The 144,179-nt window shown below is 38.5% G+C and overlaps 2 protein-coding genes across 4 annotated transcripts in view; one reads left to right on the forward strand and one right to left on the reverse strand.

Annotated features, from left to right (window-relative positions):
• Positions 1–2,994: 2,994 nt before the first annotated feature.
• drd2a (dopamine receptor D2a) lies at positions 2,995–95,714 on the forward strand. Of its 3 annotated transcripts, XM_036149929.1 has the most exons (9): positions 2,995–3,404; positions 36,159–36,203; positions 51,165–51,475; positions 69,369–69,478; positions 83,480–83,616; positions 86,798–87,006; positions 87,943–88,029; positions 90,183–90,567; positions 94,555–95,714. In XM_036149929.1, exons 3-9 carry the CDS (start codon positions 51,197–51,199, stop codon positions 94,749–94,751), a joined length of 1,404 nt encoding a protein of 467 aa, XP_036005822.1. In that variant the 5' UTR covers positions 2,995–3,404; positions 36,159–36,203; positions 51,165–51,196; the 3' UTR covers positions 94,752–95,714. The 3 variants fall into 3 exon arrangements, with proteins under 3 accessions (XP_036005822.1, XP_021174925.2, XP_036005821.1); XM_021319250.2 differs by lacking the exon at positions 36,159–36,203; XM_036149928.1 differs by lacking the exons at positions 2,995–3,404; positions 36,159–36,203 and adding an exon at positions 21,084–21,123.
• A 43,167-nt stretch (positions 95,715–138,881) lies between these two features.
• The window catches only part of ankk1 (ankyrin repeat and kinase domain containing 1), a 17,148-nt gene continuing 11,850 nt past the window's right edge, over positions 138,882–144,179 (reverse strand). Inside the window, exons 8-9 of the mRNA XM_012868091.3 lie at positions 143,932–144,172; positions 138,882–141,037 (exon numbers count right to left, since the gene is read on the reverse strand). Coding sequence (XP_012723545.2) covers positions 139,996–141,037; positions 143,932–144,172 — 1,283 coding nt within the window. The 3' untranslated portion in view covers positions 138,882–139,995. The remainder of the gene's footprint in view (positions 141,038–143,931; positions 144,173–144,179) is intronic.

Genomic DNA, 144,179 nt, shown 5'->3' on the forward strand with positions numbered 1-144,179 from the left:
GAGTATTGAATGCTGAAAGTCAATGACTGAATACAATCCACTGGGTTTCCTTAGATAGAAAACCTTTTGACCAATCTGTCTGTATCATTTGATTAAATTAACTTTGTAAAATACCTTGAGGTGACTTGTGTTTTAACAACCACACTGCATTATGGGATACCTGGGAATCGGGAAATGGGCTTCTGTTTGTTTACATAGACTTCATCCACAACACTGTCTTTGATTTCTGGTTTTAAAATAAATTAAAGACATGGTGCAAACATGCCGTGTCATTAACTGTCACACTTAGTCACACGATCACTTTGGTTAAAAGAAGAAGGGGTCGAGATTTTTAAGTTTACCAGCATGGAATCAAAGCCAAGGAGCTCCGATCTCTGAACTAACAAAAAGATGTTGAATGGACCTCTGATAGCAGCCACGAGTCGACCAAAGCACACTTTCAGCACCATATCCCGATACTTCTGTATGTTCATGGCAAGTTTGAATCAAAGCTTGTGGTGTTTTACAATGAGCTTTTAGCAGGCTGCTAGTGTTAACCTAGTCAGCTGAAGCTAACAAAAAAAGTAGGAGTAAGGGAGAGCATCTATTTCCTCCATTAATTTAGTCATTACATCATTGATTGTCCTCACTTCTTGGAGGTTTTCTGTGATATTTCATTATAACTGAAGTAATTTTAAAAGTAATAATGAGCATGTGTGTTTCTCAAAGCTTGATGCTGAGCAGCATGTCTTGTAAATCCTTTGTCCATATATCAGCTCATATGGATCAAGTCCACGGATACTAGAGGTTTTTTTTCTCTCGAGATAACGAACCTTCAGAACAGGGTCTAGCTTCTCTCGGTACAGTCCATCGCTCATCTGAATCTGCAATGTAAACGAAAGCTGTTGCCCTGGAAAATGGCGACCGCATCCCACCATGCTTTGCAAAATCCCGTGCCCTTTTGAGCCCCATATACATAAAATTTAATGCAACCTGGAGAGACTCACACAGACAAAACGAGCATGAAAGAGGAGATGGGGTGAAGGAGGCTTGAAGGTCAGCTGAAGAATCCATGGATGCAGACTCTTATAAGCAAAGTCGTGAGGGATGATACGACGAGGACTTGACACAGATTGGCTGGGGCACGGACACATGACGAGGCAATCAGTGGATGCAGGTGCATGATACAGGTGAGTCTTCCAGTTTGAATTTACGTCTAAACTTAATTTGAATTGAACTGATGTTCTTTTTTTAGTTTATATGAAAACACCATGTGTGGTAGATACCTAACACTTTACAGCACCCTGAGCAAACCATTCCCACAGTGAAGTAGAGAGGTGAGAGCATAATGTTGTGGGGAAGATTCCTATAGAACAGAGACAGGGAAGCTGATCAGAGTTGATTGGAAGATATACAAAGCTCATAAGAGGATCAGTCCTGAAATAAAACCATTTAGATGTTGCAAATTATTTGAAACTGCAGCAAATGTTCACCTTGTAATACAACAGCAACCTTAAACAAACAAGAGCAATTGCAATGAAAGGGTTTTAATTGAAGGATATTTATGAACACGACTGGTTTAGTCATAGCCCAGACATAAATTCAAGTGCGACTCACTGACAAGTTCAGAAAATTAATTTCCATGGGCGTTCTACTTCCAGTCTGACTGAGCCAGAGCTCTTTCTTAGAAAAGTAAATGGTTACAAATTTTATTCTCTAGGTCTGATGCTAAGACAGACGCACAGAAATGCTTGCAGATGGAGTTGCAGCTAAAAGTGGTTAAACAAAGTGTTCACTCATATGGGCTAAAACAAATACTGCACTTTTCAGATTTGAACAAATCATGACCATGAATACTTTTCAATCCACATCACAACTATGCTCTACTGGTCTTTAACTTAAACATCAATAAAATATGTTGAAGTTTGTGATTGCAAGCTGGCAAAAGGTGTCCAACTTCAAGCAACGCAGACACTTGTGCAAGTGAATGTACCTAGTCATAATTAATAAATTGGAACATGGGTCCCAGTGAGGTTCATTTGCCAGATTAAGAGTAAATTTTCAAAATTAACAACCTTAATCAGGTATTAAAGCTATTGTTGGCAATCCTGTGGTAGGGATTGGTCAGAATTTTGGTCCTGGCCGCAACCATCTGCCCCTCAAGTTCTTGGGGTATCACCTTATCTATTGTTTGTCCCACATGCCAATCATACTGATGCGTAAAATCAATGTGCATGCTATTACCTTGTTAGTTTCCGCTTGCAGGCTGCGCATGCACACGTCCAGTGTTTATGTATCAAGTTAGCTTCAGTATTAGCCGTTCATTGTATCTTCGCTGCTCTCACCTTATACTTTGAACATGGCTGAGAGTCGGAAGAAGCAAACCGAGCACAAGTTTATGAGAAGAAGAGGAAGGCCTCAGTAGAAAGAAATAAGACCAAAGTGAATTTATGAGATTTTCTTTTTTTCATGCGATCCCCTGTGGAGTGGAAGAGCAGGTAAGATGGTCTTGTGCAGTTCTGTATTGAAACACTTAAAAAAAATTATCTGATGCAATATTCTATTCTGAAATGTGTTTAAATTAACTGTAAGAGGAAAATCACCCTGATTCACAAAAGTAATCATATGCTTCACTCAGTGAACCGAGTTACTGGAATAAATGAACCTTTCAGTAATATTTTAATTAATGGAATTTGACTGTATGTGGGCCTAATGGAGGGTTTAGTTCACATGCTGAATGTCTCTGTCAAAACCTATAGGACCTTGATGAGGAGCTGTTCTCACATCATTAGCAGACATAGCAAGTGTTTAAGAATCATTATATCACAAAAAAGAAATATTTATAGTACACGCCTGTCTTTTTTTCTAAAATGGTAAAGATAGTGCAGCAGGGAGAGTCTGGAGCAAACGGTATGGATTAAGGAGCCTCCCATGACGGTGACATTCACAGAAGCATGACTCCCCGCTGTGGATTAAACAGATGTAACCCCGCCTCAAATCCACACTTCTTTACAGTCCCCGCGTCTCCTGCCTCCATCAGTACCGAAGGTAACTCCGCTGCGTGCGTAAAGCTCTTGGACAGTCACGCGTCGCGCTCACTCTTTCAGCGTCTGCTCTACTTTTTCAAGAGATTGAAGAAAACCAATCTGCATCCACTATTAGATTTAAGGAACTGAGAAACAGACCAATAACATCATATTTGCCAGCATTTTCTGTTATTTGTCAGCAGTGCATTTTGGCACCTTTTCGGATCAGCTTGAACTAAATGCATCGCGCCCGTATTGATGCGCTGCCAATCTGGGTAATTTAAGTTAAGAGTAAAAATGTGCAAAGCTGATAGAGGACACAGGGGGAGTTAACCGGACTCCTTTGGATTTATTTGTCGTTGCCTTTAGGAAGGATTCAGTCAAACTTATGGCGTGAAGGTAAGACAGTTTTCCTGCTTTTTCTTGTGCTCTTGTGTTTGTATTACTACACAACTTGAAAATATAGGTTTATTGTATAGGCTATTACTTTGAACAGCCTTCAGTCTTTCTTGGAACATTCCGTTTTCTGTGAATGAGAGAGCGCACTGACGGTTCAGGTGCGTTTGTATAAAAGTGCTGTTTCCATTATACATCCTTGCTGGATGCGATTTCAACTTGCAGAAAGGGCAACACTCGGTCGATTTCTGTAGTGATTCAGAACTTGAGCGTTCAAATTGATTTTTTTTTAACCTCCCCACCCAGTGCTAAATCTGCTTCTCCCCAGCTGGTAATCAGCGCGGGACTCTTATTACGGAGGTAGCGGGTCCTTAGCACCGCAGAGACAGAAGGACTCCGCGGTGGGCAGGTGGGCGCTGCTCCGACTGCGCAACCTTCCCCCCCGGTGGCCACTCTGAGCCAAGGGCAGATTTTAACAAGCTGGAGTCAAGAGGCTACGTAAATGAGGAGAAAAAAGCTGGATAGTTTTTCCTGCAGCTCCCCTGATCAACTTGTGAGCGCTTTCAAACTGATATAGTTAAGTTTGCAAATTAGCATTTTCATTAGTGTATTTTGAATTGAATGAAAATATGTCATGACTGATTTAAATCCAGCTTCTGCTCTTAATAGCAAAAATAACAATTATGTTTAATACTTTTTACACCCTCTATGAAGCATGGACTAAACACCCTCAATACTGGACTGTAGCCTACTTTGTCATTTGATCAGCATTTGCTCTTAAACCTAAGTACCCAGTATTAAGGTCTGCACGTTTTGTTGGTAATAGAACCAGTTTTGGGGAACTGGTGCAGAAAAAAAAATGCTGTCAAGACTTCTTTTCCCTATAAATTGGCACAAGGATGTAAATGCTTCCTGAAAACAGGGAATTCATCTTCTAATCTCAGTGACAGCATTTTCAGGTAAATACCAGGGAATTAGCTGAGACTGGCTCCCTATGTGTGTGTGTGTGTGTGTGTGTGTGTGTGTGTGTGTGTGTGTGTGTGTGTGTGTGTGTGTGTGTGTGTGTGTGTGTGTGTGTGTGTGTGTGTGTGTTCAGTGTTTATCCGGTGACAGCGCCCAGACAAATATTGAATTCTACACACTCCTGTCTCTTATCTGTTACTCTCCTTTGTGAGCAAAACAGCTTCACCAGAGCCGCCTGATGCAGTGCTTGTCAAGACATGAATGCTTTCAAGAATTGTCCTCTTACAATAAAGCATAAAAAGGGTAGAAATTCCGTTGCAGCTTAAGTTGTTAAAAAAATACTTCTCTATATTGAGGATACACATTCCAGGTCTGGCGATGCTTAAATAGAAAAGAAGGTATATGAATAAAGGATATCTAAATTGTGTAATATAATGTAATATATTGCATGTTTCTTCTGTTTTACATACAGTTTGATACCCAATCAATTTAAAAAGCAGTTTTTAAATGATTATTTAAACTCTTAAGTGAAAAAAAGCCATCCTCGCCAACTTGGCACTATGTGGAAAAAGGGACCTCTCTTGTTAAATTATAAATTCGCTGTGATTTAACCATCTTGCTTGGTTTGAATTCAGGTCAGGCATGATTACCTGTATGATCAACATTTCACATAAATACAAACTGTCTGACAGCATGAAGAAAAGTAAAGTATCTCAAAAAGCAACACATCATGTCCTGATCAAACGAAGTTCACGAACAGATGCGAAACAAAGTCGCTGACCTCTGTGATACTGGAATGGGTTAGAAAGTCATTTCGAAGGCTTTGGGACTCCGGTCAAACCACAGTGAGAACAATTATCTACAAATGAAGAAAACAGAGAGCAGTTGTTCCTAGAAGTGGCCAACAAATTTAAAGGGGACAGGGGACAGGAAAAACGTGCTTGCTCAAAGGGTTGTGCTTTTTTAACACAGCTTTAATATTTAAATGGGAACATGTGAACAGCTTCATGTACATCCCGAATTGGCTGGATAAATAGTTGTGTGTGATAGAAATTGGGTCAGGTTTGCACTAGTGGATGTACAGCTTTTAAAGCTAAGAGATGCAAGCCTTCTAAGATAAAATAGTCCAGAAATCATGCCTGGCCTCAGAAGACAATTCAAAATTAGCTTTGAACTTTTCAATTTCCAGTGGATGATATAATCTACTGCAAACTAAAAATGCCTTTGGCCACAAATGAAAAGACCTGCAACCAATCAGAGTAACAAAGTGTGCGATGGACCGCAGAATTATGTGCTTTTGCACTGCTTCTATGTACAGTGTTATCTTTTCAAGCCCCCCTCAAGTGTGAGATAAACCGCCATGATTGCCTGCCCGGCACAAAGCGGGAATCCGTTTGAACAGAGTGAGGGCCAGATGCATTCTGCCAGAGCAAATAAAATATGTGCTCTCGGTTTTTGGCTGTTTTTAAATCTAACAAAAAGCTGCTTAAGCTCATTCTGTCACTGGGAACATGACATCTCGCTACTTTGTTTTGACCACTTGAGCTAAAAAATGTCTCAGCACACAAGATGCTTAGCATATGTAGGTTAATTGTGTTAGTGAAGTAGCATTTTTTCTCATGGTCAACATGCGTAGTCAATGATGCATAAAACTGTAACCCTTATTTTCAAGGTTGTCATGGATCTATTCTTGTATATTCTCCTCCCTAAATCTATCTAGCTAGTTTTAATGCTTCTGTTGCATTCAACTCATCACATAAATTTTTAAAACATCAAAGAAAGACACCGGTAGGTGTCTCGATACATTACGTTTAGGAAAAGTAAGTAATATGTGCTGGTTGTAATTAACTTACAAGTAACATGACTGGCTGATCATGTGTTTAAATGGTAAATATTGTTGTTTTATGGTCAGAAATTGTGAGATGCTAGTTGTAAACAAATGTGAAGTAATGTTTTTGTAATAGATCCCTCTAGCTGTGCTATGTGTGTATCTCGGAGAAGCATGGGCTATATGACACTGCAAATATGAAATATTTGACAACACCCCAGATTTCATTTTCTGTAGATTGATGTTGCAGGCTGACTTGTTTCGGTTACAAAAGCCAAGAGACACAGATTTCGGCACCCAATATAGAATAAAATGAAATTAGGTTATTTATGTTGTATTTATGTTATTTAAGTCAAGCATTTTGATGTATTATGGACATAATTACAAAAATCTTAAAATGCCATGACTAATTTAATTTAGTTCTCTAATATTTTCTAAGGAATTATTTTAACACCCTGTTTGCGCTTACTGAGGTTGTGATCCCTGTTTGCTCCAGTCAACACTTTAGAGACGTGAGACTTAAGAACCTCTGATCAAACCAAAATAACTCTGAGCGACTTCCTGCTGGTAGATGTCTTTTATCAGTCACATAATCATGTTTCCTTGAAATAAACTATGAAGGGATCACAGAGAAATACTTTAAATCGCTGCTTCTCAAAACATGCCCAAGGCTCTACAAAGAAAAGAAGAAAAAAGCTGAAATGGCGTACCAATAAGCACCTACAAACATTGGTAAGTTGTTGATGTAAGGTGTGCATGCCTATGAATATATCCGTGTTAATTTTGTTATAACCAGACTACAGTTGCAAAAATAGAGGCAAGCAGAACCAAACCATGAGCAGCTCTGTTAAACAGACTGGGAAGACTGAGCTCAGTGGGACCTGATGTTAAACAACTTCCACCTCCTTCTTGAGCTCGCTTCTCACATGCAGGTGGGCAAAGACGGAAATGAGTTGTGTGTGTCATACCAGGGAGGACAGAGACAGGCAGACATATCTGTATAGCTATGCAAGGCTTGTAGTTGTGACATCAGTCCAGGTTGTGTCCAGAATAGAGAAGGCAGCGTAGATGTCCGACAGGGGTTTGGCAAGACAGGAACATCCGGAGAAACATGGTCGAGGTCAACACTTGGAATCAGGCAGGCAATTACGCTGGACATCTACTGGCTCAAGGTTTTCAGTCGTCTGTCACTGCTTGTCTGCTAAAGTCTGGCTTCTGTAGGCAGATGAACAGGTGCAGGGGATTAACTTGACCGAGTCACCACAGGAAGTGGCTCACAGGTGCATCATATGACCATGATTGCAGCAGTGCAGGATAAGTTTAGCAGCAAGGAGACGGACAGGCCACAACATGACATTAAGCATTTTAAGAGGCCTGTTTATTTTGCAAATCAGCTTAAAATAATTCAGACTGTATGGAAAGTATCTTTGAATATTAATTTTAACATGGACCTTCCCACGGATTTTCAGTTGGATTTAGGTCTCATAACTGATTGTGCCACCCATTATAACCATTGAATTGTAGAGATGGGATGATTCTTCAAATGTTTTGAGTACCTTGATTACTAAAACTTCTCAAGGCAAATGAGCTGCATTGAGGATACTTTAAATTCTGTTTAACTATTTAGTACACTGTGCTCCAGTCAGATGGTTATTTTTGTTGCACATCACTGCCAAATTATTCTAATGATAGCCAATCCTGCTGATACATCTATGCCAGTTACATTTATGAGCCTTGGAGTTTGACGGTGAAAACAGCTAAAGGAAGTCCAGGGAAAGCAACAGAAGGGGCCAAAAGAAAATAAAAGAGCAATGCTAAGGTGACCATATTAGGCAAATTTAATCCAGAGAGTTCATTAAAAGTTAACATTTTGTGAACTTTTCACAAAGTGTGAAAAAGATGAGACAGCACCCATCTATTCTTTATTCTCTATTCTTTTTATTCTCCTACTCTGTCTGCAACAACGGCGTAACCAGCTACCATAACAGCTTTTGTTATATTCAACATTTTATTCTCATTCAATAAACGGTCAAATTTGGGACATGTCCTGGGAAAGGTTTACCCTGGCACAGGCCATTCAAAATGAGGATTGTCTCCCGGAAATCTGGAACATCTGGTCACCTTATGCAAGGCATGTACTGCAAAACTGAATCAGTATTCCATAATAGCATGTCCTCGACGCTGCAACACCTAAGTAGAAAATGCACCACTACCATATTTCACTGTGCAGATGGTGTGTTCACCGTGATATACAGTGTTAGTTTTCTGCCACGCACAGCTTTTTGTGGTAGACCACAAAGCAAAAAACTGATCTCATCCGACCAGAGATTATTCTGTGTCATGTTTGCTGTGTCTCCTGCATGTTTTCTCATAAACATAAACAGTACTCTCTTTGCCTTACTCTTAACAAAAGGGTTCTTATTGGCACTCTTCCATTGAGGTGCAATTTACAGTACTCAGATAACAGCTGTCCTGTCACCTGAGCTCTGGATCTCTGCAGCTCCTTTTTAGTTACCATGGTCTTCTGGGCTGCTTTACTAATTAATGCTCTCCTTGCAACGATGGCTATGTTAGGTGGGGAGCTGTGTTTAGATAGATTTGCAGTTTTGTCATACTCTTCTAATAATTCGATAGTGGACTGGCTAGAGGTCCACACAGTGATGCATTTCCTACTGCTATTGCCTTGCTGCAAAAAGGTCCTAGGTTCAAATCCTGACCTGGGTCTTTTTGCATGAAAGTAGTATGTTTGTCATGTGCATTCCTTCCACAATCCAATGGCACCTGTCAATGCTAGACAAAAAAGCCAAAAGGAAATCTATTATGAGATTGTAATGTTTCATGTCACAGATTTATGCTGAGGAAGATTAGCTTTTATTTTATTAAACCTTTATTTAACCAGAAAAATCACCAATGAGATTAGCAATCTTGTTTTTTAGGGGACACTTAATAAAAAAAAATAGATAAAAACAAATAAAAAACAGTTACTAAACATTACAGGTAAAACATATTTTATGAATAGCATCCACAAGGACTATTTAAAAAAAACAAAAACTGTAATATGTTACATGAGACATAATTTAAAACACTGTTAGCTATTCTGTTTGTTTGTTTTTCTAATCTAATCTTGTACTCTTTGGTGTGCAACTTTTTGCCACCTTATGGAAGTTTAGTGCTGCTTTTGTAATACAGCAAATATGCTTTTTGCTCTTATTTTTAAATATTTACCACAGTGTTGAAAGAGACTACCAAACTATGTAAACAGAGAAAAATAACTTGATGTTTGTAACTCGAACTTCAAGTTAAAACTTAAGGTGCCTATAAGCACAATAAACCTGCCCATGACTATCATAATGATCCTCTGCTGAGGTAAACACTGGTATACACCTCATCTTCCCCTGAGAGGTGGGAAGACATTTGAGCTCCAGTCAAGTATTTCTGTTAAAGCATCAGTGCTCATCAGTCATGGACATCAGTCCAAAATGGTGTAATTGGCTGTAAACATGTAAGAGCTTCATATAAATCCACGGATAACGTTCTAAAAACTCCTTTGAGGTCATGGCATGGGAGTTATTTAAATGAACAATCGGAGTGGATAAGAAGGACCACATTGTTGTGGAAGTAGTGAGATGACTATTAAACAGAGATGAAGGAATGAGGATTAATAGCATAGCTAGATAGAAACAACAGGAATTCCCAGGAGAGTAAAAAAACCTTCCCTGTTATCTTGCTGTTGTGTGTTTGTGCTGAATACCAGGAAACAAGAACACACTGACCATTTAAGACTCTATCTGATTAGAGTTTAAAAAGGGTAGCATCAGGTCTACAACATTTGAATTCCAGCAGAGGTTACCCAACACACAAAGCACAAGATAGTTTTTGCAGTGAAAAAATGCTCCTCAAACAGCAGAAGTGTTAGTTTACTTCATGACCATGAATGTCATATTCTTTTTGGATTTAAAGTTAGTTTTGAGTCTTTGTTCATCCGGAGTGGAATGACCATACAACAAACTTGAATGCATTTAAAAACAAAAATTAGATACACAGGTTTGAATTTATTGCGGATTTTTTTCTACTCCACACAAAGTCAAAGTTATACATACAGGCTCAAAGAAACAGTTGGCCCTACACAGATTTTTTTTCTTGCTTTTTTGTTGCACTTATTACTTTAAACACGTTTTTTATATCAGACAAAGATCATCTGAGTAAATAGAAATGCAGTTTTCAAATGGTGGTTTTATTTATTTAGAAAAAGCATGTTTGTGAAAAAGAAATAATCCCCAAAAAACAATCACTGGTTCCAGCAACTGCTGCCAACATTCTGGCAGTAAGTCTTTCACATCACTCTGAAGAAGTGTTTTAATTCAGCTAAATATCAAATGCTTGATGGCAGCTCTTATTGGTGGGTCAACCTAGTTTTAGATTTAGGAGGCAATTATTTGTACACATTGGGCCACGCTATTGCAGATAGCCTAAATCTATCATCATTTTATACTGATTTTGTGTTAACTTGGGTCACCTTAGTCTGATATTAAAATTTGTTGGATAGTCAGACTCATTAAATAGTGCCAAAAAACACACAAATAGAAAAAAATTCTATAAGGAAGCAAATATGCTTTCACAACACTGTTCAAATACTTATTCCCCCACGTTAAAATTTTATCAGAGTTTCCCTTATCAGACAATTTATGTAGCAATTAAGAAGCTTTTGGGGTCATTCTTAATCTCTTTTTTTTTTTGCACAATATGTGAGTTTACTTAAAAGCATTTGATTTCCTGGATAGTTAAGATCAGGGTTTTCCAAAAGCTAAATGTTAGCCATTCTATGATCAGTTTTCTCTTTGGGAGCATTGTCTTGTTGGAAGAGCCGCCGATGTTAACAACAAACAGCAACAAACAGTCCAGGAACCAAAGAAGCTAATGCATGCTATGAAACTGAAACCGTGCCAATATCCAAAAGTCATGCAGCCTTAGGGGAAAGTTTTATGACCCATAGAAACATTTGGACACAAAAGGGGCAGTTCCACAGGCTCGCCTGTTTTCACTCACCCGGCTCGGCTCTTCCCCGCCCTGATTATCTTGGTCCGGTTTAATGTTTTGACTGGCCTAGAAAGGCCTGGAAGAGGGAAACACCGACCAGGCAATTGCTTTAGCCAAACGCAACCACCCCCCGCCCTGTTTGCAAAATTGATATTTTAAAGAAATCTGCGAGAAATGGTAAATGATAAAAAAGAAACTATTCCAAATAATATTATTTCTATAACTATATATGCAAGATTGTCTTTAATATTGTTAAGGAGGAATCCAGCAGGAAAAATATCTAGATCACACATATAATAAAATAAGGCAGAGCCTCACAGCTGTCTGCTTTGAAACTGTGTGCTGAGAAAGGTACAGATGTGGAAAGGTGGAGCCTTTTCAAAAATTTACCGGTGTCTGAGCTCCGTATAATGGCTATAGATGCCAAACCACACTGCTGCTCCCTCTGGCTGTTTTCATTCACAGAGTTACATTTTACAGTTTTATATAAGATCTTTCACCTCAGCCATGGCGGGAGCGAGGAGAACACGTTCACAGCTCATAAGATTCTTAACCACAGTGATATTATTTTGATCAGTTTTATTTTGTGCTTATTAACAGGCTGTTTGCTGGTCTGTCAGCAGATGGAGCATGAGGCTTGATTGTGCTAAAGCTGCTTTCAGCGGGGCAACTCTGTGAAAGCATCCTGCTACTTCACCAGGCCCGTCTTATTAAAACAAGACAGGCCTGCAGCCAGGGAAAGGCAGACAATGTTTCGGTTTGACCCACTCTGTTCATAGTGGTCCTTAATAATAACGTTGTCACTCTTCAGCTTTTATGTACTCTCTTACCCCTCGGCCATTCACTGAAAAGAGGTGTGTTCACTCAAACCTCCTCTGGAGTCAGCGCGGTTTGGCCTTACTCCTCAGCAGGCTTGGAGAAACCCAGGCTGGCCCTGAAAAAAAAAAAAAATCTCCTGAAACACTCGTAAGTGAGCGGAGCTGTGTGGTGTCTGGCCAATATGAGCCAGTGGAACTGGACCTAAAGAGTAAGCTTTCCACCCTAGAAAAGCTCTCGGGTGGTAGAGAGAAGAGTCCGACTAGTAATCGAACCTCAGAAACAGGAGAAGCAATTTGGGTCTGGTCCACATTGCTTTTTCTTTTTGCTGTGGGGGATTGCTGTGGGGGGTGGTGTGGTGTATGTGTGTGTGTGTGTGTGTGGGGGGGGTTGCTCAGTGGAAGCATATTTCTCAGCTGGAGTATGCTTTTCTGGTTTACACACATTTTGTGAAGGCTGTGTCCCTGGAGGTATTTCATGGGGATGCTACAGGAGTATGGAGTGTCTGGGTGGCTTATAAAGGCTATATAATTCTTGTATACCAAAAGTCAGAGCTGTGTCCATATTCTCAGCATAAAATTGAGCCTGTTCTCAGTGTGTGCTGTGCTCCACCTGGTTTGGAAACCTCAGAATCTCTTCTTTTTGCTGATAACATGGTTCATTTCACTGCTTAAGACCATGAGTTCCAGCATGCACTGCAGTTCGCTGCGTTGGTAATTTACCCAAGCAATAGTATGTTAAAGATAAACAAGAAGGGGTACTTCTAAATGTTCAATTTCATCTAACATAACCAACTAGATGGTGTAAATCTGGACACAATTAAGTGTTTAAACCATACAATGATCTCAACATACATCAAAACTGAATAAGTTGGCTCATAACACTTTTGGAAAGCCCTGACCTGAGCTATAAAAATGAATGTATACACTTAAACGTTATTCCCACACCAAGAAACCAACCAATCAAAGCAAACTAATTCGTCCAAGTAGGGAGGTCAAATATCCTGCTTGAATTGTACCTGCATGATGGTGCAACTCACTAAAGGATTCAATTGGATTCAGATGTCAGAGCAGCAACAACCAAACATGTATCACATTGAAAAATGTCCTCCACTCTTCTAATGGCAAATAAAAATAAAGAACAAACCAGCCCTTCAGTGGTAGCTGTTTGACATTTTTCCTAATAGCCTGTGACTGCCTTGTTTAAAGAATAAAGCAAGATCCTATATGACCTTTTGGTCCAAGCTTTCATAAATTATTGTCTCATCAACCCCTTCTCTGTCTGCTTCACTAATGTCTGACTATAGCCAAGCCTTTGAAAGGACTACAATCAATCACAATCAGGAGAAACACATGCAATGTATTTTTATCATGTGGATCAGTCCTGGTTGTATAGGTAGATTTGATCTCTTGGAAAATAACCAATCTTCTGCTTTCATGCTTGCCACAGCCAAAACGTACTGCTTTGTCTGTCTGATATAGATTTCATGGTTGCTCATCGAATTAGTGAGAGAGAGCAGAAAACAACGGAAAACAGGTGGCTTCTAAGGAAGATGAACAAACATCTTGATAGTTTGTTCCAAACAGTTACATTATGGCATGAATTCAAATAAATATTACAGCTTGCAAAAAATATAGACATACGGAATAATACATTTGTTGAATAATACATGTTAATTTGTGTGTTGTTTTGTTAGAAAGATTGACAGGTCAATTTTTAGTTTGCTAAGTGTAGTTGCATCCCTAAAACGGTTATTTCCAGAGTCTTTGCAGATAATGGCACACCAAATTCTCAGAGAAATCTCAGACTTGCAACCTGAAGAGTGTTTACATTAAGAAATAAGAATCTTTACTGTCATTAAGTGTCACCATAATGAGGTTTTGTTGAGACACTGGCTCAGAATGCAAATAGATTACACATAACATGCAGACACAAGACATAATGTTTTCACACTTGGTGTGGTAGAGATGGAAAAATAGAGAGGCAAACATGACTGTTTTAGCACACTGTTTATTTGATCCATAAATATAATTTTACAGTGATTAAATAAGAAATACAGCTACATCTCAATATGATGTCATCAAAAAAATAATTTATTTCTGTAATTTAATTAAAAGGGGCACTGCAGATTTGATAGTCTTTGACACCCTCCACAAGGAGGGTAAACCATAAAAGCTAAGTGCTAACAAAGCTGGTGGTTGCATTAAAGCATATTGAAAGACACTGTATGAAAGAAAGTCTTGTAGAAAAAAGATGCTCAAGAAACAAGGATAACTGCAGTCTTCAGAGGATTGTGGAGCTAAGCCCATTCAAAAGTTTGGAGATTCACAAAGCATTAACTGCAGCTGAAATCCCTGTTTCAAAAGTCGCCACACACAGGCTAATCCAGGACATGGGCTACAGCTGTTATATTCCTCTTATTAAGCTACACCTGAACTAGAGGCAAGGTCACAAATGTCTTATATGGGCTAAAGACCTGGACTGTTCTCAGTGGTCCAAAGTAGAAATTTTTAAATAAAGTGATTAAAGGGACTTGTCAGTGCAGTATTCAGCTAAAGTACTGAAATTACACGTTTTTCTCAAATTGTGCAGTCCAGAATTGAAGCTGTTTGAGATCCAGAGTAAATTCTCGACTGTCAGCAGTTCTTTGAGGACCCATCTCAAAAGCTGGAGTTGGGAAACTGTTTTTTTTTTTTGTTTTTTTTTGTCTAAAGTCACATTGTCATCTGCCAGTAATTTGCATACCACTTCATGAGAAGAAGGTTGCCATCAAAACAGCCTGAGGTTCCACGTGCTGATTATCTCCATGCAATGTTGCATGGTATAATTCATGCAGAGGAGCCTCTAGCACTGAATACATGGATTGCTTTTCAGTCAGACAACATTTCTGTATTAAAACTTTTTATTTGGTTTTATGTAATACCCAATTGTTATGAGAACAATTGAGATTTTCATTTAATTCCCATTAGATTTAAGGCCATCATCATCAAAATGAGCAGAAAATGAGCATTCAAAGAAAAAATAGTCCCTAGATTTCACATCTAGATTCTGGTTGTTACGTCGTCCACTTTTGTGTCTTGATTTTCTTCTCTTTCATCCTGATGTTGCTGTAAGCTTGGATTGCCACATGTGTCAAACCTGCCCTCTTCTGCTCCTTGTCAACCATCATTGTGTCTGCCTTGTTTGCCTTTAGCTACTTGTCACTCTGGAAAATGAACTCTCCCAGGATTTGAAGCTCTGTTGTTCTCAGCCAATTTGTGATGTGGTTCTATTGGGACCTGGGGACTTCCAACCCATACTTGGCCCTCATATCGCTGCACACTATCTGAGCCATTTGGGTATGCCTGTCAGAGCGCACTGCCTGTGTTCATCTTACACCTTACTACAGTGCACTGGGAAAAGTCTCAGGGGCCTCTTTGCATCACCCACACCTTGGGCAATGTCTGCTGTGGTAAACCCTTCCTTCATAATTTGGTTCTAAGGGCCTACTCCTTCTGCTGCTACGATAGTAGTCATTGCGCTGTCCTCCAGGTCTGCCATTTCTTATGAGTGTTAAGATTGCTCAACTAACACTTTTTGCATCTCAAGCTCTACTATGAAACTTCAGGGAAACTGCTTCCCATGCAGTTAGCCTTAAAAAAAACAACAACAACCAATCTATCTGTAAATAATGTTTTTGTTGTAGTGATTCCTCATACTTCCACAATTTAAACAATATTATCACAGGTATTCCCAGCTGATAAAACTTAGAAGCAGCAAAAAAATTTAATATGTTGAAAATTTTAATACGTAAGAAATTTACTTCAGTGATTCAGTAATGAAATTTTAAATATTGCAGTGAGTGTATAGATTTATTATGCAACGAATTGTGTTTTCCAGGATGTTGTTTCAGCTAGTTTTAATGATTTTAATGATTATTGCTTTGAGTTGCAATTTTACATGTGACTGATAAAAACATTTAAGAAGGAAAGGTTATTTTATGCTCATGCTATGCCCTACACAATCATAGAAAGACTGTTGGCTTGACAGTTGTCTAGCAGATAGTCACTTACACCCTCCATAAGCCACAAAAGTTTATTGCTATAGAAAGCTGTTTACAGAGTGCTGTATCCAGGAATCCTAATGGGCATTTAAGTGGATTGAAAATCTGTAGCAGAAAAAGGTGTACGAGCAAAGAAGGAACTTCAGCCTGCACATCGATGATGGATATATCTGGGTCCAGCACATCCCATAGGAGCTCAATTGAATTGGGAACTGGTGACTGTGGAGGTCACTGGAGCACAGTTATCTCTGTCATGTTCAAGAAACCAGTTTGAGATGAGTTTAGTTCAGAAAATGGTTAAACTGTGGTCATAAAGGGATGGACATGGTCAGAAACAACCAGTGTTTGGTGTTAGTAACAGCGTTAACTTTTCAGTAATGGAGTAATCTAAATAATTACTTCTCTCATTTCTGTTACGCCATTACGTTACTTAAGATAAGAGATGATAAAAATTCCTTTATTGTCCCGGCATGGTAGAATCTGGGTACTTATAATATAACGAGGCACATTACTACAAGTAAATCAATTAAAGCATTGTTTCTGGACAGCAAGGTCTTTGCTCCAGGAGATAGTTTTAATCTGGTGCACGGGTGCCTTGCAGACGGTGGAGAGGGGGAGGGGGGGGGGGGGGGGGGTAAGAGGCTTACGTGACATTGATTGGCTGAACAGGCTGAAGACCATGCATTAAACCTAGTAGACCAAAAGCAAGAGACGTAACCCAGCGATGCAGGAGAACCTTGAAAATTCGAAGATAGAAGTTTAGGCACTATTTTATGTTCGCTCAAGTCAAAGGCAAAAAAGTGCACCCATGGATAGATAAAAAAGCAAACGGAGAGTTAGTAGTTAATATGGTGTGTTGTTTGGGTTTTTAATGAATGGTCAGAAGTAGCGCAATGTATTTTTGTTTGTTTTAAGTTATGTTTACAACTGGGTGCCTTAGTTTTCCACTTTACTTCTTCAGCAGTGTGCTGTTATGTTTTTTCATACACAAAATGCACTGTACCTGGCTGCTGTCTGGAATGGAGTGAACCGTTTAATTTTACTACAAAGTGTATTGTATTTTGTTATATTGCTTGAAAAGCATTTTTTTTGTATCGCTATACCCACTTTATAGCCAGCAGTGTGCTATAATATTGAAGTTCTAAAACATCTAGGTTGTTTTATTGTTCTTTTATTATGAACATTGAGCATAATAATAATAATAAAATAATAATGATAATAATAATAATATCTACATACATATATTGCTGATAGGTTTCTTGAATCTTGACTAACTTGCCCCACCAAATACACTAAAATGGTATTGATATGTGTACAATATTTTCAGCTATTTAGTTAATTACTTATTGTGCATTTTATATTTGATAATTGAACTTGGTAGTATTCATAGTTCCAATAACAGGAAAGGCATCCTAATTCATTGTCATTTTAGATCCTAAAAATCTATACTTTGCCTAGTAACAATGTATTTTGATATCAGATTACTTTTTTCAGTAACTTGCCCAACAATGGAAACAAAACTCTGGTAGGCTACTGGATGGAAACTGTGCTCATTTGGTACTGTTAAATCAACCTTGCTGTGTTTGACCCTATTTGATCTCAGTATATTCCTTGTCAAATTTAACTAGTGAGCTCTAATCATTAATCAGCTAAATCTGAAGGCCCCAGCAGTTGACACCCACTTATCCTATTCCAGAGATTCTACATATGCTAGCTGGGTATTAACCCCAATCAAGCTTACTAGAGGGGGTGGCTTTCAATAAAAGAAAAATAAAAGGCTTCTCCAAGGCTTAGACCCCAGGATATATGGAAATAATATTTGATAAGTGATGTGGGATGGGGGAACCTTTTTAGAATGGAGCCAGAATCATCATAACTTTTGCAAGGGAACCTCTGTGTCTTTTTATTTAGGAGGATAGCTTTTCCCATAATTCCCAGGCTGTCTCCCTTTTTTTCTGACATCCTTGACAGAGGATACCCCCTTTGTCCCCTATTGGTACCTACGGTGTGACTCAAGGAGGGAGTTAAACTAATTCACCTTGAAACCTCAGCAACTGCCTTTATTGTATTACCCAGTCAGGAACCCGAAATGTTTTTAAATGAAGGACACCTACCAAATAAGAGAAAACACTGGTAGCAGTTGCCTTTTTTGAATATCAACGTTTGGGATTCATAACAGGTACTAAGGGGAACAAAGTAGCCTATGCCTAGAAAATATCCCCCAACCCATTACTCCACCACAACAAGCCTGAAACAGAGACAAGGCAGGATGGATCCATGCTTCCTCAGACTGAGTCTTTATTTGTCTGCCACAAAAGAAAGCTTTATGTTGTTTGCGCCAAATTCTGACTCTACCCTAAAAAAGTTATACACTACAAGTGAACTAAAAGTAGGTAAAATCCTCTTGAAATTAGTGTATTTTTCATTGATTTGAGCTGGTAAATCAGACTATTTGCCAATGGAATAAGATTTTTGCACTTAAAATAACAACAATTCATCTCTATCATCTTATTTCAAGTGCAGGATGTCTATAATCTTATTTTAGGGGTAGAAATTCTCAGTCCATTGGCAAATACTCTTATGTAGCTGTTCAAATCAAGGAAAAATATACAAATTTTAAGAAAATTTTACTTACTTTTAGTTTCCTTTTTGCAGTGTAAGACCAGGCAGGATTTGTCTAATCTGTCATCAAATTTAGGAAACTCATGCAAATGGTAGCAAAAAACAGTGCTCTGGTTTTTGCAAACATAAAAGGCACAGCGGTATACTCTTCTACTGATGTAGCCTATCTGCTTCAAGGTTTGACTTGTTGTGCATTGAGAGATGACATTTGGAATACTCCCTTGGTAAGGAGGGGTGATTTGGGCTACTGTTACCTTTCTGTCATCTTGAACCAGTCTGGTCAATTTCCTTTATGTAGTGTTGCTGTTCACATACCAGTCCAGTGGAGCAGCAAGGCAAGGCAAGTTTATTTATAAAGCACTTTTCAGTAACAAGACGATTCAAAGTACTGAACAAAAAACATTGCAGAGGAAAGAAAAGCATTACAGAGACAGAGGGAAAATATTACAGAGGCAAGAACATAGCATTAGAACAGTAGCAGCACATCAAATACAGTATAAGACAAGTTGGACTACAAACTTCAACATTAACATTTAAAGTGAATTCTAAATAAATAGGTTTTTAACCTTGATTTGTAGGAACTCAGGGTTTCAGCACTTTTACAGTCATCTGGGACTTTGTTCCTGATTAATGGAACATAAAAACTAAATGCAGCAGTTTCTGAAATAATCAGATCAGCCCTTTTGGCACCAACAAACATGGTGCATTCAAAGTCACTTAAATCTCTTTTCTCCCTCATCTTGATGCTTCTTTATAACTTCAGAAGTCTTCTTCACCACATTTAGATGCACTGAATTGCAGTCTTGTTATTGGCTGATTCACTGTTTGCGTTAACAAGCAATTGAACAGCTATACCAAATAAAGTCACAATTGAGTGTATATGTGTGCTTTTGAATTGATTTATTGAAGCAAATATAATTTTCTAACGTGCTATTTGACAATATGTTGACAATTGGCAGTAACACAGTTCAGTAAAGACACATTTATATTTCAAACCACAAAATCTGACTTCATTCTGCATAAAAACAAGATTTTTGTACTTATACTCAGACCTGAACCTCCAAAAGCATCTAAAGACAATTACAAGTTCGGCTTTTTATCACCTGAAGAACATTTCTAGGATTAAAGGACTGATGTCTCAGCAGGATCTGGAAAAACTAATCCATGGTTTATTTTTAGTCGAATAGATTACTGCAACGGTGTTTTCACAGGTCTGCCTAAAAAGTGGATCAGACAGCTGCAGCGGATCCAGAACGCTGCTGCCCGCATCCTCACTAAGACTAAGAAAGTAGAGAACATCACCCCAGTTCTAAAGTCCTTACACTGGCTCCCTATATCTCAGAGAATAGACTTTAAAATACTTCTGTTAGTCTATAAATCCCTGAATGGCTTAGCACCTAAATACATCACAGACTTGTTATCAGTGTATCAACCATCCAGACCACTCAGGTCTTCTGGCTCCAGTCTACTCTGCATACCTAGAACCAGAACTAAACAAGGAGAAGCATCATTTAGTTCCTATACTCCGCTTATCTGGAACAAACTTCCAGAAAATTGTAAAGGTGCGGAAAGCCTGAGTTCCTTTAAATCAAGATTAAAAACACATTTGTTTAGGATTGCCTTCAACTGTTCTAGTTAACTGAATCACCACTTCTTTGTTCTAATTTCTATCTACATTTTATTCCTACTTGCTTTTATTCTGTTTTAATTTGCTATATTTTAATCATGTAAAGCACTTTGCATTGTCCCTGTACTGAATTGTGCTATATAAATAAATTTCCCTTGCCTTGCCTTGCCTTATACTGATAATTACTGAATCATATTCAAATACAAGGAGAAGTGTGCAGCTTAATTCCTGCACATCTCCTCTTTTTCTGACATTTACTTATGCTAATTGCAAACTATTTTCCTCCATACCTCTGATCCCGCCACGATCAGGCAAAGTTACTATTGGGATTCTCGCAGGATTATAAACTGCCTGATTTGACTGTGAATGAAGTTGATACACAGATAAAAAAGCTAAAAACCCACTTTTATTTACTTATTCTATACACAAGACAGCAGCTGCAAAACAGATAGTGTGAGAGCCAAAGAAGCGGCTGATTTATTAGAGGCTTATGGGGCTCTGCTGAGTATCGAGGATATAGCAGAGGGACAGCCTCTGTGCATGCTGATTTACTTTTTCCACACACCTGTATCCAGTGATTGCTTGTATGTCTTTGTGGATCACAGCATGCAATGGAAAACTGGCAAGGGGTTTCTCTCTCTCTCTTTCTCGCTCTGTGTGTGTGTCTGCCTGTTTGTTTAGGTCCTATGCACGAGAGACAAAGCTAGTTGTTTGGTTGGAGATTCGCTAGAACCTAATGAGGTCGATGGAGGCTTGTTACCAACTCCCTGTCCTCTCCTTCAAATGGGTGGATATCCTACTATTTTTATCCTAATGGGCTGGTTTTTATTGTAATTGTTAGAATTAAGTCTTATTTTGGCCTTGATTAGAGCTTAAAGTTAGACTTTTATGTTCTTCCACCTTTTGTCTTCATGTGGGTTGTGGATGGTCGCAATTTAATTCTATCTGTTTTCATTATTTTCTGTCAGCATTCCAAAGTGACAGTTCTATTGTATGTGTGAAAAGTTTACATTATATGCAAAGTCTAATGTAAAGGCTAGATAAAATATGAATCAAACTATAGATAATTCTCAAAATGCTATGTTCTTTTATATATAATGAAGAGCAGTTCTAAAAATTTGAAAACCCTTGGCATTTTCTGCAGTTCTGTCATTGTGTGTGGGTTTTATGGAGGATTCAAATACAGACAGAATGGCGGACACAGGACTTTAATATTCAAATCAAAAAACAACTTAACACAGGCACAAGGAGCGCAAATGGAGAACAGAGCAGATAAACGAACCAGAAGGCAGAACAACGAAATAAACTAGCGATGAAGAGTGAAGCCAGGGAGGTTATATGCAGAGGAAAGTGTGGAGAAAGGCATGGCAGAAACTGGTGGAGATGAGAAACAGCTGATACTGATGAAGACAGAGAAGCTGAGGGGAGGAGAGAAATTAACAGGAGCTGAGCAAAGGGAAACACAGCGAAGTAGTCAAACAGATAATACAAAATGAACACAATAATGCAATGAGAACCCGATCGACAAACAGATGAACTGTAAGTGGCAACAACTACAGAACATAAACATCAAGGAAAAATCAGGAACATAAAAAACCCAAAACCTAAATACCTAAGGATCATGTAAAATTTAGCACATAAGTTACAAAGTTAGGTAAAAAAAAACATTGTTTTGTTAAAAATTTAAGGCTGTATTCAATTTCATTAAATTATTGAGTATATTAAAATCTTGTAACAAACGTGTGTCACAGGTTTTCCATTATCAAGGACTAGTTCAAAGTTCAGTTTCCAGCTTGAAAACCTATGAGGTTAGTGTTCCTATTAAAAAAAGCCTTGTTCTGTTGAAAGACATTGGCAGACAAAAGCTTCTTTTACATAAGTGAAAGAAACAAAAAGATCTGTGCTGTCATTTCAGCTGTAGAAAACTGTGTGAGAAAAAAGGTAGTTGTGGCAGGAAGTATTAAGCTGCAACTTCTTTTTTTCTTTTTGTCTCTTTTTCTCACTCCCTCTCTGCCTCACACTCTCTCACGTAAGAACATAAACTAGGTGAGGTTTAAATGTTTAAGGCACCAGCCTTCAGATTATGTTTAATGTTTCTCATTTAAAGCAAAGAGAAACAAATGAAGTTTAAGTGAGAGGCGAGGCATGCATTATCAATAGCAGGTCCCCATAGTGATAAATGTCTGTGTGAGCAGCAGCCTGAACAATACATACACAGTCACGTGGGGACAAAAAAAAAAAAAAAAAAACACAGCAGTCACCAAATTCTGACCTTTAAAGGTAAATACTGTGATTTTTTTTTTCTGCATAACAAAAGCAAAAGTTTGTCCTGTCTCAATTTTCAAGTTTCATCTAATCTCACATAGAGGGCTCTTTAAAGATGCATGGGAGTGCTTTGCTTGGTCTGTAAAAAAAAACTGCGTTTTTAGGTTGAAAGTTTTGTAAAAAGTTATATCACAAACAAAATCATGCCACCATGCTGCTTTCAGCTTTCTCTGCAGAAACTGCCAGAAGATATGAAGAGATTTTTCATAAAATCTGATCTGAATCCTTTGTCAAAAACCACTCAGTGTTGTAGTTCATTATTAAGATGTTTAAATGCCTGCAGGTTATATTCAACATGCAGCAATTTGCAAAGAAAAAGTCACAAACTGCATTCCTAAATCAGTTAAAAACACCAGCTGGGGAAATCAACACTAGATAGTTGGTAACAAGACCCACATTCAATTTAGCATTTAAAAGAAGAAAGCAGAGACTCAGTAAGCTCATGCTTTTTCACTGCTGCTTCCAATTTCACCTTAATTTTGAAGCCCAGCCTTCATATTGCCCTCGATTTAAGGGGACAAAACACTGGAGTAAGCTTCAAATTTCAAATTGCATTAGTGTGTTTGTTTTTTATTATTCTACCACTGGCTCCAGGGGCAACAGTTGTTTGCTCAGCAACCGCAGCAGGCTTTTAAAGTTGTTGATATGCTGGCAGTTAAAACAAAAGGATTGTAATGTGTTTTTTTTTTTGTTTTGTTTTTTGTTTTTTTTAGTTAGTTAGGAGGCTGTTTTGTTTTTTCTGGATTAGGGGATCGGTTTAGCACTAAGGTGTCAATAAGGTTTAGGTCAGGGTTAGGTATATACTGGTAAAGGTCAGGGTCAGGGTTAGGCCATCGGAAGGCTTGAACTTAAATGGTAGATTGTGGAGGTAAAGGCCCAGTTTTCACTTTGTATTTTAAAGAATTATGTGTTTGTTTGTGTGTGTGAATTGCACTGATTGCACTACTACTGCCTGTCTTGGCCACATTCCCATGAAAAAGAGGTTTTTAGCTTCAGTGGGATCCCTCTTGTAAAAGAAAAAAAAATCAAAATAACAAAAAATTGATTCAGTAAAGCATTGTTTGCTATCGTGGATTTTTTTTTTTTCTATGAGGGAAACGTTTCTAAGGAGTCCAGCTCATGGGAGCTGGGAAATAGAGCTTTGTGGAGATCCACAGTATATTCTGTACTCTTGCTAGGCTTGCTTGTGCAGTTTCTCAAACGGCACACATTTCACTTGAATCTGTTGAAGAGTTTGAAAAAAAAAACATATTTAGCATTCTTGCACTAAAGTTAGATATTTCTAATGTAAATGTGACCCACATCCTACAGTAAAAAATTATGGTACAACCTGATTTTAGGAATTTTAAAAATAAAATACTCTGAGCTAGGCCATCTAAAACAAGGCCCATTAATCAATAAATTAAAAATTTATTAAATTAAATGATAGTGACTGTATATACTGTATCCCGCGACTCTTGTCAAGTCCAGCAGTCAAATATTGAACATGGAAGCCTGTATGACTAAAGTTTCTGCATAACTGGGAGTTGGACCTTCTGGAAATGCACAAGGATAATTTTCTGCATAGATGACCTCTGGTCTCTGACACAGAAACAAAGCAAGCAGTTCAAGTCCTGCAATGATCAGTGCTTTCATTGTAGAGCAACTGCTGCTTGCACAATATTAACCAGAGACAAACTCTTTCCTGAGAAACCCTTTTCTTGATTATTTAGATGAGTACAAATATTCATATACAAGCTGCTGTCCACAAGTGTAAAATGATTATCTGACTGGCTGTTGGTGCATTTTGCACACACACACAGTTAGGCCCAAATTCCTTTATACCCCTGTTAGTTTTAGACTTACAAGTGCTTTGTGGTCCACAGACTAGATAAAGTGTTACAGAAATGCAGGTCATTTACCATTTATATTCCTCTTTTAATTTTCAAGTTTGTTTTGAGTGGAAGTAATAGGATTATTTTTTTAACATCCAAACTTGAACATCATAAGCATTTTCTAAAATGAGGTAAAGATTAGGGTGAAAGAAAGGAGGTGCTCATCATCAAGCTAAATCCTCAACAACAACAAAAAAAATCAGGGAAAACATAAAACTTTTACTTTGTTTAATTGCATTTGAGAGAAACTTCTAGGTTGAATGGAAATGTTTTTTTTTTTTGTTTTTTTTTTGCTTTGACCTGGTGGGGGTATGAATGATTTTGGCCTTATTAGTGCATTTGTAATAACTTTGACACAAACCTTTACCACTTTCTTTGTCACTCAGACATACACTGAGACTTCCTTCGCTGCCGGCTCACAGACACACCAGCATTAGATCAACTGCAAACCTGTCATTCTGCCTGAGTTATATCAAGCATCGCACTAAAGTCGCTTCTCCAGCCCTTCTTCAAACTGTCATTTGTACGGGCCCAAAGAGATTGCTGTTATTTCTCCAATTCATCGTGGAGTTTATTTTAAATAAAATCTGGTCGGGGCTCATTTTATACTTCTCTGTGAATACAGGTGAAGTTTTATTTGACATACAGCAAAGGGAAAACATAATTCCCAAATCCAAAATCAAGATACCCCATATTTGTTTCTTCTTAGGGTGATAAAACAATTCAGGTTTGAACATTTTTCAATCATTGTGTTTTTTTTTTTCTTATTCATCTCGAGAACAGTCAACTAAATCTGTGGTTGTTGCATGTCCCTTTTTATATATGTAGAAATCACCACTTTGGAAATATAATTAACAGTTCTTCATTTTCTATTTAAAACTAAATGCACCTTTATGGATTTTACTGGGGGGGAGGGGACACGACACCTTCATGATGATGAGTGCAGAGAAAAAGCAGCCATAATTGCAGCGGCAGGATAATAACACAGTAATTGGTACACTGAATGAGCAGGTTTATTTTCAACCCTGTAAAAGTCATAGCAGCCACCACCTACACAGCCAGCCTGTAGACAGGGGCTTCACACTTTCACATTCGCATTGATTTTTGTCTCGTTTTCTAAGAACACACTACCATTTCTGTGAGAGAGGGTATTCATAAGAAAGTCATTGACTTTGACTAAAATCAGTCATTCTCACGTATCTGCTGAGAAGACTCTGGCTGATGGAAAAAGTGAAAAGGATGAAGGATGTCATGCTGTCACAGGGTAAAATCAAACATTAATGACCAAATAATATTAACAATATTAGCTAGGGTGTACTTCAGCTCTGTAATGGCCTGTTAGAAATCCCCATGTTCTGGATTACTGACAATCTACACCAGTGTGTTTTCGCTGGTATTTTGAAGTTTCATGGGTGATGAACACCATGTCTCCATGGTTGCAAGGCCTCCTTGCCACCACATTCATCTCTAGATCCCTCCGCAGGTTCTCTATTTGGTTCACAACTGTGGAAATGTTAATATTACTTCCAATCACAAGAAACAAGTTTGTAAAATTAAAATATTACAGTCAACCTAAAACTATTAAGGCTATTAATGTCAATTCTTATAAAAACAAATTACATTTATAAATACAGTAATTATACAGACTGGCAACCTGTCCTGGGTGAACCCCACCTCTCGCCCAATGACTGCCAGTGTAGATAATGGATGGACGGAGGAATAATTATACAATTTCATGTGAAATTACTCCCCAAATAAGGCTATAAAGAGAATAATTTCATACCATACCTGAAGGCCAACCTGTTGATTGAATGGGTTTTATTGTAACTTGGTTTAATAAACTGTCAGTGCATCACTGACACAGGAGCGTCATCTGTACTCTGGAGCAACAAAAGACATGAATAATTGTTTTTCTCTGGATTTAACCAGTTCACAGCTCCTTTAAATGTACTGTATCTGACAGTACTTTACCTGGTAATTTGATCAATGAAGAGATTATATACAATTCTTGAAAATAATCTTATTTCTATAAACACAAGTGTGAAAATTGTACAACAATAATGATGAGTGCATTTTTTTTTTGGTAAAATAGACACCAAGGTTAATTAGTACTGATACAGTAAAAAATAAAACTAATCATTTTTTTTAAAGAGAGGATAGGACGTGATTAAGGACGATCCAATTAGATAATAGATAGTTATAATTGCTGGGTAAATTAAAACTTGTTTTGCTCCACTGTAACTGAGTAATTGCACCTTGTAATTGTTTTTCAGGTGCCCTCATAATTTTATTAAAGTAATTTATGGTTATAATCTCGCACAATAACTTGAGAGCCATATCAGATAATACTCTTATATTGTAACAACAGTGTTGATAGAGCGCAGTTTTCAAACTTTTCAGTAATCACAAGACGTGTCGCGATCATGCATAAAACAGACATGCTCTACTTTATGAATGCATTTTTCAAATGCCTCTCGTTTTATGAAAGCTCAAGTGTGGTAGCTCTGTGCTCTGCAGAGAGAAGACTTGCTGTTCAGTATAGCCTAATAATGCTCCCTAGATCTGTGCTGGGGTCAACTGGGGAAAAAGAATATGCAGCTAGATGTGAGAGCGGGATTATGAGTAGAAAGAGCAGTCAGACTCTTTAAGGATTTCATCCAGGAAAGGTCAACAGCTCATGATCCAGGGGTCATCTGCTGGGGTATTTTTCCATTTAACCTGTTTAATGATGAAGCGTGGATACACTGTGGCTGCTCCTCTTCGAGCCACCTCTTTAATAATGTAAAGCCATCGTACAATGATTATTATGTAGGAGGAATGTCTCATAGCTGAACATCTCTTAGGTTGTAGAGTGAAATCTTTGCATTTCTCTGTGGACGATAGCTCCACAGTCTGGGAGAATGGAAACAAAAGGACATTTTCAAATCGCTAGCGCTTCCTGTGCATATAAATTTAAAGGTTTAAAGCAATTCCATTAAAACTAGACAATAGATATAAGCCTGCTTTAAACATTTCTCTATCTTTATTCCAGTTTTTGAGATATAGTACTCCTTCTTTCACTGCTACACGATGTCCTTCCTTAGGTTCTTTGGCACAGCTTGTTAAATACTAAGCAAGAGAATCAATTTTACATTGCAGAGTGAATCTTCTGTGGTGGTTTGAAGTGGCTAAGCTATATGGATGATTGATCCCTTTCAGCCCATTGTGCCTAAATGGCAGAGATTTAGAAGCAATACAGAACATGGCTGCAAAATGGTCTTCAGACAGCTGTATATCGTTTCAGCATTTGAAGGTCCAAACAAGGTCCAGAACATGCCGTTATTATGAGAGGAATTTTTGGATTGGTGTTGTAAACAAAATAATGCATACAGTGCTATGTGTTTTCAAATCCTAATTGAAATTCATAGATGAGTCAGAACCAGTATTCTTTTCAGGCCACAAACCAGCATAATTACTAACAACAGATCTTTCACATGGACTATATTGCCAAAAGTATCTGTTCATCCATCCAAATCACTGAACTCAGGTGTTTGTCATATCCACATTGCTATGCACAGGTTTGCGTGTACGTGTCAGTGTGGGAGTGTGCCTTACCTCCTCTAATTGCAAGGTGTGACAGCCTGGTAGGTGTCACTGTTTCTCGCTGCTGGAGATTGGCATGGTCCGATCAGTAGGAGCTGAAAGTGGAACGTGTTCCCTCAGGCAGATGCCAGATTGTTCTTGCTCATAGAATGGCCTCCACTAGCATTTTGATCTGTTCAGACTTTATCTGGTTTTCCACCTCCTCTTGCTGCTTCCCTAGATTCGATATCTGGACTGAATACTCCACAATCTCAACAGCAGTAAGAGCACCGTGTCTTCTTCCCCTTCATCATAGGTTAGCAAGCATTACTTCCTTCAATAACCACTTACCTTTCCTTCTCAGTGCCATTCTGGAATCTTTCCCTTAACCCAGAAGAAACATAAACTAATTTGCTTGTGCCAATAAAGTGTTTGGGCCTTTCTCTGTTTCCCATAGTTGTTGCTAGAACAAGGGTCTCACAAAAAAAAAAAAAAAAACATGACTGTGTTGCAATAATTTTCATGTCTAGAAGTGTATACAATCTAGCACTTGGGCATGCAGGCTACTTCTAAAAACATTTGAACAGGTTGCTCTGAGGAGCTCAGTGGAGCTTGGGTTGCCAACTTGCAATCAGTCAAGGGGTTTTCCCCAACTGCCTCCTCAGTAATCTGTAATCATTAATAGCTTCCTCTTTCTACTACGGCCAGGTGTTGTAGCCAAGCTTCTTAAACTTTAAGCTTCTCATGGATTGTGGTGAAGTGTTTAAGGCAAAAAAGAAACATTTCCAACGTTTGCAGTTGTCTCTTAAGGAGAGCGAGGACAAGTCAATAAACAGAGTCATTTTAGTAGCTAGGCACATTGAGGTCCACTAGGTTTGTGCTTGTCAAACATGTTGTTTTAACAATACAATGTACAGGTTTATTTTTACTTGCTTTGTTGTAGGTTAAAGAAAGAAAAGCATGAGCACATTCATTTTTGCAGCTGATGCAAATATATCCCGGGAATTCAAAGTTTAGAGTGAACATATATAAACCTTGTAATAGGTCTTAAGTGGTTTACTACTAAACATAAGGCATGTGCATTTGTATTTTCTAAACAAAGATGTGCACATTAGATAATCCAAGGAGAAAATACACATGTTGCTGAACACTGTCAGAATGCAAGTCTTGGAATTTATAAGGAAGACCAGAAGATGTTATGTCAATAGCTGCAGTTTAATTTGTTTGCCAATCAGAAGTAATAGAAGGAATGAAGTAACAAAGACTGTGGTTACTTGCAGAAAGTCCAAAAAGTTTGCCTAATCGTTGTTATTGGGTCTCGTTAGGCTGTAATCATGCATCTTGTTATCCTGTGTTGTGAAAAAATATTTTTGATAAACTAAAGAATACAGTCTCAAGCTTCTAATGAATGTTTGCTCATTAAAAGAAGCTATACACCCATTATCAACCCAAACAAAAGTGTATCTTAAATAGTACTTTCAAAATAAAATGGTTCATGTGCTAAAAAGAGGCAAACGGTCTATGTGGGTTCCAGCTTGTAGATACACTGTATCCATGAAATTTTGAGTTTTAGGACTCTATCTATCTATCTATCTATCTATCTATCTATCTATCTATCTATCTATCTATCTATCTATCTATCTATCTATCTATCTATCTATCTATCTATCTATCTATCTATCTATCTATCTATCTAAGGGTAAGGGAAAACAGTAGGTGGAAGGAAAATTCTGTGATTTTTAAGTTATTATTTTTTTTGCAACTAAAACAACTAAAGGGTTGCCATATCATTTTATTCAGATACTAATAAGTTGATAGGAAGATTAAACAAATTGAATATAAAGTGGAGGCTTGTGACAGACTTAACTTAGAGCATCACAACAATTCTAGACATACATTCACAGCTACAATGGAATGTTGTCAAAGCATATTCTTGTTTTAGAATGGCCCAGTCAAAGTGCAGATTTATACCTCCAATAGAGATTACGTGTTATGTGTAAAAACTGCCGTTTACTGTATCTATCCAGTCTGATAAAGTTTTACAAACAAGAATGGGAAGAATGCTGGTAGAAACTTACCCCAAAAGACCCCCAGCTGTAATTGCAGACAAATGGGAATCTATTGACTCAGAGGCATGACAGTGTTTTAGGTTAGGTTTCTGTTTCTAAAATTATTTAAATTTTCTTCCACTTCATCATTATGTACTACTTTATGCTGTTCCATTTCTTTAAATACAGATTGGATTGTGACAAGACCCAAGGTGTAAAGGTTCAAGGGTGTGAATACTTTCTAGACACTCCTTGCTGGTTTATTTAGCCAGCTGATAAATTGGATTGAATTTCAGCTTAAATTTAGATTGAGAATTATCAGTTGTTATTTTTTATGTGAAGGGTTTGATTTATTTTGGTCCTCTTGAATTTACTCCCACAAGCTCATGCATGTAAACCATAAAAGTTTAAAATGTACACAACCTTCCCATTAAGCCCCTCACATAACATATGCCCCAAGGTCCCACAGTTAAAGTTATTTCTGACTTCATAAATTCAGATACTAACTTAGAAAACTGGTGGAACGGTTTCATATAATTCCATGAACAATGCTCCACTTGGTCCATTTTCACCACTGCTTTCACATTTAGTTTGCTAATCTAAATGTGAATCTTTAGTTGCTCGTATCTAGGTTTGCATATAGGAGAATATAGAAAATACCTCCAGGCTACTTCAGTTTCTATCAGGGAAGTTAAAGTCTCTCCTGGTCACTCTGAGTTCACGTGTTACTGTTTTCTTGCTAAAAACGTATTTACTGTTTTAGTTATTTATGCTCTACAAAACACCCAACAGCTTCTGAGAAGACAAAACACAATACAGAGGACTGTAATACCCATGACGGGTGTCTTCTGCTGCCTACTGTGCCCTCAAATGTGCAGGATAAAAACAAAGTACACTTAAGTGTCAAACAAGAAGAAGCAGCAGCAAAAAGGTGGCAATTGCTGTTGGACCTCAGAGGAATAAATATCATAAAAGCTGTCAAAAATAATGGTCTGTGACAAGGCTTGCTGCTCATTTTCTTTGTTTGAGGATTACAAAGCGATTATTGTTGAACGGAGACAGGACTAAATCAAAAGTGTGCACGCAGGAAATGGTGGTGCTGCAAAAACAATTACAGGGAAACTGGATTCGATTAGACACACAGTGAAGTCTTTATAGATATAAGAGCAGACCTTCTGATTCTTAAAAGTCTGACAATATTGCTTTGATTAGTATGCTATATTAATAGAACTAATACCTTATTTTCAGTCTATTAACTTTTATGTAGCCTCAGACAACTGGCAGAAAAAATATCAAGGATGTCTCGATCAATATGATACCACCAGTAAGAAGTTTATATTTTAAAATAAAAATGTTTTTTCATGACTTCTGTTTAATCTATATGTAACTTTTCAGAATTGAATGTATTTTACATTGATTTTATTATTTAATTTTGAGGCCATTTTGATCTCTAATTTGTGCTGGAGCAGTTTACCATTTTTGTTTAAAGGGGCCATGGCAACAAATCTTAATTTTCTGTGGTTTTGGGCGTATAAAATGGTCTGTTTTGCACTGATAAGGCTGTGTTAATGTCAAGAGTGGGTCCCAAAGAAGCTGCTCATGGGTGGTCAGCTTTGTTTCTTTCCTCAAAAGTGGTTATATCAGAAAACAGTTTACCTTTCTACGTAATTCATATTTTCCAAAGACAGCACACCATCAAGCAAACAGCCCTCGCCCTTCTCCCCTCCTCCCCCAGCTGATACCAGCCGGCTCATTTGATGGAGTAAGTCGAGGTAGCATGTCTGACTGCTCCACTCGAGCAGAGGACGGCTACTGAAAAGGGGAGCTTTTATGTCCAAGGCTGCTCAAAAACAAATGGAAGTTTTCACTTACTCTTGGAGGATTACAAAATCAGAGTGGCTGAAGTTAATTTATGAGGAGACACAGAATTATAACCCCAATTTGAACCGTGGTGAAGTTAGTTTTAGGTTGAATATTCAATATTCGTGCTCCACGGGTTTTGGTGGTGACTGCCTCTTATTCAAGCCCATACAAGCAGGCTGATCTGGGGCTGCTTGCTCGCTCCCGAAGCAGCGGCGTGTAAATATTCAATAACCAACCTAAAACCAACTTCACCGTGGTCCAATACTGTGTTATGCTCATATGATTGGCGTAATTTAATAAAATAAATTCAAGTTGGGGTTTTCGAACAAACTGATTTTGAAAGAAACATCTGTACCACCACTGGAGGTGGCGACCACAACCCTGGGATTACCTGTCAATTCATTAATTCTGACTGCTGTCTCATCTGGTAAACGTATGAGCACTGTCGCTGTCTGACCGGGATGAGGAGGGTGCTGTGCTCTACACCCCGGGGAGGAAAGCAGCCTGCCTTCTCTCCGCCACAGGCTGGAGTAATCACTGCTCTGCTGCCAGGGACCCCGGACTTTGGTCCCACTGTTTGCACGATGAATCGCCACCAGGTTACAGCCTTTGGTCAACTTGGCCTCACCTGTCCGACCTGCAACACAAACACCTCCACCAGCCACATTATGCATTTTTGATGGTGCGTTGTGGGGAGGGGAGAGTTGTGTGGATGTGGGGGGGGGGGTTGCGCGTTTGACCGGTTTTCCAAATATGGTTATAGCCAATCAGAGTAAGCTCAATTAATTAGAGCTACATATTATTAACTTACCGAAGCCTTTTACTGAAGAGGGACATTTGGCCTGACAAAACAACAAGGTGGTGTTATTTTTTTAAATGAAATTCTTTGGATAATTTGTGTATGCAGCCATATCAACTACAGTAAATATTGTTTGTACAGTGATGTCATGAAACCTTTAAAAAAACAAAAAATATAAGAAAAGCGAAAGGAAAAGTACATATATACATGTACAAAGTACAGTATATTGCCTAAATATAACACAAGCACTGAACATTTTAAAACATATTTTTTATTACAAAGATTTTAAAAGTGTTGTGTAATACTACAATGTGCAATGTTAAGTTATTAATGTGTTAATGTTAAGTTAACTATTTTTCATGTTGATTTTGTTTGAGAACCACGTGGAGGCAACAAATTACGGTCACCAAAAACAAGTGTAAATGAGTTTATTGATACAGGTTAAGGAATGCATGGTTCTTCAGTAGAAATCCATGATGGCACTGAGGAGAGGTAAGTTATGAGAAATGAGCTATGGTTTAGATGTGATGGACATGACGAGTGAGACAGCTTACTGGTGAGGAGATGGTGGAGACAAGAGAAAAAGGTGAGAACACCCTTAGCGGCTGAAATCAGCAGGTGGTGTTTAATGGCATTTGTTGGTAATGATTTATTTGTTCTTTCCTCTTGGTTGAGGTGTAAGAGGTACTGGACCATCAAAGGATGGATGGGCAGGTGAGTAATGCTGATTGGCTAAAGAGGGTTCCTGGCAGAATGATCCAGAGGAGCAAGCAGAGGAGGGTTGAGGGGATTCAAAGTGGGAGTCTTGAGGGGAGTTATTCAACAAACTAAGACCAAGGTGGAAGAACAATGGAGTCCAGGAACCAAGCATGTAACTGTTGAAAGAACAGGGAACTCAAGCGTAATCGGCAGGACCAATTTGCTCCCAATTCACAAGATACTGGTAACTTCCATGGTGCCGGGTATCAATGGAGTGACGGACAGTGAATGCAGCATGACCGGATCGGACGGAGGGGCTGCCCCGGTCACAGAGGACACAAGGAGCTGGAAAGAACTGCCTTGATTTAAGAGACATGAAAAGGGGGTGGACACAAAGTTGGGACAAAAGTTTAAGGTGGACAGTGGACTTAATGATAATGGAGTCAATAACAAATGGACCTGAATCTGGGGTACAGTTTTCAAGAGGAGAATTTCAATGAAAAGTCTTTAGATGATATCAAAGCCTTCTGACCAGGAGAGGAGGTGCGAGCAGGAATGTGTTTGTTGTTGACGATCTGCTTGTTTTGGACTGATGTTATTTGCCAGGGTGATGTAGTCTGTTTCTAGATTTTTTTTACATCAACGGAAACTTGTTCTGACAGATGGACTGGTGGAATCAAGAAGGGACAATCTTATCTATTGGTTGTCCCACATAGTACTCGTACCCATTGTGACTTGCTCACGTAACGCCAATGTGCGTGCGTATTACTTGCTAGTTTTCTCTTGCTGCGCATGTACACTTCTAGTGTTTGTGTATCCAGTTAGCTTTGGTTACAGCCATTCATTGTAGCTCCAATGATCTCACTGTGAACTATGAAAATTGCTGAGAGCAAACTGTCTTACAAGTTTATCAAAAGAAAAGGAAGGCCTCAGAAGAAATAAATAAGACCAGAGTGTATTTGGGAGAGTCTTTCATAGGATCCCCCTTAAGAGCAGAAGAGCAGGTAGGTAGTTCCTCACCAACACCTGCAAGCATGACCACATCACTCCTGTCCTTTACTTTCTCCATTGTCACCTGGTTAGGTTCATAATTCAGTTCAAAATACTAATGTTTGCAGTTCAATCAATTGCCTTGCACTGTCTTACTTTAGTGACATTCAGACCCCTCACCAGCTCAGTAGAGCCTTACGATCTTTTGACCAACATCTGCTGGTTGCCCCACAGTTGAGGTGTAAAAAGTGGGTTGATCGTGCCTTTGCAGTGGCAGAACCCAAACTCTGGAATTACACTCCATCACAACCATGCCCCTGCTCAAGGCCAGGCTAAAGACCTGTTTGTTCAGTTTGGTCTTTGATACATTAGAGCTGACTCATTTCAAAATGTGAATTGAATTATAGTTGTAGGTACAGTTGATTTATTTATTTTTATTTTTTTTATTTAATATTAGTATTTTTATTTGTGTTTTCAATTCGGTACAACACTTTGATCAATCTGTTTGTTGTAAAGTGCTTTAGAAGTAACATTTGATTGATTGATGGTCGGCAGTACCAAAATGTAGGTAGTCTCCTGCGGTCATCCTCTGCTCTATCTCCTCGGGAGACAAATAGGTTTTTGCCAGTCTGCATGGGCTTAGTTTGTTGCTGTGGTGGAGGTGAACAAACTGTTTTCACCTCTGACATCACAAGAGGTTGTGAATAGATGGATCTGGAAAAATGGAAAGAGTTATTATTTATTTATTTAATACGTTATCCAAGACAATTGTCAATATGGATGGAAAGATTTATTAACTCTTCTAAACACTGAGGTCCGTCTCTGTAGACCATCTCATCTTAGAGTTTATCACTAAGTGCATTTTGGCAAAGCTGTTTTAAGTGCAGTAAGGTTCCACTCAGAAGCAGTCAAAAGACTGATAAACTCAATAGCAAGCTTAGTCACAGACCAGTTTGCTTATTTTAAATTCCAAAGTCGTTTGGCTGACGCTTCACTATGAATCTTATGTGAAAAGATTTGTTTAAGTAATTTAAAGAACTTGTCATAGGTGAACAGGTGAATAGTGTTTTTATCTATATTGGCTTCAGCCCACCTGAGAGACAGATGACATAGCAAGGAGAGCAGCCAAACAGCAGCTCACACTAGAGCATAAATCTCAGACACTTACCAAGCTCTTCAAGGATGGCTAAGGATTTATGGGAGAGGAGGTCCCAGAATACAGGAATGAGAGAAGAACCTGAGGAAAATGTGGAAAGAGCAGGTAGGTTTGGGTTAGCATGGGAATGAGAGTATCCAAAGCTTGAGCTAAAGATTGTGTTGTTGGACCATGTTGTGAAGCATGGAGTTGTGCTGGGCATTGTGAGGGCCTTGTTCGGAGAGGTAGTTTCATAATTCTGCCACAGAGTCTGGTGTTCTTTTAGGCCCTGGTGCAGAAGACCATGTAGACATTTGAACAGTTTATTGATACAAGTGAAGGAATGAATGGTTCTTCCAGGTTTAAACGAGAAATTTAGCACATCACTTAGGAGGTAAGGTAGGTTATGAGTGAGGCTTACTGCTGGAGAGATGGTGGAGTTACAAGGGAGGAATGTGGGCATCCCCGTAGAGGCTGAGAATGGTGAGTGGTGCTTGTCGGTAATAATTCACTTGTTCTTTCTTTCAGGTGCATATATGAGAGGCGGTAAAGTATTAGATTGTGGATGAGCAGGTGAGTAACAGTTTATGACAGTCATAGATTATTAACACATCCCTTCAAGAAACTCTGATTAACAAAAAAAATCATAAAGGGTAAATAACATTTGCTTTAGGTATAATTATTTCATATGATCCTTTAGGGATACCAAAAATGCTGGGACCAGCTATAAAAAAAATCTTCACCTTGGATTTTTTCCCCCATCAAATGAAGTGTAAGTTTATGCTACTGCACTGAAAGTTACACTTACTTTAAGGTGTTTGCTTCTCTTTTCCACAAGTGCCAATAAATCTGAAGATAGCTGCATTATTAAAGAAGTAAACACTGCTGACAAAGTCTTGTGGCAGCCGCTTGCTGTTACTAAGATGGAGAATATCACTTAGTTCTTTGCACAAACATGTGGCAGAAACTAATGCACAATTCTGCTCAAGGTAATTTCAACAATACCCAGTTAACAGCTTTGCAGCAGGTAAATGTGAAAAGGATGTCTCAATATGTTCTTGGAAAGTGTGCTTGCAATGCTTAAAACCATTTAATAAACAACTGTATCATTTACTCCTTGTAACTTTCGAGCTATGGCTCTTCAGAAAAAAAAAACCTTAGGATAAACACTTTTGACGATCTTCCCTTAAGCAACAAAGCACAGATTGGAGAGATTTTATAGAGACACCAGATGAAACTTTAATTTGTCATCGTATCCTCATTTGTTTACACAGCATCCACCAGTTCAAGTCGTTTCATTCAGTTTGTAGATTTACAGAAACTACAGAGATTGTCCGAATGTTTTAAATTTTAGATTTACCCCAATACTCTGAATTTCAGAGGTGAATTGGAGGGTCTGTTGGTGCTGACTTGGGGCATTATATGCTTGTCTGAAAATCCAAACTTGTTCTGCCAGTCCATATGATGAAGTGACCTTTTTAGCAAGATGCTTAACCCTATATAATCTTGAGTGCTGTTTTGATAGGTAGTGGCCAGAGTGCATTTGAATGGGGGAAAGTGATCCTATCCGTTGGAACCTGGTCCATGTACAGTCATGGTCCAAAGATACTGCACCCTCTGTTTGTCCTAGGGTTTAAATCAAATTATTTAATCCCTAAGTATCTAAAGCCACACACATATTCCATCATATAATTATTTATTAAACAAAGAATAAAATGGAAAGGTTTGAGAAAGAGTTAGTATACCCCAAAAAGCCCTGAAATATATATAGTCAGACGAGATATAATGACAGGGCATAATATCAGAACCACCTGCTTGATCACAAACCCATAGTTGTGCTCCTCAAGCCTTGTCGAAACCGTTTTTGCTTTGTCAGAGTCATGGTAATCAGTTAATATAATATCCTATGAAAGCCTGTACCTTGAAAGCAACAATGCTTAGGGTAGTAATGTGTGTTAAAGTAACATCTACGTGGATGGTAGTACCTAAGGTTTCCCAGCAGAACATTGTGTTACAAAGCATCACAATGCTTAGTCCTGTGAACATTCATTCCTTTGTTCCCCAATTAAGTCGCACACAGGCATTTGGCTATCCTTGTGATGTATGAAAAAACATGAGTCCTAAGACTAGGCCCTATTCTTCCATTACTCTAAAGGCCAGTGCCTTCCCTTGTGAGAGCTTTTAGTGGTGGACAGTAGTCTGCATGGGCACCCTAACTGGTCTCCAGCAATTTGACTAATGATAGCTATCCCGGTGGATTGGACCGCAACAGGCAGGCTTTGCTGCTCAGGTACAGTTACGTGCAAATTTAGTCATACCCCTGGAATGTTTTAGTCTAATGTTCTGAATTTTACCAGTATTTTTATTCTAGAACAGAAACATTTATCAAGCGGTCCAGCCAGCCTGACTTGAACCTGATGAAGCATATTTTTAGGGGAGCTAAAGACTAGGGTGATGATAAGATGATTTCCAATCTCAAATACCTGGAACTAATCACAAAAAATAAATCATTGAAATACCATTGGAGACCTGTCAGGGTGTACCCCGCCTCTCGCCCGGTGAATGCTGGAGATAGGCACCAGCACCCCGCGACCCCATGAGGGATTATACGGATCAGAAAATGGATGGACGGATGAAAATACCATTGGAAACATGCAAAAAACAGGTCATAATCATCTTGGATGAATTAAAACAAATTTTATACCCAAATCTGCCTGAGATATTAGTAATTTTGAGCTTAATTGTAGATTAGTGGGCCTTAGTCACTTAGGACTCATTTGGTGGTTCTCCAATATTTCTTCCTTGGATCACTTCTGAGTTAAGGCACACAGCAGGGCAAGAACCTCCAACAAGAGCTGCAACTGTGAAGATGAACTAGTCAATTAGCCATCATAATGTAGCCCAATAATGTAGCATAATGTACAAGCAAATTTCATCAATGACATTTGCTGTTTATAATACAAACTGCAGTGAATCCCATACATCTTAAGCATTCCCATAGCTTTACAATGCCTGTTTTTTTCTGCTTCATCAGCTATGACAACAATACACATATTTGGTTGTTCCCTAATGTATGCCATCCACCAACGGGTGCAGAGTTGAAGTAATATTCAAAATTATTCCCTTCGATTGTCAGTGGTCATAATGGTATGCCTTAACCATGTACATAAAACTCTGGAGTTAAAAGAGGGTGTACTTTTTGCTTGGCTCTGACTGTCAGATATGTAAAACATTTGGGAGAAAGCAAGGGTTTTTGTTCGGGAAAGTACTAGCTACCAGGTCAGCAGGGAGAACTATCTCAAATATTGCAACGGAGGGAGTAGATTGAGCAAACAAATAAGATTAGACAGCACAGGGCATCTGCAGGGCACACACACAGACAGGTGCCTTGGAGCATTGCCTACACGTCCTAACGGGAACATGCTTTTTCCCTACTCCTACTCCAATTCCCTTTCCTTCTCATACTACCCCTCACTTAATCCTTCTTCATTCTCTGGAGGATTTTCTTTACTCTTCTTTAGCAGCTTCTGCATGGAGCTAAATAGATAGTTTTCAAAGAGAGTTGGTTAAATAAATGAACTTAAAACCTGAGCATAGTTTTCTTTCATTTAGCAATTTTATTCAAGGCTAAACACAGAAAAATAACCTCTTAAACGTATGAGTAATCTCACTGGTGCTGTGACATTAAAGTCTGCTGTGGATTAGATGTACCAGACACTATTAGGAACTGTCGGTCCTTTGCAATGCTCTGATCAATAGGGATTTTCAAGGACCTTTAAAAAAAAAAACAAAGGGTGCTTGTATTATGGCTGCAAAGGTCACACAAGAATGCATGAAGACCTGGCCTTTACAAGTCAGTGGTTCACAGGATTGCCGCTCAGTTCAGTTCCCATCCTCATAATATACAAGATAATTCAGAGAAGTCTAATGAATAAAGTATATTCAATAATTACACCATAAAAATCCCAGAGCTGGTCTTAAAACTTTTTGTCTGTGGGCACTAGATCAGGACAGTTAGCTCTGCAACCTGCCTATTAGTGGGCTGAAGGATGTTACAACCTCACATAACCGAAATTGAGTATTATAATTTTCATAAACAAAAGATATTTGCATAAAATGTTATTTGTAGCATTGTTAAAGAGGATAAACTATCTCCTCTGTGGATTCCTCTGTAAACGTAAAAGCTAGCATTCCTGTTGTAGTCCAGCTAATTGCTACAGAAGTTTTAAAAAGTAGCATTTTAAAGTTCTTCAACAGTTGTGGGCTTCCCTATATTTTGTTTATTGTATTTTGCAACAATTTTGTTACTAAGGATTTGTTGATTGAAATTAATTTTATTTCTGTTAATAAATTATTGAACTTCAAAAGAAGTTTTCACTCCTTTATTCCATATGTGTGCAGAGTTTGCTGTTAAAAGAATGCCAGTGCTCGAATCATTAATTTCAACTACTGTCCTGATATCAGCTGTTTGGGCTAATATTCACCGGACACTACCGAGAGCTATTTATTAAACATTAAATAACTTAATACAGTGCGTAATGGCACAGCAGAACTAAACAGATTTTGCTGGGCTTATATTTTGCTGGGGGAAGGATAACATTGATGGATACCAGTTATGGCTTGGCATAAACAAACTGCAGTAAGACTTTCAAAAGTAAGAACATCATTTTAGGCATGAAATAATCTTACCTTGAGAAGCTACACTATATTTGAAGGAACTGAGTTTATCACAGTTGAAAGGTCCAGGTACTTAGATCCCAGAAGGTGAACTGTCTATTTATGTAATGATTTCAGCTGGAGAACCTAATATTCAGCCGGTCACAGAGGTACATTAAAAAGGTTTATTGTGAGGATGAATAGTGATGGTATTCTCCCAGAATAAAATCTCATAAAGCTTTTTGCATATATAAATCAAGCGGAGCACTATGGCGAAAGCAGTAATGCTCCACTTGTGAAAGTAAAACCTGTTGGGCTCTCTTTGGGATAGAGACAGCAATTCTTTATGCTACACTGCCCGACAGGACATGTAAAAAAAAGAGATGCTACAGTGACCTGGCTGTAGTTGAGAATGGGGACAATTTTCTATTCTGCATTAGTTTCAGACTGAAAATCTGTGGTTCCAGTTAGAGTAAAGGTAAAGGGTGGGTATATTTTGCCAAAAAAGCCGATAATGTCATACGCGTGCGTATTCACAGACAGACAGAGTGAGTGAACTTTATGGCTGTTTTTATGTTAAGTTTATTCCAAAACAGTGTCATACAGCTTTGATAAGCTTGCAGGGACAGGATTTCAATATCACAGGCTTTTAGTGTCACTTTTTATCATGCAGTAGTGGCACATTGATCCAGTAAGAAATAACACAAAGCACACATCAAGGTAAACAGACTTTTTATGTAACCCATAACCATCTGGGATGTGTCATATCCAAGACAGTACACAAGCAGTGAAGCTGTTTTGTTTACATAAAAAATATCTGGAAAAACATCTGATGCATAGAAATATAAGAGAAGAAAACCAACAGAAGTGACTGTCATCAGGTTGTTGTAGGGGGCTCTGAGATGACACACAAGGTACTGAACAGTGGATGGTTTCTGATACGGATCCTCGACACTAAGTCATACTTTATAGATTTTAACTGACTTTAGACTGTAAATCTTAGAAATAGTTAAATAATGGCTCTCATTTAAAGTGGAAGATAAATGTAATGTGATTTAAGTTTTAGTTATGGCTCAAGTCTTATTGTGACTCCTTATCTTAGTAATATCATCCATTTACTAATATTATAATTCAATTTAGAGGATTTTCCTATTGTGGTTAATTATTCTATTAACTAGTAATCATGTGATACAATTTAAAAGTTTTCATGACTTTGTGTTGTCTCTTGTGCTGACGGAGAACAACTGAAGGCGAATTCTTGATGGTTGTTGCTCTATTTACTATGTGAGATGCACTGATGACTGAGTGTTTAGTTTACACACGGACCATTAAAGAAAAAAAAAACATCCTCCAGACAAGCGCTGATGTGATATGAGCAGTCAGTCAATATAAACCGATCAGCCACAGCGTTAAAACTACCAACAGGGGAAGTGACAAGTATTGACAATGTTATTAAATGGCTCTACTCTGCCAGGAAACCTCATGTCTTTGCATTCTGGAGGCTCTCCAACTAGGCAATGTACCTTGCTTTGTCGCAAAATTACTTTATAAACATCAAACCCCAACCGAGCAACGCAGGCATCTGTGTTCGTTCTGTAGCAAAATATCAAAAAGGCAGCAGAAAACTTGCATAAACAAAAGAAACAGACCTAAAGTAACCTGAACCTGCTGCAATTTCTCAGAATGGCTGCACTGGTAACTGTCGATAGCTTTGCAGCAATCCCTCATACCGAGCAAGCATGAAGTGACAGCAGAGAGGAAAACTCCCCTTTAACAGGAAGACAAAACAACTAGCAGAACCAAGCTCAGCGTGAACGGCCATCTGTCTCGACCGAGTCAGATTCTAAACATGAGTTAAATTAAAGAGAGACATATCATGCAAAATCCATTTGTTTAGCCCTTAAATACATTTTGTTGTGTACTTCGAGTTTCTAGGAGTGGGAAAAAATATTTGGTCTATCCAGGTACTGCATACATATCTTTATACTATGTTTCTGTCATGTTCTGGCCTGGCTGTCAGTGTATTTTCTTCTGAACCCAGTAATCATGATTATCAGCTGCACCTGTTCTCCCCTGCTAGTGCTTCATCAATCTCATTAAGTTCACCTGGTTGCCTGCCTTTATATACTGAGCGTCCACAGTCAGCCAGTGCCAGACAATTGAAAATGTTTTTTTCAGTAGATGTCCAGCATTCTTTCTTGCTTGTTGACAAGTCTCCAACCAGTTTTTTTTTTCTCCTGTCTTGCTCTGACATCGTCAAGTACCTCTTCTAGGTTCAGTTATTTTGGACACAACTTGGACTGTCTTGAGGATCACAAATCTTGCCTTGATCTTGTATTTGACATCATGCCACGTATTCTGCCCAGAGCTGTCAAAAAGTACCTGTCCAGCTCTGTCAGTGACTGCTTGCACCAGGGGTTTACTCTTTATTTTCATAATACACCTTTTGTAATGCAACAACGTGTCTAGCTGAATATCAGGCTGTTCAGTTTTCTCTATTATGTTTTGTTGCCATTGCTTTGTTGTTCGCTGGTAACCGTAAGCAGCCTTCAGCTGTGACACCACTTTCAATAATTTTTACTGTGAATGCAGTAGGCATTCACAGTTCTTGAGATCCTGTTTCTCTTTATTCTTTATTATTATTACTGTGAATGCAGTAGGCATTCACAGTTATTGAGATCCTCTTCCGCCTTTTTACTGTTTAAACTTTGCTTCGCTTCTCCTCCTACAGTTTTTCTCCGATTTCAACCATTCAACTTTTAAACTATTCAGCTTCTTCTGGAATGGATGGCTATGTCTTTTTGTACATTTAACTCTTCAACTTTTTAAAATATTCAGCTTTTTCTGCACATTTTCAGCTTTTTTTTTCTCCTATAGGAAATGAAGGAATTCACTAAAATTCCGCTCATTTCAGCTGCTTTTTGACAGCTTACTGCTTCAGCCTACTTTCAGCTAGAAACGCCATTCAACTTTTAAAATGTAGTGATATCTTTCAGCTATTATGGTCTATTTCAGCTTTTTCATATCTTTTACCATTTTCATATAGTACCTCCTTAAAATAATTTTGGCTTTTCAAGAAATTCAGCAAATAACATGCGTTGCTATGGTCGTCAAGGAGGCAGTTATAGAGTGCGCACTCTAGAAATTCAACAAATTCTTCTTCTCCGAACAACTTCTTCTCACTCGCTCAATTTTCAACCTATCCACATGAATTATACATCAAAACGTAGGAATTTTTGTCTGGATTCAGGAAATGTAACCGTCATTGGTGTAGCATTTATAGATTTTTCGCAAATCACCCCAGAGCGACACAAACCCGAAACCTCCCCCATTCATTTCCTATGGAGCGGTTTTGAAAAATGACGTCTGAAAATCCAAAACATCACACGTTTTCGCATCGTCGCTACTCCTAAACCGTTTGATGTACAGGCATGAGACTTTCACATATGAATGTCCCAACCCTTCTGGCACTCACAAAAAATGAATTTTGTGGATAACTGTTACGGTTTTTCCGCAGGAACAATTTGTTCGGGAGTAGCAAATTTGCAAAATCCTGAAGACGCTTTGGACCTCCATCACCCCAAAGGATCCACTTTTTTACATCGTCGCTGTGCCTACACCGATTTTTGTACAAACATAAAAATGAGCAACATAGTCCTCAAAAGCTGCTGATACTCACAGTGAAATAATTGTTTTGATATCTCTTATACTTTTTCAGCTAGAGCGATTTGTTCGGGACTGTTTTTAGAGGATTTTGGAAATTCCTTAAAAACCCCCTTTAGATCATAATTTTTTACGCCTTTATTAAACTTTTTCCAGCAAAAAACGATAGCTTTTCTTCTTCCCCTATCCGTTACGAACTAAACGCAGAAAAAATTACGTCTCTACCATTATAAAATTTTCAAGTGACTTTCAGCTATGTGTCATTTTTCTATCCCATTTTGGATTTGACATGCTTTCCTATTGGGCCTTTGCTTCCAACAGGACCTGGCATGATGCCCAGACACGACCCAATTGGCCAATACAGCACCACCCACATGTGGGAAATGGCACCACTGACCATTTTGGTCAAATGTTGAGTTCTGGGCCCAGATGTGGTGAGGCTGAGTTGCTAAAGGAGGCCAATCTGACCCATGAACTTTGGTGACGTTTGGCGACATTAAGTATTGGCACCCCAATTTGAGGCACTTCCCAGTACAGGATTTGGACCAAACTGACAGAGTACAATCACCCGGTGATCCTGAGCACAACCATGTTAGCGGCTAATGGTTAGCATGTTGCTAATTGGAAGTCGCCCTCGGAAGCTCGTACAAACTTCTGCCTTACAGAGTCTGTACCTCCTTTATACAGAATGCTCCACAATAAGTTTGGGCCTCGTCACGTAAAGCATCTCCAAGTTAGGAGGTGTCAAACATCCAATGCTTTTCAATGGGGACGAAACCCCTTATACTCCCTAGAAATGCAGGCCCACATATGGCAACAATATATTCAAGTTTGAAATTCTACTTCTGCTTTGTTAAACGATTCAGTGTTTAGAATGAGTTAGGAAATGTTTGGTGCCTTTCCCTCAGTTTTTTCTTCTTCTTCTAATAATTCAGCTATTGTTCTTTCATGTTCAAATTCTTCAACTCTTTCAAATTCTTCAACTTTTTCAACTTCTTCAAATTTTTCAACTTTTTCAATGCTTTTCAGCTATTTTTTCTCTTCTTCAAAGATCTTCTGCATCTTTTGCTTAATCATTCAGCTATCTGCATTCACAGTGCATTTTCGCAGGAAATGCAAATTTTTCTAGTTACTGTGAATGCAGTAGGCATTCACAGTTATTGAGATCCTCTTTCTCATTTTTACTGTTTAAAGTTTGATTCGCTTCTCCTCCTACAATTTTTCTCCGATTTCAACCATTCAACTTTTAAACTATTCAGCTTCTTCTGGAATGGATGGCTATGTCTTTTTGTACTTTTAACTCTTCAACTTTTTAAAATATTCAGCTTTTTCTGCAAATTTTCTGCTTTTTTTCTCCCATAGGAAATGAATGTAATTGACTAAAATTCCGCTCATTTCAGCTGCTTTTTGACAGCTTACTGCTTCAGCCTCCTTTCAGCTAGAAACGCCATTCAACTTTTAAAATGTAGTGATATCTTTCAGCTATTATGGTCTATTTCAGCTTTTTCATATATTTTACCATTTTCATATAGTACCTCCTTAAAATAATTTTGTCTTTTCAAGAAATTCAGCAAATAACATGCGTTGCTATGGTCGTCAAGGAGGCAGTTATAGAGTGCGCACTCTAGAAATTCAACAAATTCTTCTTCTCCGAACAACTTCTTCTCACTCGCTCAATTTTCAACCTATCCACATAAATTATACATCAAAACGTAGGAATTTTTGTCTGGATTCAGGAAATGTAACCATCATTGGTGTAGCATTTATAGATTTTTCGCAAATCACCTCAGAGCGACACAAACCCGAAACCTCCCCCATTCATTTCCTATGGAGCGGTTTTGAAAAATGCCGTCTGAAAATCCAAAACATCACACGTTTTCGCATCGTCGCTACTCCTAAACTGTTTGATGTACAGGCATGAGACTTTCACATATGAATGTCCCAACCCTTCTGGCACTCACAAAAAAGGAATTTTGTGGATAACTGTTACGGTTTTTCCGCAGGAACAATTTGTTTGGGAGTAGCGAATTTGCAAAATCCTGAAGATGCTTTGGACCTCCATCACCCCAAATGATCCACTTTTTTACATCGTCGCTGTGCCTACACCGATTTTTGTACAAACATAAAAATGAGCAACATAGTCCTCAAAAGCCTGCTGATACTCACAGTGAAATAATTGTTTTGATATCTCTTATACTTTTTCAGCTAGAGCGATTTGTTCGGGACCGTTTTTAGAGGATTTTTGAAAATCCTTAAAAATCTCCTTTATATCATAATTTTTTACGCCTTTATTAAAGTATTTCCAGCAAAAAACGATAGCTTTTCTTCTTCCCCTATCCGTTACGAACTAAACGCAGAAAAAATTATGTCTCTACCATTTAGGGATCAGGAGATACGAAGCGTTGTTCGGGGCAAAGTTCTCCATTATAATCCAATGGGACTTATTGTGAGCAAAGTCTCTGCACTTCGGTAGACTGGCCGCTGCAGGTGTGTCAGTGAGTTTCCATGACGACGGAACTCTGAGGGCCAGAGGGAGAGGATCAATTGAGATACAATGGCAACTTTCGACGCTCACCACAGTTGCTGTGATTATTGTAGGAATCTGAAATTCGCACAGTCACTTCCTCTTGACATTTTAAAATTTTCAAGTGACTTTCAGCTATGTGTCATTTTTCTATCCCATTTTGGATTTCACATGCTTTCCTATTGGGCCTTTGCTTCCAACAGGACCTGGCATGATGCCCAGACACGACCCAATTGGCCAATACAGCACCACCCACCTGTGGGAAATGGCGCTACTGACCATTTTGGTCAAATATTGAGTTCTGGGCCCAGATGTGGTGAGGCTGAGTTGCTAAAGGAGGCCAATCTGACCCATGAACTTTGGTGACGTTTGGCGACATTAAGTATTGGCACCCCTATTTGAGGCACTTCCCAGTACAGGATTTGGACCAAACTGACAGAGTACAATCACCCGGTGATCCTGAGCACAACCATGTTAGCGGCTAATGGTTAGCATGTTGCTAATTGGAAGTAGCTCTAGGAAGCTCGGACAAACTTCTGCTTTACAGAGTCTGTACCTCCTTTATACAGAATGCTCCACAATAAGTTTGGGCCTCGTCACGTAAAGCATCTCCAAGTTAGGAGGTGTCAAACATCCAATGCTTTTCAATGGGGGCGAAACCCTTTATACTCCCTAGAAATGCAGGCCCACATATGGCAACAGTATATTCAAGTTTGAAGTTCTACTTATGCTTTGTTAAACGATTCAGTGTTTAGAATGAGTTAGGAAATGTTTGGTGCCTTTCCCTCAGTTTTTTCTTCTTCTAATAATTCAGCTATTGTTCTTTCATGTTCAAATTCTTCAACTCTTTCAAATTCTTCAACTTCTTCAACTTTTTCAACTTCTTCAATGCTTTTCAGCTATTTTCTCTTCTTCAAAGATCTTCTGCATCTTTCGCTCAATCATTCAGCTATCTGCATTCACAGTGCATTTTCGCAGGAAATGCAAATTTTTCTAGTTCCTGTTTATTCTTCCAAATGCGTTTTTACTGTTTAAACTTTGCTTCGCTTCTCCTCCTACAATTTTTCTCCGATTTCAACCATTCAACTTTTAAACTATTCAGCTTCTTCTGGAATGGATGGCTATGTCTTTTTGTACTTTTAACTCTTCAACTTTTTAAAATATTCAGCTTTTTCTGCAAATTTTCAGCTTTTTTTCTCCCATAGGAAATGAATGTAATTCACTAAAATTCCGCTCATTTCAGCTGCTTTTTGACAGCTTACTGCTTCAGCCTACTTTCAGCTAGAAACGCCATTCAACTTTTAAAATGTAGTGATATCTTTCAGCTATTATGGTCTATTTCAGCTTTTTCATATCTTTTACCATTTTCATATAGTACCTCCTTAAAATAATTTTGGCTTTTCAAGAAATTCAGCAAATAACATGCGTTGCTATGGTCGTCAAGGAGGCAGTTATAGAGTGCGCACTCTAGAAATTCAACAAATTCTTCATCTCTGAACAACTTCTTCTCACTCGCTCAATTTTCAACCTATCCACATAAATTATACATCAAAACGTAGGAATTTTTGTCTGGATTCAGGAAATGTAACCCTCATTGGTGTAGCATTTATAGATTTTTCGCAAATCACCTCAGAGCGACACAAACCCGAAACCTCCCCCATTCATTTCCTATGGAGCGGTTTTGAAAAATGACGTCTGAAAATCCAAAACATCACACGTTTTCGCATCGTCGCTACTCCTAAACCGTTTGATGTACAGGCATGAGACTTTCACATATGAATGTTCCAACCCTTCTGGCACTCACAAAAAAGGAATTTTGTGGATAACTGTTACGGTTTTTCCGCAAGAACAATTTGTTCGGGAGTAGCGGATGTGCAAAATCCTGAAAATGCTTTAGAGCTGCATTTTTCCACATGATCCACTTTTTTACATCGTCGCTGTGCCTACACCGATTTTTGTACAAACACAAAAATGAGCAACATAGTCCTCAAAAGCCTGCTGATACTCACAGTTAAAGAATTAATTTGATATCACTTATACTTTTTCAGCTAGAGCGATTTGTTCGGGACCGTTTTTAGAGGATTTTGGAAATTTCTTAAAAATGTCCTTTAGATCATAATTTTTTACGCCTTTATTAAACTTTTTCCAGCAAAAAATGATAGATTTTCTTCTTCCCCTATCCGTTACGAACTAAACGCAAAAAAAATTACGTCTCTACCATTTAGGGATCAGGAGATATGAAGCGTTGTTCGGGGCAAAGTTCTCCATTATAATCCAATGGGACTTATTGTGAGCAAAGTCTCTGCACTTGGGTAGATTGGCCGCTGCAGGTGTGTCAGTGAGTTTCCATGACAACGGAACTCTGAGGGCCGGAGGGAGAGGATCAATTGAGATAGAATGGCAACTTTCGACGCTCACCGCAGTTGCTGTGATTAATGTAGGAATCTGAAATTCGCACAGTCACTTCCTCTTGACATTTAAAAATTTTCAAGTGACTTTCAGCTATGTGTCATTTTTCTATCCCATTTTGGATTTGACATGCTTTCCTATTGGGCCTTTGCTTCCAACAGGACCTGGCATGATGCCCAGACACGACCCAATTGGCCAATACAGCACCACCCACCTGTGGGAAATGGCGCTACTGACCATTTTGGTCAAATATTGAGTTCTGGGCCCAGATGTGGTGAGGCTGAGTTGCTAAAGGAGGCCAATCTGACCCATGAACTTTGGTCATGTTTGGTGACATTAAGTATTGGCACCCCTATTTGAGGCACTTCCCAGTACAGGATTTGGACCAAACTGACAGAGTACAATCACCCGGTGATCCTGAGCACAACCATGTTAGCGGCTAATGGTTAGCATGTTGCTAATTGGAAGTAGCTCTAGGAAGCTCGGACAAACTTCTGCTTTACAGAGTCTGTACCTCCTTTATACAGAATGCTCCACAATAAGTTTGGGCCTCGTCACGTAAAGCATCTCCAAGTTAGGAGGTGTCAAACATCCAATGCTTTTCAATGGGGGCGAAACCCCTTATACTCCCTAGAAATGCAGGCCCACAATATGGCTACAGTATATTAAAGTTTGAAATTCTACTTATGCTTTGTTAAACGATTCAATGTTTAGAATGAGTTAGGAAATGTTTGGTGCCTTTCCCTCAGTTTTTTCTTCTTCTAATAATTCAGCTATTGTTCTTTCATGTTCAAATTCTTCAACTCTTTCAAATTCTTCAACTTTTTCAACTTCTTCAACTTTTTCAACTTCTTCAATGCTTTTCAGCTATTTTTTCTCTTCTTCAAAGATCTTCTGCATCTTTTGCTTAATCATTCAGCTATCTGCATTCACAGTGCATTTTCGCAGGAAATGCAAATTTTTCTAGTTTGTTTTGGGTTGCTCAATCCAGCTCCTTTTGTATCTTCTCATTAGCCACCAAACACCATAAATATCTGCACTTCGTCGTTGGATCATGGTGTTGTTTTTAGGACTTAAATTTTCTTTAAAGTGTAACTGACCCACAAATCAACTTCTTTTTACCTTTTTTTTTTTTTGCAGAAAAACTATATAAACTGGTCCTAAAGATGCTACAGTAATTTATTTTGTTATATTTTTGTGTGAACTTGTTTAGTTCCATAATATTTGTGTGTGCTGCCCTCTTAGGATTGAACGGTGGCCTATTCAGTTGAATTTTCCTGTTGGTACATGGTTTCGTCCCAATATCCTTGCATTTGGAGGGTGAAACATCCTTCACCTTAAAAGACAGTAACGTTTCAAAGTCACCGGATGTCGACCTGGTCATTCCATGTTTCAACAGGTCACGTTCCCTCATCCTTAGCACAGCAGCCACAAGCACTGCTTAGAACTCCCACCACTCATCCGAGTCTCTTGGAAATTCCCACTTTGGTGGCAATTTTTAAAATGTGCCTGGGGGAGAGGTCATGCCTTTAAGTAGGGTTTGCATTTTTACCTTTTTACATGCCTTTACATTACTTTAAAGCTTGGAATACACTGTTGATTTGTAAGTTTTTTAAAATAACGGGTCTGATTCTTGTAAGGGAGTATTGTTATTAATATATTTATGAGAGAATAAATCTGTAACAAAATAAATTGGCTGGGACAATAATATATTTAGAAATTCACAACTGTCAAAAATAAAGACATTAAAAACAAAACAAGAATAATGGCACAGACATAAATTCTGAAAGATATCTAAAGTTTAAATTTAAATAGCAATTTATGACTAATATTTCAATTAGTCATTGAATAAATCTTTTCTTATGTAATATTCATTGAAATAAATTCAATCAGTTAGGCAGGTAATTTGTACTTAAAGTTTTTTTTTTTCTTGCTGAATCTGTTCATTATGTCAAAATTGGTCCTCCATAATAATTGTAATACAACTAATATTTCAGGTCACACTTTGCTGTGAGGAATCTAAGGTTTTACTCAAAGCAACATCTGTAATCTCGTAATCTTCTGTTATCGCTTGAAGTTAATTGAACTTTTCATGGTTTTGATTTCTATCTCCGCCTTGTTTTGAAATAAAGACCAAACCCATTACTGGGCTCAGCGAGGTTTAAGAGATCAATAAACAAGTGTAATTCTGGTCAGCAATTACAGAAGGATTAGAGATTATCTTGGGACATTGTTTGCAAACAATTCATTTGAATTCAACATTAAACTCTTCTGTCTTGCAGGGTCACTTCCTGGCCTCCATCACTCACAGCTAATGGATGTCTTTACCCAGTATGCCTACAATGACAGTTTCTACGATAATGGAACATGGCACTTCAACGAAACGGAGCGAGAACAGAGACACCCTTACAACTACTACGCCATGCTTCTCACTCTGCTCATCTTTGTCATTGTGTTCGGCAACGTGCTGGTGTGCATGGCTGTGTCCAGGGAAAAAGCTCTGCAGACCACTACCAACTACCTGATTGTCAGTCTGGCTGTCGCTGACCTTTTGGTGGCCACACTGGTAATGCCCTGGGTTGTCTACCTAGAGGTAGGGTGGTAGAACACAAACACAAACATACACACAAATACAAAAATAATTTATCCATATTTCTTTGTAATGAGATATAAAACCTGACATGCTCTCCCCCTTCTGTGTACATTCTTAATCTAATTTCTCTGTGTGTATTACATCTGTAAAAAAATATATATATATATATATATATATATATATATATATATATATATATATATATATATATATATATATATATATATATAAACAAGACTAATGGGTAGATAACCAAGACATTTGCAGTAGACCAATAGCCCTGCAAGGACTGCTTTTATTTCCAGAACCTTAAGTGACTGTAGCATTTGGACAACACAGAAATGAAGGATCCAACGAAAGCCATTACTTCAAAAGACATCAATTACAATAGGAGGATAGAACATGTCAAAAGCAAGTAATGTTTTTATATAAAATCCAGTTCTGCTAAAACACTGGTGGAAAATGCTTAGATAAAGTGAGCTGCATGCAGCTACTGTATTGTTGGGTCACAGGGACAAGGTAAAACAAAAGTGAAGGTTAACATGTTCACATCAGTCTTGTAAACTAGAGCCCTGCAGTGGTCAGAGGCCTGTGATTTAGCAGACGTGTGACAACAGCAAAATGTCAGACCAGCCGTTTTTATTAGAGGTCAGTGGTTTATGAATAAATGTTCCTGTTTGCTTTCAAACCAGTGTAGCTAAATTGAGATATTTTTTTTTTTAAGATTCCTTATAGCACACAGAGCTTTTGCTCAAGTGTAAAATCATGTCTAATTGATGATTAGAGGGTGGTCATGTTGTTTGAAAACATATTTGTCTCTTTTGTCTGTGTGCTCTGATCTACGGTTATTTTTAGACGATAAGGGTTAGGCCATATTGTGTGATTCAGAGAAAGATAATTTAGGACAGGGATAATAATCCCTCTGTATCTTTCCTTGAGTCATAGGCAAGCTTCAATAGCAGGAACCTTTTCCAGCCACCAGGATTAGAGGCATTCTTTACCCTGATATATGTCTACTAGATCTAACGGGTTGAAATTGGAGTACCTGGGTTTAAACCTACCCCTCAAAAACTCTGCTAGTGAGGTGGTACTTGAAGATTTACCCTAAATTAAAGATGAGGCATAATTTCTCAGATTTGCCTCAGAAACAGCATGTTTGATGCCCCCCCCCCCCCCCCCAACACCTTTTCTACTGCATTAAGAAATGGGAATCTGGCTTCCTACTCCATAATGCTCATCTTTTTGGTCTGGAACCAGCATGATGTTGCTCACTTACTGGGGAGATTGGGGTCTTGTTTTGTTTGCAAAGCAATAACTCTCTAACCTGACTCTCGGCAGATGGATTTCATTCCGCAGACCTCCACACATCCATCTTGGATTGCCCCATTGGAGATGTATTCCAAAAGGAGGGGCCTTATCAAAATCCTTTCATATGATTGGATAAACCGCTTGTCCATCATCTTTACTGACGTGCTACTTCAACCACTCACATCGAAACCAACCCGTGATGCTGACATTAGGGAAGATCAAGCTTTTGCCAAACCTGGTCGGGAGAAGGGCGAAAACATAATTTCCACTAACAAAAGCCTTCAAAGCCATTCTCTGGTGTTCTTTTAAAGAATTAATAATCAGTAGATTGGACAACACTAATGAAATAGCAGCATCAATGTTACTGCTTTCTTCCACGCTGCGAGCCGCCATTGTTGTCTGAATCTAAACAGTCGCTTCTCTAATACGTCACATCTACGAAAATCCCACCCGGCTATCCCTGATTGGCTCATCTATTTCATGTGTTATTAAAATCCCTCCCAATGGCCACGTTTCCAGATGGATGTGTAGAGTTGTGTGGAGCTTGGCAGAACAACATCCATCAGGTGAGAGTCAGGTTGATAACTCACCAGTTTTAAGAGTATGACACTTGTCACTTGTGTGAACTTGCTGCGGATACAATTTACTTAAACAGCACATTTGTGAACCACATGGTAGAAAAGGCACACCACTGATGGCAAAGGTAAAACAGATGGTCCCAGAAAATGAAGTTCAGGGGGGGAAAAATATTTGGGTACCATAGTTTGGGTTTTTCCATAGTGTGGTTAACATTAAGACCACACCCATGACACTCTCTTTGTTCTCCTTTATCTGTCAGAACAGCTCTTATCTACCTTGGAGTGATCGCTATTAGCAGTAATGCAGGACAGAGTGTTCATATTGTGTTTTTATCAAAATTATTTACTTTTTTCTCCGTTGTTGTGGGCAGCTGGCTTGTCACAGAGGGGGGGCACATCAAAGCATTCTATAAAAGTCTGAGCTGATTTGCTGCCAGACACATTTCAAAGCACCAAATGACAGTATAACACTTTCTCAATAGAAAATTGTACCTGATAGCATAGCAAAGAATCAAAAGAAAGTCTTTGATGGTGTAAAGTGGTTTAATTGCACAGGTGTTACAAACTAACCGTGTTTGTTTAAGGATGCCGCTTTGGAGAGTGCTGAAAGCAAGAATCACTTTGAAATATAAATCAAATACAAGTCACAGCAAGCTTTTGGCCATAGGTTTATAAACCATAATGCCTGTGTACACTGCATCGAGAATGCTCATTGCATCTTCAAGGTTTCTCTCTTTTTTTTGCCAATTTTGTTTCTCTGCTGGTAGGATTCTGAAAACCGTGTTATGCCAATTTAGTGAAACTTGGAGAGCAGGATCATGTGTAGGGAGATAAGGGGGAGCTCATTTAAAATTAAATATCTGCAACCCTAAACAGTGTAGTTCCTGCTGTAGGTCAGAGTTTTCTTTTTGACTGCAGTTCTTCAAAAATAATCATTAACTATACAACTATTCACGCCCTAGGTTTAGTGTTTTAAGCTGTGAAAAATAAAAGGAAAGATTTTTTAATGCTGGTCACAAAGACTTGCACAGAATATGTTTTCAGGTTTTTATTCAGCACAGCCAATTAACTAGAAAAAAAGCATATAAATACCAGGATCCAAAACAAAGTCACACAAGAATTTCAACATATTCAAAAATAATTCAAGTGCAGCTAACAAGATCTGGGAAAATTCTTATAAATGCAAAGGCCTCATTTGCTGTGCCTGTTTAGTATGACATGTACGGATCTAGTTTGGTTAATCAGCATTGGACCTAAACACATCAGTAAATGGATCAGTGTTACTTCCTAAACCCTTATGAAACATATTTCTCTGGTAATATATTTGAGTTTATATGGTAAAGGCTTTGATTATGTCACTGTCCTTTTTTCAACTGAGCAAAAACTATTTTGTTGTAGCAAAATCATTGTCTTGCTCAAACAGTTTTCATAGCATAAATGCTGGAAACACTCTACCAATTGTTTACAATGTTCTTGAGAGCAGAGTTATTGGGACTTTTTTAAGAAGAGACGCACCATGATGTCCATCTGTCTTCTACAATCAACTGCTACATTTCAGCAGCAAGGCGCTACAGCTGTTGATTTGTTTGGTACAAAATGCTCTTGAGATTAATAATGTAATTTGATAATAAATATTTTTGTCTCCAGGTAGTGACAGTAACCACTAAATAAGCAACATAATAATACAGGAACCACTTCCTGAATTATAAAATGAAATGGCTCATATTCAGGTCACCCTTTTAGAAATTTGCCATTATGTACCCACTTTTGGTCATTTTATCCGTTCCTACTTCCTTTTCATACCCATATAGAAGTTTACTTCCCTTGTTGGAATTTTAAAGAATTATGAAAATAGCTATTTTATCAAAATGTAAAATCTCATTAATTTAATTGCACATTGTTTTCTAAAGCCTTTGCATTGCACTGTAATTATATTTAATGGATGTCGTTCCAAATGACTCTTAATTTTGTATTAGCCTAATCTAGTAAGCATGGGTGGCCTTTGTACTTGTAAGCTATTTTTACTCAGTTTTATGATTATTGCTTTGTTTGAATTAAAATAAACTGAAATCGTTGTTATTGTTCAAAATTTAAACCAAACATTTAAATGGAAAACTGAATACAAAAGCATAAGTGTGTTTTTAGGTGTTGAACCTGCATTTATAGATAATTTGCAATTTCCTCCAACATTGTTAAAACAGCCTTTTTTACAGGTTCGAATTTAAATCCACCTATACATGACTCCATGGCTCTTTGTTACTGGCCTAGACCACTATGCTCTATCTTCAGAGTTCATATTCTTTCTTTCACATAATGGTGTGCCCATTGATGAGGCAGTATACTTAATTTGAAGGTGCGACAGAGACGAGCACGCTTCACACTAAGCCAATAACACACAATCCCAGCCAGCCACAAGTATACTTATTTATAGTGCAGTGAAAAAGTGTTTGCTACCTTACAGATTTCTTTTTTCCTTCTTTTTCTTAAATGCCATAATTTTTTTCAAGTGCAGTACATCTAATTATCTTATTTTATGGGTCAAAATACTCATACTCATTGGCAGACAATCTTATTTGCCTGGACAAATCAAGGACAAAACACTTATTTCAAGAAAAAATTCCTTACTCTTAGTTCCCTTTTTGCAGTGTGACTGTACAGAAAAATCAGCAGAGCTATGGCCTTTGTCGTATTCAGCCAACCGCCCCAGTCTTATTAGACCTCTGCTACACGTGTGTGTTCCCAAAAAGAACTCATGTATAGCATATTATAGGTAATTTCTTTGACTTAGAAAGGACCTTTCTAGAATTTTCAGAACAACTCCACTAACAGGCTGTAGCAAAAATAACAAGGATGCACAGCACTGTCACTGTCTGTTTTTTGTCATGGACAGTCCAGGTCTTGGAAAGTGCATGCTGCTTGTATGAAATACAAAGCTGACCAATTATTGCATCCTATTATATTCATTTAATGGATAAGAATATTGTGTTAGATTTCTTTGGGTTCATCTCCCTCAGCTGAATCATCACTCGTCTTCCTGGCCAGGCCTGACTGGGATAGTCCTTCATGTGACAGACTTGCATGAACAAATTAATTTGGACTTTATTTGGCAAATTGCTTTGTTTGCCATGTTGGACATTTCTGCGCCTCATTTTGACAAACTAATCCTGCTTGGTGTCTGTCAGTAAAGTGTGTTCACCCTAAATTTTCTATGCTATTATTGGACAGTAGATATCAGGGCTTTGCTCTATTGGATCAACAGCACTGCTGCCAAATCCACCTGTGTAGCCCTGGAGGAGAGCTCACCTAAGCAAACATATCTTGCAGCTCTGCTGTGGTCCATCATAACATTTGTTTATTTTAAATGTTTTTTTATACACTAGTAACAGTGATACCAAAGAAATTAAATATTAGGGTTGTCAAAATGATCCATGCCTTTAATGTTTGAGAACAACAATAAAAGGTCAAAGGTCCTCTCTTCAAGTTAGTGTAGTAGTAGACCTCCTGTACAATATAAGCTACTGCTAGCTGACTGTGTTTTAGCTCCCTTTAGAGCTGCATAGTGCTGAACCAACTACCCCCACCTCCACCCCCAATCACCACCACCACCACCACCACCACCCTCCACCCCCTTTCGTGTTCCACCCAACACCTCTGATTTAATTATTTCCCCCTGACTCACCTCCAAATAAACTTGAGTCAAAACTGATTGTATACTCCTCTTTACTGGCCACAAGACTTATTCTCATTAAGTGGATGGACCCTTGGCCCCCAACATTTGGCCAGTGGATTAGAGATGTGATGAGCCAAATTCATCTAGAAAAGATTAAATTCACCATCAGAGGGTATGATGGCAATGTATGTGCTTCCTGGCAACCTTTATGAACTAATTTAGGCCTATTTCAGCCTTCGATGTTGACTCATGATTGTATTATGTTGAGACAGTGAGCCGTTGTTATACATGTGTATAGTTTTGTGTATGTACACCTTTAGCATATAGCACTACTTTTTTTCATGTGAGATCTATTATCTAGAAGACGGAAGTGGTGGGAACATCCCAAAAGTTGTGTTGTTTAACTGTTGAAAAATAATAATACTCATTAAAAACCTGGATGAAAAAAATATTGTGTGCACCATCTGTTGCAGTGTTTGAGCAGAACTGGACAGCACAGCATTTAGGCATTGTTTTCAGCAAAAGAAATATCAACAAAAAAGTCTCTGTTTTTGTAGATCCACAAAATAAAATCCAGACCCCTCCACAACTAACCTTCCACTAGGAAAGGACGTTTGCCTTTTTCTGTCACTGCCCATTCTTGGCTTAATGTGGTTTCAGAAAAAGGCTCCAATTAATTCCGCCCCTTTGCAAATTTGTACCCCTACTTTGTACATATACATTGTCATTTAGTTGCCTCCTTCTTTCATTTCTTACCTGTAAACAAGCCATTTCCTACCCAGCTTCTTATGGCATGCATATCAGGCTATTTTTGGTTAAAGTTAGGAATGTTTCAGTAAAACGCTCTTGACTCTTGACTTTCAGTAAAACAAAAAAATATGTTTTTTTGATTAGGACGTTCATCTGAATTTGGCATGTCCCTCTTAGACAATCCGACTAAGAGGGACATGCCAAGTAGAGTGGAAATAATGACTCTTCATTGAATAATTTTGTGGTAAAAACTATTAATAAGATTTTATTTTGAGTTAAAAACAGAATTCTACCATTTGCCGTTAAATATTCTTGCATCCATGCAAACTTCAGTTTGGTGCTTTGGAAAATTTGTACTTACTATCTTACTTATTGGAACAAAGACCAACATTTTTTTACTCAATGCAGATCTTTTTTATCATTTGCAGACATTTTTTTATTATTCTAGTTTCACTGACTATGTCTGTGACCGAGGTTCTTGTGTTAATAATGTTTCAGCATAACTTAGTCACAGAGGGTGGGCAGGGCATTCAACTTGCCCTTTATTATTAAATGCTAGATTTGCATTAATTACCACAGTTTTCCATGGAAGGAAAATTATGCGTGATCTGAATTAGTTGGAATACACTTAAAATAATGTTAATTATTATCTACTACAACACACATACTTGACCTATAGTGTAGTTTTCACGTGAGTTTATTGAGAAAAAAGAAATTGATTTGCATTCACATTTCTATATGGATTTACAATCCATGTTCACATGTAATATTTATTGGTGTGGCATTTCCAAAAGCCCACATTTATACCACAATGTATTTTCAACAATACTGCCACCTTCAAAGCACATTTCGTTATCATCCTCAATACATGCATTCTTTTCAGTTTCATCTTTAAAAAGCTTTCTTCTTGCTGGAGTATTGTCTAATTTTCCCTTGTTTGTTGTTCACTCTTTCAACTCTCTGTCCCTGCAGCATTTTATGTGCATAAAATATTCCTTATCTTCTACGTCCATGTACATCTGGGTTTAGATCCTCATTTAAATTGTCTGTACTTGCAGTTGTGACACACCCTTACTGATAGTAGGGCTTTTTAAGGGCTACTGCTTATTGCTGTCGGTATCTGTGATTGATATGCAATTAGAATTTCAATTTGTGGTTGGTAGGTGGTTGATAGAGCAGATTGATGGCTCTGGCAATAAATACATCCTGCTGGTATGTTTATGATTATTACAGCAATACAAAATATGTTTAGAGTGCTGCTCTTTTTTTATAATAAAGGCACCACTAATTGAAGTTATGGTTTAACTTTTACACATAGCGCATAGGAAGCTCAGAATGTTGTTGAAAGGTTATTTCCATTACACACTTGTTTTGACTGTTGTAATCCTCCAAATGCCACCCACTTTTGTTTTGTCATAGACACTTGCCAATGTGCACATGACAAGTGACAGATGATCATTCTACTTCGCAATGCTAATTAATTTAGCTTAGGGTCTGAACAATGTTATACTTTTTATGATAATGCAGTTCTGAACACAGAAATCGTAAACATATCTCAAGTAAATCAACACTGATATGGAAATGTATTTATCGTGCACATCCTAACAGCTAAGAAAAGTATCCAATTTTATATTTAGAAATATTAGCTATTTTATAAATAAAGACTACCAGTCCTTGATCTACATTTACCATAGCAAAATTATCATTGTAGTACTTGTAGTTTGGTTTTGCTTTACTTTTTTTTCAAACAAAACCACAATTCCAGAAACTAACTGGAGTTTGTCTTGTCTTTTTTTGTCGATTTGTTAAGCATAGCAACAATAATGCTGTTGCTAACCCTTCTAGTAGTAACCCTAACTCTTTATGCAGGACTTGATAACTATTAGTTGCTTGTCGTTAATGTTTATTTCAAAACAATATTATTTTATAGATGTAAACTAGTTTCTCTGCTATATTGTATATACTTGTATATATTTTGGCTGGAAATGTCCCCCCTAAAAATGCATATTAAAATGTTTTTATTGGTAGGAAAGGTTCAGGAGATGTCTTCATGAAATGCAGCTCACTGACAGTGTGCAATAACCTGTGGGTATGGGGGAGGCCTGTCTGACACTACAGCCATGTCTAAATTCAGGGGATGCATCCTTCAAAGAACCCAGTCGACGTTAAGGATGGGTATCGGAACCCAGCATCAAAATGGCCCCGGGGCCACGTTGTACTGTCCTCGCAGAACGACAAGCTTTAGTCTTATCAGTCCTCTTAAAGGTATTATTAAGGTTGAATACAATTTTTTTAGGGAGACTCCAACCCAAACAACATTGTTTTGCAGATCTTCTCCACTTTAAGAAACACAGACCCCGAAGGGACTAATGGGAGGATCTAACGTTCTGCTCTGGCATGTCCGCTTCGCTTACGTTCATCAGCAGTTACCAACTATTAAGCAACTTTTCAGACCCCTCCTTTTGACTTTTTTTTATTCAAAAGCAACAAGCAATGAATCTAGCATTTTTTTTCTGTGCTCTTTGACAACAAGCAAACGCACCCATCGCTCTGAGTTTACTGTCTCTTTAGCTGTGAGCCTCTCCCGCTTCTAAAGCACTGGCAGGTGGTCAGTCAGTCAGCCTCGTCATGCTGCTGTAGCAAACTGCCTGAAGTCAGAGAGAGGAGACCGACTCGTCTGTTTCCCCATTGAAAATGAGTCACCCATGAGCAAAGCTTCCACTAGATTAAAAAGCGGGATGTAAATATATGATAGACATAATCTTTAACAGGAAGTGGTAATTTGTTTTTCTCTGAAATTGGTGCACTTAAATAAACCTGTCTCTGTAACTGATTCACACACAGCCTCTCTCATTTATTCACCTCATCCCCTCGGGGTGCCTCTGCTATCTTTTGGTTAAAATTGATAATGTAAAAGAAAAATTATAAATGTAGTTTGGATTCAGATAAAATATAATTTAACACTGGAAATTACTTTACAGAGTTTTTTTTTTTTTAGTTTTGAGCATATTTATAGTGTTTTTAATCATTTCATCTCTTGTCAATTGTGGTATTCCTCTGTCCTACAACATACATTTCTATTCAATATAGCCTTTTGTATATATATATATATATATATATATATATATTATAATGTTTTTATTGCTCTATTTCTATAAAAAAAATATTTAGTTTGTGCTTTTATTTTGTTTGTGTTTGCTCAAATGTTTAAAATGACTGACTGTAGTGTAATGCAATTTGGTGTCTTCGGACTAATTAAAGTGCTATACAAGTACAAGCCATTTACCATAAAAAATAAACCAGTCGGTGACTGTCATTTTATTTTTTTTACCCTTTTGTTTGATAAATAAAAGTATTGATAATGGTACTGATAAAATACCAGATCGATAAGGAGTATCGTTATGGGTAGCAGTATCGATAAATCCATAATGATGTCCATCCTTAGTCTACGCAGGCCGGGTCTTTTGAAGGCCACGAAGGCCTGAAGTAAGGGGCTATTAAATTGGGCCGTTGCAATTGAAGTGCAACGGCTGGAGCTCCTCAGGGATGAGGAGATAGGATGAGACCTAAATCAAAGTTGCAGGCATGTGTTAAAGATGAGCAAATGAATCTCTTTTTGGAGAGCTGGGGAGTATATTTGGAAATGAATAGTTTAATTATTTATTTAAATTAACTATTTTATTATGAAGCTTAACTTTACTCTCAGCTAAATCAATTTGCTCGGTAACAAATGAAACACTAAGATAAACCAAACATTGACCATTAAACTGAATTGTAGCTGTGTTTAGCTTCCACTCAGTGATGAAAGCCAGCGGGAGATTGAAAACGATGTGCCGCGAGTCAGGTGTTCTCTTTGGTTATTATGAACCTAGAAGAGCAGACTCAGCTGACACCTGGCGAGGCAAGCTGGCTTTTAGGCAGCATGAACAGACATCCCCTAAAATGGTGAAGCACTTTTGCAATTAAGTGATGTCTTCATAAACAGAGCAGATATTTGAGTTTTACACAGCTACATTTTCACCTAAAACCATCTGCAAAGATAATTATTCTCACAAAAACTGTAACATATAAAATTCCAATCAGTTTGTGTTACTCTCTTCTGCTATTGCTGTTCTGCTTGACCCACAATGAATCATTGGATAGGATGAGCCATGAAGGATACACTGGATCCATCCTTCAAATATGGGGAAAAGAAAAAAAAATTGACCCTAGAATTCAAACATCTGTCGCCTCGTTGTGACGTAATCAGCCTATAAATCCAGCCTTCAAAGGATACAGCCCTGAAGTTGTACACAACTTATATATGACTTACACATCCTTTGCCATGCCTTTCAAAGAATTTAAACCTGGCAAAACCAGTATGATGACACCTGTCATTTTTTGAAGCCTTTAACTTTTAAAAACTGTTATTTAAAGCTACTCTGAGCATCAATGACATATGACATGTGAGCAGGACAAAGATAACAGATTTCATAGAATTTATTTGATCCTATTCACTTGCTTTTTAATTATGCAAATAACAAGGTTGTAATGGGAGTTCAACACAACAAAAAGCAATGTCTTACTTTTTATCTATTTATCAATTAGTTGTCTTGTTTTCTCTTGCTGTACCCTTAAGCCTCAATGTTTTGGTGTTTTGTCAACAGTCATATTGTTTGTATTATGTTTGTAGTATGTCAGCAGCAGATTACATTTCTATGCAGTCTTGTAACTGTCAAGAGTTTCTCCGATAAAACTGTATAGATTATGATCCAAGATGTGCTTTGTGTTTGTGGGAAACAAAAGAGCTGGATATTGTGTTGTGCCTAATTTTTCCCACAGGCTTCCCATTGTAAAATAGAAAATGCTCTCATTTTCCCCTTAGATCAAAAGGTATAGTACTTTATAAAGCTATTGTATAACAAGATACACATCTCTCTGCAAACAAGTATTATTTTGAAACGTGGAAGTTTTAGATTTGTAAATCCAAGAAAAGCCTGGAAAGGCCTTTTTTGTGTGGCAAAATCCAATGGGAAGTCGATATGCTGAGTTTTGAAGTGGACAACAAACAGTGTGGATGTGCAGTGGGCTGTAACATCTGAAGCTTAGCTCAAAACCCAAAAGAGATTTTCTTGCCTTAGTGGCTTGCAAGCAATTTTTTAAACCACTGTCTTTATCAGCCAGTTCCTAAAGTGTTTTTGTCGGATAAAGAAAAAACCCTCCATATATATAATTTTATACTTTCATGCATATTTGAAAGTTCTGAAATTGGTTTTCAAAGACAGACAGCTACAGTGACTATTTGCTTAAAAGCAGCCTGTACATCACAAGCATGGCAGACGTTGAAAAGAATTCCTTTTAAAGTCTCAATAACATGTCTTTTTTGGGTAAACATTTATAACGGAAAAGTGCTACTGTGAGTTTGAATTCTCCATTTATAATTAGTAAATTAGATTGTGTTGTAGAGGGTAAAATCTTTGTATATTACCAATGATAGCTTGGCAGCTAACATGTAACAAACATTATTAAACCTCCAGGTTACTATTAAAAAAACTAACATAACGCCGGACCCAGTGTACCTACTATGAAGAGAAAAAAGATAGAGAGAACAAAAAGTTAAAAGTTGAAATAACAACAGAGAGTGCAAAATTGGGGAACAGTAGGAGAACTCAGCAAAGTGGGGGAAAAAGATCTTGATGTCGTCCAAAAGCCTAAGCCTATAGCAGCATAACTACAGAGATGGCTCAGGATAACCTAAGCTGCTCTAACTATACGTAAGCTTTATCAATAAGGAAAGCTTTAAATCCTACTCTTAAAAGTAGATAGGGTGTCTACCTTATGGATCAAAAATGGGAGTTGGTTCCACAGGACAGGAGCATGATAACTAAATTATCTGCCTCCCATTCTACTTTTAGAGACTCTAGGAACCGCCAGTAGATCTGCAGTCTGAGAGCAAAGTGCTCTGGTAGGAACATGAACATGTTAATACTAAATGAACTGCATTTTGTTGGCTTCCTGATAGTAATTAATTACAATAGTCCAGCCTTGAAGTAACACATGTATGGACTAGTTTTTTGACATTACTCCTGAACAGAATATTTCTAATTTTGTCAATATTTTCGAGGTGAAAAAAGGAAACCCTGGAAACCTGATTAATATGGGATTTAAATGGCATGTCCTGGTCAAAAATAACACCAAGGTTTTGTTTTTTACTTCATTACTAGAGGCCAATCCAAGGCCATTCAAATCAGGTGATTGATTAAGACGTTTATTTGTTAAGGACGCTGACCAAAGATGACAACCTCTGTCTTGTCAGAATTTAAAAGCATAAGATTTAAGGTCATCCAGGTTTGACGTCATTAAGACATGCCTGTAGTCAAAGTAAGATTTAAACCAGCCTAATGCTTTTCCTTTAATCCCTAGTCTGTTCAAGTCTATGAGAATATTGTGATCAACTGTATCAAATGCAGCACTGAGATCTAACAGGACAAGTACAAACACAAGTCCATTGTCTGAAGCCATGAGAATATCATTGGTAACCTTCACTAGAGCTGTTTCAGTGCTATGATGAGCTCTAAAGCCTGACTGAAACTCTTCAAATAGCTCAGTACTTTGTAAGTGTTCAAATACTTGATTAGCAACTACTTTCTCAAGAATTGTAGATAAAAGAAAGAAGATTAGATATAGGTTTGTTATTTATTAAGTCATCTTGATCAACAGATGGTTTCTTAATTATATGTTTAATAAAAACTACTTTAAAATCCTGTGGATTTTAAAGTAGTTTGTATGTCTAAAATACTAAGGATAGATTAATCATGTCTAAAATACTTAATTAAAGGGAACACCTCCTTAAATAACTTAGTTGGGATTCAAGCTGAAGGTTTAGATGAAGCTAAAATTCTATATAACTCGGAAAGCTCTGCTGCGTCTTAACAGTTCAAACACCGAGCAGGTTCTGAAGATTCCTCCAACGCTGCCTCACTTACTGAGGATGAGGTAATCATGTTTGAGAGGATGCCAATGATTTTATTTTTAATGTAATCAATTTTATTTATGAAGAATCCCATAAAGTCATTACTGCTGAGAGCTGAGGGAGTGTATGAATCAACAGAGCTAAATAAGAATCAATAAGCTCTAGGACACATTAGGATTTTTATTAATGTAATTATTTCTCCTGAAAATAATTAAGACTCAAATTGATAACTTAGAAAGCTAGAGGGCACTGTAGCAGATGATCAGTCAGAAATGACCATTAGCTTGATGGATTGATCTTTGTAAAGTTACACAAAACACCATTAAATCGACATTAATGTTCCCCAAAAATGCGGTATTAACACTCGTAGAACTATGGTGGGATTAACTAAAACAAGCATTAAATTTAAACAAGCCATAGTTATGTTAAAATAGGGAAAACACAAAAATTAATGTCTCATCGGTTAACAAAACCCTTATGGAAGTAAGGTTTGGTCATAACCGTAACACACACCCAAGACACAATGACATAGCATTTTTTCAAAAATTTCTAACAGGTAACTTAGCCTAAACACAGTAAGACACATTGAAAGTAAACCATTTAACTTTTCCTGCTTAACTCTGCCAAACCTCTGCCTCTGTGTCTGACCTGTTGACTTTGGGGCAATCCGATTGGAAGCAGTTGGAGTCAGCAGGGAGGGAGCAAGTGGCTAGCACAGTCCTTGTGAATCCCGGCCTGGGATGAGCTTTACACAGACTACTATGGGCTGCACTTGGCCTGTCAAGCATGGGAAATTCTGCACGGCAGATTTGTTTTCTTAGGCTTCCTACCAGGGCCTCTGCTCAGCTTGCAGCGGGAACAGTTTCAGATCAGCTTTCTCTTGCAAAAGCTGAGGAAAGATTACAAACAGACTGCTTCCATGGCAGTCAGCTGCTCAGGTTCCTATGTTGAAGAAGGCAGGCTTTATTTGGCTACGATTCTAGCCTGCGCCTATGTTCGTGATTCTCCAAACACAATTTGGAGCCTGGTGGTTTGGTCTCTCCTGTGCTGCTCTAAGGCTACGTTCACACTGCAGGCCTTGATGCTCAATTCTGATTTTTTTGTGTCCGTTCACACTTCCAAATATATGCGACTTGTATGTGATCTCCTGTGTGAACTGCATTCATACACTTAAGTGTCCCGCATGCGCAGTAGAGGACGCGATGACGTCATACGTAGCAAGCGTGCTCATTGTTTGCGGAAGTAAACATGAATTGTAATGCTGCAGTGTATCTTGCGTTCTTTACGTTATTCTCCAACCGGAGCCAGCACATTACCAACGTAATCTTTTTATGAATATCGAAAAGGAAGATAGCCAAATTTTAGCGACGCGAGCGGCTTTACTGATACGGACTTCATTCATAATTTTCGAATGACAAAGGCAACATTTATGTGTGTCTGAACGGCTCTCTTTAGCGCTCTCACGTAAAAACACACATCTTCGGCGGCTGTAGCAGCGAGTAAATGCGTTGCCGTGGGGCTGTATGGACTGTATGGAGGTGTTTGTTACAGCACAATAGTCAACCTCTGTTACCGCACATTAGTCAACCTCTTTGGCATAAGTCCACCATTAGTGACGTTTGTCAAGTATCAATGACGTGTAGGTCGGATGAATGCGACCTGGCCATACAGACACAGGTCGCATTTGAAAAGATCACATACATATGGGATTCAGGACCACATATCCAAGTGTCCTGGGTTGCATTTGAAAAAATCCGACCTGTGGTGTTCAGACTGTCATGAAAAGATCAAATCCAGGTTGCATATGGGCAAAAAAATCGGAATTGGGTCACTTCAGGCTGCAGTGTGAACATAGCCTAAGCAGCGGGCAAAAAAAGCGTTTGTTCCAGGCAGTTAGGTTTTATACAGTGACCACCCTGCTGTGAGCGAGTCCCTTGAGGGAGGGAAGTCTCCGCTGCTTCTTATAACATTAGACAGTCTGATTTTATTCCACTTGGCTGAAAGCACAACAATACATTCAGGCTATTTGTTTGCTGACAAGTATAAGAAAAATGCAAATTGTCAGATATTTAACTTTTTTGAGTGATTTATTTTTTTTCAATGTAATGCTCCTATATAATGTCCTAATATTATATTGTTTTATGGCAATATAATATAATATCTGTCTTGTTAATAAAACCATTGGAATGTTTAATATCATTGTAAGGGAAACATTTCTCTTTACTACATATGTATATTTAAATTTAAATGGAAAGTGGTACATTTAGAACCATAAATAGCCGTAATAAACGTGTTTCTTCTCCACTGTGAAGGCAATGTTTCAGAATCAGCTTTATTTGCAAGGTATGTGTACATATACAAGGAATTGGACTCTGGATTTTTTTTTTCTATTGCCTTGTCATCTAAGTTCAATTTATTTTGAGGTGTTAGGTCGCAAAAAGCCATTTAGTATTAACATGTTTCTTTCTATAACCATGTTATCTGCTTTTTTGAAATCGGTGTTGCAAATATTGAAATTGTGTTGTGCTCAAATAATCACGAGAATTCAATATTAAATAGCTAAAGTGAAAGGGGTTTAATTGATGGACAATAATTTTATGAAGACAGAGTATTGAGACAGAGATTAATCGTCTAGAGAGAGGCAGGAGGTGCCCCGTGACATCTCATCCTACTTACCCTTTACACAGCTGTGGGAAGAAGCAGGTAAGATTTTGTACAAGATGGGGTGGGCGTAATCTGAGCCATCAGAGCATCACCGGTGATGTTGGTTTCATCATTTAACTAACGGTGGTACAGATATAAATAGGTTGCAATCTTGCTGATGAGAGAAAGTCATTTGTAAATACAGAATGTAATGCATGTTGTAGGATAATTATCTCACTAACAGTTAAGATGTGTATAGATTTGCAATGAAGAAGGGTTTCATTAACATTTTGGATTTTTATTCCTGCATTAGTACGACCCAAGCCTCTTAATTTGAAAAACAATGGCTATAATAGGTAGCAGGGCTTTTTCAGGGCAGCCTTAAGGCAATTAGACGCCCTCAGGATAATTGTGTGAGGCCAATTATCATAGTCTTAGAGTATTTAGAATGTCTTAATCAAAAGAAATTAATTTTTTGTAATTTGTTTATCCTTGCCACTACCAAAAATATAAAACTCCATGATCATTTCAGTAATTGTGTGCTTCATGTCTAACTTTAGGACCTTAATGAAAAAACATGTTCAAGTTTTGCAAGTCAGTAAATTAATTTAAAAAATAAAATCCCTTTTAGAGATCAATTTTTATAAGGAATATGCCTTGAGTAGAATATTTTGCCCCCAAAACCACGGGGAGTCGACTAAGCCCCAATTTACACTGTGTCCGACTCCACTCCGCTCTGGTGTGAACTCCACAGTAAAAATGCACCCATTATAATCACTGAGAGCATTTATGTAGTCTCCACAGGGTGGTGCAGGGCGGCAAAAGCCCTGCCAGAGCCAGGCTAAAGAGAGTATACAATGATCAAGCTACACCAGGATTCACTTTATGTTAACATTTCATTTCCAGTTAACGCATAAAAAGGTCTTTATTGGGTTAAAAACACACAATTATGTAAGACTTACTGGAAAAACAATAATTAAACTCTTGAAAATGTTTGGTTGCAAAAGAAATTATAAACGTAAGCAGTTTTAACTGTTAACTACATTTTTCACTGCCTTTTATTACACAATGTGCACATGCTTCTCATAGCACCGCTAGGCTCTGCTGTGGTGCAGAGCACTTGCTATTTAAAATCAGAACCAGAAAGAATGGAGGCGAACGGCAAAGCGGAGTGGACACATTGTAAATTTGGGGCAAGAATAGACATCGGCCAAAACCATGCCTTACTCCACTTTAATTCAATGCCATCTATATATCAAACAATAAAATAACACACTATTAGTATTACTATCACATGGTCTTGTTTAGTTTTATGATTGTCTGGCATTTTTTCTCACTCAATAATAATAATATTATGTTTCAGGTCTTCCAGATTACTGAACGATATTATACTAAAAGGAGTCTTAGCTGGTCATCCTCATGCTTCAACACATGTTGAGTTTGCTCTGGGAAGCTGATCACAAAGCCGGTCACATGACACAGATGGACAGAAAGCAGCATTTCTTTCAGTATGTCATTATTGTCAAGTTTGAAAATCATTTCTATTGTTAAATTAAACCAAGATTCAGTAAATCAACCAAAAAATAGATATTACAGTTTTCCAAGTTATGCACATTAAAGCAGGCTGTGATTTTTTTTTTTTAATTGGATGTGCAGAACATGATCTTCATTTTTAATTTAGGTACATTACCAAATAAAATAATGTAGCTCAAGTAGCTCATCTTTATTGTAGGGTTTATAACAAACTGATTTATTTAAAACATTGCCTTGTCGTGATATTCTTTATTAACATTCTTTATTCCTTACTGACATGTCGATTATTTTTCCACTTGTGTTCCCACGGTGGAACTAATATAAAAAAGGATCCTGTATATTGTTACATACAAAAAAGTAAAATGTTTAGCCCGTTCAGGAATCTGAACGGGCTAAACATTCCTAGTGTTTGTATTTTGCTGAGATTTTGTAAACTGCAATTGCTTTGTGTGTTTCTAGGTGGTGGGAGAGTGGCGCTTTAGCAAGATCCACTGTGACATCTTTGTCACCCTTGATGTAATGATGTGTACAGCAAGCATCCTCAATCTTTGTGCCATCAGCATCGATCGGTAAGTTGGATGTGCTAGACTGCTTAGTGTGGTCACTCAGGATTGCTGCATGGAAATCAATGGAAATATTTAACTTCTGAATAATAAAAAACCAAATCGCTACCTCTCAGTGCATGACTCGCCAGGCCCTTGTGTCTATTTACAGAGTAAATGGCCTTTTCAGACATGAATTTCACACCGCACACAGTCTGGAAATGAAACATTTGTTTTTAATTAGGGACCACCAGATGTCCTACTGATATAAACATGGATAGACCTATTTAAAAGATTGCTTTTGCAACTATAAAAAGAATATAAGCTTAGGAATATTTGTCAGACAGGTACGTAGGAGTATCTAATTGTCAATTTAAAGGCATTTTTAGAAAATTTATTTTTTATTCAAATCAAAACCATGTAAAGAAGTTCATTCATCAGAAAAGAAATTAGCTTTTTGCAAGGATTTTAATAGAGCTGTATTTTAATTAACACTGACGTCCAGCCACTATCGTCTAAAATTACAACAAATCTTTGGTTACTGAATGAATGGGATATATTGAAAATTATCATAAAAGCCTTCATAACATCTGTTTTCTCTTTGTGTTTTAGAAAATGAAGCAAATTAGACTTAATTAAATGGAAATTTTTAGTGTAGAAAAGTCATAATTTTCATACTGTACCATAAAGTTCATACTGTACTGACACAGGAGAGCTCAGCTTTCATCATATATGATATGACATATATGACATGATATGTGTTGATACACTGGCACATTGCAAAATTTAGAGTAAGGTTTGTAAAGTTGTATTGTTTGCTTTCAAAAGTTTTTTTTATTATTATTCAAAGGCATCCCTTTACCTACCTGAACTTTTAAAGTCTCATTTTGCTAGAGCAAAGTGGTTAAAAAGATATCGATAACGGTATTTTCCTAGTTTTAGGCAGAAGGATAGCGGTCTTTTCTGTTATGGCCTTTAATCTGGGAAACTGGGTAACCTTTCAAACAAGAGTTGCCAAGACCGGTTAAAACCAATTTGTTCTCACTGCCATTTAATCTTAGTAGAACAATATATATAGTCTTTTGTGCATGTTTATTTATTTGTCTTTGTTCTTAGGTGAAACTTTGTTTATTGGGGTTAGAAAGTTACAAAGGTTATTGTAGTTGAACAGGGCAATTCAATGTACCCTGTGAACTTAGGAGGTAAAGGCATGGGACTTGTGCCACTATTGGGCTGTGTAATCAGAGGAGAGGTCTCCCAGTACTCTCCACCTTCAACCAGTATGTCACCAGAGTCAATGAAATGCTTGAATTATTGTATGCCAACAGGAGGCATACAACTCATTGCCTTTCCCTCCCCGGGGGGACTCAGATCACAACCTGAGGCCTGTTTCACAAAAACAAGATAGCAGATTAAACTGGGATTTACCAGATATCCTGGCTGAAAAAAGCCTTGACTCTTTTTCACAAAAGCAGTAGCACATAAATTACCATGGCACATAAATTACTTAGTTAATCCTGGTGCCTTATCTGTTCAGTCAGCAGTCACACTGATCAGAAACCAGTGTTTTGTCAGTGATTCTCTTTTCTTATCTGTGTGTTGTGGTCATTTTTATCAGCCTGCTTTGAAATACTGGTGATGCATACTGGCATTCAGTCAAGTACAATTATTATTTAATTTAACATTATGATGGCAGCCAATACCATTATTAACTTTATTAATGTCCATGTGGGCATTGTTACAGTTTGATTGTGCTTTTGAAGTGTTTTAAATTTGACAGGCATTTAGCATGTGTTTTGAGGGGATTGACGAAATAGCTAAGTAAGAAGCAAAGATATTGTTAATAAAACCAGTTTCTGTGACTCTACAAGGTGGCGTTTCGCTGACTCCTTCAGAACAAGTAGTACCTCTCAATGACACAGACTCAATAAGCTATCTCATAGCCCCAAAAGGAATAAAAGAATGTTAACTTGATATCTTTTCTCATGAATAGGTGTTCTACATTTTAACTTCTTTCCATTTGTTTTAAATTACATTCTTAATGTTTTTAAATGCAAGCAATGTTTGTATTATTCATGAATGCCAATATTAAAATCTGATATGAGGTGAACATTGTTTTGCAAAGGTTGCAGAGTTTACGCTACATGTAATTGTTCATGGCACACCGCCACAGTAAAATAAAAGTCGCCACACCTTCAGAAGTTTTTTTCAAATATAATAGTTTTTGAGCCTCCATGTGTACATGACAAGACGGAGTTTTAGTTTCCGGCGCATCACACGGCACTGAAGTCACATGTGTGGCCTTTGTTATAGACTTGGCCATACAGTGGAGTAAAAAATGAGTGCTGTCAAAGAGGTGCAGATTCCTACGTTGGTGTTGTGATTGACTGTTTACAATATGAGTCTAATCAATATTAAACTAAATAAATTCACTAACCAACGGCATCTATGGTTGTTTATTTCCAACTGACATTACCTCAACATTGCACAGCATTTCCTGTCTGCACCTCGATACTGAGACTTCAAAGTAAAAGCATATATGGAACATTATTAATATTACAGCTGGTTCAGAGTGTAATATTCCGAGTTTAGTATTGGTTTATGTTATTAGTTTTAGTTTTCCTCCTCTTTGATTGTCTGGTTGTTTTTGAGTTCTGTCTTGTCTGGATCCCCGTTTAGTTGGTGTAATGTTTTGGTTTACCTTGTTAGTGTCATTAGCTTTTATTTCAGCTCGTGCCTGTTTAGTCTACTTTAGGTTTATTTTGTCTATCAGTCAGTGTGCTCCCTTAATTATTTCCACCCGTTTTTGTTAATTAGTCCCGCCCTGCTCTCCAGTTCTGTCGCCTATTTAAGCCTGCCTTTGTTTTCTGTTAGTTGCCGGAAAATCTCTTCTTGTCCCTGTTCGCAACCTCCCGGTAAGAGCCTTGCAGCCTCAGTTATTTTTCTCGTCCGTTTGCCAGTCTGTGCCTTAGCCGTTACCTGCCCTTATGTTTCCTGAGTTTGGTTAGTTTCTGTCTGGTTCTGTTGGTCTGCCTGAAGATTGCTTTTGTCCTTTGGATCCTGTCAATACAGACTTTTTTTTAGCATCAGCTCCGTGTTCGGCCTAACTTTGGATTCAACCCTAGCAATCATTACACAGAGGCTTTTTTTTTTTTTTTTTACAAACCCAGCTGCTCCAATATGTTGAGTTGCAAAGGAGAAAAAGCACTTCAAGGTCAGATGTTTTACACAGACACAATGTTGTTCATATTGCTTTTATTTTGAAGAATTCTGACTGGCTGATGTAGGTTTTACCTGTGTCGTACACTGCCCCCTACACACCTGGCATATTTAAAACAACGCTCAGAGGTGAATTTATACAGGTTTGTGTGGATAAAAACTTTTTCTAAAAACAATCTTGTGTGTACGATATTATTTTTCTAAACAATGTGGGGGAGATATTAATTTTTCAAAAGACCTTGCTACGTGTGTACAAGGCCTAGGTCAAGCCTTGCTTTATCTCTTATCCTCGATTTCTAAATTCTACTTTTGTGAAAGAGCCCTCTGGTTCATCTCAATCCTGTGTATAAATCTATTGTATGCAAAGGACCAGCTGTGACACATACAGTGAAGAGATAGGCCAACGAGACAAGTTCTAAGGGACTGTTTTAGCTTCACTTTGTTGGAAGAGCTCTGTGTTCCTTATAGAGAGGACAGCATCACAGACTGCAGCACGGATTATATTAACATCCGCATGGACAACACTGTGCCCCTCATGAAACTGAAGTGTTTTTCCAATAAGCCCTAGATCAACCCTGAAATAAAGGCTCTCAAACAGAAAAATTAGGAAAACAAGGAGGTACTACGAGGAAAGATCAGGGATGGAAAAACAGTTTCAGGTCACACACCAAACTCCCAGGCTGTAGGAAATTCAGGGCCGACCACAAGAGGACGGGTATGGAATTGTTCAACAAACCTTTTAGTTAAATAGGTCAGATAACCCTTTCACCATAACCAGTTACAAACTGACATGTATGCACATGTGAGCCAAAGTAGACCTCACCTCTTCCCTATACACTTATGCGCTACCACAAGCAACTACAACGGTGTATTTCTGAGTTGCAGCTGGGCTTCAGACACTATTCAATTTATTGTGGATTTTACTCAAACACATTTTGCTCCTAAACTGCGTTTCTGTGGACATTCGTATCGGTCCACACACAATGCCTCTTTTCTCTCGTGTCTGTTTTCGTTGTTTTCACCCTCCTCTTCTTCATTCTTTAATTATGTGGCATTGTTACTGCGCCACTCACTGGTGTGGCATAGGTATTACAATCTCTATTAAGGTTCCTCCGGCTTGGTGCGGTTTAATCTTTAAGCTTAAACCTATCTGTGCAGATACAGTATTCGGCTCTGTGTGGATGTAGCAAATGATCTGAACATGTTTTTCAACAGGTTCAAAAGACACTCTCCCCTTCCCCAGACCAGTCTCCCCTGTTGCAACCCCCCACATTTCTGATGACTGCCTGCTCTTCTTCCAGGAATTTCACACCACTCAGCTATCAGCAATCACCCATCATCCCACAGCCCCCTTCCCCACTACCATACAATCCAGGAAGCAAAAGGTTGCAGGTTTGGATGGCATTACCTTCAGGCTCCCGAGGTGCTGTGCAGATAAATTGTGTGGCATCATGGGATATATGTTCAACATAAGCCAGTAGCTACAGAAAGAACCATTACTCTGGAAGACCTCCTGTGTGGTGCCAGTGCCAAAAACCTGACCTCGAAGAATATGTTGGACCACTGGGAATTTCTTCTTTAGATCCACTTTGGATCTACCAGCCTGGGATTGAGGTGGATGATGTCATCAAGGCCTGCTGGCGGTGGTCAGAGGGTCTGATGGCACCGATGTATGGCAGCCTTGATTTTAACAGTCTGCCACTGACACCAGTGAACATCCAGGGAACTGACACTGAGTCTTATGATAACCTGGGTGTTCACCTAAACGATAAACTGGACCAGAGTCACAACACCGATTCTCTTCTTGGAAGAGCAGCAGACTCTACCTGCTTAGAAGGCTGAGATCCTTTTGAGTGCATGAGATGCTCCTTAAGACTTTTTTTTTCTCTGTCATGGCATCAGCCATCTTCTATTGTGTCGTTTGCTTGAGAAGTAGCTTGTCTACCGCTGAAAGGATGCGGGTAGATGAGCTAATCAGAAAAGCCGGTTCTGTTCTAAGATTACCCCTCGACCCATTGCATGTGCTGGAAGAAAGAAGGACTCTAGGAACAATAAAATTACTCTTGGACAATGTCTCCTATTCCAGCCATGAGGCAGATCACACCCCCAGCAGCTGTTAGACTTTATAACCATCACTCGCTCCATGTAAAATCAATGAGTTCATTGCATCCAAACGGTTGATTGCAGTTTTTTTTTTTTCTAAAAAAAAAATTTACACAGTCTTTTGCTGCTTTTTTACCGGGGAGTGGTGGCCTAGTGGTTAGAGCAGTGCACTTGCATTCTGAGAAGGCTGCAAGTACCCTGTTCGATCCCTGCAGACTGCCACCATGGGTCCCTGAGCAAGACTCTTAGCCCCAGATTTCTCTCTGGGCATCACTTAGTGTAGGCAGCCCACTGCTCCCTAATGGATGGGTTAAATGCAGAGACATAACTTCCCCTCTGTGGTACTATAAAGGGAGAACTATATCTATTATGTATACTGTATATAATAAACCATTCATTTTGTAAACTACTGAGTCATCCCTACTCAGTTTAACACTTCATTGAGTATGCAGTTTTTAATTACTGTACTACTGTTCTGTAGTTTTCCCTTATTTGCAGCTGAAACACCTGAATTTCCCCATTGTGGAAGAATAAAGGATTATTATAGTCTTCTGTTTTATGGGGACTTATCACTGATTTAGAATTTCTCAATACTTTATTTTCTGCAACATGCAGCGCTTTGTTCAGCTGGAGCTGCTTTTAAATTTGATGTTGAAATACACTTTCAGGTGACCTGACTATAATTATTTGCAATAAACAAAAGCTAAATCTGATATTGTGTGAGTGGGAGGCAATTGTCACGACTGCTCTTCTTAGTCTTTTGTTACTCAGGTTGAATTTAGATTGTTTATACTTGTCAAAGCATCAGCCTGATTTTCTTAAAAAACGAAATAACAGTCTAGGCTTGTTCAGTAATTTCCTAGAAGTTGCATCAACTGTTGCATTGGTACACATTCACTGATTTCTAATTCCCAGAGCTACCTTTTTAATTCTCCAAGTCTTTTAATTTTTTTAAAGCTAAGAAAAAATAGATGTCGTCTATCTTCCAATAGTTAGACATTGATATCTTCTTTATAGCCTTTTAAGACATTCAGATTCAGCCTTGGTAAGGCAAAATGATCAGCTCCTGGCATATTTTCTACCACTCTTAGGCATCAATAGATGTCAGTATAGATATTTTTTCACTTATACTTTTTGCTTAATCCACTTTTCTACTTTTATAGACCTTAAATGCACTTTGTTGTGTACTTTGAGTCTCTAGGAATGCACAAACTTTTTATGTAGTCTGTCCAGTTGCTGCATAGATGTCTTTATGTTCTTTTTGGGTAATAGCTTTCATGCCATTCATTTTTTCCTATTATGATTTTTTTTAACAATTACATCCCAGTATTTGCTGCAGAGCTGGACTTCCAGCTCGCAAATTTTGCAAAGTGTCAACGTCGACTCTGAGACAGGTTCAAGCACTTCTGTTATTAGCATCTTGCGACCAAAGTTAACCTGCAATCAATATCTGACAGTGTCAGATATTTCGAATGAATATACTATATCACACAGTGAGATGGCCGCTACGACCTACGTCTACTAATCAGAGCCTTTATGATATGGCTCCACAGGTTCCAAATGGTGCTGCTCCACAAATAAAGAAAAAAAAATCCTGTCAAGGATGGCCTGTCCTGTTTCTCTGGAGCATTTACCAAGACTGTGAACAGGTGAATCTTTATCAGCTGTGTGCATGTCAGATTGCACACCAGGCACAAACCAGTGAAAGGTTTTCTTAATGTTCTTTCATTGTTATAGCCTATACTGATAACTAATATGGCCCCTGCGTATTTTTTTCCTTCCTTTAGATTTTTTGTTGTGCGCCTGCAGTGAATTTGATGTGTTGAACTAAGAACATTTTGCCAAACTTATTATTTTTATTATTTATGAAGGGACATTGACATTTGATTAAACAGATCCATCCAAAGCAAACTGTTTAATGTATTACTGGACTATTTATTACACTTATTTGATTGTGATCTGGTTATTGATGGATTTGGGAATGGAGAGTAGAGCATGCAGCTGAACAGCTGATTTTATTTGTTTATATTGAATACAGCCAGTGTTTCAGATGGATGGCATATGCTGATGTGGCATACGCTGTGGAAGTCTCTAATTATCATAAACAATTTTGTAGTAGACAGCGATCGCTTAATGTGCACACATCAAACTTGACATCGTACCAAAGATTATTAGATTCATGTCACACAGTGTGTCATGGAATAGTGTTATCAGATTGCTAAAATCGCGCAGTGTAAGAAGGCCATAGTGGTGCCATCAGATTATCATGTAATGCAAATTAAGGTACACAAGACCAGCTGATAATTTAGATGAAGTTATTACCGGAGACCAGACCAAAAAGATGTCTGACAATTTTGAAGTTGCTGTAGGTTTTTCCTTTTAATCTGTTGGTCCTGATGATATATCAGTAATAATGACTATACCAGTAATTGAATCTCAAAAAGAAGTAGTTTTTGTTTTTTAAGAAAGAGCTGCAATGCTGAACAAACTTGAGATATCATCTTTTATCTAACAACAATGCATATTAATCAATTAATCATGTTAATACATTATTCATGGTTGTTTCAACTGTCTTAATACTTGTTTTAACATACAGGGCTCTAAACTAAACAAAGGAGCTGATTGCATTTTGTCATTAAGGTGACATTTTCTATTGTGTGCACTTTATAATTGTATCACTGTTTATGAGGGATACTTCTTCTTGGTTAATATAATGCATAATAGTGAAAATAAGAAAAAAATAACCTATTCTTGTATCATTACCAACTTCATTAGATTTTAACACAAAATCAAATCTTAAAATCTAAGAATTCATTCAGGGACTTAAGGTAGGTCTCAAAAAAAGTTAAAGAGGTGGGTTTTATTTGAATAAGACAAGCTGAGAAATCAATTATAGACATTGTTGAGGTCATAGTTTATCTTTTACACAATAAAGCAAGAAATCTTCCATATGCAGTTTGAGTTTAAGGGAAAAAGGTACATTTCTAAGTAGAGATGATTCATTGATGCTGAAATGATTTGTTGCAGCTGGGTTTGTGACGGAGCTAAATAACGCTAATATGGTAGTATTTCTAATGTACAATAAATAGCATTTCAGATTTTCTCTTCTGTTCAAGTAAAATATATTTAATGATATTATAATTTGCTCCTCTTTAGTTGATTTTTGATTCATTTAATCTAACCTGTAAAGGAACAGATACTGTCTCTTTTTCGGTGGATGTGAAGAGCCAACAGAAATCTAAGACACGGCCCTCGGTTTTAACGCAGAATTGACATGCTTTAGGGGACCATTAAAATGCAATGCATGTTAAAACTGTTTTTTTTTTTTAGGATGAGAGTTGGGGGAAGTTAAATAAATCAATGCACCTCTATAAATTAGAATAACATTAAAACGTTATTTATTTATCTAATGAAATTCCAAAGGCTGAACTCGTAGAGTATTGACTATTTAAATGAAGAACTGGGTCATATCATATATTTTGGGTACATTTAGAAGCTGCTAGAGTAACCCTAATAAAACATACTCAGAACAGTATTGGATAAAAGTATTTAAAATAAGTAGTGTTATAGTGAAAAACCTTGTGGGTTCCACAGTTACAGCGCAAAAAGTAAGATACTACAAAAATAAAAAGTGTGCACTTTGAATAAAACAATTGCTTTCCCGATTTGTGGTTAAGTCACTGTTGTTTTCAATCTCTTCTTTTTTGTTACTATACCACTAACAGCTCATTGTGGAGCATGTAGACGTGAGAAAATTTCCCAACTGGAGCTATTGCACAAGTGGCATCCTCTCACGGCACTATGCTGTAATTCACTGAGTTCCTGAGAGCAACCTACCCTTTCACAAATGTATGTAGAAGCAGGCCCAGTGTTATACACCTGTGGATCTGGAAGTGCTTCATAAAACTCATTTCCATTTAGATGTTGAACTGTGAATATTAATTCAGTCATTTTATCCTGGGTGAGCTGAATTTACAACAATACTGAATATATCAGGTTTTAAAAGTGCATCTTGTACTCAGGTTTACTGTGACTCTGTACCTTTAAGTCCTAACCTTGCAGGTACATTTGTAAAAGATAAGTATAGCCTTGCAGTTCAGGATGAAAGAAGACAATAAGGATACTGTACGGAACCTTCTGAGGCAATGCATTTAAAGTTCCAGTCTCATTTCTAATTCATGCCAGATTAATGTTACTAATTACAAAACGGTCTTTGCTGTCTCATAGGGCATTCTTATCTAAGTCGGCAGTGTCTGTCAGCATAACTGAGTGACAAACGGTGACTGAACACAGTGAAAGACACCTGGGGAAATTTAATTCTACTTTGATTGATAAAGGTGCCTCTTGCTGCTACAAATAACAATAAGGAGGGGGTAGTGATAGTTGTCATGGCTTTGTCACAACATACACACTAATTGCCACTGAAAAATTAGAGGTTGCATCTTTGGCCTGATATGTTTTAACACAGTATAATGGTTACACTGAGTCAGCAGTCCTTAAATTCTGTCCAGCAAATATACCCAATGTTTTATCCCATAAAATGTATAATTGCCAGTCAAAAAAGCATGTCACAAGCTGCAGGAAGTTGTTCATTTGAAATCTGACTTTTTAGATGTCATTCTCTGAGATATTATTTTGTAATGTTGACTTTTAGAATATGCATTATGGTACCAAGAGTCAGATATTTCCCATATTGTGTCATTGATTTGCATCCTGCTTTATTTTGCATTATTTTCTGCTTGGCTTAATTTTGGATTTCACATGCAAAATAAGAGTCTAACATGGTTCCACGTGGAGACTATTCCAGGTCTCATGGAAAATGGTGATTAGGAATGCAGGATGACTCCTGCATTTGGAGAACAATATGGCTGATCTGAATAATATTGTGGCTAATATCTATTTGTGCATATTGTGACTAGTGTTTCAAGCATGCAAGAGCATCCACATTTACATGTTGATGGTATTCAACTGAATTGTGAAGGCTGCATACTTGTAAATACAAATAATGAGGGATGAGTGTTAGATGATCTAAAGTTGCCTTCGAGCTTCAGAATAATTCTGTGTCCACCCGTATGAAACTGATTTGTAAAAGTCCAGGTAACAGATAAATATGTTTTCTTTTATCAATTTAGCAGCAGTAGCAGTGAAACTTATAGACCTAAAGACTTTGTTGTTAATATTTTTGTGAATGCAAGCAATAAAAAGATGGCCAGAGAGTAGTTTACAACTTCAGAAAAAAAACTAAATTAATAACTCCCTTTAAAGTTTTAAAATGTCATACACACTGCAACATTGCCCCATACACTTTTTGTCTTAATGTTTTGAAAAAGAGGCACTCTTGTCTCAAGGTCTGCAGCTGAGTATAGAGATACGGTTCGAAGCTTTTGTTTGGTTTAAAAACCAAACAGAACCCCCAAAAGGAGGGAAACTATCAAGGGTTTAGATTTTTGATAAATAATTAGATTGTCTCTGTACAATAGATTTCATCTACCGGCAACTGAGTCATTATGTTTTCTTTATAGAGGACAAACCTACTGTAGTATTTTCAGCAGATGTGCACGTATAACACTTCAACCCCCTTCCATAATAAGTGCGATACTAAATGTCATATCATAGGGAAAATGGGAACAATTAGAGATCTGCCCCCTTTAAAGTTTAAATACAGTTTTCCAAGAAAATATCAAAATCCCCAGAAATGTTGAAACATTTTCATCTCTACCATTTGTGTGACCTGCAAATAACTTTATCTGATTTATTTATTTTAGCATTATTGTGTCATTTTATGCATGATTTTAATAAAGTTACCAGATATACATTAACATTTGTAATTTATGTCTCATTTAAATCTATTTTAATAAATAGAGGTGTAAATCAATTGTATTTAGAACGTATTTCATATTACATATCTATAAAAACCGTTTGTTTTTCGTGTGTTTTTGTTGTTTTTCCTTTTGCTGAGTAATTTTAATTATTTATTTTAGCTGTTTTATTTCAATATATTTCATTTTAGAAGTTTTTGCATCTCAATTTTACTGTATCATTTTATTATATTTAATAGGGTATGAAACATCTATTTATTTTAGCAAGTATCAATAATTGTAAGAGGATTTGTTTAATTCTATTTAACTATATGCTTAGTGCAATTGTTTTATCTCTCCCCTTTAACAGATTTTATACTGCAATTAATATTTTGGATTGTAATTATACTGTGGAAATCATCTGGAGGCTTTTTTCTTAACACAAGCTGTTGAATTATTTAATCTCCTCTGACAATATCTTTTCCTCAGTTCAAGTCAAATTCCTTTGGTTTTGAAGTCTACCATTGTACTTCCCCTCCTTAAAGGTGGGACCCACCTAATTCGAATAGCTACATGCCGATATCCAAGCTGTCTGTGTCGGCCAAGGTACTGGAGTCTTTAGTTAAAGAACAACTGAAATACTTCTTAACTTCAAATAATATTTTAAATAAATTACAGTCTATGTTTAGAGCAATACACATTACTACTTACAGCTACTTCAAAACTATTAAAATGTTTTATTGGTTTTGTAGATAGAAAGCAACACTATGCAACTCTTTTTATTGATTTTTTAAAAGCCTTTAATACAGTTGAACATGAAAAATGCTGAAAAGGCTCTTTAACGTTGGGCTTTCTCAGCAATCGCTTGAATAAATAAAAACTACTTTTTTACTTCACCATGTGTGGAAGCAGAAGAGCTTTCTTCCACTTGTCTCCAAGTATCCAAGCATGTTCCAAAAGGCTCTATTTTAGGATAATCCTAGGTCTCCTTCTTTTTATAATTTATATTAACAGATTAAAAAAATGTGCCACACGCTCATTTTCAGTTTTATGTCGATGATACTGTCTCATTTTGTGCTGCCAATACAGTAAATATTGCTTTTGAAAAGCTACAACAGCTCCAATAATCCTGACAAATCTAAAGTAATGTTGTTTTCTAATGCTAAGACTATACCTAATTTACAGTTTTTGCAGCCCATTATTATTTTTCAAAGCTCTCACATTGATGTATCTCAGTATCTCAGTATCAATATTTATGTTTTATTACAGATGAATCTCTGGCCTTTTTTCACAACATTCAGCAGCTGGTAAAAAAAAAAGTTGAAGCTGCAGTTGGGTTCTTATTTCAGAATTAGATCTTGTGTATCTTTTGGGGCTAGGAAGTGTTTTACTGCTGCCATCTTGTTTTGCCCATCTTAGACTATGGTGACATGATTTACATGCACACACCTCTCTGTCATATGTTGGATTTTGTATATCACATGTTTGTCACTGGTCTTGGAGCCTTTACCACCATCTTCTGTATACATGTGTTGGATGGACTCCCTTAGTCACCCGCAGACTATGTCACTGGAATAATTTTATTTACAAAACCACCGTGGGATTTCTTCCTCTTTATCCTTTTTCTTTTTTGTTAGGAAATCTTCAGAAGGTTATTTACCACACTTCGATAAATTAATTTTAATTTTAATTTGGAATCAACTGCAGAATGATTTGAGGCTGCAGGAGTTGGTACCCTTTAATGTTTTTAAGACCATAATTGATCAATTTGTCAATAAGTAATTTGTTTGTAACTGTTTTGAGTAATATCAAATTGTATTTTAGTCCCATCTTTACTTGTATGGGTGTGTTTCTTCTCTGTTATTTTTCTTCTTTTATTTTTCTATTACGTATTTTAATTGTGGCTTATTATCAATCGTTTTATGACTGGTAATGCCTGTGTGCTGCTGGTGTTCTTGGTCAGGTCTCGCTTGAAAATTAAAGTTAAATGAAGATTATTGTAATTTTATAATAAAACTATTTAACTTTTTTATGTAATTTCATTAAGTGTTTTTTGGTTTTAAATCCTAATAGGAATAGTTTATTATTTTATTTTCACAGGTATGTATTTTAGAAGATTTTACTTAGTTTTATCCTAATGTATTAAATGGTATTAAAGTAGCAGTAGGTAACTTTTGTGTTTTTTTTAACATATTTCAAATTTCTTAGCTAAGTCCATGATTTTTTCAAATCTGCCTGCTGCAGCTTTAACTATTAAAGGTATTAACTGTGAAACATTTAAATTTTTTCCATTTGACTACGTGTCTATAACTTTTGCAAGTGGGGTTTTTTCGGTTCATGTTACGCTATCCTTTTACTTTTCCTAAATATCACACCAATACAATTTAGTCGCCAGAAAAGCCAAACCTCCTTGGTTTCATGCATGACGTCTCTCCAGCTAGAAAACATAAATCAATGATTGCAACTTCGTAAAATGTGGTTCATTTCCTGATATTTACAACAAGCGTACTAGTAAGGTCAAACAGTGGAGCAAGGTTAAATGATAAGGTCTTTCATCCAACAAGAAAAAAACACATCCTTGCATTACAGTATTTCATGATGATCTGAACTGAAGCTTGCAGCACAGGACTGTTTCCAAAGGGCCAGTCTGACATCAAAAAGGATATGATCACAAATGACAGGCAACATTTCAAGTTTAACCCACTTGTGGACTTCATGTACTCTGCTGTGCTTCAGGCAGAAAAAAAATCCCCCCAACTGAAAAAAAATATGCAGGTAGCAAAAGGGTGAACTTGATAAAATGATGAACACAAATAATTATTTGCCATACTTACGCTGTTGTACTGCAAATAGGTGTCAGATTATTATACATGATAATACTGGTGTTTTTGCTTTGCTCTCCTCTTAGATACACAGCAGTGGCAATGCCAATGCTGTACAACACACGCTACAGCTCCAGGAGACGAGTCACCGTAATGATCTCTGTTGTCTGGGTTCTCTCCTTTGCCATATCATGTCCCCTGCTGTTTGGCCTCAATAACACAGGTAAGAGGGAGTTCAATATAAATTTGCTCGACAGTCACTGAAATATTTTTAGTTTGTTTGACTTACTCAGGCAGCTGTGGTGCTAAATGAAATCGTGTATGAACAGTTCCACTCTATAAACAAACGCTGGTGCCAGGTAGCCATCTAAGGCAAAATCCGGTATAATTTTTTACAGACTTTTCCTTTAGTCATAAAAAAATGGGAAATGCCAGGAAACTTATGGTTCACACAAGCTCTGGCTTAAGTTCTGTAAGCTTTGGTCCTTTAGGTTGCTTATTCCACTGAGGAGATTTGATGTAACACTTAAAACAGAAAAGTTAAAGCAGCTCTGATAAAGGGACTGTTTGAAAGATGTTAACTTGTTTTTTTTCCCATCCCATCACACCATTACATGCTTTTCCCTTTGAGAGCCAAGCAGTGATTGAAGAAGCCAGTGTAAGATAGAGGAGGCATCAACTCAAAATTGCTGAAGCAGTGCAGATTGGGTCCACAGTTTAATATATATATATATATATATATATATATATATATATATATATATATATATATATATATATATATATATATATATATATATAATACACACCATATTGCCAAAAGTATTCCCTCACTTTTTCCCATTCTTAATCTATAGAATTTAATATCAATCTGTCAATATACCAATCTGTATAATCTGACCCAATCTGTATAATCTGATTGAATTTGACTTTGGAAAGTGCCTTGAGATGACATTGAATTAAATTGAATTGAATATGGTCCACCCTTTGCTGTAACGGCTTCATCTCTTCTGTGAAGGCTGTCTAAATGACTGTGGAGTGTGTTTATAGGATTATTTTTTTTACCATTCTTCCAGACGCACATTAGTGAAGTCATACACTTGTTTTGGACGAGAAAGCCTGGCGCTCAGTCTCCACTCTGATTCATCCCAAAGGTGTTTATCGAGTTGTGGTCAGACAAGTTAAGGTCTTGCACACCAAACCCTCTCATCCATGTCTCTATCAGCCTTGCTTTGTGCACTGGTGCACATTCGTTTTGGAAGAGGAAGGGGCCATCTCCAAACTGTTCCCACAAAGTTGGGAGCATGGAGTTGTCCAAAATCTCTTGGTCTGCTGAAGCATTCAGAGTTTGTTTTACCTAGAACTAAGGGCCTAAGCCTAACTCCTGTAAGAAAACCCCAGACAAGAATTCCCCCTCCACCAAACTTTACTTCTGGCAACCGCCAAACTCAGACTCGTCCATCAGACTGTCAGCTGAAAAAGCATGACTGCGCCTCTACTGCTCACTACTCCAGTGGCAGTGGGGGTTACACCGCTGCATCCAACCCTTTGCATTGCACTTGGTGATGTGTGGCTAGGATGCAATCGCTCAGCCATGAAAATCCATTCCACGAAGCTCTCCACACACTGATTTTGAGCTAATCTGAAGGTTACATCGTGTTTGGAGGTATGAAGCGATTGACTCTGCAAAAATCTGCCGCCCTCTAAGCACTTGTTAAAAAGATAGCATGCACAGGTAAAGGTTAGGTGCATCTCCATTTAGGCAGTAATAAACAATTAAGGTTCAGTGATGTGTACAACAGTATCACTCATGGATAAGGCATTTTAATTAAACAGGTACTGAACACATTTAATTTGGAGTAGTTCAAAGCTCGTGTTTTACAGAGGTTTTAAAAATTTGCAGGATAAACATCAGGCCAAATATTAAATTTATTGCTGGTTTTAGCCCTTTGTATTGGTTTAAAATCTTAAAAGATGCTTAAAAAATTTTCAAATCCATACTGCATATTTTATAACATTTTGTAATTTTTATTTTATTTTGCAATTAATGACATCCAGTAAGTTTATAATAAAGATAAGTCATCAGTTAAGTCAGTGATTCAGCAAAAAGTTATTTTACTGTAGTTTTTTTTTTTTTTTTTTTTTTTTACCTTTGGCATACTTTTAAAAAGCTGTAAAATAAAAACATTAAGGCTGTGCCTGATGAGACCAACAATTTTTCAACATTTGGTTAAAACATTTGGTTAAAATAGAAACGTTTTCATCCACACAAACCTGCACAATTTCACCACTGAGCGTTATTTCAAACCTGCCAGATGCACAGGGGGCAGTGTACTGCTAAGTTGAAACCTTTGTTGGCCAGTCAGACTCTTTTAAAATAATGGCGATGTTGAACGGCATCGTTTCCCTTTTTTTTTGGGAGAGAGTAAGAAAGCTGACCTTCAAGAGCTGTTTGTCCTTTCCACCTCAACATATTAAAGCAGCTGCGCTTGTAGAAACAATAACTCAAAAAGCCTCTGAACCAACTACAATGTTTGTAATATGCTTTTACTTTGACGTCTCGATACTGAAGTGAGGACAGGAAATGCTGTGCAGTGGCGAGGTAATGTCAGTTTGAACTAAACGACCAGAGATGCCATAGATTAGCAGGAATTTGTCCAGTTAAACATTGATTCGACACATATTGTAAACAGTCAGTTACAACACCAATTTTGAAATCAGCACCTCTCTTATTGCATTCATCTTTCCTCCACTGCATGGCTAAGTCTGTAACAATGGTCGCACGTGTGACGTCAGCGCTGTGTTATGCGCCGGACCCTAAATGTTTGTATTGTCACGTACACATGCTGGCTCAAAGACTGAGTTTTTAGAAATTACCACTTTGGCCAGAGGTTTTTATGATTATTTGTTTTTAGAGATGTAAAACGGAGTTTAAGTTTGGATGAAAAGGCTAACCACCTAAAAATATATTTGTTTTCCCAGACAACCAGCTATGTGTGAACTAGACCTTACTCATTGTTAATGCAATGGAGCACAGACAGCAGTTCTCATTAATAAAGGGAGCCATGACTTGTTATTATTGTTATCAGTAGTCCAGTGATCCCGTGTGCAAGCAACAGATTTTGATATAAAAGATCTAATTCCTGAAATAAAGAAATGAACCCTGACCAAGGAACTAAAATGGCTTTGTAATACAAGTTAAGAGTTGTTGGGTTGGCATTATCTCAACATTTGGCATTGTGAATGACCTCTGAGTGAGGTGAGTGTTTAAAAAGTGATAACATTTTTTATATTTATTTCAAGTTGTCAAAACCAAAGCAACTCCTGTTTCAAGCCAAACTTGGCATCTTCTTTTCAAAACAAGCAGCTTGAAGTTTTTAATCACCCTGGGCTTATCTCCACAGCAACCCGTGATGCATCTCTCTGTGTCATCGCCAACCCGGCCTTTGTGGTGTACTCCTCCATCGTGTCCTTCTACGTACCCTTCATCATTACACTACTGGTTTATGTGCAAATTTATGTGGTCCTGAGGAAGCGCAGAAAACGTGTGAATACAAAGCCAAAGCGGCGTGTATTTCAGCCCGCTGACACAGACGTGGCAACTTCATTGAGGGTGAGCGGCTTCAAAATTATGAATCCCGTTTATAGCCTGGCATCTTTATGGATTCAATATGAATGATTTATCTCTTTGTTACACTAGGGCTCTTTATTTTTATGTACAATTTTATAGTGCAACATTTTGTCAGCACATTTCTTAAAGTAAACATGCGGGTACAGAAAATTCCCCGCATTTTGAAATGATATGCCTTTGCAAATCAATATTTTTTTTCTAGCCCAATTATATCTGACAGTTTTACAGCAGGCATTGTTCTACAGCTGGCATTTTGTTAAATTGCAACATGTCACAAAAAGAAAAACATGAAGCGGAACAGGATTGATTTTGTTGTTTCTTTTTTTACACAAGATCCTAAAAATGTGTATAAAAGGAACCTTTCCCACAATACTTATGGCATTTTAAGTGTTTCAATGCAAAAAGAAATAACATTTTAAATATGCATTAACTGCTACATTTTATGATGACCATCCAAATGACCAAAATACGTCAATATGAGAAAACTCACAGGTACCTTTGTTGGGAGTAAAACTCATAATCTACGGCAGAATATTGCTTACGCTCTGCATAAAATGATGCTTATGCAGAGCCTCATATTGGTCTACCAGTCGAAAAATGGAAGAACACTGATTGGTCTTTACAATAATGTTTGAGAAGTTGAGCATGATTAAAGGTTCACTTACGATTTTGGTGTTTAGATTAAAATTTAATTTAACAATTTATACAACTTATTACTCAATGAAATTCATTTGGGTTTCAAATAAATGATAGATCTTTTAGTTGTTGGACAGAAACTTTTTCCCCCTCGTAATGCTTGTGGTATCCCATCTGACCTCACATGCAGCAATATTTGTCTTTATGTTCTTAGACAGCCCTTTAGTTAGTTGTTTTGACATTTATCCCCCTCCTGGCCTTACACAGCCATTTCTGTTGCAGGATAAATGCACTCATCCAGAGGATGTGAGGTTGTGCACCATGATTGTGAAGTCCAATGGAAGCTTACCTGCCAACAAGAAAAAAGTGGTAGATACTTTTTTCAGTTACCTCTTTAAAATCATTTCAGCCTTTTTTTTCTTCAATATTCTTATTTTTATGAAAGCACAAGAGTTGCAACTAAGAACTATTTTGAAAAAGCCAACAAATTGTCAATATTTTCCCAATTTGCTGATGAGTCAACATAAAAAAAAGAATCAAGCTCCAGCTTCTGTCGGCCTACTTGCTATGTTAAGGAACGTTTTATGTATCTCTCTCTGATTAGTCGGTGTTATGATATAAATATTTTTTTAATGACTTATAGTTTTACAGAAATTAATATTATTTGGTTCATTGGCCAAATTCAGAATTGTTTGAGGGTTTGCAGCTAACAGGTTACATAAAAGCAGTTTAAATAGATACATGGAAGGATGAATAAAAGGATTTTATACACGTTCCACATTAATGCCATTTTCGGAGATTACTGCTGTCTCAAAATTATTCAATCACCAAGGTAAAATTATTTGTCAAAGCAATCATTTTCAATCAGGTGTGCTTTCAGGTTTAAGACAGAGCAGCTCAAATATCTATGCTGCATAGATATAAGAAAACTTTCTAAAACTTTCAGAGAAGAGATCCTTGCCTTGTACAAAAAAGGAAATGATACAGAAAGAGACCAAAGGCCCTGGAAGTTCCTAGAAATTAAAGGCACAATTTACCAATTTAAAGTTAAAGAAATAGTAGCTTCAACAGCTTCACGTGCAGAAAGAGGAAGCTGTCAATGGCTGGCATTAGACTTTAGGAAAAGTCTGATGGAGAAAACTCTGATGGAGAAAACCTGCAACAAGAATCTGTGCCAGCAGCTACAGAAGTTTCAGTTTCCACAGAAAGGTACATACTAAACACTGAAGGACTACATGCCAGAACTAAAAGCCATATATACACCACTACTGACCCAAAAGAACATGGCGAGTCAACTCCAATCTGCTCACAACTATATCAATAAGATAAAGTGGCTGCGGGGTTCTTTGGAGCGATGAATTCAAACAGAAACATTTCAAGCTGATGGATGAGCAGCTTGAGTTGAGGAAGTAGAAAAAAGAATGCACTAAAGATAACGTCCTAGCTACGATGAGACATGGTGGTAGCTCAGTGATGCTCTGAGGCCTTGTGGCTTCCTATGCCACTGGAAAAGTGCAAAGTGTGGGGAGGAAGATGTATTCAATCATGTTTCAGGAAATTCTGGTAGAAAATATATTTAAAGCCTGGTTCACACTGCATGATTTTAAAATTGTCGACTGATTTTCAAAACTTGAAAGACCACACACATAACGATAAACAATCTTGGATAGAACAAGTTTGTTATGAGGTTGTGGCACACCCTACACAACAGGAATATCTCATAGGATAATTTCATCTGGCTAATTATCTGGCTAATTATCCTGCTGTGAGAACCCGGCCTACGAAAGCTGACATTTGTGTGTCATCAGACCGTCAACCAGGACAATGAATGCAAACATATCCCAAAATCTACCAAGGTTTGTTTTCAAGAGAGTTCCTGGATGATACAAGACAGGCCATAATAGTTGACGGACTCTACTAAAATCTTAGGTGGGATTTAAAATGAACTGAGGATTTTGCAAACGAGGGGTGAGAGGTGTAAGATTCCTTAGGAAGGCCGTAAGAATCTGGTGTTTGGCTATGATTCACGACTACAGCAGATCAATTTTGCAAAAGGGTGCTACTGTGGTCATTCAAAGTCACTTTTTGTGTTTAATTTAAAGAAACCACTTGTAATGCTAGCTGTGCTGAGCTATTTACATTTTTTGAATTGTTAATGCAAACACCCACAGCTTTGTATTTTTTTCCCCACAAAACCTAATTTGCAGCGGTTCAATAACTGCAAGTGCAAAATTGTAAGGTAATAAAATTAAACATTAACTCTGTTGTTTTCAACTGGTTATAAATTGTACCTGATTAATGGGACCTTGAATACATTTTTCAAAAAAAAAAAAGAAACAATTTAAGCAATATATCTTGTAAAACATATGATCTGAAAAAAGTCTGAAGCTAAACTTGGTTGGTTCACATTAAACTGAGACTTAGGTTTACACAAACAGAACAGGAGAAAACATTTTATTTCAAATGTCTCCCTTTTCTTCCATTGAGAATTGACATACTGTTTTGCTTGTGTTGGACTTCAGATTTTCATCAAAGAGGCAGCCACTGACGGGGATGATTTGGAGCTGGATGAGCTAAACAATAGCGGCAGCAGCCAGAGGCAAAGACATCAGACGCACAATGCTCTGGGAGACACTCCGGCCACCAGCCACCAGCAGCTAATGCCCAACAAGGCCAATGCTAGCCCCACCTCCACGCCTCCCACACCCCCTGAGGACGGCCACAAAGCAGAAAAAAATGGCGAGCCTAAGGAGGTCCGGGCTAACCCAGCACCAGTTGTAGCCAAAGCCTTCCAGACACAGACCTTACCTAATGGCAAGACTCAAACATCTGTCAAAAACATGAGCAAGAGGAAGATCTCCCAACAGAAGGAGAAGAAAGCTACTCAAATGTTAGCCATTGTCCTCGGTATGCTCAGTATTTAACATTTCTTTTAAGCTTTTTATTTTGGGTTAACATTTTTGTGTAGACCTTACAAGTCTTTTGGCATTGAGAACACAAATGCATAACAATCGTCTCCAGCTTGATTCGTCAGAGAACAAAACTCTGTTTCACTGCTGCGGGTTTGTGTTTGATCGTTAAATAGTTTCTTTATTGAGATTTCACAAGAGTCTTAAAAAGCTATTCTTTCATGTTCAGGTGTTAATTGTGTTAGAATCAGAGTGTCAGACTGTGCATGAGGGAGAACAGTCAGTGTTAAATAGCTCAGCTTTTAAAAAGATTTGAAAATATTTTTTTTAAAAAGTTGTTCTTAGCATATAATATTTATGAGAACAATAAGCATTGTTAGCCTCACTCACAGCAGTCCTTTGTGCATTAGTGTATAGATATAAGGCCCTTAAGTTAACTGTGAGATTTCTGACAGATTGCCAAGATTTCCCAGTCCTGCATACCCCATGACAGACACAAATGGGCTCTTCAAAGGGATGAAAAAGAGCAACTTTGCTGTAATGTATTCAGCTTACCAGGTGTCTTACTCCCTGCTGTGTCAGCTTGAATGAACAGTCAACATCCGTCCTCAGAAAATAGTTTCCTTTACTTCCCTGGTATTTGGTTTTAAACACCTCGATGTATCTAAAAATATCTAACATTTGATTTAAATCTTTGTGCCACGGTAAATCATCTTCCACATTGAAGGACGGTGCATTCACTGATTGGAAATTATCACATTCTGTTATGTTTCTGATCAGCCAATCAGTGATCAGGCCTGGTCAAGCATAAAATGGTCAGATTCCAGTCATCAGGTAATTTCATGGTGCATCTTTAGTTATCATCAGAGCATCAAACCAGGAACTGTCCAATGAATTGATATGGATTAGTGCCAGTAACAGTTATTTTTTATTGGTGGTATAAAAACAGTTTAAGCAATTCAGAACAATAGCATCTCAGCCTCTAAGTGGAAGGCCATGTAAATTCAGTTGATTCTGTGGATCAAAGTGAGCAGAAGTCACACCAACTTTCTGGTGTCAATAGTTACAAATCTTGAAAACGCTGATGTCCTTCACGTTGGCTCAATAACAGTAGAGATCTTCATGGAATCAGTGACAAATTCTAATTGATGGTTTGGAAATACATTGGCTAGGAGAGTCCAGGACAACTGCACTTCTCTCACTGCATTGTATTAAGTACAACAAGATGTCCATCAACTGAAGTTGTACAAGAGCAGAAAAAGCGAAGGCCCAAGCAGAGTACTCAGAAGCAAACAAACAAGCAAAGAAGAGTATCAGATCAGACAAGAGAAAGTACATCGGCAACCAGGCAACAGCAGCAGAAGAAGCAGCAAGAGGAAACAACATGAAGTAATTATATGACACAACTAAGAAGCTGGCTGGAAGGTACAGTAAACCTGAAAGACCAGTAAAGGACATAGAAGGAAGGCCAATCAGGGGGGACGAGCGGTAAAGAAGCAAATGGGTAGAGCACTTTGAATAACTTTTGAACAGGCCAGTCCCACAGAACCCAATATTTCAGTGGAGGCGCAGAAGTTAGACGTAGGCGCGATAGCAGATATGCTATATCCGCTCTTCAAGATTTGGGAAGAGCAGCAAGTGCCAGCGGACTGGAAGACCCTGTTGATGCACAACTTTGCAACCAACAGGCTGGTTTTCGCAAGGCTCACTCTTGCATAGACCCGATGGCAACACCGTGTATCATAGTTGAGCAGTCGATAGAATAGAACTCATCCCTGTACATCAACTTCGTTGATTACAAAAAAACATTTGATAGTGTGCACCGTGAAGCCCTCTGGAAGCTCCTCCGGCATTATGGGGTGCCCACTAAGATTGTCAGCAAATTCGTATAAGGGACTGAGCTGCAAAGTCGTCCACAGAGAATAGCTAACAGAAGCTTTCCAAATAAGAACCGGCGTAAGACAAGGCTGCTTGCGTTCACCATTTCTCCTTCTCCTCGCGATCGACTCATGAAGTCTGCAACAGACCAGAGGCAGTATAGAATCCACTGGACACCTTGGAAGCAGCTGGATGAATTGGAGTTTGCCAACAACCTGGCCCTCCTGTCGCACACCCAGCAGCAGATGCAGGAAAAGGCAATAAATGTGGCAGATACTTTAGTACGTATAGGCCTCAACATCCACAAAGTTAAGAGCAAGATCCTCAAGACAAATGCAACCAGCAAAACCCAATTACATTGGACAACGAAGCACTTGAGGAGGTGGATGCCTTTATTTACCTCGGCGGTGTCATCAACAAGCGACGTAGCACAAATGTAGACGTCAAAGCACGGATCGGAAAGGCCCAGGCAGCATTCGTACAAGTCCGGAACATCTGGAGCTCAAAGGAACTGTCAGAGAAGACCAAAATCAGAATCTTCAACTCCGAAATCAAGGCAGTTCTTCTATATGGAGCAGAAACGTGGAGGACCACAGTTGCAACAACCAAGAAATTACAGGTATTCATTAACAGCTGCCTGCATAAAATACTCTGCATCCACTGGCCAGAAACCATCAGCAACAATGAGCTATGACAGAAAACAAACCAGCTGTCTGAAATCAAGAAACAGCGCAGGGCATTGATAGAGCACACATTACGGAAATCAGCAGACAACACCACCAGACAAGCTCTAAGATGGACCCCACAAGGAAAACGGAAAAGAGGCTATACAAGAAGCACTTGGCGCCAAAACCTTGAGGCCAACAACAAGTCTATGGGAATGACATGGGACCAACTGGAGAAGAAGGCACAGGGCAGAGACACATGCAGATCCCTTGTCGGCGGCCTATGCCCCAGGAGGGGTAATAGGCGATAACTAAATAACTATTGTATTAAGTGTAACGTTTTTATGCAGGGAGGATTATATTGTGAGGTTGTTTTTTAGGTGTTGGACTTAGCCCTTTATTTTTCAGTGAAATTATATCTCAATGCTTCAACATACATTGATATTTTAGACAATTTAATTCTCCTTACTTTGAGAAAGCAGTTTAGGAATGGTCCCTACCTTCTTCCAACATGTCTGCACACCATTGCACAAAGCAAGGTCCATAAAGACATAGATGATTCCAGTTATGATTGAACTGGAGATGAATAAGAGAAGAGATCGTGAGTTAGGCCTTCTTGCCCAACAAGAATGGTTGACTGTTGCCATGAACATCGTCCAAAACCCAGTGAAAAGCTTTCCGAGAGGAATTTTAGCTGCAAATACGGGTACGAAATTATATTAAGAAGTGGATGTTCCTCAAGTTCGTAGGCATGTGAATGCAAATGACCAAATATTTTGATGCTTGCCTAAGTTTAAATAAATGCAAATAATTATTTATTAATTGAAATAAAATGTGTTCAAGTTTGTTTTATTTAAATAACAGTCCTGTGGCTATGTTTAATGTTCTTATTTAATTGTTTATGCTTTTTTTTGTAACTGTGACTGTGCTGGTTTGACTTTTGAGTTTGAATAAATACTTTATTAGTTATTTTAAGGGACATTTCACCAAAAAGACATCATACTAAATTCCATGTCTTAGGCAACTCTACAATCTGTAAGTGTAACATTGTTTTTCCTAACTTGATGAAACTTTGTGATTTCAGTATTAACAAGTATAATACTAAATAATATATTTTTATATATAATTAAACTGCTCTAATCAAACCTTAATGGACCACTGCTTGAAGCTGACCAGCAAAAAAACTATTTTGTTCTAATCAACAACAGGGCATTTTTCGCAGTGAGTTGCTCTACATTTTGTCCAACTTTCCAACATTTAATTGGCTGCCTGGAAGAAATCGGATAATGATGCAAGAAACTGTAATGATTTTCGTATTCAGAGACCAACTCGTTGGTTTGCAAACCCATATTCGGGTCTAATATACAGTAAGAGCTTGACTCTTCTCTGTTTTCACTCACCTTTACTCTCACATTTACATTTTTTCTCTCTTATCTCCTCAGGTGTATTCATCATATGTTGGCTGCCATTTTTCATCACGCATATCTTGAACACCCACTGCACCAAATGCAAGGTCCCTGCTGGGATGTACAACGCTTTTACTTGGCTGGGCTATGTGAACAGTGCTGTAAATCCTATCATATACACCACCTTTAATATCGAGTTCAGGAAGGCATTCATTAAAATCCTGCACTGCTAAGCTGCTGCATCCTTTACAGATCAGACTGAGGGAAAAGGCATAAAAAAAGGTCTTGCAAATACCTCGTCCTGCAAAAGGAAAATGCACCACATGGGGAGAAAACTGAAAAGTTGCTAAAAAACTGGCTATATCGTCTTGGAAGGGACATTGACTCTATGTGTGTGTATGTTTGAGTTGTTTGTGGAGTCCTGTTCTCCAGATAACTGAATGTAAAACAAGAAAAGTCTGTAACAATGATCTGTTTATGGAGAAAAAAAATAATACTATTCTCTTAAGTCATTGTGTGTGTTATGTAAGGAGCCATTTGTGTATACCAAACACATGTAAGTAGCATACTGCTATTTATTGTTTGTGTACTTTATGTTTTAATTATGGAACAGATATGACTTCAGTATTCATTGCAGTATTGAGATCTGATCCTACTCTTAAAATGTCTCACGGGTTGGGAATGTGTGTCCAAGAGATTTATTTTCTGTAAGATTTGACAATGCCAATGTTACCAATTTTGCATTTTATAAATTAATCTGTTATCAAAGACATATTTTAATGAATTAGAATATCATTGAGACATTCATTTATTTAATTCAGTTAAAAAGTGAAACTTATAAATTCATTATATGTAGAGTAATTCATTTCAAGTCTTTATTTCTGTTCATTTTGATGAAAACCCAATAGTAATTTACTATGAACATTACAATATTACCTAAACCCAATAAAATGATTTTAAAAAAACAAAATTGCTGGCTTACTGAAAAATATGTCCATGTACTATGTAGTATTTTGAATAATTTGTCTGGTCAGTTTAAGACAGGTTTAAGTGAATCAAATAAAGTGATACCCTGCTTATTAAAACAAATATCAGTACCTTCGGGAGTGTGGGGAGCTGGAAAAGTCCTGCTGGAAAATGAAGTCTCCATAAAGCTTGTCAGCAGAGGGAAGCATAAAGTATTTCCTGGTAGATGGCTGATCTGACTTTGGAGTTATTAAAACACAGTGGACCAACACCAGCAGATGACATGGCTCCCTAAATCATCACCAACTGTGGAAACTTCACACTGGATCTCGAGCAACTTGAATTCTGTGCCAGTCTTCATTCAGACTCTGGGAGTTTATCTAAAAAGAGGACTTTGAAACACTAAACATTGGGTCCAGTCTTCTGTTTATGTCCCCCACTGTGAGATCAGGCCCTGGCCCTGAAAGGCTAGTACTTTCTCTGTACTAACTTTGACCTGAGCTAGAGTGGGGGTGGGGGGGCTGCTTTTGCCAGGATAATTAACACCAACAGTGAGTTAAAATGTGGTTCTCCCTGTTTAAAATTCTGGAGCTAGTTATGTTTTTAATCTGCCTTGTTTGATATAAACTCTATTTAGCGTTGAGAAAAAAAATATTGTTTGTTGTCTTAAAACCTTATTTTGACATCAGCCGTCACAAAGTGTTACCGGGTCAATGTGGTGCTTGGGCTACACCTACAACTCATTTTATGTTTTTCTGCGCTTAATTTTATTGGTTTTCTGTCCAGTGCTTTTTGATGTTTTGTCTGTGAAAGGTGCCTAATAGATAAACTTTACTTACTTACCTACAGCCAATATTTTCCGCTGGAACACCAATCCACATAAGTTCTCAAATGTCATTTGTCTTTTAATTTTGCTAAGTGATGTTTATATATATGGCAGTAAATTTTGTCATTCATTCCTGTTTTGGAACACAGGGCTGTTGATCGAGAGTAACATTATGATGAAATTAAGATGTTGATTTTAGGGCATCTGTTTGCACGAAAACTGAGAAAAACTATATATTTCGTGAAGTTAAACTGTCTCCATATACTACGACCCTCCACAAACTTCATGAAAACCAAAACAGTTCTTTTATACTGTAGAACCAGTTCAAAACTGGCTCTAGCACCAACGCTTTGGTGAAACCACCACTTTGGTGGAAAAAACCCTACCTATTTTTTGTTTGCCTTTTTCTAACATTTTTTTCTTTCCACTCATCTTTCCTTGGGCATGCTTGGATATAGCAATACATGGACATAACAAAAGAAACCTTGTATTAAAACCCCTTTTTTATTGGTCTTATGTATTCTTAAAAGTTTTGAGGAACAAAATTTTGGGTTTTCATTGGTTGTAATCCATAATGATCAAAATTAATAGAAATAAATGTTTGAGGTTATTTTACTCTTCACATAATGGCATAATAAAATTAAATCAAAGTTTTTTATTGAAATTCTGATTAATAGTTTCATTATATTTTATTAATTGAGGTGCATGTATTATCATTATGAATATTTTTATTTCATTTCCTGTATTTGTACATAGATTTTGAAACACCTTATCTGTGAATATATGCCTGCAATGAAAATGTGATGCATGCTACACAGCTCCTCTACTTGACTTTTCAAGAAATGTATGTTACAAAAATAGCAAAAGATCTCCAATAAATGAAAATAAAATGTATAGTTAAGTGCCATAAAAATGTCACCGAGTATTTTATGTGTCAATATAAGCTGAGTTATAACTTTAACATGTCAATACTTAATGGTTTGCGTTTGTAGCTGGCTTTGCATTGCTGCAGTTGAGTTGTTTGATGACAAACTAATGACCTGTGTGTGGAGTCTGCAGCTTCCAGGTTTAATTATTTGGATGTGTGTAAGCCCCAAAGCTGCTCCCCAGAGGATTTGCAAGTGAGAATGAGGTTAAGTCGATGCAACGGAAGCAAAAGCTGCTGCAATAAATCACTGAATGTTGTTTGGAGTGACAAATTTGCAATATATGCAGCACAGTCTTAACGACATTATCAATAAGAGCCAAAATGTATTTAAACGGCCCTAAGCAAATATACATGGCAAAATTGAAGATGTTGGGATATTACAATATTTTACACATACTTATGAAAATCGACCAAAAGTCGAGTCAGATACATACAGATGGATGTGTTTTTTAAAACTTATGATAAACCAATTTCAGTCCTTTGCCTCTTTTGAGCCATGCATGGACACCTGAAGTCACCTATATACTGATGATTGGTAAATCGGTGATGGTAAGGTCTTAAGCGCCTACAACAAAGTATCCCTATCTTTAGCTTTGAGAAGACATATTTGTAATATTTCAGACTGTTATTTTCTCCTGAGATTGCTTTGGAAGTTCTGTTCTGGTTTCTTAACCAAGTGAGGGGTGCTTGACATGAATAAGAAGTTAATCATAACCTAAAACTTACCATTTTCTCCAATAAGATGCAATGCTGTATCTCAAAAGTTGAGCTAGGATCTAGGAACTATGTGTCACTCGACTTGAATGTGGTTGCAAACTGTAAAGCAAGGGGGATTTGCCCTTTGTTATAGCGTTAACTACAACTAGAAATACAAGCTAATATTGCATTTCATCCTTTTTATGTCTAAAGAAATATGTATATATTTAATACATTTTGGTGTTGCCCTTTATTCTGATGATGCACACTTGTTGAATTCATACATTTCTCAATTTTTACCCCTATTTATTACCCAGCTGTTAAAAACATTTCATATCCATGGTCTAAACATTTGTGCAACAGCTTCTTTTTCTTGGTAGTAAAGTATATAGATACATTTTGCAGATAAATAATCATGAAGGTGCCCAAATCTTCCATTTGTGACTATTTTTTCTGAAGATTTTATACTATATATTTTATTTCACACCCAGTTTCCAGTTTCAACCAGGCCACCCACATAAAAGGGATATTTTAAAAGAATATGGCTCCAGCTCAAACCAAACTATGTCCCGTTTATGGTATAAACACATTTCTTGATAGTAGACTAATTTGTACATCGTAGAAATTACTTTAAATCACCAGTTGTCAAAAGAGGTTCTAACTGAAACCAAGGATACAAAATGGCTCATTGTAGGTACAAAACAGCTACATACAGATGGCTATATGTTTTAGTCCATGAAAAAGTCGGGTTCAAGCTCAAATATTAGCAATAGTTCACACATTTTACACCCAGAATGGCTTCAGAGACATCAGAAATTCTTAGGCTTATTCATGGGCTTTAGCGCAGTTAAGAAGTGCTGTTTTTCTATCTTTGCTTTGTGCCTGTATGTTATTCTACCAGTTGCTAAAATAGCAGAGGAAAAAAGGCACGCTTTAGGTTTTTCAAAACACTAGAATGTATAATGTCTGCAGTTCCATCAAAAGCAGTCTGAATAAGGTCTTTAGCTGGAGCAAAGTTCTAAGGAAAATGTTTCATAATAATAGGAAAACAGGCAGGGTGGCAGGTTTTTTCTTTCTCTCTCTTTGCATGCATGGTTTTCTAAAGCTAGATAGTTTCTTTTAAGAAGACCTAAGACTTTCTAAGAAATGTTAATTATTGTTAAAGAGTGAAAATCAGAATCAGCTTTTTTGTCAGATACGTGTACACATACAAGAAATTTGCCTCTGGATTGCACAATGCTCACGGTTTCCTTACTTATGCAATATTACAATAATACAATAATGCAAAAACAAAACAGTGTATAGTATAGAGAACATAGATAAACATGCCATAAACAAGAAGGACAGATTGAGACAACATTGCAATGGTGCGATGAGCAGAGTGCGAAGGATACAGGAATAAATTACTATTACCATTATTGTTATTATTATGTACATGTCGGTGATGAAGTGACGTACAGTGGCACATACACATACAAACACCCATGTCCAGTGTGATGAGTCCAGAGAATGAGGTGTTATTCTCTGCAGTTGAGTATTCTCTCTTATCTATTGGTTGTCCCACATGCCAATCATTGTGGTGTGCTCACGTAACGCCAGTGTGCGTGCATGTTGCTTGTTAGTTTCTTCTTCCTGGCTGTGCATGCACACTTCTAGTGTTTATGTTTCCAGTGAGCTTCGGTTTCAGACATTCACTGTCGCTCCACTGCTCTCACTGAGTACTTTGAAAATGGCTGGAGTCGCAAAAAGCAAACCATGTACGAGTGTATGAGAAGCAGAGGAAGGCCTCAGTAGAAAGAAATAAGACCAGAATGGATTTCGGAGATTCTTTCACACGATTCCCCAGTGGAGTGGAAGAGCAAGGTAAGATTGTCTTGCACATGCGCAGTTATTCAAAAAGGGACTTGGGTGTTTTTTTCCCCCCTTCATTTCCAGAAAAATCATCCACGATACCTTTAAGCCTACATTTCTATGTTAAATATGTATTTTTGTTGGCCTGCTGCATTATTCTAATCTTAAATGTCATTGTTTCCATTAGCTGTAAGTGTAAAATCATTAAATTAACAGAAATAGAGGCTTAAAAATACCAGTCTGTATGTAGTTAATCTATATAATTTGTCTCACTTAGTAAACTATGATAATGAAATAAGTGAACTTTTCAATTATATTCAAAGTTATTGAATATGTCTGTATGGTAGTAGTGTTAATACTCTTTACAACTCTCTTCTCTGGTCATTTTTATCTCAGTCTATCAACGGCTTAGTTGTTGACTCCCTGTACTTGCTGCTGCCGCAGGGCTGGGCATGCTTCTGATTGAATTTCTGATTGTATTAGGGAAATGTTAGGCTAGTAGAAGGTGCCCGTCTCCCTGAAGCGCTCAGGGCTCCAGTTAAATGATTACTGAAAATCCTTTCTACTTGTTTTTAGCTGCAATGCTCACACCTTCTCGCTCTGGACCTCGCATGTCCCAAATATTTCCTAATGAAATGACATATGACCTGACTGTGATACCCTTCTCTACAACATTTATGATGTTGCACTGCATATTGATGGGTCTGCTATGCGGAATATCAAAGACGGGGTGAAAATACAAGGAAGGAAGCCATGGCAGTCTGCTGTGATTGAATTTAGAGGCTGCAGCATGAAACATGGGGTTGATATGAAAGCCTTTGTTATGTCTATCATCTGTATTTCCTTCTGCCTTTGGTCTCCAGTGGATGTTCTTTTTCCCTCCTCCCCAAAGTACACTTCATACTCTGAGACAATGTCAAGAAATACTGCTAGAAGTTTGAGTAGGAAAACTGAAAGAGGCCGTTGCCCAATCTGTATGTTTAAGGAACAGTAATTAGGTTATGTAAGCATTTCTACATTAAAAAACAAAAACAAAATAAAATGGTTTATAGCCATATTTTTAGGGCTCAGTTGGAGGTGTGTGTTTTAAAACGTCACAGCTGTATCTGGAGAACTTCAATATCTATTTATCAGAAAGGTTTTATTTAACATTGCCATTATTTTATTTAGAAATCAAATCTAAACCATTGTGTTGGTTCTCAACTTTCCAATTCAATTTTGTTTAAATGCAATTTAAGATTCTGATTCATTTCGGAGTACTAAGAAACAAACAAGCAAAAACAACACATAATTTTTCTTATTTAAAACAATTCTACTAAGGCAGATATGGCCTTTGTAAACAATCAAGCAGCAAAGGAAGGCTTTCTTGAAATGCCTGAGAAATAAATTTAGGGAGCAAAGAGAGATGTGGAGAAAAAGAAGGAAAATACTGGGAATATTCAAGACAAGAGAACGTCTCTGAGGAAACTCAAACAGGGTACACAAACCTAATGACCACAGAGAATAAGATTGTAGAAGAGGTCAGGAGCTTGGAAAATGCAGCACAAATCATTTTCTGTATGTAAGAATTAAGCACAGCTCAACTAAACTCGGCTATCTCAGGATAGATATATAGCACTCAGTTTGCCAACAATGAATATTATGCCTTTCATGCGACAAATGTGCATGTCTTTGGAATAACTTTGCAAAGCCTTGCATTAAGTTATTTTTTCCTTAGCAAGATTTTCTTTTTATTTCATTCTCCGAATCAATGTCAACTACTGCTGCATTGGTCCATCCCTGTTATATAATCCAGTGTCTGTTTAGGGAAAAGCTCTGATGCTGCAGAAGAGGATAAATGGTGTGACACTTCCGAATAATGCTTTTTATTCTCCTTTCGAAAGGTCAGGCTCTGATGGTATATGGCCACAGACAGCAGTTCTATCTTGCAGTGATAGGTAATGTGGTGGTGGAGATGGGGTTTGTTGCTGGCAATATAGCTGAATTTAGTTGTTGAATCTCTTCGTTTCTGAATTACTCTACAGCAGGTTTGCTTCATCAGTTCTCTATTCCAAAGACTAGGGCTTTAAAAGCAAACGTACAGTGCAGTGAAAATAGTATTTATCCCTTAAACAGATTTCTTCTGATTTGGTTTCTTTTACACACTTGACAGCAATGACTTTAATCAAGTGTTTCCAGTAACTGGATAGAGGTCTTTGACACACTGTAAATATGGAAAAATAGTCATATATCAAAAGGTAGTCATAGTCATAGTCATAGTCATAGTCAACAGGTCATGCAACAACAGTTCAATCAGTTTTAATGGTTCTATTAATCACAGCAAGTCACCTACTGTGTGCCCTAAACCAGCAAAGGGCAAAGCCAGAAAGCTAACTATTATAAGCTAGATTTCCCTATAACTGTTATGCTAGCCCGCTGCTCAATGTTTTATGTTTGTTTATAGCGGACCGGGATATTGTTCCCATATCGAGGGTTTCTTCAATACACTGGATCTGCTCTGAGCACAAGAGGAAAGCCCACTGAAAGCTTGCACTAGTTTGCCACAACAGTGGCACAAACCAAGAGAAGCCATAATAATGGCTGTGCCAATATCAACTGTGTTTGTCGCAAAGGCAAACATAGACCTGTTGACTGCCGCCACAAGGGGAGCAAGTTATTACAGACACAGCAGGCAGGTGGAATGCATTCTGTGCATAACCCTGACCCTTAATGCTTAATTTATTACTAAGGAGTTTAGGTTTGTTCTAGTAAGTGGTAATATCTAATAAGATTACATATTTCAATTAATTAATAAAGCAGAACACTTGTATTTTACGCCGAACATCTTGCTGCGTTCGTAATATAAGATCATTCATAACAGTACGTTATGTTCTTTTCCTTTCTTAATGAAAGGATTGACCTGAGCAAAACCGATTTTCCAATGTGCAGCAGCTGCACAGAGGAACTCTCATCAGCTACTTGGTCAATGGACCCAACATCGAGAAAGCCGTTGAAGAAACCAAATACTCCCTAGGAAGTGGTTTGAGCCATCAGGTAAATGAAAAGCGCTTGATTGAACTAAGGTTTTTTTTAAAAACAAAAGTCAAATTTCAACAGTATATATAATCTTCAATAGTATTCAACACAGAAATTAAAACAACAAGATTACATTTCCAACTCCTTATTTATCCACAGAAATCACATGGAGGGAAAAGCTCATCCTCAGTAGGAAGAATCTTTTCTTTGATTATGTGAGGTTAAAAGTTGGACAGCATGCTAACCATATACCAAATTTGACTTATGTTTCCAAGATGTGTATTTTTTTGGATCCTAATAGACACTAAGTTAAACTTTTTTATGTTGACAAGTCCCCTTTTCACATGAACTCTGTGCTTAGCTGTTTCCTTTTTCATCTATGCATCTTTATGTGACATTTGAGAGTTGGGCCCAGCAAATAGTGGAATGTTAAATTTGAGACCAATATTTTCTAATTCTTTTTCAATAAGAAAACCCTTGTCCACCATTAATCCATCTCCTGCTTGAAGGCAGTCACACTTAACACAACCCTGCAGTAATTCTGTGATGTTATACTGTTCTCTCTGTCTGAGATGAATCCAGTGAAGAGGGTAGACACATACATAACTGCACCTCGTGGGTCTCATGAGACACGAGGCTTGAGTGTGTTTGTGGACTTGTAAGTAGAAAAGGTTGCACATTGCAAACCTAATGAAGCAGTCCAGCACTGCAAATGTGTTTGGGTAAAGTTAGCTGGCATGTTCTGTGAAATTACATCTCAGTGTGGCCAGATGGACAGCAGGTCAAATCTGTCGTACATGCAGTCAGCCCAAGAGATTACCAGTGTGTTTACAATCTGTAAAGAAATCTTAAATCTAAATGCCAAATCTTTGAGGTCATAATTTTCATTAATGTGAGTAATAACTGACTATACAAATGCATTTCTCATTTTTTTTTGTCTACCTCTTTGTAAATGAGAGAAATCTGTCTTTGGGGAAATCTGAATGATTTGGCACTTGAACTGCCTATGACTTGTGTCATTAGACTGGTCGTACGTTGTAAGGGAAATAATTAGGCACAGAACTTGAGTTGAGCTTTGTTGTGCATGCGTTCTTTAAGTATGTTTGCAAGCAGCTCGAGTTGGCAGTCTAATGAGTCCACTTCCATCTTCAAGCAAAACTGTCGGGGCTCCCGATACAACTTTTCTATTCGAAACATTAAAAGAGCGCAAAACTATTATTTATTCAGCAATGCTTCAACCATAATTAGAAGCTTGTGCAAGTCCAGCCTGGGTGCGTGGAAGACAAAAAAAAAGTTGCATAACATTGCTTTGCTTACTATTTTTTGCTATTCAGCAAAAAAAATGTGACATGACCATTCAGGCCACTGATGCTTTGAAAAATATCCCATATGTGTGTGAATTAGTACCACATATGAAAGTGGCACAAATCAGATTTTTGGTAGGAGGGGGGTGAAAAGATTGAAATTGGGCCGTTCACATTGACACGAAAAAGATGGATGTGGATCACATATGGGCAAATAGATCGGATTTTGGTCGCATTTCGATGCGTTGGGGTGAACGTAGCCCTTGTTAGATTAGGTCTTTAAATCTCTGTTCAGCTCCATTGAGTTTTTTTTTTCAACCATCCAATTAATCTCATTTAGTCCACCTGATGCTTTCTCATTCACACTCATGTTTCTCACCTGTCTCCCCTGCTATTTAAACTCCCATTTCTCATTTGCTCCTTGCTGGATTACTTTGTTGCCATGCCATGTCTGCCAGGCCCACACCTGCTTTCTTGCCAACCATGTCTCGTTCTCGGCTGTTCTTTCTTTCTTATATTTTTCTCTTTTTTTTGCCTGTCCACATCCATCTGTCGTATTCCTTTTCAGTTCTATAAATTCTATTTTTTTAATAAAGTACTCTTTAACTCACCAAGCCACTTCTGCCTGCCTGTGTGCATTTGGGTAACACCATAAAGAAACACTCCTCTGACAAACTGCAACCTCTCCTGTTAAATAAAAAGTCTTAATCGTTGTTTTTTGCTCCTTTTAAGGAAAGTCAAATGTTGATCCTAGTGAGGAGGAGTCAGCAGCAATGCTTTTGAAGAATGAAATACTCAAAGCAAGTTACAAGTGTCAAACATCTCAAAGCTTCCAAATGTTTCAAAAAGCACTTGAGAAGGAAAACTGCAAGACCATTTATCTATTACAACAAACTTGATTGTTTTGATATATTTTATGTCGTGTGTATTCTGATTCTCGAGCTGAGCTTGCTATATATGACGACAAGATGGTCACAGCAATCTATAAAGAAGAAAAACTTTGTTTCCCCCAATTTTCGCTTTTTTTTATCATCTGACATCATCAGCCTCTTTTCTGCTTAAGAGGAGAACTACAGAAAGGGAACCATGACATTTGTAATCATTTATTCCCCAAGGTAAAATATCAAAATAAATCTTAACACAACCCATCAAGTCAGAAGCTTGAGGTTGGTATTTGAGTAGCATGGTGAGTTCCTAATTGGGCTCAGAGTGAAAAGGGGAGACTGGAGAAGAGCTCTTGAGGGACAGAGCAGAGTTCTAATGACCTTCTTGGAGAAATTGGCCTTCTCGTCTTTCTGTATTCACTTCTCACTTCTGTTTAATGTGCTCCATTTTTCTGCTTTTGCACTGTGCTCTTCCCGTGTCCCAGGAGGGGCATTATAACTTTCCACTTGACCATCAGAAATAGTAGAGATTTTGTAAAATAAAATCTGCTAGCTTTTATCTGGTAGGGCATCAGGATTTTGCTAATTAAGATTCAGAAATAAAATGTTTTGATATATTCACAGAACATTTTTGAGTGAAGTAGACATTAACTCTCACCACTCCTTCTATCAAATCTCTGATACTAGAGCCAAAAATTTTGTTGCATGCATTAGTGATGTGTTGAAGATGGAGGCGGTGAGAAAACAGATCAAACTACGGTGCTGAATCTTAAATTAGACATGTTCTGTATTTTTTTTTTTTATTAAGATAAATGTGAATTTGTATAGATGGCCCTGTCTCATCTTTAATTTCCAATGTTTTTTCTAATGCTTTGATTTTACTGATATTTTCAATTTTATGTACAGCACTTTGATGACCATGGTTATTTTAAAGTGCTTTATAGATAAAGGGGTATGGTATCGTCCTTTAGTAATAAAGTAATAATCACAGCTTCAGAATGATACATTGTGCAGTAGAGTGTTTTTCCGTTGCCAGACTTTGCATTTTTTGCATTTTTGTCAGACTAACATGTTTCAGATGATAAACCAGCTTTTAACATCAGACATATAAACTGCATAAATATATATAAGAAATTAAATAAGGATTTAATTTATTAAGAGAAAATTCCATCCAAACCAATGTGGTCATGTGTAAAAGGTAATGGCCTTCTAAACCTATCATAGGTTGTGTCACCCTTGGTAGCAACAACTGCCATCAAATGACAGTGATAACTGGAAATGAGTACTTTACATCACTGTGCATGATTTTCTCCCACTCTTCTTAGCAGAATGGTTTAAAATCATGCCCCAGCATCTCAAGTGGATTCAAAGGGGCCATGACAATAAATTAAATTTTTTCAGAGGTTTTTGGGGATATATGATCTATTGTGCACTGTGAATGTCAAAAGTGAATACCAAAGGACCTGCTCAGGGGCAGTCAGCTTTCTTGTTTTGCTCAAAAACGGTCAGATCAGAAAACGGGTTTTCCTTCTACTTAGGTTGTCCATCTACGTAATTCATATTCCCCAATTAAGCAAACAGCCTTCAAACACATCCACAAGCCATAAAACCATAATAATGGATTTGTAATGGAGTGGTGCGCTGAGAAGGAAGGTGTGGATGGAGGAGGAAAGTAGTGTGTGTGTGTGTGTGTGTGTGGGGGGGGGGGGGAGTAGTGTGTGTGTGTGTGTGGGGGGGGGGGGGGGGGTTACGTTTGACCGGCTTTCCAAATATGGTTGTAATTAATCATAATGAAGTTAACTAGGGGTTGATTGGGTTGGGGGGCAGGGGTAAACATGCTCTATAGGCTCAGTTGCTCTTTTTTTCTGGGAAGTGGAGGGTGGAGTTGCAAGATTTTCCTTCCGCTCAACTTTTCATGAGTATGTCAGATTACAGCTTTATATGAGCAGCTGGTATCTGTCTCTCTCCATTGTTCTCTTATTTTTCCATCTGTCTCTTTTCATGTTTCTGTCACTCTTTACAATGTATCAGAATCAGAAATACTTTAATAATCCCAGAGGGAAATTATTGTTTCAGTACAATCGCCATAACAAACAAACATCACAAACATTTCAGGGGGAGACGATTTACTGAGGCCTTGCAGCCAAGGTCACCACATGGCCGTGGTTATATTTTGAAAAATGCCTGCTTCTCGTCCTTACTACTTCTTGATTGAAAGACTTCTTGATCTGGCAAAGTTTAAAATAATTTTAAGTGTAAATTTATTCAGTGTTTATTTTTATTACATTTGGGATCTGTTTTAAATGATTTTCAAGAATAAAGCAGTCATTGTTTTTTCAGAGATGGACTGAGGAACATGGATTTTTCGGACCATAAGGTGCACCGGATTATAAGACACACTGAATTAATGTGTCTATGAGTGTCTTTGTCCACACATACGGTGCACCGGATTATAAGGTGCACTAGATATTCTTTCCAAGTGTGGAATATCACTCCACCCCTTCATGTACACTGTTTTCTCCTGAGAGGGAGAGCTATCTGTTTCTGTCGGGAGGACAGAGTAGTTGAACTGCCATGCCCTGTTTTCAACATAAGGCCAAAATAAACTTAACTTTTATATTGAATTAACTTACCAGGTTTATTGTTGCTAGTGCATACTCTAGGCACAGGTTAGCCTGAGCTACTGCGACTGAGCACACCGGCATTAATGGCCGACCTGGCCAGCATGTCTTTAGTGGTAGGGAAACTGGAGCACCTGGTGGAGACAGACACAGGGAGAACATGCAAATTCCACACAGAAAGGCCCCTGCCGGGCCAAGGACTTGAACCTGGGACCTTCTTGCTGTGAGGCTGCTGTAAAGTTGTACCAAACAAGTTGTTGAAAAAACTCCTGTGCGTTACACCAGCCTTTAATTTCCCTTTGGGATTAACAAAGTATTTTTAATTCAATTGAATTTCCACACAAAGTCAGTGATCTATATAGAAAACCCTGACATCAGATAGCAATGGTTCTTCTCTCCAGTGGAGGAGTTTAAGAATCTGGTGCCTTGTTTACGAGTGACGGTGGGATCGAATGAGAAGATGGACAGAGTGGGATTTATTCTGTAATACTGGTCTTGCTCCAGTCTGTTGGGGTGAAGAAAAAGCTGAGCAAAAGAGCAAAGCTCTCAAGTTACTGGTCCGTATATAGTCCAAGCCTCACCCATGGTCATAAGGTATGTATCACGATTAAAAGAACAAGATCCCGAATGCAAGCGACCTAAATGAGCTTCTTCTGGAAGGTGGCTAGGTTCAGCCTTAAAGATAGGATGAAGAGCTCTTCATCTGAAAGTAGAGCTGCTGCTCCTCTGTGACAAAGGTTGCCTCCCTTTGGGGTGGCACATGCCACTGGGCGGAAAACTGTCCTCAACCTGTTACTCCAGCATCCCTATCTCAGATAAGCAAAATGGATGGATGGATAGAATGTGATAACCTTAGTGTAGCCTTTAAAACTATCCTAGATTCAATTGGTTTTGCTCAAAATGTGCATGAACCGACGCACTCCCGGCTCCATACTTTAGACCTTGTTCTGACATATGGCATTGATTGTGAAGAATTAACAGTATTTCCTCACAACCCTGTCCTATCTGATCATTTTTTAATAACATTTGAGTTTAATCTAACTGAGTTCTCCACCCCCAAAAGAGGGTTCCATTATAGTAGATCTTTATCGGATAATGCTGTATCAAAACTTAAAGAGTCTGTCCCCTTTTTAATATCCTCCGTATTGCAGAAATGCCCTGTAGATGGCAGCAATGTTGTTTCTTCCAATTCACAAATAGATGTCTTTGTAAACGGTATGACTTCGTCATTGCGTTCTGCATTAGACAATGTAGCTCCCTTGAAAAAGAAGGTGATTATTCACAGGAAGCTGGCTCCTTGGTTTAATTCAGAGCTGCGTTCCTTGAAGCACAATGTTAGGAAATTGGAGAGAAAATGGCGCTCTACACACCAAGAGGAATCCTACTTAATCTGGATAAACAGTCTATTGTATAACAAGACCCTTCGCAGAGTTAGAGCAGCATATTTTTCATCATTAATTGAGGAGAATAAGAATAATCCTAGATTTCTCTTCAGTACAGTTGCCAAACTTACCCAGAGCCACAGCTCTGTTGATCCATCCATTCCCTTAGCTCTTAGCAGTAATGATTTTATGGGATCCTTCATAAATAAAATTGATTCCATTAAAAATAAAATAATTGGCATCCTCCCAAACATGATTACCTCATCCTCAGTAAGTGAGGCAGCATTGGAGGAATCCTTAGAACCTGCGCAGTGTCTGAACTGTTTAAAAGCAGTAGAGCTTTCTGAGCTATCTAAAATTTTAGCTTCATCTAAACCTTCTACCTGTATGTTAGACCCAATCCCAACCAAGTTGTTTAAGGAGGTATTCCTTTGATCAGTGGTCCTATTTTAGACATGATTAATGTATCCTTGGTAAATGGATATGTACCACAGGCTTTTAAAGTAGCTGTTATTAAACCTTTACTTAAGAAACCATCTCTTGATCAAGATGAGTTAGTAAATTACAGACCTATATCTAATCTTCTTTTCTTATCTAAAATTCTTGAGAAAGTAGTTGCTAATCAACTATGTGAACATTTACAAAGTAATGACCTACTTGAGGAGTTTCAGTCAGGCTTCAGAGCTCATCATAGCACTGAAACAGCTCTGGTGAAGGTCACTAATGATATTCTCATGGCCTCAGATAATGGACTTGTGTCTATACTTGTCCTGTTAGATCTCAGTGCTGCATTTGATACAGTTGATCACAATATTCTCCTACAAAGACTTGAGCATACTGTAGGGATTAAGGGGAAAGCATTAGGCTGGTTTAAATCTTATCTGTCGGACAGATTCCAGTTTGTTCATGTTAATAATAAATCTTCCTCAAACTCTAGGGTCACTTGTGGAGTACCACAGGGTTCAGTCCTTGGACCAATTCTATTTACTATATATATGCTTCCGATTGGCAAAATTATCAGACAGCATGGGATTAATTTCCACTGTTATGCTGATGACACTCAGCTATATTTATCCATAAATCCTGATGAATCCAATCAGTTACTTCGACTGCAGTCATGTCTTGATGACATCAAAAGCTGGATGACTTTAAATTTCCTGCATTTAAATTCTGATAAGACAGAAGTTGTAATCTTTGGGCCAGAGTCTTCAAAAAATAAAGTTCTTAATCAATCCCTTAATCTGGATGGCATTAACTTGGCCTCTGGTAATAAAGTTAAAAATCTTGATGTTGTTTTCGACCAAGACATGTCATTTAAATCCCATATTAAACAGGTTTCCAGAGTTTCCTTTTTTCACCTCCGGAATATCGCCAAAATTAGAAACATTCTGTCCAGGAGTGATGCTGAAAATCTAGTCCATGCATTTGTTACTTCAAGGCTGGACTATTGTAATTCTTTACTATCAGGAAGTCCACAAAATGCAGTTCGAAGTCTTCAGCTGATTCAAAATGCTGCGGCAAGAGTTCTGATGAAAATCAACAAGAGGGATCATATTTCTCCAATTTTAGCTTTCCATTCATTGGCTTCCTGTTAAATCAAGAATAGAATTTAAAATTCTCCTTCTAACGTATAAAGCCCTTAATAATCAAGCTCCATCATATATCAGAGCTCTGATTACCCCGTATGTTCCTAACAGAGCACTTCGCTCTCAGACTGCAGGTCTGCTGGTGGTTCCTAGAGTCTCTAAAAGTAGAATGGGAGGCAGATCCTTTAGCTATCAGGCTCCTCTCCTGTGGAACCAACTCCCAGTTTTGGTCCGTGAGGCAGACACCCTATCTATTTTTAAGACTAATGTTAAAACTTTCCTTTTTGACAAAGCTTATAGTTAGAGTGGCTCATACCCTGAGCTATCTCTATAGTTGTGCTGTGATAGGCCTAGGCTGCTGGAGGACATCAGGGTCTAATTTTCTCACTCTACTGATTTCTACTGTTCTTCAGTCTACTGTTCTCCAGTTTTGCATTGTATTACATTGAAATGACTGTCGTCATTTCAGCTTTTAACTTTTTGCTCTCTCTCTTTTTCTTCATAGTAGGTACACCTGGTCTGGCGTTCTGTTAACTGTGACATCATCCAGAGAAGACGGCTCACCCGCTACTACCATCTAATGTAGAACAGATTACTAGATCAATGTGTGCTTCTGTGCTTGTTTGTCTGTCTTGTTGTGTCTCTGTTCTGTCTTCTGTAACCCCAGTCGGTCGAGGCAGATGACCGTTCATACTGAGCCCGGTTCTGCCGGAGGTTTTTCCTTCCCGTTAATGGGTGGTTTTTCTTCCCACTGTCGCTTCATGCTTGCTCAGTATGAGGGATTGCAGCAAAGCCATGTACAATGCAGATGACTCTTCCTGTGGCTCTACGGTTCCCCAGGAGTGAATGCTGCTTGTCGGGACTTGGATGCAATCAACTGGTTTCCTTATATAGGACATTTTTGACCAATCTGTATAATCTGACCCAATCTGTATAATATGATTGAACTTGACTTTGTAAAGTGCCTTGAGATGACATGTTTCATGATTTGGCGCTATATAAATAAAATTGAATTGAATTGAAAGATGTTTTGTGCTATTTTGTGACCACCTGAACGGGTCATCAATCTCCCCCTCGTTTTTGGTAAGCTGACCTCCATTGAGATGGATTCATCAGTGATCCATGTTTTCCCTGTCTTAGAATATTTGCTCTTACTGTGGTTTACTGTTGTCCAAAACTCTTAGAATTGACTTTCCCATTGTTAGATGTCAACGACATGGTTTCTCCTGTGTTTTTGGATTTCACTATACCAGAGCATTAAATATGTTGGTTTTTCAGATTTGTTTGCCTTCATGTTGTCAGGCAGGTTCTGTTTAAAGTTTTATGGTATAGGCCTGAGATTGTCAAGTGAAACCAGTACATGTTATACATTTTTTAGGGATGATAAATCTGAATTTAAATTGATTGGCCTGTGTCCCATATCTTCAGTATCAGACGCTTTACTTCTGTAGACATAATATTAAAGTCCTAACCACAGTTTGAAAATGACATACTCTGACAGGACACATACATATTGTTTGACACATGCATATTTTGTTTGCTTTGTTATTAGTTATTGACCGAAGAGACATCAACATGCTTGCATCACGGAAAAAGCTTGACAGTCATTGAGAATGTGGGATTTACTGAGACATAAATGTCCCCTAGTTATGTGAACAAGTGACATCACAATACAAAGAAAAGAGAAAATACGGAAGTAGCAATTATCTTACCACTTTCCTGTAAAGACAGTGTTTAAACTGTCCAATACATTTTGATGGAGTACTTTGTTACCACAGATCTTGTCCTTTAACTAAGCTTAAATACAAGACGCTTGACAGATTTTCAGAGATGACCAAGCTTAAATTAATATTTTTACTGAATAAGGAAAGCTGAAATTGAGTTTACTTTCAGATCTGTTTATGTAGCTATTATTTATTCACACAAAGTTCTAAAACAGGATACTGTAGATATTTTCCTTTTTTTCCTCCACTCTTCTCTTTCATGTCTCAAATGAAGCTGTAAACAGGGTGAATTATGTCCTCTGGCCCTTAATGGTGATTTTGTCCTTATGGCTTCAGCACTACACGCGTCAGTCTGCAGCCTTTTAAGACCATACCTGAGATTCATCTTGTTCTCGGTCATTGTTGCTGCTATGATAACTAATGTTTCCCTTTAATTAAAGTTTAGGTCATGAGATTGCTTTCTAAGAAATGTCACAATATCAGTCAGCTGATATCTGCTTGGCATCAGGAGTGCTTGAAAACAGGAGTTAACCACAACTTTTAGAGGAGGGTTTACCTGTTGATATTAAAAGATAAATAGACTTTGACCTTCTTAAATAATTTGACATATGACATTTGAATGGTCATTGGGAAGATGCCTGAGCAAATTCTCAATTATCCGGGTCATCGCAAGAGCAAACGGGCTTAAAACAGAGGCAACCGGACTTTCGTTCAGTTCTTTCTGAAAAGGTGTCAACACCTATCCATTGGGAAGAGACAGCGAGCTCACTGTATTGCAAGGCTATTTTAACTTTATGTTAATGTAAGAATTTGGTATTTTTTACCAACAGATTTACTTCTGCAAGTGGAGAGTTATTGCTTTTGCCATAGTACTCTGCAAAACTATTGTTCCTGCAAACCTTAAAGCTGCAGTAGGGAGTTCTGAGAAAACTTAGCCGGGAAATTTGAACTAGCACACCTTACAGGTCCACCCTCCTTGCTCTCTGCTGCACTGCAGCCCTCCACAACAGGGAAGCTTGCAGTGAATATGCAGGCTAGTCAGCAGGGCCACCAATGATGGCTGATAAATAGCTATCATCAGTGATACTGTCGCTAACTTAGTTATGTAGTTATTAAAAATTAAACAAATCAAGCAGAGATATTTACTTGTCGAGCAGAAATGTGTCTAATTTTACATCAGATTTGAATCCTCTCAGGGCACGTTGCTCCTCCACCTCTGAAAAGCCTCATTCATTTATTTTGGACACATTCTAATTCTTTCTTTTCAGCTTTCTTCCTGTCATCTGCCTTCTATCGTTTCCCTGTCTTTATTTTCAGGTGCCCTTCAAGAAATTGGCAGTTTTGAATTTGAACAACAGGACATGCTGTGGTGTGACAAGTGTGATTGACACTGCTAAGAATTTCCTCCTGGTCCTAATTTGTTGTTTCTGACCGGGAGTGGGGAATTTCTGCAAATGACAGCAGGACCATGGGGAGGATCCAGAGGAGCCTTTTTATCACAGATTATCTGTCTCAAATTTTACAGAACATTAATGCAGTTTTAACAAATGTGTAAAAAATTATTATTATTTTACAAAAAATACCTACTGCAGCTTTAACAGTTATATAATTTATAATAGTCATCTTTATTGTCATTGCAACGAAACATGTTCTCTGCTTTTAACCCATCACCCTTGGGGAGCAGTAGGCTGCCATGTGCGGCGCCCGGGGAGCAATCTGGGGTTAAGGGTCTTGCTCAGGGACCCAGAGTGGCAGTATATAGGAGTTGAACCCAGAACCTCCAGGACACAAGCACAATGCACTAACCACTAGGCCTCCACTCCCAGGGAATAGAACACTTGTTCTATGCCTTGGCTTTGTCACCCAGAGTCTCAACAGCTTCAGGCTTTTTTCTGCTTTCTCTCTTGTAAATATTCCCTTAAATTAAGATATATGCGTTCAATCACTTGGTTCAGCTTTTTCAGTCCATGCCATTCATACATATATGCATGGATGCATAATTCAGCCAGTATAAATCATGCTTTCCTGTGAATGCAAGTACAGGGTAATATAAAAAATATGCCTCCTTCCAATTTTCTTCTGTTTTTGCTATTTTTGATAAAAAAAATGTTTAATGTCAAAATAATTGTGATATCAGACAAAAAAGCCAGTTTTCCAAAGATTTTGCACTTTTTCACTAAAATCAGGAATTAACTGGGATTAATCACTTTTTTGGTACACTTTCACGAGCCACCCCTGGGCAGGATTACAACCAGATCTGCAGAACCACTTCAACAAAACCTATTTGACAGGATTAAGTACACAAAAAAGATACCAGAAAGTAGCACACCATGACCCGATCTAAAGAAATACAGAAGCAGAGAAGCAAGATTGAAATGTATCTATGTAAATGTTTACCCATTTTAAATGGGTTTAAGACTCCTGCAAACCAGACTGGTTTAACAGTTGTGTGTTGCCAAATTAAAACTATCTTTCAAAAAAGTGGGTTAAATTCTCTACTAACTGCCTGTACTTAGATGATGTTATTAAGACCAGGTATAAGTTTAAGTGAGAAATGAATTGTCACATATCACAAGGTTGGTTTTGTTAACATAGAAATTGTAGAAATATCCGTTTCTGAGATAATAGTGTGCTTACTTATTGCTTACACTATTATATCTGAATATCTAAATGTACATTTCTCTAAATAAAGCCTTAAATCATCATTGTGCAAAAGCACCGTGTTACCTCATTATGTTATCAGTGACTCATGAAGTACAACTAGTTCACACAAACTTTTGAAACGTCATCTTTTTATTTTTTTAATCTTTTGAATGCTATAATGGGGGGAAAAAAACACTGTAACCCTTGTCCGTTGCCTGTTTGTTTGTCTTTCTTACGTGTACTCTTAGCCGGAGTGACCAAAAAGAAATCTTTGAATACAATAAATGTGCCAGCACCATTGTTGTTCACCCTCAACACTGCAGACTTCTCCCTCAGCTCCCCAGGTTTCCCTCTAAGTTCTCTGATGACTCTGCCATAGTTAGTCTAATCACAGATGATGACGACTCAGACCACAAAGACCATCTCGGGTTAAGTGCAGGGAAAACAAACTTCTGCAGCACAGACCCACCTCACTGACACAAGTCAACGAACATCCGGGGAACTGATGTTGATATAGTGGACACTTATAAGTACCTAGGTGTTCACCTTAACAATAAACTGGACTGGAGTCACAACACCGATGCTCTTTACAAGAAGGGTCAGAGCAGACTGTATCTGCAGAGGAGGCTGAGGTCTTTTGCAGTGCAAGGGATGCCCCTACAGACCTTTGAATCTGTGGTGCCATCAGCCATCTTGAATATTGTGGTCTGTTGGAGCAGCAGCTTTTCTGTACCTGAGCGGAGAGGCGGATCAACATGTTTACTCCTCCAGAGCTGGATTCAAAAATGGCTGCCAGTCACTTGGCTGCTACTTACTACTGTTGGCCATTAGAGGGCACTGTTATATACAAATTTAATGCAAAACAAATACTAGTTAAATGGCAAGAGTGACTTCTGTTGGTGAAGAGGAACAATAGAACCAGTTTTACTATTAATTACCTTGTAGAAAGACTTGTACGTCACTTATAATGAGGGACAGAATAGAGCGCTTTCGCAGGTCTTTCCTCCCAACTGCTGCTAGACTCACAACAGACTCAACGTATGTTTACAGACATGCTACTGGTTCGATGGTTTCTTAATCCCAACATCTGATCTCAGATGCTAATGTCCATTTGAACACGTTTGTGCTTCCTTGAGGTCTTTGCTGTACAATCAAGCATATTGCAAGGTTCACTCACATTGTTCTTCAAATCCCCCTATTATACTTGAATATTGCATTTTTATCTGAATATGCTGTATCATTATTTGCTAAGTGTACAATTTTCTTCCCCCTTCAGATAAGTCCATTATTTTCTGATTTACAACTTGACTTTAAATTTGCATTTTCTAATTCATATTACTTAATTTATTGTGTAGCTCTGGTGTATCCCATTTAGGTGTTTTTGTCACACGAGAATTTTCCAATTGTGGGACAATTAAGGTTTTTCTTTCTATTGTATGTACTCTGTTTGACTTATTTTTCAGAACATATACATATCAGGGAGAAGTATTGATTCAAGTATCAACAAAGCCCAAAATGAAAAATTCATACTGTCTTTAGCTTCCTTTATATATGACGGTAACATCACATTAAAGACTACGTTAAAGACAATTAAAATATATGCTAAATTGTTGGTTTGGTTCATGCCATTCAATTATTCTATATTATCCACAGTTTATCCACAGTTTAACAAGCATAATTTGAAGTAATTTTTATCCGCACTTTGGTGTAATCAGGATGTCTGTGCTACAATTTCGCTGATCCATCATACACATATGAAATTGAACATAATAATGTCCACTATAAAGTGTTTATTAATAAACTTTATAAAGCGTTAATTACTAACATTTTCGCAATTCCTGCTTTTTTTTTTTTAGAAAAGAAAATGTCATTCTACTCCAATCTTTTCTTTGCCATTAGTTTAAAATAAGAGGTGTCACAGCATAATAACTTCAATCTGAAGAGTATGTCACTTTTTGTGCAAGGTTTAAATGCTTCAGATGTGTGATCTGGAGTTTTATCAACAGCTTTCTGCCACACTGAACAGTTCTACCTTTTCAATATCCAATGTTTATTTCATTATAAATACCAAGATCAAGTCCACACAGAATATCACTATCACAAGGTTCAAGATTTATGTAATTCCTCAAGCAAGGTATATAATTTTATAATCAGTTATATGTGGCAGCTCAGGAACCACAAAATCCAGGCCAAAACATCCAGCTTCCTGCATAAGGCAGTGTTGGAGTAATTTAAAATAGCCACTAGAAATGCTATATTTTTTTCTCAAATGGTAAACTGTGGTTTGCACATTTTTAGCATCTAAATGTGTTTTCTTTCCCATACCACATGCAACTGAAGCACATTTTTATGCTGATCATTTTTTCAGGGATCCGATGAGTCTCTCCTCAAAATTGAGCACTGAGTCTTAACTGTGGTTGAAAATGACAAGCTTAATGAACCCAGCAAGCCTAGGCACGAAGGTTATGAAAAAATTTGCTAATATATAAATGAAGAGAAGTTAGATTGCAATGTGAGGTGCTGAACAGCAACCCTGTCAGAAAACATTCACACATTTTTATGTGGAGGCGAAAAACTGTCCACCTTTTAGTATATATATATATATATATATATATATATATATATATATATACTAAGACAAGAACAAGCTGGACAGAATATTTGCCTTAGATAAGTATTAAGAGGAGACCTGTCAAAGAAAAGACTGCTTATCAGATTTAAAATCCCTATAAATACAAGTTAATTTGAAAGACAATATTTTTAATAGTGTGTCACAGCTCTCTGGAAGAACTTAGGTTATAAATACTCAGGAATTAAATAAATGAGACCCTTTCAAGTTGAATGGACCTTAGAAGTTTAAACACAGTCTCAATTCAGAAAGTACTTTTATCTGTTTCTTTATCTAATAAAATCAATAACTTCAAATGGGAAAAAAAAATGACACCGATGATTAATTTTGAATAATTAGATGTGACTTTAAATGAGATTTGAAAAAAGGCGTAGCTTTAATTACAAAAAGAAATAATTACTGGTGAGGGATTTTAAACCCCTGGTTGTTTTTACTGCACATTGGAAAAAGCTTAGATTTAGATTTTTTTTTTTTTACTTCTCCTTCTTTCAAAAACCAATTAATCTTAGCAAAAAGAAAAGAAAACAATCTTCATAAAGTAGCAAAAGATAGCCAGAGTTCCAGTAGTTTTGAGATATTTTAGCCAAGCAGCTTTCAAAGTAAATATTTGTTATACATACAAACAAAATGTTCTGCAACTCCCAAACGAAGCCTCTAACAACACAAAACGTTTTAGCATTAGATTCACAAACTAAACGATGCTACTGGCTCAGTGTAGTGCAGCTCTTTTATGAATAGGGCTCTGGGGTCCCTCACACAACAAGCACAAGTCATCTCCTCTGACACAGACGATTCAGGAAAAAAATAAAAACTGATATTAGTGCATATACTGTTTAATAATTCAGTCCCGGTTTAACCATCCTATGAATGCTTGCCTTAATATATAAGCTCCTGATGCCAATAGGCCATGTGTGTTGGTAGAGGCTATCTTCTGAACAACCTAAAGTGTTATCGCTCCTTTCGAAACAGTTTTTAGTGTTGTTTTTCTATTCCTTTTGAAATTGTATGTCCCTTATTGGGTTATAAGCCCTATATTTTGCATGTGTGATCATTGTTAGTTTTTTTGTTTTAATATGTGTTTGCTTTCCTTAAAATAATTTAGGGTTGCAATCTGAAATACACAAGATAAAATCAGGTTTCATCAGAATAACATTTACAGTCATCAATCCTGTATCCAATCCCATTTTTGTGTAAAGATTTTTATCATGTTAGTTTTTAAATAAATAGCGCCTGTGTCCAAAGACGCCCAGCTTTTGAACCTCAGTTAATGCTCACAGCTGCATCAAACACTCGTACCCTATCTACCATCTGGCAAAACAGCAGTTTGGCATTCTGGGGCGTTTGCTGTGATTTGAACAACTTCACGTTTCATGCTTCATGAAACAGACGAACCCCTCTAATAATGCAATGACACGCATAATGCCAGCAAAGTGTTTTCATTTAAATTCAAAGCAAGCAGTTGGATAAGAAAACATTAGAGTCAAAGGAATACACAAAATGTGCAGCTGTAGCAGATGGGTGGGAATATATCACAAAAGGCAAAAGATAGAGTGAAATAGGATTATAATAAATTAAAAAAAATATATAAGAATGTGACAAAGGTTAGCTGAAAATCTGGAACTCTTTGTTTAAGTTGTGGTGGTGGTGGTGATGGTGTGTCAATTAGTAGGAGAGCATAAATAAAACCAACAGATAAAAACAATCTCCCACATAGAACATCTAAAAAGGGCAAAGAACCACAAAAGCAAGGAATTGAAACAGGTACTTATTGGAGAGGCATTTAATATATCACAGCATTTACCCTCTATGCAGCTTGTCAGTGCAGGTATGTGGATTATTTTGTAGTGTTTATGGCAGTCGTTTGTTCAACAGTTGCAATATATCCGAATGAGGCTCATTCTGGGTCAGGCTTTGAGCATGTATTAATCAAATTGATCTGTTCATTCGTGACTTCCTCTCTTTTCATTTCTTTTGTCATTTAGATTAGTTGTTTTTTGTTGCTAAATTCTTTTCAGCACCATAAAAGACGATGTTTGCTCATTTAACGCTTTTTACATTATAAACAAAATGCTATATGACCTGAAAAAAGTCATCAATGACATAAACGTTAATAAAAACGAGTGTGCAGTTTGTTTCAAGTGTCTGCCAAATAATGAGGTTGAAATGCATTCTAAGGATTTAAGCATTATGCTTTGCATTTCAGTTGAAGGAAAAAGTATGAGGGCATAGAATTTCAGAGATTGCACCAGTCATGCACTAAACAGATTTTTTTTTAAATCACATTTTTAGATCAGAAGTAAGAAAGTAAACCCGTCGACCAGCATAGAAATTTTCTGATCTTTTTAGATTCTTGTTTGTTTAATGAGCTTCTTTCACTACCCAAACAGAACAAAAACACCTGACCTCAGGTTTGTAGATGACTGAGCCCTTCACCGACTTGGAGCCAACAGAGACATTCGACTCAGAAACCAGCAGCAATCCAGCAGTTTTATGCAAAAGTGAATGAAATCCAATCATATTGCCTAGCACTGGCTTCCAGGGGTAGAAAACTTTTGAGCTCAGTCTCCTGTAGTCAGACTGACAAGTCATTAGCATTCCTCCTGCAAGAGAAATTCTCCCTCTTTCCAAACTAAAGCAGGCGAAGTACTGGGTACTGATAAGGACTTCACAGAAACCCACTTTGGAAAAAAAAAAAATGCTACCTATCCATTTAATGCACTTGCAAATAAAAAACAGTGGAATCAAACTGAGATAAAGCTACTTTAAAAAACAAGAGTAAGAACTCTGAGAGCGAAAGCACATGAAAGAACAAGAAAAAAAGGACTTAGAGAAATTGAAAAATGTGACTATAAAATATAAAGTTTGGCAAAGGGAAAAGACAACTTAAGGCATGTCTGTAAATAAAAACAGGCATGATCATTTAGAGAAAACTATACAAGTCAGACAAGGAAATTTAGTATCACATTTAGTAACATTAGAAAAAAACAAATAGTCTTTGTGGTTTTTATGTTATTCTATAGGCATCTGGAGGTGATGTCACACCATTCTCTTTAACTCAATTCAGTTTAGTTATATACGACCACCTTACAATGTAAGTGTAGAGGCAGAGGGAAAGAACAGTTACTGCTGGGTTCTTAAGGCTATAGATGAGATTGAGTAGGTTTGTGTGCAATGGAAGACAAGTCAGCTCATTCTAATATGTCTTTTGAAAGCAAGCAGAGAGAGCCGAAGTCTCAAACACTCAAAAAAAAAAAAAAAAGAACTCTGCCAATGTAACATTGAATTCAGAGATATTCAGTAAGAGCTGTGACATGAACAGAGCACAGGTGAGATAAAAACGAAGCAATCTGCTGTATTCAGATCTCAAAACTCACCTCTATCATGAGACCCTCCACATACGTTTTAATACCTGCCTTGAATCCTCAAGGAGTAGGAAGATTCCTGATTTATGTAGGAACCGCTTTGACATCTCAGTTCTACAAATCTAATCCTGAAGCATGAGCAATTTAAGTACCAACTAACCCAAACTGCAATGGGTTTTTGGGACATGCGTATACCTAATAACCGGTTGTGTCACTCTTGATGGCAACAGCTACAATGAAGCATCTACAACAACTGGCAATTATTAATTGCCATCACTCTGGAGGAAGGTTGATCCACTCTTTGCAGAATGGATGTGATCCAGCCATCTTAAGGGCTCTCTAGCAAGAATGTATTCTTGTTTTTGCACTACTATAAGCTGTGTGTAACTCTATCTGTGTTTTTGCCACTGTTGTGCCCGGTTTCCCCCACTGTGGTACACAAAAGGAATTTCTTATCTTATCTTATCTCAAGGTCATGCCACAGCACCTCAGTGAGATTTAAGTCTGAAATTTGACTAGATTTTTTATTGATTGTGTGCTTCAGAGTATTCGTGAGCATATAACTCAAGTGCTTAAGGTCACAGACTAATAGTCAAACATTTTATTTCAGGCTTTTCTGGTAGAAACTGAACTTTATGGTGCCAACAGTTGCAGTTAATCGTCCATGTTCTAAAGCAGGGTTGTCCAAAGTCAGTGCTTGAGGGCCGGTGACCTGCAGGTTTTAGACGTTTCCTTGCTTTACCGCCCCTGATTCAGATGATTGCAATTCAACAAAAGCCTGTTAACCAACCATCAATGGAAATCGGGTGTGCTGAAGCAGGGAAACATCTAAAGCATGCAGGACAATGTCATTGTAAAATCACTGTGACCCTTGTTTTAAAGCAAAAACAAAGCCCCTGATCACCACACTACTACCACCTTGTTTGAATGTTGATATCAAGATTTTCTTTAGAGAATGTAAACTTTGCATTTTATTTGGTCAGCAAGGGTTTTGAATCTGAGACTCTTTCATAGATCATCCTCCCCCACTCTGTTATTGTTCAATCATGCACACTGACATCCGTTCCTTTCCAGACTGATAGATTTCAGTAGCTATGTTACTCACCTGTTCAATTGAAATGATTTCTTGATTCTCCAGGTCTGGCAATAATCAGGCTTGTTTGTATTTTTCTCCAGTGAAACTGAATACAAACAATTATGATAACCACAGGTAAACAATGATTTAACAAAATTGGATATTCAACAGACATTACCTCCATGGTTCACCATAGGCAGCAATGATGTTTAATACCATGCAGAGTCACAGAGACGGGGGGTTAGTTCAACACTACATACTCAAAATTGAAAAATTTAAAAAACAGAATTCAACCGACTTGTTCATGATTCCTAAGCAAATAAATGCTCTCATGAGTTAAAACCAGACATTTGGCTCCAATCAAAATGCATCCGACCCAACATTATACTGTATTCTGCTATTAGGACCCTCTTCTCCAAAGTGAAAGTGTGCATGCATGTCTGTCTCTGTGATGCCCTGGTTGCCTGTCAGGGTGTACCCTCACTCCCATCCAATGACCATTGGACACAGTCGCCAGTCCCTCCATGAGACTACCAGGCTAAGTGGGTATTGACAATACATGGATGGATCTAGGTGTTAGAAAACTGTAAGGGTTCAAAAGATTATGTTATTGAATGTACTGTACAATATGCAGCTATGATATCGGCAAGCTTAGCATAGCATGCACAATTCTCATAGAAGCTTTAAAGGATGGCAACTTGCTCCCCTCTGCTTAATTCTGCTAAAAAGTGTTAGACTTCTTGTGACACTCATAGAGCTTTTCTATGTCATTCCCTGGTCAATACAATACAAACTCACTAGAAAAGTATGAGGGTCAAATAAACATTAACTACAACATGATGCTAGATTTTTCCCAACACAAACAAGAGTTATTGTTGTCAGGGTTTTGTTTACCGATGAACTCAGGACGCACACACGGAACTAAAAGTTTGAAACTTTATTGAAATAAGTATGCTGGGTGATGAGTGATGAAGACCGGAGGTTCAGGACTGCAGAAAGTCAGGGATGTAGATGATGGCAGGAGCTGACGGCCCGGAGACAGAGAGTCCACACTTGCTAAGTGCTGCTCGGCCAGCAGGCCTCATAGCACTCAGGTTAGCAGTTCATTGGAGACACCAGGGCACAGAGCTGAGCCTTTCCAGGATGGCTAGTCCAGTTAGCAGTTCTCTGGAGACACCAGGACACAGAGCAGAACCTCTCCAGGAACAAACAGTGAACAAACAGTCTTTAGAGTGACTGACAGGACTAACCTTAACAACAGGAGCAAAACAAAGCTTCCAAGGCAAAACGGGGACTGGCATGGAGAGGTGTGGAATGATGACGGCCCAGTGCTGAACTGAAGGCAGAGGGAGGTTAAAATAGAGCACTTCACAGGTGGAACAAGGGTCTGGCTAATTGACTGGTAAATGATAACAGGTGTGACTGACTGCTGAGGAGGTGAAGTGAAAAATGACAGAAAATAACTGATGACTGAAAACTAACAATAAATAAAGTCAAACCTAACCCAAAAGAGATGAAAAAATGAAAATAACAGAAAAACAAAGCCAAACCAAAACTCAACCATGACATTACCCCCCCCTCAAGGCCGGACTCCGGACGGCCTATCAAACAAAACAAACTACAAAGTGACCGAACCAGGGTGGGTGGAGGGACGGCAGGATGGCGGGCAAGAGTCATAACTAAGCTGATCTAACCAGGGTGGGTGGAGGGACGGCAGGATGGCGGGCAAGAGTCATAACTAAGCTGATCTAACCTGAGTGGGTGGAGGGAAAGTAGGATGGTGGGCTAAAATCAAACCAAAACTACCCACTAGGGCGAACTAAAAAGGATGTCTAACAGATGCTGGTAGGCAAAACAAAAGGCGTTTAACCGACGTTGACAGGCGAACATCGCCACCAGGCAAAAACGGGCATGACAGGCGAACATCGCCACCAGGCAAAACAGGCGAACATCGCCACAAGGCAGAACAGGCGTACGACAATGCCAGAGGGAAGAAACAGGCGTACGACAATGCCAGAGGGAAGAAACAGGCGTACGACAACGCCAGAGGGAAGAAACAGGCGTACGACAACGCCAGAGGGAAGAAACAGGCGTACGACAACGCCAGAGGGAAGAACAGGCGTACGACAACGCCAGAGGGAAGAACAGGCGTACGACAACGCCAGAGGGAAGAAACAGGCGTACGACAACGCCAGAGGGAAGAAACAAGCGTACTTAGCGCCAAAGGGAAGGAACGAGCGCACGACAGCGCCAAAGGGAAGGAACGGGCGTACTTAACGCCAAAGGGAAGGAACGGGCGTACTTAACGCCAAAGGGAAGGAACGGGCGTACTTAACGCCAAAGGGAAGGAACGGGCGTACTTAACGCCAAAGGGAAGGAACGGGCGTACTTAACGCCAAAGGGAAGGAACGGGCGTACTTAGCGCCAAAGGGAAACCCGCCGGGGCGTGAGGAAAACGTCGGGGCTGGGGAAGAGAACGTTGGGATATGAGGGAAGCAGGAACATCTAAAACGCCTAGGAACAAGAACGGAGGGCGTACAACACGCCGGGGAACCGAGAACAAAGGGCGTCCTAACACGCCGGGGAACCGAAAACAGAGGGCGTCCTAACACGCCGGGGAACCGAAAACAGAGGGCGTCCTAACACGCCGGGGAACCGAAAACAGAGGGCGTCCTAACACGCCGGGGAACCGAAAACAGAGGGCGTCCTAACACGCCGGGGAATCGAGAACAGAGCGCGTCTAAGCACGTCGGGAACACTAAATCTAAACGCTAGAAATCTAAACACCAGGGAACCAGGAACAAAGGGCATCCTAATACGCCAGGAGACAAAGGGCGTTCTAACACGCCAGAAAAACACGAAATCTACAGGGGTCAGAGGGCGTCCTAACACGCCAGGAAACAAAAATACCAGGAACTAAGGGCGTCTAAATTCCGGAGAATGGAGAGCGTCAAACACGCCAGGGGACTAAGAGCTAGGGGGCCAAAACAAAACTAAGAAGCGCTGGGACCTAAAGAGCGCTGGGAAACTACAGATCTAAACCAAAAACTAGACAACCAGGCATGAACTAACCTATAGAACAAAACCAGAAGAACTAGGGTAGGGATAACAAAAGAAAAACCGAAGCAAAAAACTAGAAAATCAAAATAAAACAAAAAAAAACTAGGAAAAAGATCAAGACATTCAAGAAGAACTATAAAACTAATGCAAAACCAAAACAAAGAAACTAGGGCAAGAACGGGTAAACTAATGTAACACTAGACAACTAAAGCTAGAACAAAAACAAAAACTGAGAGAACAAGGCAAAAAACTAGGATTCTAAAGCAAACAAATAACCAAAGCAAAAACCGGAAGACTAAAGGCAAACCTGGAACACCAGAACAGAGGTGGAATAACAAAAGAAAATAGAAACTCAAGTACTCTAAGAAAAACAAAGAACCCCCTAAATAACTCTAAAACCCCAAAAATCCTAAGTAAATCAAAACTGAAATCGAGCCCAAAAAAATAAGGCACTGGCCTTAAGGGCTCAGGCAAAAACGGCTGCTAAGCAAAAAAGAAAAGTCTTCGTGGAGGTCGTCCTGGACGAGGCAGGCGGCGGAGCAGCATCGCCCGACTAAACCCTCGAGGAGGGCGGCCCCGACGAGGCAAAGTCAAGCGGCCCGGAGACCGCGGTCGGCGGCTCCGGCCGAACAGGAAAGTCAGAGGCGGCCGCCGTGGTGGACGGCCCCGACGAGGCAGAGTCGAGCGGCTCGAAGTCCGCAGTCTGCGGCTCCGGCCAAACAGAGAAGTCAGAGGCGGGCGCCGTGGTGGACGGCCCCGACGAGGCAGAGTCAAGCGGCTCGAAGTCCGCAGTCTGCGGCTCCGGCCGAACAGATCAGTTGGAGGCGGTGCCAAGCTACAGGTCTCGGTGGAAACCGAGGCCAGAGGCGGGTCCTCCTGGACCTCCTCACGAGGCTTGGGCGGAGGCAGGTCCTCCTGGACCTCCTCACGGGGCTTGGGCGGAGGCAGGTCCTCCTGGACCTCCTCACGGGGCTTGGGCGGAGGCAGGTCCTCCTGGACCTCCTCACGGGGCTTGGGCGGAGGCAGGTCCTCCTGGACCTCCTCACGAGGCTTGGGCGGAGGCAGGTCCTCCTGGACCTCCTTACGGGACTTGGACAGAGGCAAAGCGGCTCCCTCGGAGGCCTCGGGCTGAGGCAAAACGGCTCCCTCGGGCTGAGGCAAAACGGCTCCCTCGGAGGCCTCGGGCTGAGGCAAAACGGCTCCCTCGGAGGCCTCGGGCTGAGGCAAAGCGGCTCCCTCGGAGGCCTCGGGCTGAGGCAAAGCGGCTCCCTCGGAGGCCTCGGGCTGAGGCAAAGCGGCTCCCTCGGAGGCCTCGGGCTGAGGCAAAGCGGCTCCCTCGGAGGCCTCGGGCTGAGGCAAAGCGGCTCCCTCGGAGGCCTCGGGCTGAGGCAAAGCGGCTCCCTCGGAGGCCTCGGGCTGAGGCAAAGCGGCTCCCTCGGAGACCTTGGACTCATCCTCGTCGGCCGGCGGATCTATTCTCTTGGCGGCCGGCAGAGCGGAGCCTTCAGTGGTCGGCAGAGCGGAGCTTACTGGTGGAGGCGGAACCATCTCCTCGGCTACTTCAGGCAGTGACGGGCAACAGGCTTCGGAGGGCGGCGGCGCCGGGCTACAGGCTTCAGAGAGTGGCGCCGGGGTTGGAGGCAGATTCTCCTCTTGAGCCTTGACGGACCCTCCGTGCCGGTGGTTCTGCTGTCTTCGCCGGGAGGGGACAGATGAGGAATCTGGGGCAATCTCAGGGGTGGCAGCTGGCCAGCAGGGCAGAAGGTCGTCTCGGTCACCGTAGAAGAAATCCCACAGCTGGCTCTCCTTGATGCGTGGAGCTCCGCTAGGTGGAACGATGAGCCTCACTCGAGGGGCCAGCTGCGAGTCATGGAGGTGATGACCGAGACGACGAGAGGCTGAGTGGCTTCTCTTCCTGGGTTCCGGGGTAGCCGTAACAACGCCCACGTAAACCACCTGGGGAGTGGAGTCGGTCCGGACGGGTGGCGCAGGGTCCCGGACGGAAGCCATCTTGGCATACCTCTCCCTCATCTGGCGTTCGCACATCTCCACATATGCGAGGATGTCCGGGTCGTCAACTCCTGCAGGTAAGTCCCGCATGGCGCCTGAGTTCACCTTTTGACTGGGCCGTACTGTCAGGGTTTTGTTTACCGATGAACTCAGGACGCACACACGGAACTAAAAGTTTGAAACTTTATTGAAATAAGTATGCTGGGTGATGAGTGATGAAGACCGGAGGTTCAGGACTGCAGAAAGTCAGGGATGTAGATGATGGCAGGAGCTGACGGCCCGGAGACAGAGAGTCCACACTTGCTAAGTGCTGCTCGGCCAGCAGGCCTCATAGCACTCAGGTTAGCAGTTCATTGGAGACACCAGGGCACAGAGCTGAGCCTTTCCAGGATGGCTAGTCCAGTTAGCAGTTCTCTGGAGACACCAGGACACAGAGCAGAACCTCTCCAGGAACAAACAGTGAACAAACAGTCTTTAGAGTGACTGACAGGACTAACCTTAACAACAGGAGCAAAACAAAGCTTCCAAGGCAAAACGGGGACTGGCATGGAGAGGTGTGGAATGATGACGGCCCAGTGCTGAACTGAAGGCAGAGGGAGGTTAAAATAGAGCACTTCACAGGTGGAACAAGGGTCTGGCTAATTGACTGGTAAATGATAACAGGTGTGACTGACTGCTGAGGAGGTGAAGTGAAAAATGACAGAAAATAACTGATGACTGAAAACTAACAATAAATAAAGTCAAACCTAACCCAAAAGAGATGAAAAAATGAAAATAACAGAAAAACAAAGCCAAACCAAAACTCAACCATGACAATTGTAACAATTGAAGTAATGTTTCAGGTCGGAAATTCTTTTTTGTTTTCAAGAAATTATATGTTAGGACTTAACAGGATTGCTGCATCTGTTGTTTCAAATGCCAGAATTTTCCATACCAAATAGCTTAGCATTGGAATCGTGCTGCAAATGTGTTATTCTATTTTGTCTCTGCACCATTGTGGTATCACTGAAGGGTAAACAGGCTTTGCCAAAGGCATTCCCACAATCCTATAACAGCATAAAGACTCATTTTTTTTGTCCTGCTGCTGACGAGCCAGATGGTCTGCTTCATGTTTGATATAGATTACATTTTGAAGTGCAGTTATAACTCTTCCTGCTGACATATTAGATGCTATGCATACACAATGTTTTTAAACTATTTTGCTGTGACAGAATATCTCCTCGGGGGGTATATTAGGAAGCAGGATTTATGGCTCAGCCAGCTATGTTGAGCCAAATGTCAGCATTTTTACAAAGGTGTTTGTTTTAAACTGATTAGCTCATCATAGTAGAATACACTGAACATATTACCTAATTTAGAGCGGTTTATGTTGATCAGTAATAGGCTCACTGATGTATTGCAGATCCAAAAGAATCGTAACCGGAATTATAAAAGCACTTCAATGAGAGAAATGCAATAATTCAGATATCATCTAGAAAGTTGTTGAATGAGCTGATGTTTTAATAGTCCTCAATTTATCTTTATTTGAAGATCCAAAACTAACTAGACGTTTTGAGTTAATAACAGTCAAAATTCCCATCTTAGAGGATTAATTCAGGTTTTTTCAAGTGAGTTTTTGTCAGAAGGCTCTAACCGGTTCAAATATATTATTTGCATTTGAATATCCTTTTAGCACATTCAACTGAAATGGACTAGTCAGAGTAAAACCGTGACAAAGCGTGATTTCTGCCACAGTGAAGCAGCTCCAATACTGTTCATGGAAACATTTGTTTAAAGCAAACAAACACAAAAGTTTTCAATTACTTGAAACACAGATTGAATTGGACTGTTAAAATGACATTGTACATGTAAAAGTGTCCTGTTTTGTGAGGAGTTAGTAGGACCAAAGTGTAAACAGGGACTTGGAAGCAGAATGATGAAAACAAGGACTTCATAATAATAAGTTAAGATAAGATAAGATAAGATAGTCTTTATTGATCTCACATTGGAGAAATTCACTTGTCACATCAGCTCAATAGTCAGTCAATAGTCAGGAGAAGGTGCCAAAAGTAGGAAAGGGTGCATCAGTTATATACAGTGTATCTTCCTATATACAGTGGATCAAAAATAAGGGCAAAACTTAAAATAAGGCACAGGTACTGGAGTTCGGGCATTGGAGCTGAACAGAGAGGACACAGGGATGGAAATAGAAGAAACCAGCAACTGAACATTGACAACCAGACAGCACACTTACAGGGGCAAGAGTGAAGAAAGGCATGGCAACACAGGTGAGAGTAGTTAGGTGGAAAATGAGCATCAGCTGAGATCAATGATGTCTGAGAAACCGGAGGAGATGGGTATAAAGAGCAGGATTTGAGGTACAGGAAGAAAACATAGACGTTACTAAATTTTACGTACAAAGAATACAAAGAATCTTAAGTGAATGAACTGAAATAACTGCAACAAGAGAGCATAAATTGCAGAGAAAAACAGTGACATAAAAAACCCAAAAACTCAAACACCTCGGGATCATGACTAAAAAAACATGTGCTGGAGAATGAAACGTTAAGTTTATTCGGCCAAAATGATTATCTGCTTCAAAGGTGAGGTGGTGTGAAAACCAAAACAAAACAATAGAGGACTCTAAGGGAAAGCTGTTAACATGAATTTTGTATCAGATAAAGCTATTATATGTATTCTATGCCAATAACTATACTAGTGTGACATTATTTTGAAGATTTTTAGTAGGGATGTCTTTAGCCGACCCCCAATATCAGATTGGAATCCCCATCAAGGAGTTTTGAATAAAGGCACTCGTGGCAATTATTCACAGCAATCAAACTGGAAACAGGAAGAAAGAGAAGGAAGAGGACTTGCAGCAAAAGTCCCAAGGTCAGAAATCAAGCCCCAGACAGCTGCGTTGAGAACTAATTGCCTTCCCACATGCGGCGTCTACTACGCGCCGCCACAAATCAAAAGATCAGCATTGAAGTCTCTAACTCAACCGATACAACCTTTCTATTAGAAACATTAAAAGAGCTCAAAATTATAAGTTATTCATTAACGTCTCAACTTTAATTAGAACCTGGTGCAAGTCCATCCTGGGCGCTCAGAAGACAAACAAACTTGTACACTATTGCTTTGTTTGCTGTTCTGAATTAAGCCAGTTGCATTTAAACACACATCATGATAAGATTAATTCATTGTGTGCCCATATAAACAGTATAATCCGATTATTCTTTTGTTTTTATCAGAATGTTTTAATTATTTATTACATCTGGAGCACTTTGGTGTTCCATATGCTTCTGCCATCACCTAATTACATGTGTACAGAAAATATTTTTTCTTAAGTTAAATAGAGTGAAACCCATCAAAACCTCCATGGACCTATGAATCGGTCTGACTGTCCCTTCCTCTCTGCTTTCAGCTCTGCTCTGTCTTGCTTTGCCTCATAACACTATGATGAAACAATCCCAGAAGCACTTCAGCCCCTTTTTTGGAAGATTGCATCAAATTGGTGCTTTACTGCACTGAAAAATTATCAGATGTCAATTTTTCTTTTTTCTGAATTTTTTTTGATGTAGATGTCTAGCAAAGCACACACACACACACACACACACACACACACACACACACACACACACACACACACACACACACACACACACACAGGGAGCCAGTCTCAGCTAATTCCCTGGTATTTACCTGAAAATGCTGTCACTGAGATTAGAAGATGAATTCCCTGTTTTCAGGAAGCTGGATTTAAATCAGTCATGACATATTTTCATTCAATTCAAAATACACTACTGCAAATGCTAATTTGCAAACTTATCTATATCAGTTTGATGTTTAAAATATAAAGAGAGGAGAATGCCTTGATTTCCATAGACTTCCATTCATTTTCAAGCCTTTCCATGGCCGAACCCTAACCCTAACCTACACCTTAACCCCTAGCCAAGAAAATAGGGTCCTCACTTTATACAAACCCCCACTTTACTAGTAATATTTGCAAAAAATGTTCTTACTCAGCTGCAAGTACAAAACACATACACACATCCTTGTTTTAAATACTTACTGAGAACCTTACCTTCACTTCTATTCATTTTCAATCTCCTCTATGGCCTTACACTGACCTTAACCCTAAACCCAACCATTGGCAGTACATGGCCGACGGTGGCGCAAGAGTTAGGGAGATCATCCCGTAACTGGGGTGTTGCCGGTTTGATCCCCCGCCCCGGTTGTCTCAGTCGTTGTGTCCTTGGGCAAGACACTGGCTTGTCAGAAGGCCCGGTGGCATTGATGTATGGCAGCCTCGCTTCTGTCAGTCTGCTCCTGGGCAGACACTAACGTACAAGCCATTTACCATACCTAAACCTAACTGACACCTTTGACCTAAACTTAAAATCTTGCCAAGAAGGGAGGACCAAAAAAAGGTACTCACCCCACATCAAATACTTCAGTTTGGCGGTAAAATAGGAAAAAATATGTTCTCACACAAACTGCAGGCTACTTAAAGAGTAGCAGAGAATCAATAATTAATTTAATTTTATAATTAAAATTGAATATAATGAATAAATTCATGACATCTACTTTGTAAGTAGCTACATTTTTTTAATAAACTTTGAAAGTAGTTAAGTAACTTAAATTTAACCACTGTGGTTTTTCTAGAAAAATACTAATTTTTTATTTCACAACTTTCAAAATACATTGAAGTTGGTATAAGATGAACTGTAAGTGACAAAAATATTCCTTAGGTACTTTTTTGTGCGGTGTTCGGCACACCGTGTAAGTAGATCACCAGGACTCCTGGTGATTACCATATTGTTGGTCAATGGTCACAGTAATCCAGGTCTCCTTGTTTTAAGTAAAAACTTTGATGCTCATAATCTGTTTCCCTATGACCTAAAACAAAGTCACTCACCTGGAATGTACCTATTGTCTACCAAGGTAATTTTTTTTTAATAAACAGTGTTTTTACTTGCTGGTGGCGTGATTGTTACTCTGAGGAAGTGTGGTGAGTTCAGAAAAGAGTTGAGTGAAGGTTAGTGAATGGATGCTATTGGTGTTATGGGGATATTTCTACAATGTGAGGTAGGAGGGCAGAAAGGCAGTTAAACCTATCAGACTCAAGTCGGAACAATGGCTGGGCAAAGCTAAAATGTTTATATCACACCCAGTTAGAAAAAGCATGCTGGTAAAATAAAACAACACTTTAAACTTAAATCTGCCAAGGTTATGGAACATTTTTGGCATGGGATTGTGGCAATTCAGTGGGCTTCCAGTAAATAGTAAAACAGAGCAGCGAATTGTCAGGGAATCATGGAAAAGCTCCTTTGTAGACAGTAGAAACCTGAACCCTTCTAATCTGCATTTCCTCTACCGACAAGTCACCAGATCTCCACCATAGGACATGGCCCACGTTGCTTCAGCTATTCATAAATTCAATTTTTTCAATATAAACATCATTATTATTCACTTCAACACCTTGGTTCATGTATGGTTCTTGCATCAGAGTCCAAACAAAAACAAATAAATATTACAGAGCTTGAGTTCTGCTTATCTCATATTTTTAATTCTGACCAGGTATGAACTCTTTTTGATCTGACCACATGCTTGCCGTGAATTGTCTTTGTTCTTTCCATTGCAGTTTGCAAAGGATTAGAATCACAGAATATCAAGCAACAAAAAAAGAAACTACATATGTATCAGCAAACTGCTCTGCTTATTTTTTTATTTTTATGCAACCCCTTTTTACCTATAAATTAAATCCTCTAAAACAGAGCATTGTGGAATAATTCAAATGACTCATGTGTTATGAAGAAAGAAAGAAAGCAAAAGAAAGACTAAAAGCATCCTATGAAATTATTCTGCTAATTTGCACAAATGGCACTTTTCTTTCAAAGCCTTAAAAGACAGCTTTATAGTTGCTAATTGCGTTACCAAAAGATAGTTCTGAAGGTTGGAGTTCATTTTAATTTCTTGAAGGATTTAACCCTCTGAAAGAAACAGGATGTGTTAACACTCTAGAGCATCATCCTTTGAACTTCCCCACGTTTTTCACATTACGACCACTGATTTTTAAATCATCAAATGAATGGTTAATAACTAGGCCTTTGTTAAACTTCCTGACATACCAGGGAGCTAATTCAGCCTTTTGATTCGGGTGTGTTGGAGCAGAAATGCATCCAGAAGTTGCAAGACAGTGGCACTCAAGTACTGAAGTTGGAGACCCCTGGCTTAGACCAAACAATAGATGCCTAAGTTCTTCTTTGGACTTTTTTTAAAGATCATTTTCAAAGATATCAGAATATGGAAAGCAGCTTGCAAGAGTTCTTTCCTAAACAGAGGATCTTTGCTGGAGGGTGTGGCTGCAGACAGCACACCGGTCTGCGATTTTCTCATCAGCCTACAGGAGATAAAGGAGCTGTGAGCTGAGCTCATCTCCAGCTATCACATGTCTGCCCACTCTGGGACTCTCTCAGCTCAGTGCTTGCCAAAAACTATGCTCCGGTCAGCTTCTGTCATCCTTTCTCACTCACACCACAGAGCCTCTGATACCACTCTATTCCTACCCCCTGCTTGTAAATAAATCTTTGTTTACTTAACTTTCTCAGTCCAGGGGTCCGTTCTTCGTACGTTGCTTAAAACATCCGAGATCAAATGACACATCCAAGATGATCTCATCCGGCTAATCATGATCCGGCTAATTGGGTTCTTCAAACAGACCTGTTGTTTATGATTAGTATCGCTGGATTGAGTTATCTGAGATGACTGCGCGTTCATGCGTTTGTTTAAAAGGGGAAATGTGTCGATAGTAGAAACAATGATCAGCAGCGCTGCTATTGGCTGTTCAGCATGGCCAAAGAACGCCCACAGTTTTTCTCCCAAGCAGAACAAGAGCTTTTAATGGAAGGTTATGCCGAATTTTAGTCATTAATTAAAACACCTCAAAATCTGCTAAAGCCAGGAGAGAGGGCTGGCAAAAAGTAGCAGACAAATTAATGCGTAAATACTGTCCATGGTAGATGTTTCTATCACTTTCTACAGTATAAATTTTTTCATTTTAATAATTTCATATTTACTTTGTTCTTTTATATCAGAGCCTCCCCAGAACCCACTAGAACATGGGGACAAGTAAAAGTGAAGTACAAGAAAATTCCACAAAATGGTAGCCTTTAATTATTATACTTTATTTTAAAAAGCCACTTGTTATGGCAACAGATCCAAATTTTAGTGTCATTCCTTAGACACTGGAAGTAAAGGACACGTGCAAACTGGGAATTTTAACAAAAAAATATTTATCTATAAAAAATGTAGTTCTTCCTTTTCCAAGTCATACACAGTTTACACGGTAAAACTGTATTGCTCCGTGGCTAGATAATCCATCCATAGTTTTTTCTAATACAATATACGGCTCGACAGGAAGCAAGCCTTTCAAAGTAAAACTAAACTTCACAATAGAATAACCTGAACAAATCTTCTCACTGAATATGATAAAAATAAAAAGCAAACCATCATACAAATAACTTAAATATTTTCTATTTATGGCTCTAACACAACTTTTTCCTCTTTAAAAGCCATTGTTAAATGATGTGCTTGTCTGTTTATAACAGCCACCAAGAAAAATCTCTCTACAATTACACTGTCGCGCTGCGCTAAAGGATCCTGTCTATTGCGCAATACGCGATTATTTATTCTTGCACCTTCCGCAACAGATTGCTGTCGTAAAAATGGACATGGCTACGACAGACTTCCCTATCTCCTCCGCTTATACAGCTGCGATCTAATCCTGTTTACATGAAATAAGCCTGCTCGCGAGCAGGCTTAAGATGGCGCACATGTTGCGATGACAGCAAGTCCAAGATGAGTTTCGAAGAACCAAACGATCCAAGATCTTGCCAAATCGTAAACAATCAAATCCAGCTAACTGAGTTAGCAACGTACGAAGAACGGGCCCCTGATTTGATTCTTAATGTGGGTCAGAAACCTCTGAAATGACGACAGCAGCGATAACTGCAGCTAAAGGAGGTTCTACAAAGGGTTGATTCTGCGGCTAGAAATGTACAACACACCTATCAGTTTATAATACACATTCAATAGTCATTCAAGGCCATGTGTATATATACCAAGAAAAAAAAGAAACCAAAGCCAGATACTTTCATTTAGAAGGGTCAGTAAGATCATTTCCTGCATGAAAGGCATAGAGGCGTGGGATGAATTCTCTAACAAACCTGATACGTGTGTGTGGAAGATGATTTTATACAATAAACTAGTGAGTGTTGAAATGGTGCATAGTAAATGAGTGTCGGTAAGTTTCTGTTCTACGTTAGATAGTGCCGTGATCCGCCATTAATCATCTCACGACTGCACGACAACACCAAGGAGAGGAAGCTGAAAGAATAATAAGAATGCACAGCGGAGCAGAAGGCAAGTCAATGCCAATAGTTCGATAGCTACAGCGCATGTTTTCTCCTTTAAGTAATTCACTTATTCAAACTCTTTATGTGACTGGAAAGTAATTAACAATGCAATCCATTAAGCTAGCTTAAACTTTTGTTCTGAATGGAGGCTCAGTCGAGATAGCAGCCACTTACAGCAGTGCCTTCATGTGCCCTGTTGGGATGTACAGAGACTGACCCTGCTGTTTATTCGCTGTTGCGCTGGGGAGCAATAGATCACCTAAATATTTCTCATGTCATAAAATCCTCCCCCAGGACCCAGAAGTGTTCACTCAGTCAATTACTCTGGCCATGACAGGAGATATCTACCTCGACGCTTGCTTGGAGCCGCTGAGGCAGCACACCTGGATCAAAAGCCTCAGCTGCATCAGTCACGACTGCAGCTGCTCAACAGCGCTGGGCTTTATACCTCTGTGCTACGAGAGGCTTTGCAGTGTCTCTCCTCTGAGCTGCTAAACAGCCAGATTACATTCTTCCCATCTCAATGAGTGGTGTGCATATTAGAGAGCCCCTCATACCTGTGCATGATGGTTTAAATGGTATATAAGGACTATAATTAAACAGCAAATGGCTAATTTAAACCCAAATTATATATTCTAAGTAATACTGTGATAGTTTTATTAATGTGTCTAAATGTTGAAAAAAAGAACATCATCAATATTCAATAGGTAAGCCAAAGTTGTCATGACCTTGTGTTTGGTAATTTAGTCATAAAGACCAGTTTGCTACAAGTGGATTTCACAAGCGTTTAAAGTAAATATCCACAGTTGCATTTCCTTTTCAAAAGATTAGCAATTATAGTTAAAAAAAAATCACAGCAGGAAAATACATTTTGAATATTTTTCACAAGTCTTTAGAAACCTTACACTTTTAAGATCTCAGGTCACTGATGTCAGAGAGGTTTGTAAGCACGCAAAAAAGAGAGGAATTAGGTTACTTGTTGGCTTTATTAAGAACTATTATGAAAGACAGACTTCTTTTTAGACTCTGACATGAATTGCAAAGCATTTTCATTTAGCCTAATGGACCTTGTAGAAATACAAGTCACACAGAAGGTTCCAGCTGTAAGGGATTCAGCCTAATAGGGTTGAGCCAGAATGTTACTGTTACTTTGTGGGTGCATAAGCAATGATGGACACCAGTGTGGGTGCTTAAGCTGAAGCGAGGTTCATGATCATTATCAGAACTTAAACTTGCACGAGTATATTTAAATAATTACAATTTATTTTGATTTGATTGACTTACACATCTGTCTGTCATTTATACCCATTTTTGGCAGGTATACTCCTAACAGGTTCTGTTGTACTGTGCTAAATGCAAGACAAAACCGGAGTGGAGGACGTTTCTGGCTTGTGTATAACTGATTCAAACGCTCAGCCAATCTCACCGTTCCTGTTTTAATTAATAGCGTACCTTTGGTCATGTTCAATGGTTTGTCAAAAAGTTTTATTTAAATTCCTCCCGCTGTTGTAGGGAGGAATGCTGCTGACGGCAGCTGTGCTGCAACTGGTGGCATAGCGGCGTGAACAGGTTCGTCTGGATCCATGGTCAGTCCTTCCGATTGCCCATTATTCTTGGCAGTCATGATGCAGCAATTTGAAGATCCCGGCAGGATACATTCTTGAGCCTTGAAACGTACCAAAATGTCACCGTTCCGGTTGACCAGGTCATCCTAAAAAAAATGTTATCAGGAAACGTATGCAGTGTTTTCATATATGACTCAGGGGTTTTTTCTGCAGCTGCACAGAATACAAATAAATACCTCTGAAGACCAAATGTGAATAAAATCATTGGAGACAACACAAACAGTCATGCTCTGAGTTCACGCATGACCAGAACACAGGAAAACTTTTCTAAACTAAAACCTTCCAAGACATATTAGAGTAACATACCCTACATTTGTTAAAGGGATGGTCAATTTTATGCAGTTAAATACGGTATTGCAATGAAATGAGGAGGGGGGTGACAAATGTTTAATTTTTTTAGTCTTGCAACTAATTTTAAGATTGTTGATAATTTATTTTTTTTTTATTAAAAGCAACCTGTTTGGAGAGTAGAGGTTTATTTGAGGGCAGATTAGAACCTAGCCAGTTTACTCAGACTAAAAGCATCCACTGTAACTCTAGGTGTACAGCCCCGTTAAAATTATCATTCCATATAATAAGTACAGTCAAAACAATTTAATTGAGGGAGAATATAGCAGACCACCATGGCCATTAAATTTAAAGGCCACTGCTTTTGCCTCCTGTCTTTGTTTTGCTGCTGTTGTTTGTGGTAACAACAACTTACATGACATTATCTTCTTCCTGCTTGTCTCCCTATTAGGAAATAAAATTAGTTTAGGAGCCTGAAAACCCAATTACAGGCCGAGATAGAACCTATCCGATGTGTCGTTGCATGTCTGTGTAAAAAGGTTGAGGCAAAACCATTGATTTAAGTGTGTCTGATTGGATATAGGTGGGAAAGTCAGTGCCATTTTTTTTTCTCCCTGTAACTGGTCCTAGGGCTTTGGTATGAGGAAAGACACAAGATGCTGGTTTCATCAGAGTGGCAAAAATGTTGTTAGACTGATCCTGTAGCTACACAGTAGTGCATTTCACAGAAACGTGTCATCAGATAAGAAAAAGATCCAGATAAAAACCGCTTTGGTCCCATTCTCAAGGACACTTTACATAGCGGTAAGAAGGCTTCAGAGTGATACTATGTGACTAAGAAAGTGTTTGTGAGCACTTGCTAACAGTATTGTTTCTTGCAAGCGAGCTTCTGTATTTGGCACCCTGACGCCAAACCGAAACAAGCACACACTCAACTCTTTCAAAAAAACTAAAAGGAGTAATCCGTTTGTTCAGTCCTATGCTTGATAAATAATTCTCAATGTCATATGATGATGTAAAAGATGTCCTGAAAGTGACATTTATTGATACAGCACATCTGCACATATTATCTTTTCTGGTGGATTAAGACCCAATACTCACTTCTAGATACTCCCAATGTCATATAAAATGTGTGAACACACATTTTTTCTAGGGTAGTACAACATATCACAAACTAATAATCATGGTCATATCAGTTATATGACTGCCCCTAATCCATGCTCTGCCCATAATACTGTATATTTAGTGATAGTTTAAAGCAGCAGACAGTGTTTTACAAGGGTATTAGGAAGTTCTATAAAAGTCTTTAGTAAAATTTAATTGCCATTGGTCTCCAAATGCAAGTTTTTAACAAAAGTACTGTATGCTGTTGGAATGGAAACAATGTATTTATTGCTGTTTATCAGTGTCTGCATCGGGGCAAGATTCAGCAGTCCACTTGCACCTCAAGAACAAAGGGAACTCTTTTGACGACAATGATGTCCAGATTTTGGACAGGGAGAACAGATGGTTTGAAAGAGGGGTGAAAGAAGCCATCTTGGTCAAAAGAGAAAAGCCATCACTAAATAGAGAGGGAGGATTGCGCTTTCAACTCCCCAGTGTTTACAGATTATTTTAGTGTAAAATCTCATGTCAATTATGTCACAGTATACATTTCCTTGATGACATAAGAAAAAACTGAAGTCTGCCCTGAGCTCAGTTTAAATCTATGTTGTTCATTTGATTGGGACAATCTCTTTCTTTTCTCCATCAGACATTTGGATCCTGCGTTTCCAGGAAAAACCTTGTGGAGCGTAGGTCACGGTTGCTCCCGGATTCATGCGTTTCATTTGATTTTAATAGGATGTCGGTGTGGTAATTGAGCATGGCACGAGCTGGGTAGTACTTCCATCGCTCTGATGGGAATGACTTATAATTATCTGACCCTGTCATTAAGCACACACTGGAGAAATGTATTTAAAAATACCAATATTGAGTTTGTCAAATGTTATTTAACCATATCATTAAATGAAAGATTCCTCTATATGAAATGAAAGGGTCTATAAGGTTTTACAACTGCTGTCCTTTTATTTAGTTTTCTTCCAGCTGCTAGAATAACGCACATTGACAGCACACAAAGTGCTTCAAAGAGGCAAATCAATATGTTTTCTTGTTAATATCTACTTCACCTTATTTTGAACCCAATATATAGACTCGGGGTCATGTTTCACTGTAATGTTCGTGTCATACTGAACCGGTCTGAAAGCAATTATCTTAAATGTAAATGCCAGCTTTGGCGATATTGGCAATACCTTGTTTGAATGTGCTGTTGTTTTAGCACACCATTAGGTCTGGTCAAAATCTATGTTGTGCCCTGTTATATAGGGCTGGGATGGTAGACAAATAAAACGGAGAAGAGATTTATACTTCTAATCTGTAATCTGGAAATTCCACTTTTAATGACAAAGATGCTTAAATGTCTAAATAACGTCACAACCCTGTCATAAAATGTTTGACCAAGGTGCCAGTCAGCAGCAAAACAATATTCTAATGTAGCCAATCGTGTTTTCATCTTCCTGTAATTTCCTTCACTCACACTGGTTGAAATGAAACTCCAGTTACACTTAACTCTGATTCTTGAGTATGTCCACAATGTCCCATTTTTCACACCGCTGGGCAACATCCAGAGCTGTGAATCCAGAAGAGTCCGCCAGTGTCCTGTCTGCTCCATTCATCAGAAGACCATTAACGATGGGCAAGGAGCCATATTGGGCGGCCAGGTGTAAAGGCGTTACATTTCCGGAGTTCACTGCATTGACATCTGCTTTTTCTAACAATAGGTTGATGACACTTCGAAAACAAACACTGGCACAGGCTATGTGCAGGGGTGTCCATCCCTCACTGTCCTCTTTGACGTTTGGGTCAGCGCTGGATGCCAGGAGCTTCTCCACTACATCTGATTTACTCTGGCGGCAGGCCAGGTGGAGTGGGGTCCATCCGTTCTGGCCTTTTGCGTTCACTGAACCACCCTTACTCTCAAGAAGGACCACCACAGCCTCATGTCCTCGTATGGCTGCCAGGTGCATGGGGGTCCACCCTTGGTCCGTTTTAGAGTTTGGGTTGGCTCCGTTTGACAGCAGCTGCCTACAAATGCCTGCATGACCCTTTAGAGCAGCCAGATGAAGTGGACTGTATCCCCTGATGTCTGACATTTCAGTTTTGACCTCGTTAATCAACAAGAGTCTCACTACGCGATTATGGCCTTGATCGGTGGCTAGATGAAGAGCAGTGGAGAAAGAATAGTCCGTAACGTTAGGATCAGCTACACGACCAAGGAGAAGTTTGACGATGTTGATATGTCCATAGAAGGAGGCGAGATGGAGCGCTGTTCTTCCTTCGTCCTGCTCATGTTCCACGATGGCGTCCTCCGACAGCCGCGAAAGCAGCAGGCGAGCCACTGTTTCGTGGCCATTCTGGCACGCCAGGTGGAGCGCCGTCCACCCAGCTTTATCCTGCGCATGGGCCTCAGCTCCTTTTTCCAGTAGGAGACGGATGGTCCTGTCGTCACCATTCTGTGCAGCAAAATGCATAGGTGTCCACTGGTCTTCGTCTCCTTGCGTTGCAGATGCTCCATGTTCCAGCAGTAATAAGATTATGTTGTAAAACCTTTTGGGGGAAAAAAACATAGTTGAATGTTTTTATGTATTCGTATTTATTGAACATGAATAGGAATATCACTCAAAATTAACCAGCAATCAAAAGGCCATGGCAAGGAGTTAGAGATGTTAGAGGAGCAATGTGTAAGTTTTGACCAAAGTATTAGCTTAATTTTAGATATATTTTAGGTCAATATACAGTGCAGCACTTGGCACGTATAGATGCTCAATGCAAGCTGTCCTTCTCAAAAACATGCCAATGTAACTTGAGAGCGTCGGCTCTGTCGTTGAATGGCTCATGTGACCTAGAGCACCGCTTTACTGCAGTCTGCGTTCCCCTTAAACACGATAGCTAACCTCACTTCTCATCCTCGAGTCAGAGTTTGTCATGGCCTAGGGAAGCAAAAAGAGGAAAACTATGTCTGAGGAGGCCAAAAAGAGGAAGCGGGACATGGATTGTTCCAGAGGGAAACCAAGATTGATTCATGTTTGAAAGAGTAATCAGGATGCAAGAGCCATTTTTTTTTTTGCATTGTTATTATTCGACTTGTAATTTAGCATTTTCTCTTATATACAGAATGCGTCCAAGTCATTACTCTTCAGCTTTGTAGGAGCTAAATGCTAAGCTACCAGGTTAAAAGTTGTTCTCTGATGTATGATTTTGTCTAGAGGGACTAATGTGGCCTTGTCTTCACAACTTCTCCTTCTGCTGGTCCAGAGTGGCCTGCCATCAGATTTCAAAACACCAATGGAGACTGTGTAATTTTGTTGTCAGTGGCCTTCTGGCATGCTAAACCAGAAAGTTACACGTACAGTGCCCCTGTAGAACTGGTCCTGGCCACTGTTATGGCCCCATGTACTGAAAACATAATATTAAATCAATGACTAGTGATAAAATGCACTGGCATAGAAGCCATCACTGATTGGTCCCTAATACAATTATTTTTTTACCTTTACTGTTTTATTTTAGCAATGATGTAAAAATGACGGTGTTGCAGTTTTAGCTTCAGCTGTATTAAGGTGTGGTTTTTATCTGCTAGATCAGTGACCTGCACTTCTAGAACTGCAAGTGCCTCTTTGGCTCACTTAATATATTAAACAATGAAATATGGTCCATTTTTTTTCTCTTGCTCTCCAATGAAAAAACACTGTCCCCACCTCAGCACCTCTGGAAAACTTGGTCTAGAACCACTGTCAACACAATGCACATTGAACATTGATTATGTATTGTCACTGTTGCACCAGGACACTTTTAAAAATATTTTTTTAATCTCAATGAGTTTTCTTACAGGTTAAATAAAATACAAAACATGGGTTAGAGAATGGACACTCTTGCTCTGCTAAAGCTACGTTTATATTTGGCTCCACACACTATGGTGGAGGGTTTTTGTAATGGAGATATAGATAACCTTTGATGTATTGCAGATAATTGGCAGCTTGTCATGGAGAGGAGCTGCAAGGTTAACTGCTAAGGAAGTAGTCAGCTGAACGAGCTAACAGAGTGAGGATGCAGGATTGTGCTGTCTGCTTGAAGATGGAGGTGAGGCAGCAGAGCTCTTAAATCTAGCTTGCAGGAGACAGCTACAACTTCATACTCGCCATTCCTCCCCTTGATAACAGAGTTGGTTATTAACAAATGCGAGCACACTTGCAACATGTACAACCACAGTTTAGCGACTGCTGCATTTTGTCTTTTGACCGTCTTCATAACAAGATCCCAAAATCCAGCGAGTTATTAATGGGTAACATCCTTCCATCCAGATGACAAAACAATGGTCCTGCTGTAAAACGTATAAGCCGGTAGCAACGTATTTCTCCCCTTACAGAAACAATTTGTTATCATATAATGATTTTAATTATTTAGGAAAAAAGTTGTCCAAACTTAGTTATCACACTATATGAAAATCTAATCTGCTCCCTTTCTGCCATCAAATATTAGCGACAATCTTTTACAACACCGTGGAGAGCCTGGCCTACTCTCGTCTTAAATAATTTTATTTCAACCACATTCAAGGATTCTGAAAACCCCACGTTTAAGGCTGTGGCATATCATCTCAGTTGGATGTAAGATCATACTTTGACTATGCCAACGTAAAACCTTGGTTTTATTTTATTTTCAATCATTCAAATGTAGACTTGATGGGGTTCTTTGGGTCATTGTTCTGCCTTACCAAATCCCCCTGAGCTTAAGTAAGAGCTTAAGCAAAAACGAATGCACGTTCTGCTTCAACATTTTCAGGTATAGTGCAGAGTTCATGATTCTATTTATTTTGGCCAGGCATGCATGCAGTCATGCATGCCAGTCAAGCAATCCCACCACCATGCTACCACTATATTAGAATTTTGTTTCCTTATCTGAAACATGTAATTCTTTTTCACAGTGCTGCATTTCCCAATGCTGTGGTGAATATCTGGACTAATATCCAATGCAGTGGTGGAGACCGCCAACGCCCATTGGTCGCCATAGAAGTTAGTTACCATTGCCGCCTGAACAGGAGTCAGAAAACAAACGTTTCTGATTTCTTTGCTTAGTGCTGCCGCTGCTTGGATAAAAAGAGATTTGCCAGGTAATGTCGCTTCTATAGTGCTATTTCAGTATTGTTTCATTACCCAGGTTTTATTTCTATAAAATAAACAGTAATTTACTTGTCAATGATAAATATTATTCCAATATGTGATATTATTTTTATAGTATACATATTATTATAGTGTATAATATACTCGTATATTGGCCCCATCTACACACAAGGGGTGTTACTATTTTCCTCAAACAGAACAACATGTGCTTAACGTTAAAGGTTCATCTTTGTTCTTCATGAAATGTTAACATATTCAAACTCCAACAACAGCAACTCTGCCCCGCTCCACTCAAAGAGCACTTTGCGCCCCGATTTTCATACAGACCTTTTCAGAACGGCGATGATAAGGGGAGTGTAACCTCTGGCAGTTGTGCAGTTCACTTCAGCACCCATGCTCAGGACATGCTTGACACTTTCTGCATCACCGCTGGCTACTGTGAAGTGAAGGAGGCTCTTTTGGCCCGAAAACTGCATGTGCACGTCCTCTCCTTTCACAGTCTGCCTGAAACTACTGAAGTCCTTTTTGGATAGCATAGAGAGAATGCCATCCTTGCCATGTAGGTCATCTGTGAA

The sequence above is a fragment of the Fundulus heteroclitus genome, chromosome 18 (genome assembly GCF_011125445.2).
Source record: "Fundulus heteroclitus isolate FHET01 chromosome 18, MU-UCD_Fhet_4.1, whole genome shotgun sequence".
NCBI lineage: Eukaryota > Metazoa > Chordata > Actinopteri > Cyprinodontiformes > Fundulidae > Fundulus > Fundulus heteroclitus.

Coding starts and splice junctions, on each gene's coding strand:
- drd2a (XM_036149928.1), top strand. Junction 87,007..87,942: donor ACGTGGCAACTTCATTGAGG/GTGAGCGGCTTC, acceptor TTTCTGTTGCAG/GATAAATGCACTCATCCAGA. Junction 90,568..94,554: donor AATGTTAGCCATTGTCCTCG/GTATGCTCAGTA, acceptor TTATCTCCTCAG/GTGTATTCATCATATGTTGG.